The sequence below is a fragment of the Cynoglossus semilaevis genome, chromosome 15 (genome assembly GCF_000523025.1).
Source record: "Cynoglossus semilaevis isolate Cse_v1.0 chromosome 15, Cse_v1.0, whole genome shotgun sequence".
NCBI classification, from domain to species: domain Eukaryota; kingdom Metazoa; phylum Chordata; class Actinopteri; order Pleuronectiformes; family Cynoglossidae; genus Cynoglossus; species Cynoglossus semilaevis.
In genome coordinates, this window is record NC_024321.1 from 10127068 (window position 1) to 10231282 (window position 104215).

At 39.8% G+C, this 104215-nt stretch overlaps 2 protein-coding genes across 11 annotated transcripts in view; both read left to right on the forward strand.

The window, feature by feature from the left end:
* Window positions 1-11100, forward strand: part of dock2 (dedicator of cytokinesis 2) — a 90370-nt gene extending 79270 nt beyond the window's left edge. Inside the window, exons 35-51 of the mRNA XM_008327028.3 lie at window positions 796-836; window positions 3047-3137; window positions 4070-4180; window positions 4985-5074; window positions 5858-5962; window positions 6113-6254; window positions 6721-6802; window positions 6956-7040; window positions 7284-7370; window positions 7804-7980; window positions 8666-8749; window positions 8827-8964; window positions 9288-9415; window positions 9582-9783; window positions 9866-9971; window positions 10554-10702; window positions 10874-11100. Of these exons, the coding sequence (XP_008325250.1) occupies window positions 796-836; window positions 3047-3137; window positions 4070-4180; window positions 4985-5074; window positions 5858-5962; window positions 6113-6254; window positions 6721-6802; window positions 6956-7040; window positions 7284-7370; window positions 7804-7980; window positions 8666-8749; window positions 8827-8964; window positions 9288-9415; window positions 9582-9783; window positions 9866-9971; window positions 10554-10702; window positions 10874-10936 (1881 nt within the window). The 3' untranslated portion in view covers window positions 10937-11100. The remainder of the gene's footprint in view (window positions 1-795; window positions 837-3046; window positions 3138-4069; window positions 4181-4984; window positions 5075-5857; window positions 5963-6112; window positions 6255-6720; window positions 6803-6955; window positions 7041-7283; window positions 7371-7803; window positions 7981-8665; window positions 8750-8826; window positions 8965-9287; window positions 9416-9581; window positions 9784-9865; window positions 9972-10553; window positions 10703-10873) is intronic.
* A 13641-nt stretch (window positions 11101-24741) lies between these two features.
* trpc7b (transient receptor potential cation channel, subfamily C, member 7b) lies at window positions 24742-87027 on the forward strand. Of its 10 annotated transcripts, none has more exons than XM_025062903.1 (17): window positions 24742-25153; window positions 27911-28032; window positions 35814-36753; window positions 36826-36911; window positions 37336-37429; window positions 43399-44061; window positions 49995-50757; window positions 54102-54284; window positions 58419-58583; window positions 63762-63978; window positions 65375-65608; window positions 67203-67467; window positions 78902-79097; window positions 80443-80664; window positions 82291-82371; window positions 83332-83404; window positions 84385-87027. In XM_025062903.1, exons 6-17 carry the CDS (start codon window positions 43583-43585, stop codon window positions 84522-84524), a joined length of 3018 nt encoding a protein of 1005 aa, XP_024918671.1. In that variant the 5' UTR covers window positions 24742-25153; window positions 27911-28032; window positions 35814-36753; window positions 36826-36911; window positions 37336-37429; window positions 43399-43582; the 3' UTR covers window positions 84525-87027. The 10 variants fall into 10 exon arrangements, with proteins under 10 accessions (XP_024918671.1, XP_016894700.1, XP_024918672.1 ...); XM_017039211.2 differs by having other exon boundaries at window positions 24743-25153; window positions 82288-82371; XM_008327015.3 differs by having other exon boundaries at window positions 24744-25153; window positions 82288-82371; window positions 83329-83404.
* The last annotated feature ends 17188 nt before the right edge of the window (window positions 87028-104215 follow it).

Consider the following 104215-nt stretch of genomic DNA (forward strand, 5'->3'; position numbering starts at 1 on the left):
GCTATTCTCTTTCATTTGCTGGGCTGAATAATTAATCCCTTCTGCAGATTTGTAGGTCCTTTAAATCACTGAGCGCCGTAAATGGAGCCTCTCTGGGTTCCTCTGGAAACACACCTGTTAAAGAGGGAGGAAGTGGTTGATAATTGAACTGTTTCTGGTAGCAGTGCGTGTGTGTATATATATATATATATATGTATATATATATATATATATATGTATATATATATATATATATATGTATATATATATATATATATATGTATATATATATATATATATATATGCGTGTGTGTATATGTATGCATTGCTTTTTACTAATACAGGAATCTTCTTGTACTTGAAGAAGAAAACAAACTAGTACACAAATATTAGATACTCTACGCAGTAAAACAACTGTACGAGGTGCTCTGAGAAACTTGTTCACTGGCGGAATGAAAAAAAACAAACAAAAAAATCAATTTGCTACAACTATTGTTATCGTCTCACAGACTCTGACCGTTGCCAAAACAAGTTGGCATTTTGGAGTGCAGCCATCTTTGTTGGGCTGATGGTGGCGCGATATAAAGTTCGTTGTGCACTCCAAAATCTGGTCAAACGTGACATTTGCGAATGAAAACACCTGACCTTCCAAAAACATGGACAGCTTCCAGCAGGAAATTGACTTTCCGGAGTTAAAATCAGACGGCAACGATGATTTATCTGACCTTACGACGCCTCTGATATGAATAGACACATTTGGCTTCACAGTGAATCTTAGTCAGATTCTACTAATCCCACTTCTTTTGGTTTTTGCAGAACTTTTACAAGGACAGTAATCGTGAAGGAATGTACATCAGGTATTTATGTGATTTTTTTTTTTCTTTTCTACTTTCTGTGTCGTGTGTTTATGCCCGTGTGTCCGGACGCATGTTCATGTATGTGTTAGCTCCATAATCTGACAGGGATTATATGAGTCCCACTGAATTAATGCTGGAATCCACAGGATCAGCTCTAGGGCTGATGCCAGAGGGAGGGGGGCAGAAGGGGGAGTGGGGCAGTAGAGAGAGAGAGAGAGAGACAGAGTCTGGTGAAGGGCATAGAGATGGGAAAGGTGAATATTGGTGGGGGTTCATTAGTAAGAACACATTTTTGTTCATTGGACATGTGTTGCTTATTGTATGTTGTTATCCTTTAAATGTTATCAGAGACACAGATCACAAAGTAATGATGTAAATTCTCTGCCTGTCAATTATATAATAATTAATTTGCATCTTCATTGCCCACATTAACAGCAGGGAGACTGAGAGCAGAACAAATAACAGTTAGTGCTGTTGGGAATTATCTGACTGTAATGTTACAATGGAGCCCTGAAAAGAAAATGTCACATTCATTTCATACTATGTTTTTAAACATATTAATATATGGAGACTGTTTTTAAAAACACATCACATTTGTTCATTACATTTTTAGCATCATGGTAAAAATTTGAAAAAAGGAAAATGTTGTTACTAACATATTCATTCTCAGTCCTTTGGTTTTATTTAGGGTCTCAGTTGAACTTTTATAGAAACCACAGTTTTTAAAGGCATTTTTTCCATTTCTTAATCATGTGCACTCATTTCAGCTGTTTGTACACAAAAAAACAGACCTTATTTTCTATTCTCTGCCACCAACAGATGTATCACCTCCAATTCAGCCAAATCGTTCCCTTCAGCTATTTCCTTTTCATTTAAACAACAAGCGACGCAGATACATCGGAGCTGCTGCTGCAAACCATTAAACTATAAATATTTATTTTCTTTAAGCCGTAAGGAAATGTCTTTTTTTAAACTATCGGTGCTGTGGGACAGTAACACCCAGGGGTGTGATGCTCTGAGAGTGTGTGGCTGTTTAAAGCGTTTATTCTAGAAATATATCCACCTGGTGGGGAAAAAGAAACTGCAGTTGCAAAACAAAGTTAAGTTTGGGGGTCATATTATTTTTATTTTTTATTATAGATGTAGTGTATGAAGGAACATTGAGTTAGTGCCAGTAAACAAAGTACATTTAGTGCCATTTAAGGAGGAGCTGTAAACACAATTGTTGAAAGATCTCCTCGCCACATTATTGGCTGCTGCTTCTTTCTTCTCCTTTCTGGATTTCATTAGCAGCAAGCATCTTTGATAGCACTGATGCCACCTACCTGTCACCTAATGAATGTGTTTACCCAGACAGATGGTTTGTTTGTTTGTTTGTTTCCCTCTGAGCTTTATTTTACTTGTTAAACTGACATTTATAAATTAGAATATTTGTTGAAGATGTAAGATGTGATTCAATAGACAGGAAATCAAATGTTTATAATGTGCTCACTGTTAAATGCTAATTCTAATTCAGGTTCTGCACTACAGCATGTCCCAAAAGGGTTTTTTTTATTTGAAAGATAGATACAAGACAGACGGGGAGGGAGGTACTGAAGAAACTGGTAATATTTCTCAAACCAAAAGAATTGGATAAAGAAGCAAAGGTTAAAATTAGGTTGACAGGGAAGAGTCACAACAGTAAGAAATCAGACTGGAATCAGACTATCTGTCAAAGTAACAATATTAAACCAGAAAGAAACTAAGGAGAACTGATGAGTGCATGTCTTCTAACCAAACAAACAGGTCGTTCCCTGTAAAACACAAACTCTAGTTTTGACCTTTTCAATATCACCTTATATCACCCAAAGAAATAGCAGCCACTAAGGAAGTTTCAATTTTTTTATTTTCAGGCAGATGGAATAAATGCATTAAAAGATAAAAAAACAAAAAACACAAGCAAAGAGGCTGCATCACTGGGAACATTTGTATTCTCCTTGTTATTAGACGTACATTTTCTTGTTCTCCAAAGGTCCGTCAGGACGTTAGAAAACATTTGTCCACTGTGTCTCTGTGAGTGAACACTCATGTTAATGTATGACGTTTCCATGCTGTGACGCACATGTGCCTGATACGTGAAGGTAATTTATAGATTTTCATGCTGCCCAACAGTGGCATCTAGTGGATTGGTGCATTTGTTACATAGTGTGTTTGCTCCTCTCTGTGTCCAGATACCTTTACAAGTTGAGAGACCTTCACCTGGAGGGAGACAACTTCACTGAGGCCGCATACACACTGCTGCTTCACTCTCGTCTGCTGAAGGTAGAACACAACAGAACAGAAACCCTTCGTTCATGCAGAGATTAATAAAAAATAATAAACATATTTAATACATTCCTAATCCACTCTTTAAAAAGTATCAGATAAAAAAAAATCTTGTAAAGTTATTGAGGACCTGCAGAATGTCCTCACAATGTCAAAAAGTGGTTTTATATCAAACTTGGCCTGCATAACAACACATATACAAGAATAGCCATGTGCACATACACACATTTACACACATCTCTTGACTAATGAGCCTTTATTTTATTACCTCATAACTGGTGACTTTGTGGTATTCAGTGTGCATGTGTGTATGTGTGCACAGGTCTCAGTGTGTGTGTGTGTGTGTGTGTGTGAGACTGTGTCTGTTTAAGACCTCTCTCCTCCCCTCATCTGTTTTATGGGACACTTGAAGCTTCACAGACAGGAACAGAGAAAAGGGGGACGGTTCACGCTGTCTGTCCCCTCTGTCTGGAGTCATTACATCACAGCAGGTGAACTCTGTAATGTTTTATTAGTGTCCATTCGTCCTGGGTGTCAGTGGAGTCAGCGGCCTGTTCAGCATTAACTGGTCGAAGGCACTGTTTCATCTTCTGCTTTGTTCATCTTCTTGACTGGCTTTTTAGATCTATCTGTTTTTGTTTAGTCTTTAAATTTGCTTTAAATAATATGGGGTTGAACTGTTGCCTCATTTACATGAAAAATGATCTCTCCGCTGCAGTTTTTTTTTTCTTCCAAACTCTATTTAAGGCCAATATTGATTAATTACAACCCAGACACTCTGACATTTTTTCCCTCGTATCGACATCTTGAAAAATGTTACACTGTGAGAAATGTTTCAGCCGGGTTTGAATCTTCTCCTGCTTTGGTAGAGCGAAGGAAACTACAGTGTTTATAATGACTTGTTTTTAAAAATAGTTTTTCTGTTTCAGTGGTCAGATGAGATGTGCAGCCCCCAGTTTGAGATCTGTGGTTCCCAAACACAACGGCAGCTCAAAGAATCGCTGTACGATGACATCATAGACTACTTTGACAAGGGCAAGGTAAAACTTTTTTTTTTTAAATAGAGTTTTTTTTTAGAAATCAAAAGGTGGGGCGGGGGCTTATAACAAACATAATATATTTACTGTCATTATGATTTGAACTGTTTAAACTGTTATCACCAACGGGTTCCCTACAGGAGATAAAATGTGTTTAATGCATCTGAAGTTCATCATAGTCTATTATATTTGGTTGAAGACCTAGCAGATGGAATTAAGCAGTCAAAACATATTTGTGGTTTAAAACTGTTAAATAAAAAATCAAATAAATGATTTCAGAATTTCTTTGTGTTCTTGTGAGATTCACCCTTTGTGATTTTCATAGACGTTAAACGTAAAAATGAGTTAATTTGATAAATAACTTTACTCTATTACTTTTACTCACATAAATGTTCTACTGTATAAATGTATGTGTATATTGTAAATAATATAACATACATGGATGTCTCCAAGTTAAAGGTGTGTGAATTGACAAAAAAACAGGTCAAATGAATGGAGTGGCTTACACAGCCCTTAACGCCAGCCTAGACTTTTATTTTGAAAAACATTTTATCAATCATCCAGTAAAGATGGTGTCAGTCTATATGGTACGTTATATGTTGGTGTCACTTTCACTTTGTGTTCTTGCTGAGTCTGGTGCACCCTCTGAAGCGGAGCCACATCTCCGTCTCCCCAAAGCCCTGCTCAAAGAGGAATAACCCCCGCAGCAGCTGCTGTGGATTTATTAACAGATGCCATAATAAATGATTCTTGATTTTTGTTTTTTGTTTTTGTTTTTTTGCCTCGTGTTTATATGTATCTGCTCAGATGTGGGAGGAGGCCATCACTCTGTGCAAGGAACTGGCCGAACAGTACGAAAATGAGATCTTCGATTACGAGTTGCTCAGCAAACGACTGGTAATCCAGAACATTCTCAATCATTGATACATCTTTTTTTTCTTTCATCTAAATTTCCTTCTCTCCTACGTTCTGCTGCTGCTAAGTTCAAATAATAGATGATCTGGCTTTATGAAGGTGTCTGCGAAATGAAGAAGGATTCGGTTTTGGAAAGAACCTTACTGCAAATTGCTTGTTTTCAGGCAACGTTCAGATTGGGTTTTTTTTATTCAGAATTTCTCTCCATTAGCATAGTTTTAGAGGTATAATAAAATATTATATGCTGAAAACAAAATTAGGCATTGAACAAATTCATCTTTTTCTCATTTACTGTGAAACAATAGCATTTACGCCTCGAGGACATTGTTACTTATATTTGATTCTTAGACGATTCACATGGACATTACACAGTAACTGCATTAAAAAAAACAAATATTTTTGGTTATTTATTTATTTCAAGAAGAATCTTCAGAATCATCATTGGGTTTGAATAGGTTTTTTTAAATAAATATTTATTTGATTAACCAATTCATGAATTCCAGATTATTATTATTGCATTTTTGTGGTCCCTGTCCCATGTTTGTTTTTTCCATCCCTTACTTTGTCACTATAGTAAAACTCACTCATTTGTGGAGAGTCAAGATTATGGCTTTACTTTTCTGCTCCTCTCCAACAATCCAGCAATGGGAATGTCTGTCTCTTATAATGTTACTATTGCTGTGTCACTGACCTGTGAGGATAAAATCCTCACAGATTCACCCACAGTGCTCATGTAAAACTCAATCCTCTGGTCTTTGTCTGCAGGAGAAACAGGCCAAGTTCTACGAGAACATCATGAAGATCTTGAGGCCTAAACCCGACTACTTTGCAGTTGGCTACTACGGACAAGGCTACCCTCCATTTATCAGGGTGTGTGTTGAGGTCACGGTCTACTGAAGTAGAAAAAAAAAAAAATATATATATATATATATACACACTGAAGGTTGTACATGTATGTCATCAGTGAATAATAAATCAAAGTAATTATAACCACCAGGATGTTCTGTTTTTCCCTTTCAGAACAAGGTGTTTATTCACCGGGGAAAAGAGTACGAACGCAGGGAAGATTTCCAGAACCAGCTGATGAGTCAGTTTCCCAGTGCTGTGCGCCTCAACACCACCACCATGCCTGGAGATGAAATCAAAAACTCCTCCCTCCAGTGTATCCTTCAGACAGCAGACTGTAGCAATAACAGAACACAGTCCAGGAAAGCAGCGCTGGTTGACACATGTATTGTTATCATTGCATGCAGCAGTGAATGAATTAGTACATGATCATCTGGTTTTAGATTTTAAAAAATCATTTTTTTTCACAGTAAAGGCCACACACATTGCCACCTTATCAGTTATCAGCTAAATCTTCAAACTAAGCACTTTTCATACACTGAATGAAGCACAAAGTGCCACCACCCATACTACACACACCCATACACATACTAAAATCCCATGATTCAGTTTCTGTAGATTTTCTCCTTCAATAAAAATCCATACTTTATATTATCAGTGCATTGCTAAAGGTCAGAGCGTTCCCTCAGCCAACAGGCTGAACCCCCATGAATATAGATGTGTAGATCCCCCCCTCATGTTCTCCATGTTCTCCTTTGTCCTTCCTGAGTGCTGTGACTCAGATATCCAGTGTTTCACAGTCCACCCGGTTCTGGAGATCCCTCCTCGCCTGAAGAACAAACCGGTTCCTGACCAGATTATTAAGTCAGTGCTGTTTTATCTCCTCCTCCTTATAACCCAGTACAATGAACAATGTCTGTACTGTATAGCGATAGGCTAACGCTAAAACACATCATTTTTATTTTCGATAATATAATTTTTTTTCTTTTCCTTTTTTTAACATTTGACACCACGAAGCTTCTACAAGGCCAACTACGTGCAGCGCTTCCACTACTCCAGACCTGTGAGGAAAGGACCCGTGGACCCCAACAATGAGTTTGCAGTAAGATTTATGAGCACAGAGATTGTGCAAAGTTATTGTGTGCTTGCGCTGTTATCATTCTGTAAGGATGTTATCCTGGCCCCCGTACAAAAACAGAACATTTAATGCATTAAAGTACAGTAATATTTTAAATGATAAGAGTGGATGCAGCCGCTGTTTTGTATGAGATTAGAAATTGGTTTATGCAGTGGTTGTTTGGAAAGATCTGACTCACTGCTCGTGTGTTTATTTCTCTTCCTTAAGTCCATGTGGATTGAACGCACAACCTTCACCACTGTGTACAAGCTGCCTGGGATCCTGCGCTGGTTTGAAGCTACTGATATGAAACATGTAAGAAAACTCCACTGCTTGGCTTAGCTGCTTTACTTTAGTTCACTCCCGTGATTTAAGGCTTCCACAGTAGTTACCATTTAGAAGAAGTTGAATAAATGATTTGCCAATATGTCAATATGGATCAAATCCAAAAGTCTCTAATGTAGTATTAGCTATGGAGGGCTCGATCGGTATCGATATCCGTCAAAAATTCAGCATCGAACATCATCAAAAACAACAACAGCCTGCCGGACGAGAAAAGAAGGTACCGGATTGATAACGGTACTGCCAGATACTCCAAGTTGCAGTATCAGTATCTGACATGAAAAAGTTGTATGGAGCCCTTCCTAGTATTAGTAGGATATGCTGTGGTGTCTTATAAGGTCACATATTCCCAGTAGATTTATTCCATTCACTCTAATGTGGTATTTATTTTTCTTTCTTCCTCCAGACGACTCTTTCTCCCCTGGAGAACGCCATAGAGACCATGGAGTCCACCAATGAGAAGATTCTCACCATGATCAACCAGTATCAGACTGACTGGAGCCTTCCCATCAACCCCCTCTCCATGCTGCTCAACGGTATTGTGGACCCGGCTGTCATGGGAGGCTTCGCCAAGTATGAAAAGGTGAAGGAGTTTTCAAACTTCAGCCCAGGCCAATGTTCAGGAGGAGTGGATGAAAAGCTGCTGAGAGCAGGAGTCACACACTGTTGCTCTATACTCTATACCACTGAACCTCATCCCTAATTAGAGTTAAATGGAGATTAATGATCACGGGTGAAAACATTGATCCTTTATATGGGGTTTATTGATCTTCTCTGTGAGAAAACCAACTGGGAGTCGGTTCCACAGTTTCTACAACACTTACTTTTTGAGGAAGAGGAGCAGTTTAACCAGGAGCTCTGTGTGTAGCATAATAATGAGGTGGATTTTGATTATTTTTTCATCTAAAAGCTCCAACTAAGTAGTCCTATAAATTCCTTTACACAACAGTGATTAAAAAAAATCATGATTTACATCCTTTTGAAATGATCTTATAAATGATCTGAAATTAAAAGATGTTTCACCTGCACTGACTTGACTTGAATTTATATCAGGCATTAGCGCCCCCCTGTGACCCCTCCCCTCCCCAGGGCCCAGTTTATTATAGGATAATAATTATTCTTCAAGGTTGACATAATGTACAAAATATGAGTTTTTACCCCTGTAATACCAGCAGTAAAACCAATCCAGGACAAATCCAGCACCTGAGGGAATTAAAAAGTCATTTAGCAAAAGATTAACGCATTCCATTTGTTTTTCTCCAAACCAGGCCTTCTTCACTGATGAGTACAATGAGCAGCATCCTGGAGACAGAGAGAAATTGCTGCGTCTCAAAGACCTCATCGCCTGGCAGGTACAGTGTTCAACTACTGCAGTGGTGTTTCTCTATTTTTGAACCTTCTGTTGATTTGTTTTGTTCTCCCACTGCAGATCCCATTACTGGGCGGAGGCATTTCCCTCCACGGAAAGAGAGTGACCGATGACCTGCGTCCTTTCCACGAACGAATGGAGGACTGTTTCAAACAGCTGAAGAAGAAAGTAGAGAAGGAGTACGGGGTCAGAGAGTTGGTAAGATGGCAAAACAACAGTAGTTTGGGTGGAACGACTTTTTGGAAGTGTTTTGATAAATTTGCCTTAAATGAGCTGACGCTGGTAGATGTTTGATGCTGTTTAAAAAAAAAAGTATTTTCAGTAAAGGGCAGATTCGATTGTTTCAATTGCTTCATAAATATTTATAATTGACACTTTCTGTTCAGCTGGCTGCGAGTTAGCCTCCCCACTGAGGTTTGGGTTTAGCTTAGTTTATCTCCACATGAGAGAACATCTATATTAGATTCTGTTGATGTGACTTATGTTTTCACACCTAATCATAATGTGTTTAAACTTTCTAGCCAGAACTGGACGACAGGAAGTCCACTCGTCCTCGCTCTGTACTGCGCTCCTTTCGACAATCCATCATCTCAATCTCCTCACTGCAGGGGTCTGACTGTGGGACTCCGACCAAGTTACAAACAGACAAGTATGACTGACATTAATTATATTTGTTAGCGCATGATGGTAACTAGTGACTTCATGCATCAAAATACTCTTCGAACTCATTCCCTAACTTTCAAAACATCTTAAATCACGACATCTATGATACAAATGATACAAATGAAAACCCTATTTAATAAAACTCTATTAAGGGACAACCCTCCCGAGTCCCCCACCACCTGGACCTCCACCCTACAGCGCTCCAGTGGCAGCGTGAGTACAACAGAGGAGACGGTGGTGACGGTGGGAGAGACGGAGGTGAAACTGAGGAAGAGCAGGAAGAAAAAGAAGAGGAGCAGCATGATCTTCATCACAGAGGAGACAGAGAGGACCAGCACTCTGCTGAGTAAACGGGTGAGGATGAGCACTAACGGGCTGTTAGCTGCTGCACACGGAGACACACTGTGACCCCTGTGTGATCTCTGTCTCCCTCTAGCTGTCCAAGAAGCAGGAGTTCCGCAGTGACACCAACCTGTCTGAGCCAAACAACGAAACCGTGACGCTGACCAGCGCCAACTCCAGATCGCTGCCCGCCATTACAGGTGTCATACACACACACACACACACACACATCTGTTCTTGTGTTTTGTTCATTGTGAGGGTTGTTTGGGAAATGATGGTTTTTATTTTTGGTATTTTATTTCATTAAAGTTTGTACTTCTCACCATATTAGTAGTAAACAGTTGTCGTCAATAAACCTTAGATAAAACATGATGAAAATAATGAATGTTTGCAACCGTGAAATGCTATTACAGGAAAGTGTGTGTGTGTGTGTGTGTGTGTGTGTTTGTGGGTACATTGGTAGAGCCATCACTTTAGTTGTCATTTCTTTGACCACTGTAGCCACGTCCTTTCAGTTCAAACAGAACATCAGGCCATGATTCACAAACGCCTCATTGACCTCCAGCCGTGACTCTGCTGTTATTACAGCAGCTCTGATTAGCACTGTTGACTACAAGCTGTTCTGCCTCACTACACGTGCACACACAGTGCCAGTGATGTGGCTAATACCCACAATTCATCAGTAAAAAACAATACAACTATTTGGCTGCTGAGAGACGCAGCAGTGATGTCGTATCCAGATGCACAAAAGCTAAATCTGTCAGCTTTGCTTCTGGTCGTAGGTTTGTCCCTGGCCATTGTCGGCGTTTCAGAGGAGACGAACAACAGTAGAGCCAGAAGGGACAGTAAGAGTGTGTCGGCCTGTTTGACCTCTGACCGGACGGCAGACAGACGCTCCAAGGGTGTCATCAACCTCCTCTTCAAGTCCAAGGTAGAACAAAAGCTCAGAAGATTGACTAGATTCTACAAACCCCTAAATTTTCATCTCACTTTTCAACAACGTAGATGTGTTTGTGTGATCTTCAGATGAAATCTAAGCCAATATTTTTAGGCTTGAGTTTTGTACATGTTCATATAATGTATTCATATTGCTATCCCACAGGGCTCCAAAGCAGACGATGCAAAGTCCAGTGACTCGACAAAAGCCAGAAACAGTCATTTCTGAAAAACAGGATTTTGTGACGTTGGTTTGATAAGAGAAGAAAAAAAACTGCACTGAAGAAAAAAAAAAAGCAACAACTCATTCATTCTGCCTGTCAGTGTCAGTATTGCTGTTGCCTTAATGTCATTGATATCTTCTTATCAATAAAAGCTATTTTCCCAGAGTGACCTTTTTCCATGTAATTTAAATGATTCCCAGCCAAGCAAAATGTCAATTCTGTTTTGTTTGTTGTTTAATTTCTTTTTCTTTTTCTGCACAGGGACCAACAGGCTTCACTAAAACTGTTTATTGCAGAGTTTTCATCATGGTTAACAGAAGGTAATGGAAATGTAATAATTTGATTAAGCTCAAAGGTCACAGAGTCTTCCCAGCGGCTGTTAAACTGCAACCTGCTGCCAAGTACTGTAGCTCTGGCTCTGCTGCAGCCAACAGGAAAGTCTCATATATTTGAAACATAGCAGAATCAAAACAAACAGAGGAGTGAAAAAATATATCAGCCCATAATTTTACAACGTCACACCCTATTGGCCACTAATGACAATATAGTTTTTTTTAGTTACCATGACAAACGGGTCATTAGCAGGGTAGCTTGATTAGGCTAATGTCTAGAAACCTTTCAATAGCACTATAGTAATTCTACTAGTTACATCCTATTTTATTTATCTTTTAGAATACTAACAAACAATCCAAAGCCTGCGTATTAGCTTACAATTTAGAATTAAGCTAGAGGCTAGCTTAAATGATACTTACTAAAAGTTAGCTCAAATTCACTTAGCTAAAATATGGTTTTGTAATAAAATGGAAAAAGGTGAGCAGATCTATCTACATAGACAGATATAGCAGAAACTATATCTATCTATCTATCCATCTATCAATCTATCATCCATCCATCCATCCATCTATCCATCTATCCATCTATCCATCCATCCATCTATCATCTATCTATCCATCCATCTATCCATCTATCAATCTATCATCCATCCATCCATCTATCCATCTATCAATCTATCATCCATCCATCCATCCATCCATCTATCCATCTATCAATCTATCATCCATCCATCCATCTATCCATCTATCAATCTATCATCCATCCATCCATCCATCCATCTATCTATCCATCCATCCATCCATCCATCCATCCACCATCCATCCATCCATCCATCCATCCATCTATCCATCTATGCATCCATCCGTCCATCCATTTATCCATCTATGCATCTACAGTATCTATCATCAGTCTGTCTGTCTAACCATGTGCTTATTAAATATTGCTCAGATCCCCCCATTTACAGCTAGAGGGAGGCAGAGTTCCCACTGGTGGTATGTGGACCACAGTTGGAGAACCAGCAGTGTAGACGTCTCATTAAAGAATACTGCTGTTGTAGGCTCTCATGTGTCCTAGAGTACTGTATGTTCCACATACTAATATTTTTCCGAGGCCTGTATTTGTGTCCCTGAAGTCTTTGTTGTCTGTGTGAGACACAGTATAAATAATGCAGCTGAGGACACAGCAGTCAGCATGGACATTGTCTTACACAGCTCCCCAGATCTGAGAGAATTTTTCAAACCAGAGGGGAAAAAACAAACTCTTTGTGTGGTTGCGAGCTTACATCCCTTATTTCCAGACCAGAGCTGGAGGACAAAATCAGCCTCCAGACCTGAGGTGGACTTGGGCTGCCCTTTTTCTGGATTTAGTCGGTGCTTAAATTCCTGAATTTTTAGTTTTTACAGCCCTGCAAATAAATAAATACATAAATAATTACATTTTAATAATTAAAATGAGCTGTTTTAATTTATAAAGAACTTAAACAATTATTTTAAAGCCTGAAGAATTTTAAGTTTACTTTAAGAAAAAAAAAGATGGGAATCAACGATTTGCAGCAAGTAGAGCCGTGCTCATTACCTTACTGTTTATTTAAACCCCCCTTCTTCCCCCTTGTGGCCTAATTTGTACAGGTATATAGTATTTTGTTGCCTTTTAAATACATCAGTTTTTGTGTTTAATTAAACTTTCATGAAGAGATCGAGTGAACTCTACACCTGCATCACGTCTCTCCCAGTGCGTATGAATAGTGTACATAAATAATGCATATAAAAACACCACTATTTGTTACTTTTAGGCCCACCAGGGGGCAGTGCAGCATCACTGTAAGTTTGCAGTCCGCATTAAAACCACTGAGTTCTTCAAATGCTCTTAGTAATTATTAAACTACGGTCATTCTTACAGCTTCTAGACAGAGTACCAGTATTTTGAGTGTGTATTTAGAGTAAAATCTGTTCTACTCCTTCATACAGTGAGGTCACAGAAGGTAAACCACAACTGTAGGAGTTATTCCATGAAGCCAACTGTACACAGACCAGTTTTTTTTTTCTTTATAAATGCACTCAGCCATTACACATGGGTTCATTCAGTCACAGGGAATGGTTACTACATGGACTACTGTCATGTCAGCACTCTCTGGGCAGCATACACAGTACAGTGCAGTACAGTGCAGTATGTGGCCTCAGCCCTTTGGTCTGTCCTCTGAAATTGAAGTCCTGGACTCTGAGGCTGTTCAGCCTTCAGAGATAAACTCCTGCACATATGCAGTTTTTCCATTGCAGCTTTTTGGCTTCAGTCAGCACTGTTTACATCGATGCAGCTTTTTTATTTATTTTTATTTTTTCAGCCAAGGTAAAATTTAATTTGCTAATTCTCAGTATGGAATGAATAACTGCAAAGTAGTTGGTGTTATGTGAACAGTAATATGTGTCATAGAAGTGAGTGTGAATAATATCAAAGTCAATAGAAATTAAAGGTCCGAGGGAAGTAAAATGTAAAATTCTACTGTTATATGTTTGAAGTTTTAATAAGGTTTGCACTTCAGTAAGACATTTAATGACAAATGGACAAAAAACTTCAGTGACTTTTTCAGCAATTCATTTCGATGTTTAAAATGAACAACAGACTCATCACGGTGGTTCGTTCTTTTGTGTCACAGTAAGATGACAACAGTTGTCATCACCTGTCACAAATTAATCATGGTTATTATAGTAATAGTGTTAATGTTGCTCTAATTTGTCCTTAGGCCTTAACCATCTCTGAAAGTTTCCTTTAACCCTAGTTTAAATTCAATTTTTTTTCTTTAGAGCCACTATCTATTCCCTACATTTACCAACAGCTCCCCCGGCAGGAGAAGTGCAACACGACGAATAATTTCTTCCCATCATAAAAAGTTAATGGCATTAATCACAGCTAAATGCGTGTAACTTTTCAAATAATACTGCATTAGCGGTGGTGAACTACTGAGATAGATATGGTGACCTAGACTGGAAAGTACTTAGGAATTACATCCAGTTGGATGAACAATTACACAGTTCATTTTACTGACACGTAGAGACAAACACTCACATTTTAAGTACTGGTCATTACAATTCATACATAAGTTGGTAATGTTAGAAAGACATTATACCAAACACAATAATTATAAGTTTTCCATATTAGCTACAACAGATAAACTGATTTACGAATATCTCCGTCGTTCCATATTAACCTATTATCATTTGAATCGTTTTTATTTTCTAATTCTTGAAATCTCTTGTACAACCTGCGGAGGGCAGTGTTGATATGCACTAGCCTGTAAGCTCTTTCATCCCCATTGATAACGTAAGGAATAAAAGCTGTTGAATATCCTGCCATCCAAGGAAATGAACTCCAATAAAAAGCTACTTATCTCCTTTCTCTCTCCTCCCGCAGCCCTCTGCTCTTCCCTCCACTGAGCTCATTTCCTCTTCTTGGTTCCTTGTTACTGTCTACTTGTATCTTTGCCAGGACTTCACCCGTCTCTTCTCTCCTCCTAGCAGTCTGTGTGCCCTCCCCTGACACCGTCTCTGCTCCTCCACCAACAGCTGATGGTGGAGGAGCAGGATGTGGAACAGTGATCCTGTAGGTTTTTAAAAGCCGTTCCCTGGTCAATTTTCATCACACGATCGCCTCAGCACCACTGTATGTTCTACTGCATCCAGGAGACTTTCACAAGGGGAAATCAAAAGAAATGATAAATGCGGTATATGGCCATTTTTATGCACTAATTCTTCAAGTTCAGTACAGTCTTAAGGACATCGTTCTTCTCAGACCGACAAGTTCCATTTTTCTTTATGATATCTGCTCCTGCCCTCTGTCGCTATTTTCTCCTTGCCAGGAGCTGAGGTTATCTATGGAGCTTAGACCCTGTAGGTGGCAGTAATGCAACCAAAAGGTACAAGATGGTGGTAAATTATACCAAAGAAGAGGTCGTGTTCAGGGTCATCTCACATCCACGTCTCAGGTAACATTTGTTTCACCAAATTGTTTAACCAAATATTTACTTTTCTTAGTATATATTGTAGAAATGAGCAATAGATATAAGATTGAATATGATGCTAGAACCATGTCACATCACATGGACACTAATATTTTATTTCATACTGTTTCAGGTGACAGGACATGACACAGGGAAAAAATCATTAAATTTGCTTATTACTAGGCAATCTCTTGGACCAGGGTATTTGAAATGCCCATTAATGCCCCCTACAGGTGAGTCATTTAAAAAGACTTGAATCTTACATTACTGCATTGGCGTTACAATGGCACATGAGTGGTTCCCAGATTAAACTACTGCATGCAAAAAGTACCTTCTAATAACCCATGCATTGCTATTAGTATTTATTATATGCCTGGTTGCCAGGTTATGCTTAACAATATAAGGAACTATTTTTAAAACCTGATTTTGAATGTGTTCATAATGTACTACCAAATTTAAAAAAGCAACATTAAATGATGCTTCCACTACTGTAAATCCTCTAATCCCCTGGAATCCCCTGGTGGTTGCCAGGCAACGTCATGTCATGATGATAATTGATGTGGTAACTGGTGAACTTTAAAGTGTGGCATAGTCAGGTTATCTGTGTCCTCCAGAGACTGAGGATCTACCTCTGGGTGCTGAGTGGAGCAGGAACCTGTTCTCTGCAGCCGTGTGTAAAAACATGTAGACATAAATGTGCATTAAATCTAACATGCAGACCTCACAGACTCCAACTGTTGTATCATGATGTTGTGGAATATTTAATCCAAACGATCTCCAGCTGAAAAATACATTTTATCTCTCGTTTAACCAATTACAACATTCGCTGTAAATGCACAAACATCTAATGATTGAGATAATTGAGATAAAAACACTGCGTTGCGTCTCAACACTACTGTTCACATGTATGCATTCAGACTTGGACCCTACAGATTAGGATAAGATCTAATTACTAAACCTGGCAGAGCTGTTACTCTGCAGGTTGCCAGTCGTGGTCAGGAGTGAGGAGAGCAGCTGCTGCTTCTCCTCCTCTGACTGATTAGATCTCAGCTCCAGTGGATGGAGATTAAACTAAAGCTTCTTTTTTTCTAAATGATGTGCGTTTACAGTGAACGTGAGACTAACGGGCATAATAACAGATGCCACATTCTTCAGTAACAGTACGGACCACTGACGCTGACCAGTTAACTGATGATGAGCACTCTGTATGTTAGCATATGTGTGTGGCCGCACGTGGTGTGTGTGGGCTCTGTGCCACTGAATGGGATATCAGATACTGTGTCCCTTTGGCCTAATTGGTTTCTTTGTGTATGTGCTTATGTGTTTGTGTGTTTGTGTGTGTGTGTTGCCTGCAGAAAGAAGGAAATGGAGGAGGTACTGTAGATAGCAGGAAGCTAAATGGAGAGGATTATAGCTCAGAAGCAGCCTCTGCCTTTCTTTGTTTTGAGTACTTTAAACCATTGCTTCCCAAAGACTGGGTAGCAACCCTCAGGTGGGTCACAAGAGATTTTTTTGGGGTCGTCTTGCATGATGTTTCCCAGGAGTTTATAAACAATGTCTATTGTCTTGGGTTGCGAAGGTTTGTGACTTTTAAAATATGGATCCCCAAAAAGAAAGTTTGGGAAACTTTAAACCAAGCAGCAACTATAGTGGTCAGAGGGACAGGAGTTCTCTGGACAGACATCTTGGGGGTCAGACAATCATACAAAAATGAAATAAAATTCACATTTTTACCTAACAGTGTGATTTGATGCCTTTTTTGGAGTCCAGTTGTGGGCTGGATTAGACGGTTCAGTGGGCTAGATTCAGCCCGCGGACCACCAGTTGATGATCATTGCTTTAAACCTATATAGAATATAATAAAACATTTTTTGCATAATGTTTCCCAGCGTTCAAAATAATTACCAGTCACTTTCCTTCTTTTGTGTTGCGTTTGTACTGAGGCGCAGACCTTTGTTGAATACAAATATATTCATTCACTCACAGGAAAGAATTTGTATTTCGTTTCCAAGTAATAAATCAGGCTCAAAGCAGCTTCATCACTTGTGTGTCATCTGGTGAAAAGCCAATACAGTGTATTTCTTGTGGCTAAAGGTCATGACCTCTGTCTCTAGCCAACCCGGTGAATGGTGGTGGTTCCAGTGTATAGCGGTTACAACGCCTGTGTGAGGAACCACAAGCTTGATAATGTTAATCCTTCTCTGTAAGACGCCTTGGATAAAAGTGTCTGCTAAATGTAATGTAAATGTCGTGCTTGTTCAATACAGCAATCTGCAGAAACGACCTTCCTCAACATTTACTTTTTTTTTGCATTCTGGTCATTGTTAGACTGTTTATTGGGTATTTACTAATTCAAACAAACACTGGGCAGAAACCTGAGAGTCTGACTCTTTACCTTTGTGTTAAATACTTGAGGGGAAAAAAGGGCACAAAAGTAGGTTATTTGTAAATGTTAATATCGCCCCCTGCTGTATACGCCACTCATAAAACTTTCGAGTATCCACAGATTGAAGCCGTGTCTGTACCAAAATTATTTTTTAAATTTTTTTCAACACAATCGTTCCATTCAAATTACATCTGCATCCCTCCAGTCCACTCAGTGTGTGTGTGTGGAACTTTAGCTTCTGTCAAACAGAGTGTGTGAACAAAGTAGCAGCTTCTCTCAACCTCTAAAATGGATTTTGTAAAAAGTCAGATTCGATCATTATTGTAAAACAGCTCCAGGGATGCACGGGGGGAAAGAACGCACATCTCTGGGGAATTAGCCCGGGTATCTGACTCTCCGCCCACTGATTAGGCAGTTGTCACCAGGGGCCCAGTTACCAAGGTAACTGCCCTGTGTCACCTCCAATTCACACTTCCTGCTGCTCTTCACTCTCTGCTGTTCTCTCCCTCTCCTACACACTCTGTGGCTTTTTCATTTTTAAAGGGCAACTGTGCACAAACTTTTTGTCCCCACATTCGTCTGCATGATTACCATTCACTGTACACTCATTTTCTCACTCTCACTCTCTCACTCTCACTCTCCCTCGCTATGTTTCTTTAGTCACGTTGAGCAACCAATGTCCTCCCAGTAGAGGAATGTGACGTCAGTAGTTTTTAACTATGTTTGTGTTCGTTATTTATGCTTAATGCATCCTGGCTCGTTCTGCTGAAAAATCCATAGGGTTCCTGGAAAAGTCATTGACTATAGATGAGAAAATGTCCAAACCTGTGCTTCAGTGGTGCCTTCATGAACACACAGTCATCCTCACAGTCACTGGCTTTTACTCCTCTCATTGATGACGTTAGAGACGGTGCAGCAGTGTTTATCTTCTAGTACCTATAACAGGGGTTCCCAACCACTGGGCTGGAGACCAGTATGTGCTCCTTAGAATCATCTATTTTCATCTATTTTCTTCTTGTTGTAAATGATGTCATCTTTGTCTAACATGTGTTTTATTTTTTTTTCTTGTCCTTTGTTCCATTTGTTTATTATTTCCCTAATCCCATGCCCCATTCCATTTTATTCTTTGAATTCCAAATATTTTCACAATTCTATTTGTAAATAAAGAAAGTCATCTGGGAATAAATGCCACAGGGAACCAAAAAGGCCTGAAAGGAATGAAATTTATTCCATTAAATATCCAGACTTGTGTTGCAGCATCAATAAAACCTTGGACCAGGAAGTAGGAAGGTGTGGATGCTGTGTGTAGGAGTCTGGAGACTGATAGTTGTGCAGGAAAATCTAGTTTTGAGTTATTTGTATCTTTAAGCTGTCATTCAGGTGTGGTTTGAGCTGCCTGACAGCTGCAGCATTAAAAGGCATTAAAGGCATTAAAGGCCTGGTCATTTCCTGTCAGATCCTCTGATCTGACGCCTTCTAATGAGACGTGTTTGTCTTCCACTTCATTCTTATCAGCACCGACTCCAGTGTCAAGGCTGTGGGCAACCTGCGTCACCACTTCACTCAGTGTTCTGAAAAGTCTATTCCTACTGTTCCGGATCAATAAAGGGGAAAAAGAAGTCTGATGTAAAAATAGATTTACTTTTGTAAGAAACCCCTTCAGTCGTTACCAGCAAAGGTCCAAAGGTTAGACTCACAGAGCATTAAAACACTTTATATGAAATGATAAGAAATGAATGTGTTGGGGTTTACTGTACTTTGAGAGAGTGACAAAGGGTGGCCACCTTGAGGAAGAGGAGTCAGTGGTATAGGAAGTCACACCTCTTGAAAAACCTCCAGCGCATTTAAATCCAACCGTGACGTAGTCTGAGCCTGAGAGACAGCCCACTCCATCTGTGAGTGTTTGATTGCAGGCTGGAGGCTGAGCTCTTCCTGGCACCAGTCAGAACGACACAGAGCAGAACTCACAGCTGAGCACCTGTAGATGGATGCACAGACTGCAGAGTATGTCTGGGATTTTTTTAATTAAAAGAAAATTATAGTATTCACTGTTTTTGTTGTTGTTGTTTTTTTCAGTTTGCCTTCCTGATTTGTTTACTTCATGACTGAAGGGAATTGAATATAGGAAATAGTAGTTATTTACACTTCTCTTCAAAACATATTGAAGGATGACTAAAACATATCGGACTCTCAACATTAACACCTTTCCAATTTGTAAAGAATAATCAAATTAAAAATGAATGCATTGTGTTTCGTTGCTGTACCTAATGATTTCCAACTACTGCACTGCATCTGTGATCATCCATGCATCAATAACAGGTAGAACAATTGAACGATTCCACAGGGTGGCAGCAGATGGTTATAAAACCTAAAGAAGAGTTAGACTTTGTGTGAATCTTTCTTCAACACCTGCCAGTATATCAGGGTTGTGTTTAACTAAACAGGCCCAGGTTTCCTACTGACTCAATATATTGTGAGACATTTTTTGTGACATTTATATTTGCTGTTGAGCCATCAGGTTTGTGTGCTTGAAAACTGTGCTAAATGAATGTGGATTTTGCCAGTGTAAAGTACACCATGTTCTTGGGCCACTTATTGGTTTGTGAACGACAGATCCTGCAGGACATCCAGTCCCTGTATGAGTCTAATTAAACACAGCTTCCTCATTTGCATCCCTCCTTCCTTCTTTCTTCCCGCTCATGTTCCTGTGATGCACAGTGGGCTCATTAATTAGTCTGGAGCGAGCAGGTCAGCGTGTATCCTCTTACAATGTCATTCACTGCAGAAACATACGAGTCCGCATGTTGTTTTTTTCCATCATAAGGTTCATTTGCAGTGTTCTGCTGCTGTGGTCCAGCAGTCTGACTCATGGTCTCTCAGAAGAGAGCATTGTGTCATCACCAGGAGTGTCTGTGATGGGGGCTAACTTCACAGCTCTCTATGATGTTTATACAGCCACATTCATAGCGCTACGTCAATCCAGAAAAAAAAAAAAAAGTCGGACCTCGACAGGATGTTTTTGTTGTGCAAATTATTCTGACCCCTGTCGTGGAGCGTCATTGTTTTGGAAGGGTAGAAAAGAAAAAGCATCAGGTGAGCTGACGGATCATATCGTCCAGATCTTCAGTGGTGTCACTGCCTCACTGTCACAGTCTCCGCCTGTGACAGGAGGGAAAATGTGGCTCAAAGTGAAGCAGGAGCTTGGGTGAAATACTTGCATGAGGTGGTATGTCAGGGGTTTAACACTGTGAGCCTTCCTTTAGAAAGCAAAAAACAAAAACAAAAACGTACACACCCATTTACACACACATGCTGTATAGATACACAAAAACAAATTGCCAGTATTATTATTTTATTTTTAAATGAGAACAAATTAATAAAAAAACAAGTATAGACAAAATTTAATGAAATTTAGAACAACCTGTTAAGAACACAACCTTACATTTCTGTTTATAATTAATATGTTAAATGTATGTAAAATTATATGAAGGGTTATTAATATTTACTTGCTTGTCCAGTAAATTAGCTGTGTTATATTTTAATAAAACTAATATGTTGTATTACTGAGCTTGTAATACCTTAAGGTAAAGAGAGTCTTTTCACAGCTGTTTGATAAAAATACTATTTCTCATTCTCATCAGTGATTAAATCCCCACTGAGAACAAGTTCAGAACTGTGGATAAAATCGCTCTGTAAAAACTGATATAAAAAACCGTTATATGGTAAAAAAATACAAATAAAGGAAGACTGGAAAAACACAATGGTTCAAAAGAGCCGACTCATGTTGAGATTGGCAGGGGAGCCAATCTGGTAGTGCAGCGGCGTTGAGTTCAGTGGAGCATCTAAAAGGCCCTGCTGAGGGAGGTCATCAGAACAAAGGGTGACATACGAGAATTAGATGAATTTTTTTTTTTCTTGCAGAATTTGAAAGACAGAGTATTGTTACTGATGAAAAGAATTATTGGCAATCTGATGGAGGATCACTGGCTTTCAAAAAGTTTTGTTTAAGATGCGATTATTGACCTCCTGTCCTCAAATATGGATCGGGGCATTGAGAAGGAAACTGTGTGACGTATGGTCTCACTGCAGAGACGAAGAGAAATCGTTCAAAGAATGATGTCGTAGTGTGAGTCATGTGACAGAAACCGTAAAATAAAATCTGGAACATTAGCTGAAAATGGTTCCTGGTCAGAGTGATAGTGCCAGTGAATGGAGTATTGTATACGACAGTGTCTTTGTGGTGTGAAGACCAAATGAACAGAGTGACATCTTTAAAAGCAAAGATCTTGGAGCAGGAAGAAGAAACAAAATTGTTGTCAGTGTGTTTCAGGAAACAAACAAAGCCGTCAGTGTGGGATCCGAAAGTTCCTCACACCCTCGAAACTGTACAACAAAAAACAATAATAAAGAAAACCAGTATGCCCTCAGGTCACCCAAAAGAAAAGTAGGAAAAAAGTTGTTGCCAAGAGAGACTGACTAGAAGTATTACTTTCTTTCAAGTTTGAGGGAAAAAAAAAATGTTCAAAATAAAAAATAAAAAAAAGACTTAGTTCTTCTAGGGAAGATGGTAGTTTTGGATTGGATATTGAGAAGCTAGGGTGTGTTGGAGCAGGTTCCTGCTGGCCACCAATAGTAATGGAACATAAGTAACATAACAGTCACAATGCAATACAGTTGCTGGGTTTCCATTGGGTTCTATTGGCATTATGTCGCACGGTTGTTGGTGTACAGCTTTACCAAATGATGGAGCTCAGAAGTCAAAATCTTGCCTTGTTTTCACCATAGGGGGCTACTACTCAGTGACTGCTAGCTAAGCTGCTCTCTCCCTAACTGTATACATACTTGATTGGGACATTTGAACAATGGCTCACCCTGCAGGCTAAGGTTGGAATTTAGGGTTTGTGAATGATAAGCAAACACTTCTTCACCTTCAACTGTGTCCATCCTCATCCACCCCGTCACTTGTCACGGTTAAAGATCCCAAAGTGAAGGACGGCCGTCAGCGTTTGTGGAAGGGCTGTTCTGTCCTTCGTAGATCAGAGATAGCAGACCTGCTGTTCTGTACATCAGTAGAGCTGATCACATCTACTGGATCAGAAATGCTGTCACAGGTTGAGGAGATGAAGACAGATTCCATCGTTCCCTCTCCTCTGGCTTCTTATCTCTACTGCCACACTTATCTAGCCCCAGCGGCCTGATATTGTCAGAAAGCTAGGTGAGTAGCAGGAAGAGAGACAAATAACTGGAGGGTGAAAGGAGGACAAATTACTGCGTAAGGGCTGCCGAGATAATACTTCACAGACAAAGTCATGAATCAGGAATTAATTGATGATAGCGAGAGACGATAGAAAAGACTAGTGTCAATGTAAATAAAACTGAGGCTGGGAATTCTGGGTACTGCTCTGTGTATCATCAGGTTAACACCAGAAATGCCAGGATGGTCGATGAGTGATTCATTGAAATGAAAAGAGGACACAGTCTAATCCCCCATCAGCCTGTGACAGTATAGTCATTAACAGGAGAGTTGTAGTAAGAGGTGTCGTGACCCCGTTGATGACCTTGTTTTCAACCTCGCTCCAGTTACGGCTTCTTCTCCATTGTACTACTTAAAGGGTCATTTATATTTAAAATCAATAAGTTGATTGTAATTATTGATTTGTGAAATGAATGAGATACAGATTTAAATACTTGCACAGACAATAATGCAACCCGTCATCCACCTGTTGTTGCTGCTATACATGTTATTTACACGCACTGTGGGAAAACATTTTCGTTCCACTAAAGCACCACAAGCTTATAACATCATCTCAATCTTTCTATTATTCCAAAATTATGATTTTCCACAAATTAAAACAGGTGTGAAATAATATACAGAAAAACAATTAGAAATGTCTTTCTATCTCAGTTGGTCACAATTAATCGTGATTAATTGGCAGCTACTCTTTGACTTTCTAGAATATAAACTGGAAGGGCTGTGTCTGACAGCCCTTATATTTACGTACGTATATGTCTTATATAGTAGGTTTGTGGTTCTTCACTGTCGCCAACAGTACGACGGTCTTTTGTCAGTGATAGTGACAGAAACGGTCACCTAATCAATCGACCCTGTGAACAATAAATGACTATAAGGGGAAGTCATACATTAAACCCAGGGTCGATGATGTGACAAACAGCTCCCCCTGTGTAGATGATCTGTCTTTGGCTAACACACAGATATAGTTATTAGACATTTTTATTTCCCAAATGTGTATTACCAACCCATCTTCCCAAAATTAGTTAATATTTCAGATTAAAATATTAAGTTTGTTGTAATTAAAAGAAAGTCTAAGGGGCATACTAATAATAAAAAACCTAGTGAACAAGAAATATTGCTAAAACTTGTCAAATAGGTATAAACTTAGCCATAAGTTAAAAAGTGAACCCAAAAGTAGAAAATATGTAAGCTGTACACCACAAAATGTAAAAATGAAAAGTTAATGCAGAAATAGATTAATCCTTGCAACAAATGTGACCCGAAATTGTATATATCAGAAAACGGCCTTAAAATATAATCAGATATATACATATATATACATATACTGAGGCAGACTTCAGCCAGACAAAAATTAGATATAAAAACACATTTTCCTGCTTTTGAACAAGTATGAGAAAAGGCTACCTGTACTGTATCAGTAAGTAAACAGTGAATTATACATTGTCAGGTTGGGACCTAAGCTATCTAATATTCTTTTTCTTCTGTAGCAGCTATTCCCATGTGTATGAACATACTGTACCAGTGTTTCTCTGCTCCTAGTGTCAGAAGAGAAAGCACTTTTCTGTTTCCCTTTGAAAAGCTGCTCTCTGCCAAAGCTAAATGAAAATGTTCCAATTTTCTGTTGAAAAACACAAACTATTTTCGATTTGTACTGTTTTTGACTGTCAATGCATCACATTGTACTCTAATGAAAAATATTACTGTATATGTGATTTTCATTCTTAATAATTGTTGTATTTTTATTTTATATTGTTTTATTTTGAAAAATGGCCAGATTCCCTTCAACCTATATGTCACATGTCTTACCTACATCCGCTACCTTCTTAAAGGGTCTGCTCCGGCCGGGAACACATAATACATTTTCGCAAAATTAAAACCTCAAACCTAACAAAATGAACAAAAACCAAAACCAAAACCTAAACCAAAACTAAAACTAAAACTAAAAACTAAAACTAAAACTAAAAACAAAAACAAAACAAACGTCTTTTTTGCGCAGAGTAAAGAGCCAATGAGGAGACAGAAGAAGAGCCTACGTCTTCAAAGAAAAATAAAGCTGCATTTTACAGACAATTCCACGAGTCCTACTTGAAATATGGATTTATTGGGACAGGTTGTTCACACACACCAAGGCTGCGCTGCATAATACGCAGTGAGTGGCGGCTTTCTAATGAGGCAATGAAGCCTTAAAAACGGCTTCGTCATTTGGAGACCAAGAGTTCTGCAATAAAGACAAGCGCAAAGTTATGAGGACGCTGGTAATTAAGTTGCATACACAGTGGCTTAACGTTTATTGTTATATTTAAAAAATACCCGTTTATATGCCGGTCGTATAATTTTATTTAGTTCGTTTATATGCCGGTCGTATCATTTTATTTAGTTGTATTTATCCGCCACACCGTAAAGGTCCGTGAAAAACATTTCAGACATTTAACCGGTCCGTGGCGCAAAAAAGTTTGGGGACCGCTGAAATAGAGGACACCGCGTCATTTTTACAGAATTCAAACCTCATTTGGTTTATTTGCTTCTTCTGCTTGTTTATATTTTTCAGCTCAGAGGAAACTGTGCTGCAGCTGCCATGTCAAATTGAAAACATGCATGCCTTCACCGGGGGACTGTGTGTGACCGGAATCTCTTTATTCCTGTTATTGCCCGTTTCCTCTGAGAGGGACAAAACATCACATTTTTTTCTTCTCTTTTTTTCTTTTTACCGCCTGTTTGTGGCCAAGCGGGGGAGATTTAAACAATTTGTCTTACATGGGCATCACCCACTTTTACAGTATCCCATTCATCCCTGTGAAATGTTGCCATTAAGGAGAAACAAATCCATGTTTCCTGAGGGAGTGTTTGTGTCTCCTTTGTAAAGGTCAGGAAGGAGAGGCAAGAAAAAAATTATTGGGGGGACCGGCGGTCATCTCACTGGTCTCCCTGTTTGAGGAGCGATTCAGTTTAGAAACATTTCTTTAATTGATGACTGGATGTTATACTACTGGAGCAGAAAATGCTGCTAATGTAGCGACGCTCATTCACATCCTCCATTAAAGTCATTAATGAGGTTCTGTCGCAGCAGCAGGTGCTCACTGATGTTCATGTACTTTGGCCTGAACCTCCCCACAGTATTGGTGCAGCTGACTGAAATATTTCCAGCTAATAAAACTTCAATCCAAAATGTACTTTAACCAGCTGTTACTGGTACCTACACCTGTGCACCCGTATAAAATAGTATTTGAAGTAAAGCAAAAGTTATTCCGAACAAAGTTAGGAAACATTTGTGGGTAAAATACAAACAGTTGAATATATTGAATTTAATACCAAGGTCATTTGTACTTCCCAGAATACATGTTACTGTGTGGATAAAATAACTTTGACTTAATCAGCTTTGCCATCTGGATATTTGAAATTATATTTGTATGAAAATTTTGTGCCTTTTTTTTTTTTAGTTCTGTAGTAGCCTCAGGCTCAACCCTAATTCTCTCATTGGTTAGTTGGTTGGTTGAGACATGTGATGTCACTATTCTCAAGCCTGTTCTGATCAGTACCCCACCCCTCCTGAGACTACCATGTATGCATGTACAGTATGAGCCCCAGTGTTGGACTGACCCTCGACCAATCGTAACTTGACTTTGACTTCAGCTCCTGCCTCGACCTTCAAAAATATGTAGTGGTAGAAAATGAACGAAGGTTTTCCTGAAACTACTGTAACTTTGACAGCTTCGTCTGCCTATCAGCGGGTTGATAATGGCATAATAGATGCTGAACTAAAAGCCATGGACTGTTTTGGATTTTTAACCAAAGAATCCATCAAATAGCAAAATCTCTGACCCACATCTAATCATAACTGCACGCTGATAAATCCTGCTGGGCTTTGTAAGATTGTTGTCATGACAGTGCTCTGTGGGATGTGACCTGATTAACACTTTTGGAAATCACTCGTTTGCTCCGAAAGTTAATACTTAATTGTACCATAATAGTTTGATTGTATTTATAGGATATATATATATATATATATATATACAATATATATATATATATATATATATTGTATATATATATATATATATATATTTTTATATATATATATATATATATATATACAATATATATATATATATATATATACTGTATATACATATATATATAAATATATAGTTGTTTATAAATATAAATATATAAATATTGTTTATAAATATAAATATATAGTTGTTTATGCCCATGGTAGTAGATGTTTTTCTGAGCTGTAGATACGGTTAGTTAGTGGTTAGGGTTTGTGCTCCAGTGCTGACATGCAGACCTGACATGTAAACATAGATGTCCCTCATGAATCTTGACTTTGTGAGGTTCACTTTCAGATTTCACTGCTGTCTGACAGTAAACAACTTTCCAACGTTTGGCTAATCTTCCTTTTGGCAGCTGATGTTGTTGATGTTGTTATGAGAAAGATTGATGCAGGAAGCAGATGTGTTTGTGGTGTGTGTGTGTGTTGTCTACGTGAAGGTGATGATAGCTGTCATAAATTAGCCGTAGGTCTTTACGGGCCTGATGGCTGGTTAATCAGCTGTTACATTTCTCCTCAGGCTCGTTATGTACACGTGCAGATCATAATAGCTGTGTGTCGCTGTGTGCTCTCACCCTACATGTGTGCGTATCTTATAGCTTTTCCATAATGCATGATGATGAGGGTAATATAGGTGAAGGTGCTTTCCTGACTATAATCTTGGTACCAGGCAGAGTGTGGCTTGCTGTTGCTGTAAACGTCAGCTGTTTGTGTTTCCTCAGCCTTTGTAGATTCACTCCATTTCCTGCGAGTGAATGATGAGGTTATCAACCCAATCACACTGGCAGACAGGCTGTTTGGACGTTATTTATTTATGACAAGCCGGGAAAATATTGCATCACTTTGCCTCGGAGTTTCACTGTAATGGACGTTTCTTTAATGCAAGTCATAAGTTTTCATATTTAACAGTCTATAAATGTAAACCAATGGTTTTTCTCTCTTCTCTCCTCTTTGTGTGTAGCTCCTGCAGATCAGATATTTAAGGTGCTGTACAGTGATGCATCCCCCTCTCTGTTCCGCTATATGAGATTCTCTCCTCTGTCTCAAGTGGAGGCCTGCGGATTTGCCTGTGTACAATTTACGGTAAGCAGTATATTTGTTTTTCATGCACAAAAATCTCTTTTTTTGTTTTGTTTTGTTTCCTTTTGTTTCAGAGGCTTACTGTTTGTGTTAAATACCTTGTGTGAAATGGGTTGTACTTTAGCATTAATTGGAATTTTTCATTCTCAACATGTGTTAATGGAGAAATCAGGTTTTTTGCCTCCATGTAAATGCCATTTTTGCCCCATGTTCAATGAAAATTAGCAGTTGGGCTAGTAGCTTCTAGTTTGTTTGTTTATCACAACTGTCACAGTGTTAGTCATCCTCATTCAAATTCATTCATTTTCTCCATTGTCAGTGGTAAAGAACAGATGCTCATAATAAACAGCCAACCCGTGTGTGTGTGTGTGTGTGTGTGTGTGTGTGTGTGTGTGTGTGTGTTTTGCGATTAGGAGAATCCCACACAAAGGACAAACACAATAGTTGCGGTCACTGATTGACTCTTCATACAGACGTCACCCTGGTTAATCTTTGTCTTTGTGTTGCTGGTTACAGACAACGTTTGTCAAATCCATAAACACTTTTTTAATATAGGCACAGTCTCGCTTTGTTTGCACAACTCAGACCAATTTCCCATTCATATTTGAAGATTCTTCATGCTAAAATGAATCGTGGCTGCCAGCTAACTTCAGATTTAGTCCGCAGTACAGCTGCGTGTGCCTGCGGTCGACACTCTAGACTCAGAAAGGTGATGTAAAAGCTTGTTCTGCCTTCAGTGACGCAGCACATCATTGGATCTGTGTTTTTTCTGCAGGCATTATTTTATGAAACAATCTCAACCTCGACCAAATCATTTTTATCAAGAAATGTAATGAAGTAAACTCACAGACCAACAAAGCAAAAACTGAGTTGTTTCTTTGACGTACAGTGAACAGCATGCTGTGGATTCTTCTTCATAAATTTTGCAGTAGTGCAGCTGACAAAGTTCTCAAAAGTACATCTGCTGTGTAAGGAAACTGCAGAAAAAAACAAATTTTCTTGCAGTAGCACCAGGGCTAATGCATGATGTGTCAGATATTTCTACAGTTTTAACGTTAACAACCTTCTTGACTTATTCTCACTCTCACTCTTTTGACATACTCGTAACTTAGTCCTTGTCCTAGTGTAAATTGGGAGTTTTGGCTTTGGTTTAGTTTTAGTTGACAAATTATCAAAAATATTTTAGTCATCTAGAATGCATGATGCAATATTTAAACATTTTTGTCTTAACTCATATGTTCATAGTATCCTGATTTGAATGAGGGATGGAGGAGTGGAAAGACAAACAGTGAGAGAAAAACAATAAACATCATGTAGCTGTTAGCAGTGTAGCTAGCAGACACTGATACCAGCCCTACTGCTCCATAGCTGCACATATACAGTATATGTTTAGCTCCACAGTGTTCTTTGTTGTTACAGTGTTATTTGATGGCAAACACAAAAACCATACGATTACGTTGCAGATCACCAATAGTGATAGTGCTGCTATACTATGCTGCTTCAACATATTTTGGAGCCTTTACAGAAAACTTTGCTTTGGTGTGAAGGAACAAATCAGTGCAAGTATACAGTACATGTTGGAGTAATGAACTTGTCAGTCACACAGTTCTGAGTGTGTTGTTTCAGAGAATATGTCTATGTTTACTTTCAGCATTTCTATTACTTTGATTTTTTTATTAGATACAATGGAAATGTAGCAGTAATGGATACAAGAAATAAATTACAACGTTGTTGACGCAGTGAGAGAGTTGTACTGTGTAGTGACTGCAGCACTTGTACTGGTACTGCATTATGAACTCGTGTATCGTCATTAATCACTATGGATGATCATAATTACTTTTTTGTCCTTTTGCATGTTCCCTGTCACACACGCTATGACAACTCACTGTGTGTGTGTGTGTGTATAAACTCTGCAGCTGCCTGTCTGTTGTCTATTAACGCCTTACACATTTTCACACACTCCTTTTTAATCTACAAACTGATGGCTCGTCTTTTATAAGTGACTAAATTTGGTGCCAGAATTCAGAGAAGTAAATGAAAAAAGGCAGATGTGATATAAAGTTAGCATCTGTATTTGAATTTAATTTGCATGGTGATGAAAAGAAATGGGGGAAGAAAAAGGAACAGGTTGTGAGTGACTGCAAATCAAAAGCCTGTGATGAGCGCTAATGAAAAATAACTCTAGCTGAAAATAAGATTGGAAGGGCGACAAGATACAGCAAGTGATTGCGTCTTCCTCCCTCTTCCCCTAATTCCTCGCCCCCATCGTCTCCTCCTTTCTGTCCTCCCATTTTTCTCTCCCCTACTGCCTCTCTTGCGTCCTTGTCCTGTCTTTCTGAAGGCCAGAGCCAGATTAGAGGGGAAGTCCACACAAGCGAGAAATGATGGTTTCCTAATACCACTCAACGCATTATTATATTTATTAAGTCTGGAGACCAAGCTTGACAAATTTAATTAACTGTGGGCAAATACACTCTCATTAGTCAGCACAAATACTCTGAATGTTATATTATGGTCTGTTTGCATAGACCGATCCCATCGGCTCCGCTGACGACTCAGTGGAGATGCTGAAAATCTGCATACAGAGACAACACTGATTTCTGAAATATTAAATAATCTCAACTCTATCAAAGTCTATGAAAAGTGTAGCATTCACAGTTGATTCTATTTTACAAACTTTGAATTGCTCACCAGTTGTGATTCTCTCAGTTTGTCTCCATGTCTTTGAATAGCCCCAACTGGGCCACTCTGTGGTCATGCCCTGGGCTGGAGGGGGTCCACGGGCCACTATTTGAAAAGGGAGGCTGTAAATGAATAACATTATTGAGGTTTGTTTGTGTCTTGGGTCTTAATTTGACATCTCTGTGCTTCAGTGTTTATTTATTCAGTAAATTGTTACAATTTTTCTCCCAAACTAATCAATATGTTATTTAGACACACACTCACACACACATAATACTACCATTGACTCACCATTGATTTACTTGTCAATGGCATCAGTAACATATGACCTACCTTCAGTTCTGTCATTTTCATTTTTATTGGACACGATTCAGCTCCATGCTTTCTGCCCACACACCCACCCCCCAGTTTGGGAACCACTGGCCACAGTATCAAAGACTTTATATTTTCACTTAGATAAAAGCTGGGCTCCACTGAGAATCAATGAGCAGCAATTTTATTTTTATTTAAATAAATGTCCACTCTTATCAAAAACACCAGAATTTGGATTTAAATAACCGGGCATAAAATGAGCTTCTGCTGTTTTTCTGATGTGTCAGTTGTCTGTCAGTTTGACTGGTTTGTGTGAATGGAGTCCATCCTTAGAGCATTAAAAGAAAGAGCTCAATGACGGAGGGAAACGTCGTTTCATCTGTTTTAATTAAAGAGACAAAGTGAATATAGAACCGGTTAATTAGAGGATAAAGTGATGTCACACAGATCCAACTCTTCTCACCTACTGTAGATTGGGTTTCTTTTCCTATGTTCAAAAGGAAAGCTTAGCCGCCAAGCTAACGGCTATTGCCACAGGTAACAGTGTGAGTTAAAACCGAAGGTAAACTATTGTACGTGTAATGAAAAGGCTGACGCTCACAGACTGAATCAAGACAAAGACCTAATTTCCTGCCTCAGCTGGAGGGATATGGAATTAATTTACTTTTGTATTCTCTTTAACATTGTTTCATTTATTTACCAGGGCTGTTAGACAAAGCGAGGTGAAGGCCAGACACAGTTTATATTATTGAGAATAATACCAGAGCAAGACAATAAATCAAAACAGGGAACAAGCAAATGATTCGGGAGACAAATGAGCCGATGTTGTTCACATGACGTGTTTACTGTCACCTCTGCATAATGACTTGTCATGTTCAAACAGATGTGAGACATGACTCTACTGTGTAAAATAGGTATTAACACAGTTAAATAATCATGTAAATAAGGAATGAATTCCTGTCGCACCTCTTCAAAGTAACTACTTTTTTTTTGCTGACAGAGAATAGTATTAATTATAAAATAAAAATGCAGTACATCAGCTCTGTTATTTAGTGCAGTGCAGGGTCAGAACCAGTTTGTCCTTGGTAAACCAAGTAGTGTTGAGTGTTAAATCATGAATCTGTTTTAAATTGTGAAAGGAAGGAAGGAGGAAAGGAGGGAGGGAAGAAAGGACACCTTGTCTGTTGGATTATGTGGGATTTATCTCACAGACAAAAAGACTCCTTACCCAAGGTTGTCTCTGTGAGACGTAGAACTTCCAACAGTTTAAAGTGGAGAAGTAGTATATTTAGATTAATTATTGGGGCCTTTTTCCCCACAGTGATTTATGTTGTAGTGACTTTTCTAATCATCGCCAAGAGCAATTTGTTAAACATTGACAAATGTTATCATTTTTCTAAGTACTTTTATACGACCTTCTCTGATCTTAGATCACTTACGAAAGATTTCATGAGAACTTAAATGACGTGAGAGTTTAATTTACACTGTGGGTGTGGGGGGTGTCAGGGAGGGGTAATGGGTGGATAATTTCAAAACCTGCTTTGTGTCGCTTGTCTTTTCCTGTCCCTGTAAGTCTGTGTCTCACGGTTGTAGGTATAATAAACTGTATTCGTGCATGGATTTCTGTAGAGTTGAAAATGTATTCTGAGGGTTAGTTTAATTTCACTCCTTCTGACTGATTGCTTCCATTTGTGGCAGTCCAGGTGTTTGAGAAAACAATTAAAATTTCAATCTTTTCTGGGTCTTGCACTTTCTCAAGTACGTCTAAAGTGCTTTGAGTGTGTACATATATACATCTATGTGTTTCTTGGTAGATTTCATTTTAAAAGTCCTTGGGGATGTTAAATGTTACACACAGTGAAAGTAATTACATTGAAGTGCTCGCAGCCACACTAACCAAATACAGTATTTTTTTTAACTTCCTATTGCCATTGTTGGATTTGCAGATGAAGTGAAGTGTCACTGAATGCCTCTGATAAGAGTCTGTCAGTGGGATGCATGAGGCAGAGAGACATGAAGAGATAGTGAGACAGAGGAAAAACAGGGAGAGAAACAATGTGCCATGAAAAGTGGCTGCTTGGTGCAGAAAACAGATAAGCCGGGGAATTCTCAGGCACGTTCTCATATCGTCGCCTGTGTTTGATTGTGGGGAGAGAATAACCTTTCACAAATAACTCACCACCACAACCCCTCTCTCTCTTTTGTGGACACCCATTGTTTGAAGTCTTTCGGATGTAATCTGCATCTTAGTCTTAGTCACTTTCCACGCCGTTTCCAGTCTTGAATTGCATTAACTGTAAATGTGCTAAACCGAATTACTAACAATGTAGGAGAGGATCTCATTCCCAAGAAACCCTGGAAAAAGTAATTTAATTATAGGAGATGGGAAATTGTGATAAAGAGGGAGAGTGAAACGGTAGGAATGAAAGGGTGAGTTTTCCGATTTATTTCAGAGTAATGTGCTGTCAATTGTAGCCTGGCACATTCTGCTCCTCCAATGTTGTAGTGAAGCGTTAATTTCCAAAGGGCGGGTGGTCACATATTGAAGTTGTAAGGATTGAGGGACTGTTTATGTAACACCTATTATCAGCTTTATCCAGAAGCATTCTCTACTGAGAATTTATTATAATAACAATGACTGTTACTGAACAAATCTTATCTTATTCAGCCTACAATTTGGAATTTCACAGTATCAGAGTCTTTGCAACCCACACAGCTACCATTAAGTATGAGGTTCCTATGGGGCTCAAACCCAGGACCTTCTGTGTGTAAGGCAGATCTGTAAAGCATAGGTAAGCATAAGGTATTAAAATGGAACACCTTTAAAATTTTTATAAAATAATAATGATGTGACACACCCATGCACGTCATGTCTTCCACCACTTTCCACCACTCCTCTGCCACACCTGTGGTTCTGAAGCAGTACCACAGTTGCCCTTGGTCCTGCTCATTTGTCCTCTATATTTTCCCTTAGCAGTTTTAAAGAGGACATCACATCTGCATTGCTCTTTAGTGTCATGACGCCTGATGTTGCTCAGAACAAATGTCAAATGTCAATTTAGTTTGGGGAAAATTAAAAAAAAAAAACAGTTTTTCCTTTTCTGTAACAGAGCTCAATATTAGACAAGGACAAAAGTCATCAAAGCTGAGACTTGTGATTTAAAAGGCCATGTTGATCCTAGGAATATAGTTTTATTTTACACACTGATGGCATTGAAGCATTGTAAAGTGCTGCCCTTTTTTTGCTGTTTAAAAGTTTGTGTTTCATTATATAAAACTTTGCAGAGTGTGAAATCATCAGTACAGTGTGGGGCTCAGAGCTTGTTTGTACAAGAACCACTGCCATAGAGGAAAATAGAATTGACAAAAGGAAGCAGATGATCAGAGAGAAGTAAATGAGATGTGATTACACCTGGGAGCAGCCAGTCCACTTCTATTACATCAGAAAACATATTTAATTATTCATCTGTCCAGAGGTTTGTCTTGTTGCTGGAATAAATTCACCGAAACAATGAGGTTAAATAAGTCTTTTACGACCAAACCTTTCCCAATATTCTGATTAATCTGTTTTTCCAGACCATCTATATGGACTTTTCTATGCAGACGATCATAACGTTTAGTGCTGGGATTTGTAGTTTTTTTTCCGTCTTGAATTTTTTTCTCACCCTGTTTTAAATATTTATGTTTGTGTTTTTCTCTGCTTTATATATTCCATCAGTTGTGTGGAGAGACGAGTCCTGCCTGATTTAATGGATGAGCAAACAAGCCCAATTATTTGCACAAGCACTGGTCTGCAAGGGGAAACACACACAAACACACAAACACACAGAGCTCTTGTTTTCCTTTCAAAGAAAAATCCATGAAATTGAAACTTTCTTTCTGTAGGACAGTTACCTTACATTTCACTACTTTTAAAAAAACATACATTTGTCACTGTTCATGTCAGAGATGCATCTTATTTCATCACAGCTCTGACTGTGACGCCTTGGCAGTGCACATTGGATTTGAGATACCAAAGTCAGACTACGTTAATGCTCTTTAAATAATACATCAACAACACAAAGGCACAGGGCCATGTCTGGCAGCCTACAGTTTCTGTACGAATGTAACTGAAACACAGTTTCTTAGTTTTATTTCGACTTCAGAAAAGATACTCAGTTAAGATTTGCCTGTCAGTCAGAATCATATTTTTCTTTTCATTTTGTATTTATAATTATCTTCTGTTGGCCTTAATATCCTGCCCTGATTGTACAGTATAGGGTTTTCTGAGTCTGAATCTCTCATCTCTCTCTGTGTTTGGTCTCAGCCCACTTTATATGTTGCTAACTCTTTAACCTATGGCAACCATTAGACATGTTGGACAAGTGATTGATAAGTTAATATGGTTCCTCAATGTCTAAATGAATTGGTCATGGCATATTTATTGTAATCTCAGTGCTTCCCTTTGAGACATATTTTCAGAATTTCTTTGCCAATCGTAGTTTGTCAAAATCAGATCTTAAAGAGTAGTCAGCACCAAAATCCTGACAGAGTCACTTTTGCATAACATGTGTCCTTGAAGTAAACCCATGCTGTGTGCACATTTCTGGCTGAGATGATTTGAGGCAAGTATATTCATCAAGTAGGTGAAATCCTTATGGTTTCCTCCTACCTTTTTTTTTTTTTTTTTTTTTAAAATCCTTACGGTTTCCTCCTACCTTTTACAACCTTTAACAAGTCTGACTGTTTTACAAATCTGACTGTTTTGGATTCCACAGAACTCTGACCTAACTTGTATCTTCTGTTTCCAGAAGTCTGTCGATGCCAGGGTTTCTTCCAACAGCAACAACTTGCTAATTGGTGTCAGCTCATCACTTTTGTTCTACAACTTCAGTGGACTTAGTACTCACACAAACACACACACGCAGGCTCACACATAATCCTTTTGAACACAGTATCAGCACTGAGCTAAAGCTAAAGGATTTAACCGTGTTGTGTTTGATGGTGCCGTTGTTTACTTTGGTTAAAAAATACCTTGAACGGAGTGGAAGTAGCCTTCAGCGTTGGTGCTCGGACCTTTAACAAGACAAGTGCTTGCAGTACAAACTTTTCGGACTCATCCAGTCAGTACACTTCATATCCTTCACTTACAGTGAAGTGCCGGCCAAAAGGGCTCAGTCGCAGAGACTTTTCAAAATCTTCTTGTTAAGATAAAATGAAGAGGGGAAACATCAGTGCAACCGGGGCGAAACTGAACAGAAGTGACTCTGTGGATGGAGTGGAAAAGTGAATTTAAACGTCAGGATTGTTGAAAACACTGGGGAGAATTAGTAGATTTTTAATTGAAAATTTATATTTAATGGAACCAGAACTTCAGCATTTGGGATAAAGATACTACAGCAGTACAGCCCTTATTGGTTATTAAGCCCTACAAGACACGCCCCATCGTTGAGTTTAATTGATATTTTAAAATGCATCTATGAGCAGCACTGAATACATTTAGGTGTAGTATATGTTAACAATAGCATGTGAATTGGCTGTGTATTAGAACAACAAGAGGTGATACTGTACATGTGTTACAAACTTGAATCTGATTAATTTCACAAACTAATTATCCTGGATTAATGCCTTTATTTTGTCAGCCCTAGTTTTTATATATGGTGTATGCATTAAAGTACCTTTAATGCATCATCAGTTTGTACAGCTGCACCATCAGTGGCAACAGTTTTCTATGGTCTGGATGTCAAAAAGGTAAGGAAAATTGTTAAAAAAAACATTTATAAAAACAACAAACACAATGTCTAAACGTGTTTTTCAACATAGGGGTCGCAATCCTGTGTGGGATCACCTGGAATTCATTTGGGTCCTGAAATCTCCAGTAAAATGACTGTGATCACAAGCCAAAAAAGGTTGGTGACCACTGGTCTGACACCAAGTTCCTTTCAAATGAACACAACAACAATACTTTTATTTCCAGCAGAGAGGACAATATTGTTCCATTCATCTTAGTCTGTATATCACATCGATTAAATGTGTCATAACTGACAGACACATTGCAGTAATGATTACATCATTTTGACATCAGTATTGTAACCAACATAGTTTTCTTTTTGTGGGTAAAAAAATTAAAATAATTTGTCTTCACAATAGAGAGTGTTCAGACTTAAAATAACTCAACTTTTGACAGATTTGAACTTATCTTTACTCACGGAATATCGAGACAAATAAAAAATCTTCAAAACACAATTTTCAGCCTTCCAATAAAGTGATTGCAGACTCAGCACTGTGACTTTGTAATTGTTTTAAATCTTGTTTTTTATTTTCTTTTCTCAGAATGACTTCTTTAATTCACGAGGAATGACAGTTTATGGCCCACTCGAATCAGATAACTGAATGAAATCTCAGCATGAGGCAGACAAGTGCGGCGGTGAGTGAATAAAATACCTAGTAATTAGACTGAGTCACTGAGTGGCAGCAATCACACTTGTGTTTTCAGGGAAATTAAAACAGTTCAGATGCTGTTACACCAGACCTGCTCAGACACAGCCTGTAGTTCATGGGTTTATCATCTTCCTCTATGCTCCATAGTTTTGGTTTGAGTTTACATGTACTATTTCATTATCAAGCGTTCTCACCCTGTCTTCTATTTGATGCCTCAGGCTGCTGCCACAGTCATTAGCTGATACTGACAACTTACATTTCTCTTCATTCTAAAGCCTTGGGGTAAAGAAAAAACAACCTAGACACGGTATTTGAATTAAAGCAATCATGAAAAGTTGCTTTCTGTACTCTGAACGGTAGACAGTAGCAGCACAGCGTTTCATTTGAACTGCTGTGTCTGCGAGTGTGATTATTGAAGCTTAGCATTTGTGTGTGTGGGGGGAGGGAAGGAGGGGGGGAGGTGTGCGGGTGAGGGTGCGGGGGAATGTCTTCAAAGAATAATAGCCCAGCAGACAACTGTTACTGTGCTGATGCATTTAAATTGTGTGGTGGTGAGCAGCAGCATCTATAACAGATATGATAGGTATGACTGTGTGAGACGCTGAAATTAATGCCTTAAGTGAGTAATTGGCTTCTATATTAAACCCATGGACACAGCAGCTTAGCAGGAAAAGTTATAATTGGAGCTGCAGTGTAACGAGCTGTCTTTCAACTCTGGAGTTCATAAACTACAGAATACTGGGTGTCAATACAAATTATGTTCAAGGCATTGTACGGTATTATTTATTATCATTATAATCGTTATGGCTATAATTATCGTTATTCTTGACAGTACCAGTATTTTTACTGATAAGTGTTTTCATTGATATAAGTCGTGGAAAAGTACTCACTTGCTTGTAACACAAGTCACGACCGTGTGCTGTCCTCAGTTTTCACTTTAACAGAGAAACAAATATAAAGAGTGGAGTAAATGAACAGTTCACACACAGGCTCGCTGTCACAGTGGGTGGGCTTTAAGTGGAAAAGTGGCAAAGTTTCTGTGAATGTGTGTGTGTGTGTCAAGGCCACAGCCTGTAGATTTTTCTCGTTCATCACCGTTTGTTTAAAATATGTTTTTTGTTTGGTGTTTTCATTTTTAGGAGGAATATATTTAACATTTTCTGTGATTTATTTAAAGGTCAATAATGTGAAATATAGAGGGGTGTTATTTTAGAAGAAGCTTCATTTACTGTTGTCCATATACTATACTTGCACAAGTACATCACAGTACTGTACAGTACAGTACAGTACAAAAAACACGAAAAAAAAAACTTTTGGTTAGAAAAAGAATGTAGACTGTAGATGAAAACTGTAGTAACGAACGTGGCAATATCAGAGAAAATTTGTGAGCATCAGTACCAGAGCGTTCCCCAAAGGCATGAGGGCGGCCGAGGGACCGTGACCAGAAACCTCCCATGTCTGTTCATTGTCAATCTATAGACATGGATGTGAAGAAAAATAGCCACTTTCAGTTGAATGTCATCATCGTGTGCCACACACCTGAGCATGTATTGATTGAAGCGGGGGATGGCAGTAGTTGTCATTTGACCTGAGGGCCTCTGGGGGCAGCTGAAAAATTTCTTTCACAAGGATGGCTGCACATGTGTTCCTACCTTCATTGCTTTTTCAGTTCATCTGAATTTTCTCATGTGCCCATTCAAGGACAAGACTCTGATGTATATATGCTGCAGCAAAACACAGAGCGGGGCACGAACCACTCAAAATCACATCATAATGTAAAGTCGTGGGTCAAGGGTGTGTTGCAGGGACTCAGGCAAGGACAGATGTGTATGAATTCCAGTTAATCTGAAAGTGCTGCGTCATCAACTCAGACCACATCAAGTCTTTCTGCTGAATCTGAGCGTTCAGAAAAGTTGGGTTTTGTGCAGGCTGATGATGCAGTGATTTAATCTGTGAATTAAACATCTGCACTCGACTTCACGTGTGTGAATGCATTCACACAGCTATTTTCAATACACACCCAGTGGCAGAATAGCTCATCAAATCCTCCATCACCACTCTTTCATCAAACCGCAGTGAGAAGCTGGAGTAAAAAGTTAGCTGCACTTCACTGCCTCCACTGTGGCACAGAATAGTATGTATTGATCTACCATCTGCCTGTTAATACAATCTCAACTGTGATAGCTTAAATGGTTGGGTAGGGGATAAAGAAGGAGTGAGCAAGGGAGAGATTAAGGGAGAGCGAGAGAAGAGAGCAAGAGGGAGAGAGGGAGAATTAAGTAAACCAGTAGGGGGAACACCACTGCCATCTGCTCTCTCAGGGGAGTCCTGCACCCGCTGATGCTCTGACATGTCATTGATCAAGTGACCAACAAAATTATCAACAGGTCGATGGAGGGTGTGAGTGATTGGCTTTAGTGCCCTTCCTCATCCGGCATTTCAACCCTGATTGGCCCGTTGACATCAATAGGACATGAAGACGGGTCGTGATGCGACCTTGTTTACACATGATGGACGGTATCATTGCATCACTTCAGGCCTCATTCAGCGGGTTGTCACAATCTGGAAAAGGCCTGATTGGAGCTTATATAAGAAATGGACCTCGTCATCTGGTAACAAAACTGTTACTTTTAAGCCCTAAAACTTCACACATTTTGTAGCCAGATTTTGCATGCATGAATATAATAGGCCTGAAGAGATTTTTCGGGATTAGTGTAGTTCTCCACAGAGTTTCACATTGCTAATATATACAGTAGGCTTTTGTTTTAACCTTCCAGCCAACACCAGTGTGTTCTGGGCTCCCCTGTTTCTGAGGGATATTATCAGAGTGCCAGAGATTTGGGGGCAGAAACCTGTGAAATGTTGAGCCAAGACCAATTTCTGGCCATTTTCTGTCATCATCTCCTCCAGAGTCATTGATAGTTGGCACCAATGAACCAGAACGACGCAGCAGCTTGTCAACAGAGCGACGTGACTCTGCTGCAGGGTTTCATGAGATAAATGTTCATTTTTCTATTTTTCTATACCAGATGATACGGTGTGTTAGTTGGTAATGACACAGATGGGACATGAGACTCAGTTGCCTGCATGTATGAAAACAATCAAAAGCTCCGCCAAGCCTTTCTGTGTTTTGATAGCGAAGCGGAAGCGTTCGGTGTGTGAACATGTTTCATGATGCTGTAAATTTAAATTCCACTTTACTGCCGGCGATCAGGGGCGGGTTCTGTAGACCTTATCCTGTCAGATATGACACTCTATGATTAATGACAGTGTCATGAAGGTGGCCACATGTTTCATCACGTCAGACGCTTTTGTAGCAGAAACATATGGAATCAGGGTGACATTTAATGTGATCCTCATTAGCCCCTGTTCTTTTTTAAGACGTAACTCAATCAGATGATCCAGGTTTTCCTTTCATCTCCATTTGTCTCTGTCTGTCTTTTTACCCAACGTAAACAACAGAGGCAGAATATGTGCGACAGAACAGACCATATTGGCAGCTTGTTATCACCCATTTCACATTGAGCAGAACAACACGGCTGCACATTCAAGTATCTCTTTCTACATCTCTTCATTTTGATTTCACAGCAGGAGTCCTGCCTGCTACAGAGGAAAACAAGACAAAATATTCAACCTAGAGAGATTTGAGCTAAAACAACAGTGCCCTTGCAAAAAAAAATCCAAACATGTATTTTTAGTTTTTCTAATATTTCTAAGCTGGCATTCTTATATAGGTGACACACCCAGTGGGAAGTTTGGTGGTGTGCAGCATGTAGGTGCAAACTGAATCGTTCAAGGTAATCGTAGGTTCTCACCATTAGAATTAGGTTATTTGTGTAGATTCAAAATGCAAATATACTGCCTGTATAGGTTCTTAAAACAGCCAGCAGAACAGGAAGTGAGCAGAGCTTTTGCGCCCTCTCACTGCTTTTCTTTTCACGTAAACTGATGTGCGATATTTCCATGTTTTCATAAATATATTAATACGCACAAATATTGGTTGAATAACTCTAAACAAAAACTTATTGTTTAGTAGTAAACACCTAATTGTTTCAATGTGTTGTTGTGTCTTCGGTTGTTTTGTTAAATTGCTGGTATGCTAACTATCTAAGAAAATATCTTAAAGTAAGTCTGGCTCCTGTTTTCATTCCTAAAGAATTGTGAGTCGATGTGAAGGAAAAACCTAATAACTTTTCCGCAATATATGTATTTACCTTGTGCTGACACAACATAAATTAAAAATGAATTTAAATAATGTATTTCCCATTAGATGTTCTCCCACCCAAGGTCGAAGATGTTCTAGAGGAGGTCCTTGTACAATTTATGCACTGGCATGTTCTTAAGTCATGTGTAATTAATCCTGCAGGTCTAATTCAATAGTTTTTCATTTTGAGCCTACTACTGGGAAAGATGAGCAAATGAGTCGTAAAAAATATTTTATGGCTTCTTACTTTTTATTTCTTAGAAGGCTAATTAATTAAACACTGTATTTTCAATTACTGTGTTACTCTTGGAAAGTTTGTCATTGTAGGTTTGACAATTTTGAACTATTGAAGTGAAGAAAGTGGAATGATTGGAATCAGTTTGGGGGAGACTATATTTAAATATCAGCCAGTCATTGGCACTTTGTGACACGTTTTAATTTATATTTAACAATATGTTGAATTAGTGATTACTAATGCAACATTTGTATGAAGCTAAAACTATGTTTCCTCATGTAATTTGTAAAATCTGGTAGTTTAGTTCATACTTTGTATTTTATTGCACTGCAATGCTAATGAAGTATTGTGTAGGTTGTTGGTTAGAGTATTGGATGAAAAATGTATCCATCCATCCATCCATCATCCATCCATCCATCCATCCATCATCCATCCATCCACCCACCCACCCACTCCTCTGTCTCAGTGTATGTATCTATTGCTGTTCTATTCCAGTGAGCTACAAATAGTTGTTTTCAGTCTGATTCAATCGGCCAGAGCTCAAGATATTTTTAAATTCTATAGGTACTGCCATTATTTGCTCTTTACAGTATATACAGTCACACTTCACTGAACAAACTGTAGGAACTATTCTCATTGCACATACGTAAAAACATTTGAACTGAAAGGTTGATCTTATTTTGAACATCTCCAAGAAATCTTCCCATTAAATGTAAGTTCCACTGGAGTGTGTGAAGTGAGTTAATTTGATATTTTCTGATGTCGTGCATGTGCTGCAGACATCAATACAAGCACAGATCAAAGAGCTAGTTAGGACTGGTTACTGTCTGCATGGGGGTTGGGGGGGGGTGCAGGAAGTCTCTGCCATGACTAATAGGTCTCTGTCTTCAATTACAGAAATAAACACACACACACCAGAGTTAGATCCAAATGATCCATTTATTCATACCCTGTTAAAACTTACTAAGTTTTGGCTAAAGCTCTGCAGCCATTATTTATTTAAATATACACATGGCTGTTGTTTGATAGTCTACTGTTAGCATTCATTGTTTATTCTACCTCCAGCTGTATCACAGTTACGGCTGGAGGTCCTGTTAACCCCGTCATGTCCAAACCTAGCATATATACTATATACTATGTATTATATTATACCATATATTTACTTTTCCTCCGTTGTCCAAACTCTTCCTTATGCGCCTCCCTAATTTCACACTATTTTGCTTTTATTTAAATTCACATTCTCATCAGGGGTTTCCACAACAATAAAATGCACTTTATATATATATATATATATGTATATATATATAATACAGAATAGGTATTTTTATAATAAATAGAGAGTGCATGCCATGTTCTGTTTATTGTTTTTTACAAGAATTTTACATGATGTAAAATACCACTAATCCAATCCAAACTGTATTCTAGTTGTGTGCTCAGTCTTGTTGTCCAGTGCAGAGGGGGCCCCGAGTTATTCTGTGGTACTGCTGCCACTTGTGCGTTTCCTTCCATTTTGTAGAGGGCTGGCTCCCGGTGCGCGCACACGCGCCGCTCTCCAATTAGCGCAGGGGGCTCATGTAAAGGTGGATGCTCGGGTCGTCGGCAGCAAACTTGTGGAGCTGAAACTTTGACAAAGACCTCGTCAAATGCATGTCACCCAGACGAAATCGGCCTGAAATACATGTTGCGGTTGAACTCTTACCATGTCTGACGAGGGAGAAGAAAGCGACAGCGGCGAGAAAGCGCATCTCTCCGAGTCCCCCTCCCCACCTCCGCCTGTGCTTCTTCACCGAGGGTCTCCTTCCCCTCAGCGGCCCCTGGACCTCTTCTCCTCAGCCTCTCCGCTGCTGGAAGACACGGATCCACCTTACCTTGCTACCCTGGAGTGTCTTCAGCCCTCTCCGGAGCACAGGGAGCCCGGGGACAGTGCGCATTTTACACCTCCAAAGTTCCGCCAGCGCACCGGGGTCGGCGCTTCGCCGTTTCGTTCGCAGCAGGATGTGCGGCTAGATGCTGGCTCTGACTGCTACGATGAACCGTTTCCTAAATGGAGAGGACGAGGCGCTGAGCGCTTTCAGCACCGCGGACAGCGCCTGCCACGGGCCCCGGAGCTGTCGGACTTTAGGAACCACTTCACTGTGGACAACATAGAGCCAGAGTTCAGCTCCCAAACCCGGCAAACGTGAGTTACTCCTTTACACTAATCCACAATTTAGAGCTGAATAAAGTATGCAGACTATGTGTGAACAGTCGGTTAATCCTGTAATTACCTTCATGTCACTCTAGTACTTTCTAAATGGCAGAACTACTGTGAACCAAAGGCTTGAAATTCCCCTTGGGAAGTGATGTCAGTTTTCAGTTAAACGCAACCAGGCTTGTCAGGCTGAGCCGAAGCCAGAATGACATGAACCACTGACTGACGCCCAGAGGCCGGTTAGAGACGTGGAATTAACTGTTGCAAAAGAAAAAAAAAAAGAAAAAAAAAACCTGTCTTCTGCAATAAACTGCAGGCACATTCACAGCATAAAAATTATTTTACAAAACTCTCATTTGCTGTATACTGGATGAAGTAGAAAGAACACAAAGACACAGCTTTATCTCTTGATTATTTTCAGTCAAATAATCAGATGATGCTGATTGGTGTGTCTCAGAGTTAGAGGAGGACTGAGACGGGAAGATGTTCAAATACTTTTCAAATGATTCATGTTTTATCAACAACAACACAAATTCACTTTGGGGTGTAATGTTGAAAATAGGAACTTTATATTTTTACAAATTCTGATTCTCCTCACCCAGGTTAGAACTGGTCATGTGACGTTAGCTGCGTACAGCCTGTGTACTTCCTGCCTTCATGTCTGAACTTTATACTGATATCAAGGACAGACATTGAGGCGTTTGTAAAATTTGGTGAACTGGACTTTAACTGTATCGTACACTGACCTCAAATGAGCACATGATCATGTGGACCGTGTGCAGATGTGACGAGCTCCTCCATGATGTTCCTCTTACCCAACTGATGGATACAAAGAGTATTTGCTGAGCTCATCTATATGGACACTGACCTCCACTTATTCAGTCTTTATTATCAGCTCTTGGTCAAAATCAGTGAAGGGCATTTGATGTAACGACAGACTGGTGGTGATCAGGTGGAATAACTGTGTTTGTACCAATTAAGACATTCAAAAATGTTTTCAGTGGCAACGACATCTGTGTCATAGAACAGAATAGAATAGAATTTCAGTGTTATTGTTCAATTTCAGTCTCATCTATACTTTTTTACATCTGTAATTCAGAAATTGACCACTAACCTGAAAAATAGGGATGGCAGCCTAGTAAAGGTCTAGAATTTGGGCTTCAGTCTGACCCGTAACCCAACATACCTTAGAACAGTTGAACAGAACATGAGATGCTGGCAGGGACTGTGACGTTTCTGATTGATAATAGGTGTAACTTCTAAAAGTTTATATGAGTTTGGTTATCTTTTTACAGTTGTTAATGCTGATTTGTTATTAAAAGAATCTTTCTTTACTTTATTCAATGTTGATTAAAGTGAAGACAACATGTTGTGGCAGTAATCGAGGCGGAGATTTGTACGATTTGTCCTTGGGGTTTTGTAGTGCACACAAATCCACAAAGTCCCTTTTAAAATATGGTAAAACATCCCTCACCTGGATGAGGTGTGACTTGATAACATCAGTACCAATGTCGGAATCGGAAATTAAGTGTTTGGATATGTCGGCATATCAGATATCCAGTTAATAAGTTAATATCAGACGTCTCTAGTCATATTTAATTAGTCAGCTGGTGTTAAACTAATATGTGTATTTCCTTTTCTCTGTATTTTTTTTTCTCTCTTATCAACAAGCTATATGTGTGTGTGTGACAGTGTGTCTTTAAGAGACTTTCCTCCACAGTCTTTGAGCCATTCTTGCGTTGAGAGACAACATCTTGATTGGTTCCAGTGCATGAATATATTAACGGGAGGCGTCAGGGACTGTGTGTCTCTGCATGTGTGTGTGTGTGTGTGTGTGTGTGTGTGTGTGTGTGTGTGTGTGTGTGTTAAGCTTCAGCAGTTTATACACATCAGTTGACTCAGACCATTCTACACTGCTCCACTCGTCATCCTTTAAACAGTAATTGGAGCGCTTTTATTACCTTTAACATTTAATTTTTTTTTTTTTTATTTTCAAACATTTTCATCTACTTAAGAAGCAATTCAGTGAATGTAGGTTTTTGCATCCATGCAGAAAACATTTCAGGGAAGCTGTGTACAAAGTGTGACGTAGTTAATGGACGTGGTGCAGCAGCAGCAGCAGCAGCAGCGTCAGATATGGAGAATGTCAGGCCTCAGTGTTGGCTCTTTGATCTCCCCTTGTCCCTTGTCTCTTTGATACACCCCTGTTGGATCTGTATGTGTTCCTCCGACTGATGCCTGACATGCAGACCAGTTCAGGACGTGTCTGTTTCTGATTACCACTCAACCATGGGAAGCACTTCATTCTTTGTTCTGCAAAATTACCAATTTACTGCTTGACAGCCAAGAAAAAGAAAGACAGAGAGGGGTTGTAGGGATGAAGACAGAGAGAGAAAGAGAGGGTGGGGTGAGGCATAGAGCGGGAGATGTGTGTGAAATTACAGCTCATAAAAAAAACTCATTATGTGTCTAAACATTGAAAATAAAAACTTCATTTATGAGTTTTTCTCAAATTTTCACTCGTTTTAATCAAAACATAATTTTGACCATGTCAGCTGCCTCTAGTATAATCTTCTACTATTTCCAGCATTTTAACTGGGGAGTACAACTACACAGCTGTGTGACTGGTTATGGTTTGTCAGAGTTTTATTAAAATGAAACAATAAACAAATACAGTAGTTTTTTATGTTTCTTATATTGCTGCGAGGGAAATAATCTCATAATTGCAGGAACAAATATACTGTATTAAATCCAGTCACTTGTTTGAATGCACAACAGTCACTTGACATTATCTCTGGCCATTCACTCTGGACTATGAAAATATCTTTATTGTGCTGTGAAGAGGAACTGTTTCAGGCTGTACTCAGTCAGAATTTCCCCGAAAATCTCTCCAACCTGAATACATTTACTATGAAATATTCAGTAAAGTACTGAATATGTCGCCACCTACTGTAAATATATTAGAGTCTAAATCTCATGTGACTTACCTTCAGGTTTTGGAGCCACAGTTTGATGATCATGACGTTCAGTGTCAGAGGCAGTGACTCAGTGCGGTGTTTGTCTCTTACTCTTTCAGACAGTTTTGTTGTTAATGGAGCAGCGAGCTGGCTGCTGGGTTAGACGTCCTGACTGATCTGCCACACTAGGACTTAGCTGCACCATCAAATGCGAGCTGGCAGCTGTAGAAGTGCAATTTGCACCAAAAATCCAACATGATGTAGAGAAACTGAAGTTACATAAAAAATAGAGCATATTTTCAAATCATTAAACCCATAACTCACCGCAATGACATAAAAAATGTTAGAAAAAGTAATGATGTGTACCATGAGTTGAGAGGATACTTTACAGGCTGCAGTAGAATTTTTCCACTTTTCGCACGCTCTCCTGCTGACGCTCACACAGAGAAGAGTAAACATCTACTAGTGTTTGCGAAGTCAATAGTTCCACAATTTGTTTGTTTTTCTGCTTTTATTTAAGGCCATTATTAAAGATAAAAGTATAAGTAATAAATGTATCCAAGTACAGCCTTATGTACCGAGTACAAGTAAAACTGGTCTGTAGTAACATTTCGCTGATGTTTTAATGAGATGTTAGGGTTTAATGTGAATTTTTTTTTTTTTCAAATTTGGATCTAAGTTGATATGTAGAGATCACATGTTGTCCATGATGTGACATCATCACCTGTGACATCATCACCTGGTCAATCTGGGTTAAAATAGTGCTCTTTCAGTCCTTTCCCAGAGCTTCACTGAGACTTTGTCCATAGTCCATACAGTAGGCACTGATCCCAGTGTGTAACCTGAAGAACTTCTTCAGATGTTGAACCAGAACTCTTGTGTTTGTCGATTGCTGCTGTTTATTTTGATCTGTATTTTTTGTCACTGTTAATGACAAGCTCTAACAAACCAATCTCATTGGTCCACCTCATTTAGTCCACCCCGCACTTAATGTTTTTCCAATAAGAGACAGAATTTCTTTTCAGAGTTTGGAAAATTTCTTCTACTGATTTAATTCCGCTGATATTATTGGCCAATCACTGCAGGACATTGCCTTGTCTTGACCTTGAGTTCTTTTTATATATGGCTTTTGTGAATGACTACTAATTAGTTGAAAGCATTTTTTTGGGGGGGGTCATTTCTTCAAGGGTGTCTGAACATGGGGGGGTGGGTCATTTCTTCAAGGGTGTCTGAACACATCCAGGGTTTCACCAGTCGGGTCGAACCAGACTTACATTAAAGTGGAAAGAAAACTCTTCTAAGATTTCGATCATTTTTTGGCAACAAAAACTGTTCATCCTCAACATTGACATATTTCCACAATCATAAACAATAGTTCAGTCCAGTGGAAATACAAATACAAAATTCCTGTCTGACTCACTCAGTCGTTCTCTCTCTCTCTCTTTCTCTCTCCCCCTCTCTTCCTCGCGCACAAACACACAATCTCATGCACACACACTACCCATCACTCTTCATTGTGATTCCCTCGTCCTGCTGCTGTGACTGTAATTTCATGCAGAAATGATGTGGCTAAATTCTATTTCTCATCAGGATCAAAAACATTCAGATGGATGAAAAGGAAAAGAGAATGAGATGGAAGAAGGCAATTCATTATCCCACCGTAAGGTTTATATAAAAAGAAAGAAACGGACGGCAGCCAGACTGTCTCCTTATTTATGTTTGTGTGTGAGTGTTCCTCAGAGGCTGTAGTTTTGGGGCAAGATTTTACCTTTTGTCATTTTTTGGGTCAGTGTTTAAGGTTAGGGCAGTCACACAAGAATGGACAGGGGCGAGAGAGAGAGAGAGGGAGAAAGCAGACAGAGAGACAGGAACAGAGGGAGGAGAAGACAGAGAGAGAGACTGAAAGAGAGAAAAAGCAAAGGGCGGTAGTGAGAGAGAGAGAGATCATCAACCATTGACTGTCAGCCTGAGGCAAACAAAGCTGATTGTGTAAATCGAAAAATCAAAAGCTCTTGAATTTGACAGTCTTTTAATGTCTGTCTTTCAAGTTGTTTTTTCTCTCATCTCCTAGGTTCCATTTTTCTTCTCCTTCATCGTGGTTTTCTCCTTCATACTTCTTCCTACCACGCATCCCACAGTTGCATACACATGCACACACATATACACCAACCTGTGAAATACCTTAACTCATTTCATTTCATGTTGTCATTGACCTGAACATATGTAAAAATTGGGCATTTGTGTGGCTTTAATATTTCCAAAATAAAAGTGGGCACGTACTCTAGCTGTGTTTCCGTATGCTGCACCCACTCAACAGGTGTTGTTTTGCTCTAAATAATTCTGTTGTAATTTTGTAAATCAAAAGTTCTTTCTTTTTCTTCTGTTTGAGTGGTTTATTTTGTTGTGAAAGGTTAAATCATTTTTGTAGCATTTAGAATCACATGAACGACACAGCTGCTTGAACAACACGTCAGTTTGCTGTGACAGGTTCATGAAACCTTTCTACTCTCTGTATTCATGTGTTGTTGACGTCTAAGGACAGATTTGTGACAGTTGGCCAAACACCCCAGTTTGTCAGGCCGGAGTAATTAAAGTGACAGCTTCATCTCTCTTCCACCAATCAGAGCTGTTGACCTCTGATGGCCCTACAGTGAGCTTTGATCCTGCTGTTGGTTAATTGATTTTTAGGAGAATTTAAAATCAAAATATCTGGGTGAATACCAAAGCTTTCTCTCTTTTCACTTCAGAATATGATTTTGTGTTAAACCCACTGCCTGCTCTGCTACAATGAAGGTGTTGTTGCCTCACTTGCACTTTAATTAGTCTGATTAATGAGCCCATATCTGCGTCGTACTTTTATTAGTCACACCACGCTTTATGGCTCCATTTTTTATACTCTAAATTGCTCTACCTTTGAGGAACACCATCAGGCTAATTTGATGTTTCCTCCTGTCTCACTGCCAGGGTGGAGGCCATGCATCGTCGACACACCACACTGAGAGAGAAGGGGCGTCGCCAAGCAGTACGAGGCCCGGCCTACATGTTCAATGAGCGAGGCTCAGCGCTCACTGCAGAGGAAGAACGTTTCCTGGATGCTGCTGAATACGGGAACATTCCTGTGGTCCGAAAAATGCTGGAAGAATCCAAAACATTAAACTTTAACTGCGTTGACTACATGGGGCAGAATGCTCTGCAGCTGGCGGTTGGTAATGAGCACCTTGAAGTGACCGAGCTGCTGCTGAAGAAGGATGGCCTGGCCAGGATCGGGGACGGCCTGCTTTTGGCCATTTCCAAAGGTTATGTTCGAATAGTGGAGGCCATTCTGGCCCACCCTGCCTTTGGGGGGGGGCTCAGACTCGCTTTGAGCCCCCTGGAGCAGGAGATGCGAGATGACGATTTTTATGCCTACGATGAGGACGGGACACGTTTTTCTCACGATATCACCCCCATCATCCTGGCAGCCCACTGCCAGGAGTACGAGATCGTCCACATCCTTTTGACGAAGGGGGCACGCATCGAAAGACCACACGACTACTTCTGTAAGTGCACGGAATGTGTGGAGAAACAGAAGAAAGACTCCTTCAGTCACTCCCGCTCCAGGATGAACGCCTACAAAGGCCTGGCCAGTGCGGCTTACCTGTCGCTCAGCAGTGAAGATCCGGTTCTGACTGCTCTGGAGCTCAGCAACGAACTAGCTAGGCTAGCCAACATCGAGACGGAATTTAAGGTGAGGTGGTCTCTTCTTGTCTGTGAAAACATGTTTCAACCCAAGAAAATGTTTGTTTAGTTTTTTCATAAAGTCCATTTCATGCAGAAAGGGTTCCCAGAGGTGGATGAAAATGTGTATTTCTGTCTTTGTCAATCTTGCCAATAATTTCTCCATTCTCTTCATGAATGTATTTCTCAGCATGCTCCCTTCTTCTTATTATTCTTCTGAGCTGCTTATTATTGTCGCTATCTTTCTCCAACTTGTGGTGGTTATACAGTGGAACACTTTCTTTGTTCCAAAGGGAAAATGTATTTCCTTGGACTTTTCAGTGAAAAAAGATTGCATATCAAATGCTGTAGCTGCTGAAACAAGCCTCGGTGCAGCTGCTGGAAAACTACTGCAATCTGTGTCTGAGTGTGTGGATGGGTTGGGTGGGTTTGTCACAGTGGTGCAGCAGTTATTGCTGCTATTCTTTGAACAGGATCATTTTTAAATATTGAAAAAATATATATCCATATATCTTCTGAATTCAGCTTTGACATTTTTTTCTGTTTTTCCGTACACTCGGTTCATATCCATCTGTCCACTCTTAGCCACTTCTGTATTGTTTTTCCGTACAGTCGGTTCATATCCATCTGTCCACTCTTATGTTTGTCATTCAGCCCTTCTGCTTGTCACTGTGTTCCACGTTTTCAGACAAGTTAATGAGAAGGGCTCACCTGTGGGACCCGACTTGTGTTGGAGCTCATCTTTCTCATTACCATCTCATTATCACCCCTCTGTTTCCTCGCCATCCCCTCATTACACTGCAATATCAAATATTGTCAAAACAGTGTGATAATAGCTTTAGACAGAGGAGCAGAGCAGGGTGCACAGTGGATTTCACTAATATTATTACTATCAATAATAATAAAAATAATAATAATAATTGTGGTACTGCAGTGGCACACCAAAAGTCGAGCTCTGTAAAAACTTTGATGCCTATGGAGATCCATTAAAAAAATAACAGTGCATATTTCGGGCCTAAACCTGATATACATTACTGGCAGGAAATTAAGAAAGACAAAAGAAAGTGTAAGACTAAAACTAGCATTGGTACACTAAGTAAAATAATAGTAAAAATATGGTGATTGTTTGTTTGTTTTTATTGGTGCAATTGTTTTTTACTCTGAGAGCTTCTAACCCCCCAGTACTACTACTGAGGACCAGAGTACACCCAGTGATAATAGTACAATCATTTCAGATCCACAGATGTAGTTAATTGAGAACAGTGGTAATAAAAATGTAGAACTTTATATAAGGCACATGAGACTGTAGGTTATTACAAGTTTATGATTTGTCATTTCTTTTTATTTCCTAATGTGTGTGCTTAGTCTTCTAGTCGAACAAAGAACGAGGATACAAATGATAGACAGACCTTCACGAGCACGGCGACGCCTGAGGGCAGTGTTAGCAGAGCCGAAACCACGACCAGTGTTTAAGCTCCATTTCCAAATCCTCACCCTCACCTTTACCCTCACCGTATGACTGCTGGGATTGGCTCCATCCTCTAGGTGACCGTGAGGTGGATAAAAATGAATGGGAGTAAAAGTCAACGGGGTTTTTTAAGAGAGATCTTTTTAATTGAATCATTGGGTATTTCACAGGCAAAGCAGCGCTGAAAAGTGTTTATTTTTTTATGTTCTCGAAAAGGAGAAGAAAAGGAGAAGAGCAAAAAGAAAATAGATGAAAACGAGAAGAGAAATAAAAAGAGTACTTTATATACTGATAGAAGTACAATAACACCAACTCTCTCCCTGCTGCCTCCGACCCTCTCTCTCTGTATTTTAGACTTGTCTCATGCCCCCCTCCCCCTCCTTACCCCTCCACTCATCTGTAACCACTCTTTCTCTGCTTTCAACTGCTCTCTCTCTCTCGCTCTCTCTCTCTTGCTCTCTTGTTTTTCTTTTCGCTGCATTGTCCCCCATTATTTCATCGCAGCACCTGAGGCAAAACCCACAAACCAGGAAATGTGAGTGGAATTCCAATTCCATGTGCGTTCTGCGAAAGGTGTCTACGTGTTACGTGTTCCTGATGTACCTTAATGCAAATGTTATTGACTCCGGAAGCCCCCTCTTCACCTTCAGTACCCTGTGGATGTGCTGCTTCAAGTCTCCATGATATTGTAACTGACTCAAAAGGCCAACAGGAATTATGTACAGTATATACTTATTTACAGTATAAATTACATTATTATGAATTACATTCAGAAGAGTCATTTCAAGTTTAAAATGTTTGATAATGTGTGTTTTATCATCATTATTCTACACTACAACACACTCCAGCTCCACAAAACCGATTTTACAATGTATTCCGAGATAAACGCGGCATACAGAGCGAAAAGTGCAGAGTGATGAAAACTGTTTGTTTTTCAGTCACTGCAGAAAAACTGCTTTGTATGCACTATGCACACCAGGCCTGCCCCCTGCAGGTTTAAATAATCATTTTTGTGGTGTGACTTATCCAAAAAACTTTGAATAAGTTGTATTCATTATTAAAACAACTGTAGGAGCATGTTTGGTCAGAAGAAAGAGAAAATACTCAGTAACTATATAACCACGTGATCGTGCGTCTGAACCTGCAGGAAACACAGGTGTGTTTACAGCTTCTGTGCTGCAAAAAGGTTTGTTAAAGTCCAGCCAAAATATGTACAGGGGCTCCCCAACTCATTACAATTACACTTCTTTTTTTTGTTTACCCTGCGTTCATTCTGTATGTGTCATTTCTTTGGTCTGTTCCTCATTTGGTCACTGAAGGTCCACAGAGTTAGAGGTATTCCATTGGACAGCAGAAGTAGAGGATGAACTTTTCAACAGAGGCAGTATCGTTGAATGGAGAATATTTGTGTTAGTGCTGAACAGAGGAAAACAAAACAAAGGGATTTTTAACATGTGCAGTTGATTCTTATTACGGCTGAAAAATTATAGCAGTTATTTCTAATTACGTGTGTAATTAGTCAATGATGCTGCAGAACTGGTTTTAATTACATGCATAAGTAACAAATATAACAGGTATTTATTATTACACTTGAGTAAAGTACGAAGTACTGCATCAGTATTTGTTTTTACACATGACTAAAGTCCAAACTATGGCAGAGGTATTTGTTATTATGCATCACTAAACTAAAAAAAAAAAGTACAACAGCAGTATTTGTTATTACACATGAGTAAGGTAAAAAGTACATCATAGATACTCCTTATTACCATTAGTTAAAAATGAAAGCTAGAAATTTCTTGTTACACAGGGTTGAAGTAAAAAGTATTCAGATTTTTTTTTTCACCCTTTGCACCTTTCTCTTCTCTCCTCTTCCTACTTCAACATAGAACGACTACCGAAAGCTGTCCATGCAGTGTAAGGACTTTGTGGTGGGTGTGTTGGACCTCTGTCGAGACACAGAGGAAGTGGAGGCCATACTGAACGGTGATGTTGACCTGTGCCCGCCAAGGCCTTACAACCGACCCTGCCTCAGCCGAATTAAAATGGCCATTAAATACGAAGTCAAAAAGGTAGGTCCAGTATTTCAAAAAAATTTATACAAAATGAAAGAAATATGTGATTTACAATAAAACTGTCATAAAAAAACTGCACACACAGCAGGGAAACAATGGCTAGCTCACTTTCCTCCAAGTAGGGGTTCTCAAAGTAAGGGGCAGGCCTCTGACACGGGCAAAGCCAATTAGTTTCAATTGGCTTTGCTGTGTCAAATTCTGTCTGTGACAAATATTTTTTAATTCATTTTGAAGTTTCTTTTATGATGGTTTTAAAAAATGAACAGTTTAATGGTTTTAGGTATTTGTAGCTATATTGACAACAGTTATTCGAAATTACAGTCAATATACCAGATATAAGTTGACATTTAAACCATTAGTATTCCAGTAAGAACTTCAGGTATTTCACCATTTTGACAACGAGACCTTGCCAATTCTTGACCTTGGCAAACTTACGCACACACACACACACACACACACGTAGGCACACTCCTCCTTGACCTTTACTGTATACCTGCGGGTCGGTGCACAGCCTATATCTTCAGCATGTACAAGGAAGCGTGACAAAAACTCTGGAAGCTAATTACTGAGGAAGACGGGATAGAGGGAGGGACCCATCGCCATGGAAACCAGGTGGAGCATGACTGAGTGTAATTATGTTGTTGCATGCTGCGTGGGTCAGTGTCATGGGTCAGTCGATTGTTACACCGTTCCACAGGACGCCAGTTGGAAACTCGGATGTAAACTGGGACTGATTGAAGGTGTGTGTAAAATGTGGTATCAGATATGACACCGGGAACGTTTCCACATTGTTAGTTTAGATCAGCCGACAGGAGCGCAGTGTGCCAATCAGTGGGTGAGATCGTGGCTCTGCAATCTAATACCTGAGGCTGTGAAATGACTGACGCAGGTTGATCACAGAGAGGCTAACGGAAAAAAACAGCTTTGACCAGAATTAACCTGTTTCTCGGCTCCTGGATGTGAACGATTAACAGTACGCAGCGTGCACTTTGATTGTTCTTCCGGTGACCGCCTACTGGGCATTGATTGCTGTGTGGTCCACATCCTTCTTCCGTTGGGAACAAAAACATTCATCTTCTCCTTCTTCCCTGGAACCGTGGTGGTTTCCATTTATCATCAACAAATGCAGCAGCCAGTCGACTGTACAGTACATTGCTCAGCAGTCAATGTCTGGTTATTTTCATTGGGCTGCTTCCTTTACACACACTGCATGCTAAATAGATTTTCAACTTACTTGGCATTTTTTAAATCTATGAAGTAAAGTGGCAGCAGCCGAAACCAACGGACTGTGAGTTTCTACAAATAGAAATGAAGGGAACGTGCACTTTTCACCACACAGTGTATATATATATGTGTGTATATATATATATATATATATATATATATACTGTATAAAACAGTGGACATTACCATAAAGAAAAAACAACACTAGTCATCCTCATGAGTGCAGTATTTAGTATTCAGTGTATCAGTTCCTCTCTGAAGCGCTGAATATTTTTCCATGCAGTCGACACATAGTTAAGATGGTTATTGTGTGACCTGTAAATCCGGTCACATAATAACGTATCATTTAAATTCAGTACTGGAGCGGGACGCCAGGAATGAAAAGAATGTAAATAGACGTTGAGAAAAATTTATATATGAAAATATATCCATCAGCTTGAACGACCTTGTCTGCAGCAGCTGGGAGAACGTGGGGAATTGGGTTATTTTTAAGTGTTACATGGTCAGAACCAAAGGGACTCATGCAGCCGTGTCAGCAGAGTGTAAAAGAAACCGAAGAGCCCCTGTGAGAATACCAAGGAATGTCTTTAGCACAAGGTCACAACCTCTCTGTGTTTATTTCTGAATACATGGTCTAATCCATCCATCCATCCATCCATCCATTTTCATCCGCTTATCCGTTAGGAAACATTGTGCACCGTACCAACCGCCCTGCGGGTGGTGAGTCCACTGGAAACATGGTCGAATTTTATACAAAAAAACTCAGTATTTATTCATTCATAAAACTTTCAGGCTCAGAAAGTTGATTGGAATTGAATGAGTTTCCAAATTTCTACCAACTCCAGGTTTGAATTTAGATTTTTTTGATTTGGTTCTAAATGGAAACGAAACACTTTTTAAAATAAATAAAACCAAACATGCTGTGAAAGTTCTCTTGCATTTTCATCCCCTCCATCCGAACCTTAAACAAATCAAATGTTTTATGTTGAAGTCACAGCAGTAAAAGGAAGGACCAAAAAAAAAAAATTATTAAAATAACCAGTTGAGATTTATTTACATTACCCGCACATACTGTTGAACTACTGTGTGATATTTACTATGGAGAATTGAACAATAAAAAAAAAAACCCATCAGTTCAACAGCGGTTAAAAGTAGGACAGTATATACTGACTGTACAGTACTGTATGTACAGTGCACGTAGATACATACTGTAGTACAATATGAGCTGGAGTGTTTATGACTTTACCCTGAGTGATGACCCCGTCTGAACGACCTGGACCCCGTCATAACTCTGCTCTGAAGAAAGGGAAGTGGAAAAAGTGTCTCCATCTAGTTTCAAAGAAATCAATGTGAGGATTGATGTCGGACGTTCGTGAGCTTCATTCATCTGTGGCTTCATATGTCGTCCGTTCTTAAATGATTTAGGGCTTTTCCCATTCACTTCTGTAATATGAGTAGTACATTATATAATAAATTACAAGATTAAAGTCGTGAGTTTATGAGAACAAAGTCACAAGTTAATGACTATGACAGTTTTCTAAGATCCCAGATCTGATTATAATATTTAGGTATTGATTATAGAAACCATAAATATGTGTATGTACTGTGAGACCAACAATTCTAAAGCTGATGTAATAAAATCTAAGACCATCTTCAGACCAGTCTCTCAGGCGACTCCGACAGTTTTGACTGTTTTGTTTTTTTATTCTAACTTTGTCAAGTTTTATTTAATCAACGTTTTCAACTTTCAATATTTACGTTTTGAATCGGAGGAAACAATGTTTTTAATTCAACTTTAGGAAGCATATTATAGTTTTTTTTTTTATTGCCTGAAAACTGAAAAGACACTTTAACGGAAATCGTTTTTTTTAGACCAATACATTCCCTAGACTTGTTAGATTTGTTAGACTTCTTAAATATTTCACATTTCTTTAAATATTTAGTTCTCTTCAATTTCAGACTTTCACTTTTTGTTAGACTTCTAAAACTTCTTTGACTAGTTTTCGAAGCCTTTTTAAACAGTGGTTTGTGTCCCGGGGCTGGACGTCCATGGCAGCTCATGTCCCATCTGTCCACAAATTATACAAGTTGTGAACAGATCAGACAAGGAGACAGTTATGCTCTCATGAATGTCCCACATGACAGACACATGGGCTCAGCACAGTGATGGATGGGTGGAGTTCGCCCTCATATCTCAGACAGCTCCAAGTGTGCACTAAAGTTTTTTTTCCATGATGCGTGAAGCCTCAGAGAAGTGAGAATGAGTGCAGGTCCCTGCAGCCACATCACTCATTAGTTACAGAGCAGCGTGGGCCCCTGCAGCCCCCCCATCATTGACAAATGATAGGAAGTTCACTGGGCTTTGAGTCATTCTTCCTCTGGGTGAAGTCAATGATTCCACGGCAACGTTCACCCTGAGAGCAGAGTCTTATGGCTGTAGTAAAGTCCAATTCCTAATCAGAAATAAAAAGCTTTTTGGCGTTATCTCTTGAAACGTTTCATGTTGTAATGTAAAAATTGGCCATTAAGAAAAGTGAAAAAAATAAAACCTTAAAACAATGAAAGAACATTCAAACTCCATACATAAAGACTACTTAGCCTTGAACCAGTGACTTTCCTGCTGTGAGGCATGAGCACCAACCGCGCTTCCCCTGTGTTGCCCTGTCATCGCATTATACTGAGACAAATGTAACACATTAACATATAGCCGAGAGAGTCAAAAGTCCCACTGAAAGATTAAAGTGAAATTCAACTAAAAACCTCAGTGTACTTTTGTTCCCAGTTGAACGCTATCATTCAAAGGCTCGTGCCCAGTAATAAGGTCATTTCTATTGAGTCCTGTTATACAGTATTTCTAAAAAAAATTATTAAATGTAATGTTCTTCACTTTTTTACTTTTTCTTCTAGTTTGTTGCTCATCCTAACTGCCAGCAGCAGCTTCTGACTATCTGGTACGAGAACCTGCCTGGACTGAGGCAGCAGTCCATCGGCGTCAAGTGCTGGACTGTACTGGGCGTCACTGTAGGTCTGCCCTTCCTGGCAATCGCCTATTGGATAATGCCTTGCAGTAGGGTAAGAATATATACACGTACATACACGTACTTATCAGAATACAGGCTTTTTTGCTGACTACAGTGCACTACATACAGTATACCCACCAACCCCTATTAGAAAAGTAAATATAATTTTATGTATGTATAGCCTCCATGCAGGAAGGTCAAATGACGAGACGGGCTCTAGATTTGTAATTTAAATTAATGTATAATCACCATTTTATTATGCGCAGCTCCAGGCACATGGTGTTGTTAACACTCCATCAAGAAAATTATAATCTTTGAAATGACACAACATGACAGGGCTGAGCTAAAGCTTAAGCAAAAGTCACTGTCACTCAGGATAATACGATTTCTCTGCCTGTATCGCAGCATCTGTCAGAACCGTGTGCCTGAAACAGATTTCACTCTGTCTGAGTGTCAGCCGCCACCGGTGAATAAGTACATTTTCCAGACTAGGAGAGAGTGAGTGACTCCGATGCATGTGTCGAGTATGAGAGAAGTGATGCACAGATGAGTGAGTCCCCCTGCCCCCACTGAGGTCAGACAGTGGCTGCTGCAGAAACACATGTTTATGTTAATGTAAAATGGCTGTTTTGGTCTGTCACTGCACAGACATGGCTGCATAATTACTGTTGATTATAAATCAAGCCCTAGACGAGGCGGCCTGAACAGTACTAGTATTACTAGGAGTAATTGTAGAATTAGTAGCAGAAGTAGTACTAGTACATAGTAATAGTAGTAGTAGTAGTAGTAGTACTATTAGTGGTAGTATGAATAGTAGAAATAGTAGAAGACGTATTTATTATATAGCCATAGTCATTGTTGTAGTATGTAGTAATATTTTTTGTTGCAGTAATAGTTGTAGTCGTTGTTGTTGTAGTAGTGGATCCTACAACTACAAGTATTACACTGTAGCACTAGTGGTAATACTTGCATTGGTAGTAGTAGTACCATTGCTGCTACTATCCTTCTTGTACAGTTACTACAAGGCTACATAGCTCACAGTATAGTACCTGCTCTACTGCCCCACCACAGGGGGGCACTATCGATTTTTGATGTTTTTCACGCTCAGAGATAAGAAAAAAAACAAGTCACTAGAGAGAGAGAGGGAAATGTGGGAAGGACTTTTCATGGAAAAATTCCTCAGGAGGGAAACAGAGGAGACGAGATGAAAACCAGATAGAGGCTCTGATGGAGCATGTTTCCTTCTGATTGGAACAGGTCGCTGTGTAGCCTGACAGGAGAGAGAGCACAGAAATGAAACACAGTAATGGAAACAAAACAACTGAGAGGTGAAATAAAAGAACTGGGACTGGACGCCATGTCTCTGTCCTTCTGGAACATACACCATCTCTGTGAAGGAATCGCTGTCCAAGTGTTTGTGTAAATAGTCTGTGTGTGTCGGGGGGTGGGGTAAATTAATAAGTCAGAATTTGTTTACATGGATCCAGCTCCTTTGAAAACTGATTCCTGCAGAGAAGCTGATAATTACTACTGAAGGATATAGTGTTTTTTTATTTTTATTTCTCCAGATGTTATTAGATTTTTTCTTTCTTTCTTTTATTAGAGACTGTGTGATGAAATAATACGTTGATTCAACAGTGAGTCACGCTTTGAGGAAACCTGACGAAGTTAAGAGGATTCTCAGAACAGGACAACAGAACAGTCTGTTGGTTCAATATGTTTTTAAATTGCCTCAAAACATCCACATTTATTCAACTGCAAGTCTAAAAATGATTGTGTCATGGCGCCACATTGTGGTGCTCTGTGCATTTCCAGCAAAGTTAATGATCAACTGTGCCTTTGTATAAAATTTCTACTGCCACAACGCCACCTTTGATTCATTTTAGTTTAATTTTAGTCAACAAAATATCTAAATAATTTGTATTATTCATTCATTTTGTTGTTACCTCGGTCAACCTTCACCTTCTGACTCCATTAAATACCATTTCAACACTCTTCATCTCCTTCACCAGGTCCATTGATCTTCTCCTAATCTTTCCATGTTTTCTCCTGCCCTGCAGCCCCGTCTTCGCTGCTTTGTTTACTATATCTCTGTCTCCTCAGCTCATCCAATCCATTTCACCCATGCCTCTCAGAAACCCCTCAGTCCGAGCTTTCCTTTAATGTCCTAATCTTGTGTGTAGTCTTTTTATTCACGGAGATGAAGAATGCTTTAAAGTTAACTTGTAGCTCAAAGATTGGAGTATCTTAGAGATACAGAAAGAGTCCACGTTACTGTCAGTATAAGGAAGAGACTCGGTGCAGAGACTATTACATTAAATAATTGTATGATTTTGAATGATAGGATTCATAAATGAAACAGGTTTCTCCCACACTCCCTGTCAGCTCGTTAATGTTTTTAAATCGCCTTTTTGCAAGCTACCATCTGTTTTAATTAGATTTTTCTGCAGGTGAGCTCTAATTGATTGACACTTTCTGGTCAAGCCATCTGTTTTAATTAGATTTTTCTCTCTAATTGATTGACACTTTCTGGTCAATCTGTTTTAGTTTTGTTTTTTTGTCCACGTCTCGTGGGACATTCAGGTCTGGGTCAAAGTCTAATCGATACACACAGGAACGGCTCACGATCTGTTAATTGTAAGGAACGGAATATTGTCAGTAAGCTGTAAAGACTATTCTCACCGAAACATAGTTCAACATCTTATAAAGCAACAGACGTAGCACAGTGATAGTTCTACAGGGAACTGTTGGGTCAGTACATTGCCAAAAGGTTTTTGAGAAAATCCTTCTTCATTAAATGGAGATCTATGTGTGTATTCACAGCAGGGAGAGAGACAGAGAACAATAACCAAGAGTGTGGACAAAAGTCAATTTCCACATGTGTCGTAATTCTGTCCAGAGCCGCTGGAATCAATGGCAGAAAAGATCAATAGTCAGACTTTTAGACTGTGGTCCTAATCTATTTGTCTTGTGGTTAAATCAGTTGTTAAAAACAAAGAAAGTGTAAATAAAACTTCACATATAATGATCTTGAGTCACAATAGTTTTCAGTAAAAGACAACTCTGGATCGCAGGCAGGTCAGTTGTCCAAGGACCAGTTTTGGATCTTTATTTGCAGTTGTTCTGTAGATTTGCTAGAACAGAAGTCTCTCCAAATTTATTTGCAGGCCCCTGATGCCATGGCACCTCGTGCACTGCTACACGATGTCTGGAATATGAATCCAACATCCCTTGAATTGACTGAAAAGCAAATTGTCAAACTCCAGAACTTCTATTAACATTTTTTTTTTTACTGCACACGATTGCTGACCTTTTTAAATGCCAAAAGACACAGATACCTCCTGACTTCATGAATATTGTTGAAATATTATTCATTTATTGTAAATGATGACAGACTTTCTCTAATTCTGGCTAAGGAATTGTTTTTGAAACAGGCAGACGTTCCCTGACAGAGATCAGCTCTCTGGGTGAATCACAGCCAACCCTTACTTTCAAGACCGAGACATTGTACAATTTTCCTTTTATGCGCAATCTTGTAGGATTGCAGGTTTGATTCCCAACCTTGGACAATGACCGATAACAATGACCCTTTTTTGCACCATAGCTCTAATATCTTATTGACCTTTAACCCTGGTGTCGACTGTTTTCAGAGCAGCACGCATTGAATCACAACACAGCTCCACACAATGCACTTACCTACATCTTTAACCAATCACAGTGACTGTGGACATCAGCTCTGATTGTTCCAGTTGAATTTATGTGAGAGAATAACAGAGAGCAGAGCGGTGTCTGTCTGACCTACTGAGCTCCTATTTCACACCAAACCTCTTTTATTTAGTTCCTGTTCCTCCGCTGCCAGCAGCCACACTTCTGTCGGAGGACAAAGATCAGCTCTTGTCACCATCACACTGATTAAAAAGAAACCCCTGGGTTTTTTTTACTCACAGTCTTTGTGTTCATTTATTTTGGCAGCAAGGTGACAGTAGATCCACCTTATCTGTGCTGTTTGGGGTTTGGCCACGGCCAGATTTACCAGACAACCTCAACCTGGGTTCTTTTGTAGTTGGTGGTTTTTTAGGAAGCTTAAGAATCCTGTGTGCCACCGTACGTGCGGGGAGCAGAAATATCCTGTGGGTAGGTAATAATGAACACAGCAGGTTCAGAGAGTAGCGAATGGTGGTGTCTCAGATGTCTGTATGGGGTTGGAAGTGAGTCTATGTCTGTGGGTGTGTACTTTTTTGCAATTACAGTATGAAAGGGTCCCTGTGTGGTTGCATGTTTAACGCTCCTTACTCCCCCAGCCCCATACGGTGCGTTTTCACAGCCTGTGATTGTTGGCATGCAGTGACTGTGGGATTACGTGGCAGCGAAGGTGGTTGGTGGTTTAACGCAGCTACAAATCACAACAGATGTTACCTTTCTGCTAACATGCTGATGTATTGGTGCTTTTGATATTCTGCTCCCTGAGGATGAAAAGCTCTGCTTCGTCTGCCAGTCTTTGACTTTTTTAAATCAATGACTCCAAGTTCTTAAAACTACTTACTTATGCAGGCACTCATTTAGCTGGTAAACACAGCCCCGTCCAGCTGCACACTACATTACAGTGGCAGTATTTCCAAGCCTTTGTACTCAGCAGTGGTTGACCTATGATACTACTGAACTAACAACAAACAAACCAGCTTGGCAGCTCACATAAAGTCCCCCGCCGTAAAGTCAACCGTACAAAAGATTAATTTATTTAACTTTTGAATAATGAGGCTGGGGTTCCGGGGATTGTGCGGCTGCTCATGGTCCACTGGGCGCTTTTAAGAAGTCTATGGCCAATGTACATTGACCATAGATATATGTGCATATATATACACATATATATACATGTATATATATAAACTTGATTTAAAAAATCTCAACTGTAGAAATTTAAATGAGAACTGCACAAAAAAAGTAGCAGCCCTCTATATTTATTCAAATGTATACAAATACAAATAATATATACATATATAAATATATATATATGCATGTATATATGTATTTCAATATGTACTGTATTTCTATATGTATATATTTCTATATTTAAATATTAATATTTGTCTTTGAGATTTTTAAATCTAGTTTATCTATTATGAGACCCCAGGGTCTTTAAAACTAGGCAAATATACTGTAGTATGACTATAAAGAATCATTCCATCCTGTATAAAGTTACATTCACATAACAAAAAAAATCTTGTTTCAGATCGGTCAAATCCTACGAAGCCCCTTCATGAAGTTTGTGGCACATGCCGTCTCCTTCACCATCTTCCTGGGTCTGCTGGTCGTCAACGCATCCGACCGCTTTGAGGGAGTCAAGAACCTGCCTAATGAGACCATCACAGACCACCCGAGACAGGTGTTCAGGGTGAAGACCACGCAGTTCTCCTGGACAGAGATGTTGATCATGAAGTGGGTGTTGGGTGAGTCACAGTCTCGTGCAAAATTTCAATGTTTCAGCTTAGAAAAAGACTGTGTTAAAAACATATTTAAAGTGATGTCTACTCCACTCATTTAAAAAAGTTTCTCCACAGTTCACTGAACTTTTTTTAACTGTTTTTTGGTTGGAGATGAAATTAAAGATTGATCAGGCGTTACACCAAGCAAGTCGATTTAAGCAAAGGTCACAGCAGCAACCACTTAATTCTCTTTTATGTATAAAAGATCAAATAAAACTTCCCTGGTAGGTATCAGCAGAGGTGAAGCAGCTGGCCATGAAGAGGGGGAGAGAAATTCAGAGCGTGACCTGGGAGGTGCTGCTGAGCAAAACCTAAGCGGCAGGGATGGAGAGAGAGGGTGAGAGAGACAGGAAGGCTGGTCCGTAGGAGGGAGGCAGATAAAAGGCAGACAAGGAGGCAGGCATGATGAATGAGGAGCAGGATTGAACCGCCATCCTGTCATGTGAAGTGGCCACATCACTCAGACCTCAGCTGTTTGCCGTCTGATTATACTCTTACCGTTCTCCCACACACACACGTACATGTCATCAGCATTATTTATTTGCTGGGTGGTTTCAACACATATGTCTTAATTTTTTATTTGTCCACATGTAATGACACCATTCTTTTACGTTTTAGCCACAGGTGCTCGTTTGTTTGTGCGGTTGTGTGCAGTGTGTGCTGGCTGATGGGCAGCAGAGTAATTGTAATTCAGGCAGCGTGGTGTGAAGGCCCAGTGATTATAATAGAGATGATACTGATCACAGGACCTTTACAGTAATATTTTTCTCATTTTGTCTCCAAATGGACATTGACGGACTGTAATTATAGTGTGGGCCACAACTGATACAGTTGGCTGCAGCTGGTGGCGATATCCATGTGACTGCAGCTCTGTTACACAGCGTGCTTAGCGTCCGTGAGGGCGCAAATGGGAACTCAGTGTAGTTTGTGCTTGTATGCATGCTTGTACCAGACCAGGGGTGTCAAACCCTTGGTTCAGTGGCCACATACGGGGTCATTAGATGTCAAGTGGGCCAGACTAGTACAATCGTAAAATAATTATCTATAAATAACAATAAGTCCATGTTTCCCCCATTTGTTTTCCTGTAAATAAGTATATTAGAAAATATTCATATTTATTTAAATATAAAGTTGAAAAAACATCACCAACTTGTGTTTGTGTATTTTTTCACTTTCAAAATTCATCAAGCGAGCCAGATTGAACCCTCTAATGGGCAGGTATTGGCCCGTGAGCTGTATGTTTGACACCCCTGTTCTAGATGATTCTGATCATCAGTGCTTCATTTATACTTGATATTAATACTGATATTGGTCAAATAATTGTCTGTTATTTTTGTTATAATTTCTTTCCCTTGACAAGGCATGATCTGGTCAGAATGTAAGGAAATCTGGAGCGACGGGCCCAGGGAGTATGTGATGCATCTGTGGAATGTTCTGGATTTCGGCATGCTCTCCATCTTTGTGGCGTCCTTTACGGCGCGCTTCATGGCGTTCCTGAAGGCGACCAAAGCTCAGCAGTATGTGGACATGCACGTTCCCGACGACGACATCAGCAATGCTTCGCTGCCTGACGAGGTTGCCTACTTCACCTATGGTAAATCACACGCACTCACACATACATGTGTTGTAGAAGAGCTCTTGAGCTCCTGTTTATTTCTATTTTTATAGTGAGAATAACTGTGGTTTTCTACTGTTGTCAAAGCCAAAGACAAAAACATTTGGAGCTTAATTGCATGGCCCATCTTACATATATTACGGTGTGTTCCTGTTTGTGCTTTTACTTCCTGACAACAATCCATTTGACTCTTCACATTACTTTAGTTGCCTAAATTATACGAAAAAGACAAACAAATGACATTTTATGTTTAAAGTAGCCACAAATGACACAAAGCTGTCATCAGTGTCTGTCATCCAGTTAGAAATGTTCCCGCTCACCTTCAGACATTCAGCCAGAGTTAAAACCCAAATGACGACATCTGTGAGGAGAGACAACAAAATAAAATAAAATAAATAAATATTTTAGATAAATTATCAGCCATTCTTTACGTCCAGGCCCATGATTCTCTGTCCTCTTCCTCACTCTGCTGCAGCTCTCAGGTTGCTGCTTCATACATTTTACTGCTCCGCAAATGGAACCTTCTTCAGTGCTGTCATCTGGTGGTCTGACTCTGTTATGACACTCCAGTTAATACTGGACATAAAAAGACACCTTTAAGTGTCAGGTGCACGATTTTAAAAATCTATTTTTTTAGGTTCTTTTTGAGGTTGATGCTCAGTTCAAATCTCTTTTCATCAAGTGATTCCATCGTGCCCTGTCATCCATCAACCATCAGCTGTTGCCTCTTCATCTCCGTTTGTAACGTCATCCATCAACCATCTGCTGTTGCCTCTTCATCTCCGTTTGTAAACACACTCTTCTATAAACTCTTTCCTTCATTTTGTTCCAGTCTGATGTGCACAGCTTTAATTCCATAACTTCCTCCCTCTGCTTCTTTTCTCAAAATGTACTCTTTCATCCTGACTTAATCCAATTTCCCGCTCTTTTTATCCATCAAAATCCGCATTCTTCAAAGTGAGGATTTCACCCTAAAGAAATATCTGAGACTCGACTCTGTGCAATATTATTCCCTGCATTTACTCCACTGTTAGCGTTGATAAAAAATAGAGCAATTTAACAGTAAATGCTGTATTTTAACATTTCAAAGATTTCATTGTTTGTTTGTTTTTTAAATTGTATGAAAAACCTGCAACTGAGTCAAGCAGACGGCAGTCTTTGCATTTGAATAAAAAAAAGGAAAAAATCTAAGAAAAAAAAAACAAAATAAGAATTAAAAAAGATTTCTGTGCGACCATGGACCAAATGATCCATGGTCCGTGGTCAGATTCTGGTGCCCAGCCCATTGCTTGGAGGCTTTTTCACTTCTCGTGTTTAAAACTTTAAATAGTTTGAGGCAAATATAAAATACTCCAAAAACTTTTTTTTTATTTTTAGAGCCGAAGAATTATTTACTGCAGCTATAAATTATTTGACATTTAATTAGAGAGTATACTTGGACTTCTTATTATAGGAATAAAAAATATGGTGGTGAACCAAAAGTTTGGTCTGTAAAGTCAAAGAAGGGAACAAGTCTGGTCTTCAGGGACACGGATGACTCTCTTTCTTTTCCACTCTCTTCTTCCTTCCTCAGCCAGGAACAAATGGCGACCGTCAGATCCCCAAATCATCTCCGAGGGCCTGTACGCCATCGCCGTGGTGCTGAGCTTTTCACGCATCGCCTACATCCTGCCTGCTAATGAGAGCTTCGGCCCGCTGCAGATCTCTCTGGGCCGAACTGTGAAAGACATCTTCAAGTTCATGGTCATTTTCATCATGGTGTTCGTGGCCTTCATGATAGGAATGTTTAACCTGTACTCGTACTACCTGGGAGCCAAATACAACCCGGCCTTCACCACGTGAGTAACAACAAGTCTGCTTTACTCTGTAAACACACATAGCAGGGCGTCAGTGCAGGAGTCCGCTGGTGCGTTCACAAACAAATAGACAGAAGTTTAGTTGATTTTTCATGTAGTTTCCATCTTAGTTTAATTGCTCAACAAGTCATCGGACACGAAAAACTCCTTGAATAGAAATCGTCACCTCTGACTTGATGAGGGTGTGTTTGGGCTTCATTACCTGCTCAGTACTTCATCACTGGCACTGATCGAACTTTAATCTTTGCTCAAGCCACTGGGCTAAATTTAATAAGAGGAGTTGGGAAATGATGTTGGATTTGTCAAAATCAATTAAAAAAGAACAAAGTAATTTATGGTTTAATTTCACAGTTTTAACTAAGGTGCAGTTTTCTGTAGACGACGTGTCCGCGCTGCTTTATGTCTGAAATGAAGACAATTATTGAGTGAAGCCTGATTTAATGGGATGAGGAAAATACGATGATACAGCAATAACTGTAAAGATGGAAAAGGCCCGAGCGTCTGACAACCATTCATCCACGTCTGCAGTAAAGACGTTAAACACTGGAATTGTACTTGAAATATATTTTCTGAAAAAAAAACTATTTTCTTTTTCTTTGAGAAAATTTCACATCCAGTTGCTTAACAGAACTTTTAACCTTGACCTGGATGACTGATAATCTTCATAGACATACTTGAAATATATGTTCAGGTTTTTTTTTGTTGTTGTTGTTGTTTTTCAAATTTGTCAGTAAACAGCCAACTGGTCTGGGGCAGTTTGATCACAGTATACAGTGAAGGTTCTCTGTAACAAATGACAGTTGGCCGTTCATGTCACTGAAGTTCAGTTGTGCTGAGACTTCACACTGACTCACAGGCTCTTTATTCAATACTCACTTCCATCCTGCTCCTCCCCACTGTGGCCAGGACCGATCCGTCTCCAGGCAGATCTATACCAGGTTGATCAAACAGCGGAGGCTATTACTGCTTTTTAATAAATGAAACTCCTCCGGCTGTAAACACAATGGCACTGATAACATTTTTTTTTAAATCTCTTCAACTGTGAAAGTGCGACATTTATTAAAACGATCAGGTCGTATATTCCCAAAGCCTTAAATTAGTGAGCGAACATCATCGGCGTCAGCAGGAGGAAATGTGAAGTCTAGGTCTAATTTCTGCCGGATCATAAATCAGTCTTGTTGATAAGCATTTCACTTTTCCCAAATGTCCAAAACAAATCAGTCTGAGCGACAGCACATCTGCCTCCCACCTCCATGTTTTAAACTCACACATATCTCCACCTGTCCTCCCTGTACGTCCTCTGCAGTCAGAGTGATGGTGAGTGCTGTCTTTATTGTCCAATATTTGTTAGAAACATATTCATCTTGGGCAGCTGACAGGATCTGTTAGCAGGTTTGTTTGTCGTCATTTATCTCAGAGTGTAAGTTGCTACTCAGATTTGCCTTTTGTCTCACACCGTCAGTCATTTTTCACAGAAAGGCGAGGTTTACGACTCGATGAGACTGTTTTTGTTTGGTCGCCTGGAGCCAAACAGGCATTAAACGTTATTTTTAATTATGTTTTTGTACGTCTTTGGCTTAAACAGTTTTTGGATTTGTGAACCGACTTGTTTTTTTTTTTTCTATTAATATTTCCTTTAATGGATACAAACACCGAAAGTCGACAAAAACAGGGGATAAAAACGTTGGTTATAAAAATAACATTTAACAACCAGTCGTCAACGGCAACAGCTAATTGCAGTGTGTCACCTAAATAACTGCATGTGACAAGTTCACCAAAATTACATACAATATGCATCAGAGCTGTCGAATTAATGCATTAACTACAATAAATAGATGGAGAAATTAGTCAGATTAAAATTGTTAACGTATTTAAATCCAGAATACTGTTTATCCAATATCACAGTCATGGTAATCTGCACTCATTGCATTTAAAACACCATCTCAACACCCAGAATGCATTTGTGTCGGACAGATGTCGACCTCCTAGTCAGGAGCTGTCGTCAGTTTTTCATAGAAAATAAACATTATAAGATAGAACTTCAGCTCTACTTGCTCCCAAAGCAGAGACTTTTCGACTTTTAAAGACAATGACTTTGATGAATGAGCAGCTTCACTTACATAATTCACCCTGCAGGTGAGTCCAACAATTTCACTTCATCACTGTCTCTGCTTCCGTCTCCAGACACTCTGGATGAAGCAGGATTTCGACACAAGACTGTGTGTTCTGCCAAGTGACAATATGATAATCCGTGTTGAGAACAAACCATATTTGATGTTACAGGTTAATCAAACACTCGGGGGGATCACATTAACTCTGTAAACCCCCAGTTTCACCTCTGTAACTGAAGCGAAGCTGAAGAATTTAATATGATAAAGAAAGAATGACCTTAGAATATTTGGCAAGTCGACTTTACATTATTATTCACATTTCCTGGCTGTTGATGCTGCCAAACTACCTGCCCCTCCGTCTGTCTGCCTGGCTGTTCATGTGTGGACAGGCAGCTGTCCGCCTCTGCCTGCTGTGTGTTCGATTCCTCAGAGGGAATTTCTCTCTTTAAATAAAATAAATGTGTCTGTTCTTACACCAAAGGTTCAACATCCTCAACTCAGAATCAGATCTTGTTTATTTCTAATGAAACATGGCTACGTATGATATGGTGAGAACCAACACCAATCACCACCACTGCACCCCGGGTTGTTTACATTAATGTGCCAGATGTTTGAATGTCATTAAGCTCACGTGTTCCTATCAGCGGTGAGATATGTTCGGCCTAGGGGCAATATCAAAATTTATGACCTGCTGTGCAGGAACCACAGATTGAACCACTATCTAGAGGACAAGATGGTCTCTCAACGTCAAGCACCCTGCTCTCCGGCACTGACTCTGACGCCCGAATGTGAGCTGCGTTTACGCTGTAGCTCCTCTACTGAGCTGTAGCGCAGGAGTTTCAGAGGCTCAGTTCCACTTGGCTGCCCACATGGCACCGGAGAACTAGGAAACGTCACGGAATGACAGATAGAGCAGCTGCGTGAGGAGGAGAGGGTGCTGACGGAGAGGCAGGTGGTCAGGTAGAAACAGAGTCTAATGGAGTTAAAGTGGGCAGTGGGCACAAACCGAACGACAGCGGAGAGAAATGAAGACTTCTCAAAGGCTAATGGCAGGAGCAGAGAGGAAAACCCCGGGCTGTGTGGACGTGTCGCAACATAAACATTGCAATCGTTTCCATCACGAGTGCACGACCCCAGATCTATTAATTATCTACTTGTCTTCCTATGCAGATCTATTAATTATCTACTTGTCTTCGCTCTGCTGAGATTGTGAGATAAACATCACGACTTTCTTCAGAAAAACGTACATGACTTCTGAGCCTTTCTGTCGTTTTTGTCACCTTTGTGTGCTTTGGCTGACGTTATGTTTTTGTTTGTTTTTTGGAGGGGTTATTTTTTTTCCAAAGAAAGTCCTTTTTATCTTTCGTTTTTTCTTTTTTGTTTGTTTTTTGGAGGGTTGTTTTTTTTTCCAAAGAAAGTCCTTTTTATTGTTGCTGTTGTCACTCTCACCACTAGGGGGTAGTCTGGCTTTAACTCCCAGCCTGTCGATGAACTGGCTGCCATAAAATACAATTTTAAAAAATGCTTTTTTTTAAATCTCGATTTTTTTTAAATTTTTTGTTTAAATCTTATCAAGGATTTTATCCAACATTTTCTGCAGTTATTATCTCTCACTTTTTCAAGTTTTCATACTTTATATTTTTTTCTCAATACAATTACCAATTGTATTTAATTATTGATTGCAATACATTCGGAGTCTGCTTTATATGAGGGCTGTCCGTTCAGACCGACTGTGAGTTAAAAATAGTGGATTCCTCAAAGAACAATCTCTCGTCTGTCTTACTCTACCACCCACCAGAAAATGCATTGTATGTAAAGTGTGTGTGTGTGTGTGTGTGTGTGTGTAGTTTTCCGTGCACGCATTCCCGTGAGTGGGCACATTCATTTGACAGTCTGGGTTTGATGGAGGGCAGAAGTAAGAGTTGGTCTGATGGTTGTGATAGAGGAAGATGAGGAGTGAGGCAGGTAGGGGTAGTAATGACATCCCTGGAGGACGGGAGTGGGGGCTGCAGCTCAGGATATAAGCCTCTCTCCCGTGGACCCTCAGACACATACAGACAAGGAGCAAACTTATGAGCCCCCAAAGTAAAATAAATTATTTTTAAAGTCTTTCCCGAGTGCTTTTCAACAAAACAAGGGAATATTTATTACAGAATTCTCAAACCGAGCAGCTTCATCCAGGAGCCCATGCAGGAAAACATAGATTTCTTCAAAAATGATTTTTAAACAAAATCCACCAAGGTCACAGTCCTGACCTTTACCTGTTTTTGTGGACAGAAGCACTAACTGAGAATTATGATTATGCTGGAGGTTTGCAATTTGGGAACTTTGTGACCTCTTGTGGTCATGGAAAGGTCATGACATTGATTTGACATTATTTATTTAATTTAAATATATATTTCTTATATTGATTTGAATGAAACATTTTACACCATAATTCCATTAAGCCCCATGATCATCATGTAATCAATGATGGAACAATGTAACTATAATGACACAACCACACTTCAACCTGTACCCTGAATGTCAAACAACAAAGTACCTTTACATATAGTACAAGGCCCAGTTTAATTAAATAGGGACCAAAGATAATGATATTGACCGGCCTGCACAAAGCCCGGGTTTAAATCACACAGAATAGCTTCAGTAAGACCACCATGGAGCCCACCCCCAAACGAAAATGAAAATGAAATTATGAATTTGTGAAATTTCCCTCTTGTTATAGAATAAATTAAAAGAAAATTGCAATTGTTTTTTGGCTGCTGCTGATGTGCTGCTGAGATACCTCTGCACCACCTGGTGGGTGGCCGTCCCTTACCTTGAGAACCACCGGGTTCTCATTGCAAATGAAGACAAAGAAGCGTACATGTTTTTTTTATTTGTTGTTACCCACAATATTCTCACCGTGAGATACAGGGATTATGAAAGTGCTTCTGTGGACAAACAAACTTTTAAGCACAGATAAATTCACACATACACAGGCTTCTGAGACAGGCGTTTATGGAGAAGGAATTCTGAAAGGCTGAAGGCAAAATAAAAAAATGTAGGTGAGAAAGAAATTAGGGTGGAAGTACTCCGAGGTCAATGCAGGAGCAGGGAAAACAAGACAGCAGGAGGTGGGGAACCTTGAGCACAAATGATGACATATTGATTCTGAAAAGAAAGACAAGCGAGTGATTGCAGCAACAACAGGGACAGCACGCGGCTGAGCAACATTAGGAGAGAACGCAGGGAATGAGGGAGGAGTGGGGGACCGCAGGGTGAGATACAGGTGCAGGGAGGAAGGAGCTTTGGTTTGTTTGTTTGTTTGTTCTGGCAAATGCTGGTAAATCAGCCAGGATGTGTGGACAAAGGAGCAAAGAAAATGAGGGAGAGGATGAGATAAGGTCAGACGGACCCAGGCAAAGGTCGGGCAAAAATGAGGTCTACATTCAGAACGTGATCGGAAATCCAAACATTATGTAAACATCCAGTGGCTTCATATTTATATAACATGTTCACGTTATTGCTGTTTACCCAACGTAATGACCCCGTTATTTCATTATATTGCTCTGGCAACGTAAAGTTCTTTTTATAGCCGGGGGGAAATGACATACATTTAAATAGAAAGATACAATGAGAGCTGAGACGTACGGGCCAGATAGGAGACGAGATAGGAGACAGATCAGATTAGAGCCAAGGACAAAGGACATAATGCGATGAGGAGCTGTGTTACACAAGGAGCAGAGAGGATAAAAAATGGCACATATAAAAAAAAAGATTAAAATGCATTGAAGACCAGCTGTCAGAAGGAAAAAAGGGGAAACAATGGGGGTGAGAAAGAGTCCAAGGTGACAAATAAAACTGGGATGTTGTTGTGTGAGAGGATTCCCAGTGAAGGAAGGAGGATGAGAGGTGGCACAGAGCAAAAGAGACGGTGGAGGCAGAGCCGGGGCGAGCTTTAGCGAGAAATTATCTCCGAAGGCAAGGCAGAGGTGTTGTGTTCCACGTTTACCAGTCAAGCACATCTGAATGTTAAAAACAAGGGGAGAGGACACGGTTACAATTACAGCAAGACAGCTGGAGAGGGAGGGGAGACCGAAAAAGACAACAAGCCCAAAAAAAGATTGCATTCACACAGTGTGACCGTTTTAGATTCCCAAATGTCACTCTTTGCTCCTGTGGTTTTATTTTGCCAAAATTTAAAAAATTCATACAAATGCTTTCTAGTTATATATATAAAAAAAGGTTTCCGACCATTTAATTCCCCTCCGAGGGAGTTGTTTTAATCCTTCTTATATAAAACCAGAGGCTTCACCTCACACTTAGACATTATTCTTTGTCTCTTGGCAGTTTCAGAAACTGTGCAGCCAAGATTCAGTGAGGCGAAGATAAAAGCAGAAACCACTGATTTAGGCGTTCACATCATTTTATGTTTCTAGGAAATTCTGTTTATCTTTGAAAGCAACAAAGCTCAGCTAACTTAGCTTATGTGCAAATGAGGCTATTTTTGGTAGAAATACCATTGACTGCAGTTGGTGGTCTTACCTGACAGTGGTGGTTCCCAAAGTAGGCTCTGGGTCCACAGGAAGCGTAGTTGATTTGTCATTGTATTTGTGGTTGTGCTGCAGCATTTCAAGCAGATGAGTCCCAAAAATATCATTCGATAAGCCTTATTAACTGTCTTTTTTATCTAAAAGTTGAAGTTAACGGTGAGCTTTATTAATTAAACATCAGCTCATCTGGTGCTGCCCTATTCTCCCTTTAATTTCTTTTACAACTTGCCTGAGGTCAAAAAACAAAACACTTCTCTTTTTCTGTCTTTTCTTCATCAGTCCCCGTGCTCATTATAATAGTCATATTATATAAAAGTCAACGCATCCATATGAGACACACATTTACTTTCACTATTTCTTTTTTTTATTTTGTCTTTCGAGTGGAAGAACAAACAGAATGAGAGTGAGACAGACGTCATCAGCAGCAGCAGCATTTAGTTCATCATTAAAATCCAAGAGGAACGGCCCCACCCCTGCTGTTGCCATGGAGACTGTTCCTTTTATCCCAACATTTAAAAAAGTTTAACTCAATTGGAAATGCAAGTTTGTGTCTCAATGAGAGCAGAGGAGACGAAAGGAAAGGAGAGGAATAAATGAAAGCAAAACAGAGAAGAGGTGATGAAGAAGGAGAAATGTAATATCTCACTAATGACTAGAGGGCAGAGGGAGAGAATCAGAGCAGGAGTCTTGGTGCCGCCTGTCACTGACTACATTTACATTCGGCCAGTGTGGAGTAGTGCTGAGATTAAACAATGTAGAAATATAAATATGAGATGGAAAAATAATGAGAAACGAAAAAGTATAAATCAAATGAATAGGTTCGGAGACAAAGGTGCTGGGATGAAGGATGGAGAGAGCATGAGAGAAAGGGGTGAGGGGGGTAGATAAGGACAGAGGTATAGCGTAGGGACAATGGCAACATTAAAGCTACAAACAGCAGTGATCAGGCCCTTTAGTTGTGTGATGACTACAGGTTTCATCATCCAGGCTTCAGACTCAGACACAATAGTCCAGTCTGTAGTGATGAGGCTGAGAATCAGAAACCGTTTTATTTCTAGGCAAGAACTGACACACATAAAACACCAAGACAAAAAGATGACTTAAGAAGTACACTTGTTCAACTCGAAGTTCAAGTGAACCAAAAAGTCATCGGTGATCCTTGAACATTTGAAATAATTTAGAATTTGAATCTATTTTTTAAGTTTAAATGCAGGAGAGGTGTTCATCTCAAATGACCTTTCATTCATGGTCAAACAGAGTGATGGACGTCCGAATGGGTCCATCAGTGAATACCATTGAACCTCCTGCAATTAATGACACCACTCTGTAGAACATATAAAGAAGTTTTTTTCCCTCTAAAGTTCTTAAACCTAATGGGCTACTGTAGAGCTGCTCTCCAGATTGTTGGCAGCTGAGACGTTTGGCGTGGGACTGACAGCATGTTCAAAGTTTGGTTTATTTTTATCCATCGCAAGTTGGACTTTTTTTGGAATGAGGAGTGTAACATTAAATACTCATTGGGACATGTGTCTCAGATTGTTGGAGGAGTTGCTGATCTCAGGAGTGGATTTATGGGGATAATCAGAATAAGATTCTTAAACAATGGCAAAATGACATGCACTATACTTGAAACCTAACTACGACCCATGTACTTCACTTTACTCCACAGTCAATACGCATGTTGTTATTTACACACTTTCATTTCATTTGTCCTAGAACTTTTTGACCTGACGTACAGTAAAGAAGGGACAGAGTAGTAGAGTCAGACACAACGTGAAGCGAGCGAAGGCAGCACATACAGACAGTGAGACAAACAGAGAACAAAGCAGGAGAGCGTTCCTCCGACTGCTGAGTGGGAGTGTTGATTCTGGCTTCTCAATGACTGGGGTTGGACTGAACCGAGTCAAAGTGACTCAACCGTCTCCCGCAGACGGACACACACACCGCGCTGCATGTATAATAAATACTTGCTCCGTGTGTGTGTGTGTGTGTGTATGTGTGTGTGTGACTCCGTCATACATCACACAGCCTGTTGGGAGCTGCCACTCTTAATAACAGATAATAACACACTGTCCATCTCTGTCTGCTGATGCACACCGCTAACACTCACTGCACACTGGTACATTGTTACACAACACATTCATGACAAAACGAAACAGTCATAATATTGTCTGCTTATAATAAATATTACGTATTATGAAACACCGAGGACCTCAGAAATGAAAAAGAAAAAACAAGTCAAATTTATCTAAGACTACATTTTCTATCTTATAGATTTAACATTTCTGAGAGTTATGTCTTACACATTTTATTGATAAATAAGCAGTAAACAAGGTGAGAAAAACCAAAACATGATAATGCAGTGTTTACCAACCTTTTTTAAAGAAGTGAAATACTGTATTTTATGGCTGACTCTGTTTCAGAACATGAACAGCGTTTATAAATATCGTGCTATGTGGCGAGCGTCTAATTTTGTGTCAGGTTCTAATGTTGGTTGGAACTAAGCCCCTTGTCATTATCCACACTCACATTTTGGGAACAGGGAAACCTAAATCCAGTGACAGTTTCACAAGAGTGGGCAGGAGAGTTGAGCGACAGAATAGCCCAGCCATTGGATAATTAGAATAGAATGTAAGAAATCCCAGAAAATCTAAATATTTTAAAGAGTAGTCCTGTGTTCTGAAGTTACACAGAAGCATGTTCAAATGAGGGAAAATAATGAGATGGAACCAGGTTTTTGAGGATTTCGATTCGGTCCGCAAACCACTGCCTTCATCTCCAACTGATTGTAGGATAAGCTGAAGGATGTGTGTGAAGTGAGTAGAGACTGAGAAATGTCTTTTTCTGGGTTCGTCTGGTGTCTGCAGCAGCAGCAGGATGACCACCTGCAACTAACACACAGAGTGGGTTTTCATTCTCACGTGCACTCGTCATGGTGATGTGCACCCTTTGGATTCACTCAGATGGAGTGGTATCACCCAGTTCAAATGTCACATACAGGCTGCAGTAAAATGTAAAAGTCTCTTTTTCCAGATGCAAATAATCTCGCCGTCGGCCTGAGCATAAATAATTTACACCTGAGTGGTTGAGGAAATCAATACCTTGTAGCGTGGAGTGACCTTCTTGCTTTTATTTGAATTTACTTTTCCCTGATGAGACTTAAAAAGAAAAAACATTATTCATGTATAAGTTCTTGTCTGTGTGTTTTTAATTCTGTGTCTCACACCTGTCAGGGTTCAGGGCTGGAAAGGGATTAGAACAAGAACAGTTCATGCGTGCAGAGACATAATAACACCACTACGGACCAGGGGTAGCTAGGACCCAAGTACATGATTGATGTCAAACTTTTCTTGTGCTGCTCTTGTTTTTTGTTGTTGTTTTTTGTTATCAGAAAGCCATTACTTGTCTTTCCTTTCCTGTAGGCGGTGCTATGATTGTCATCAGTTAACATTTAAAAGTTATGGATTAATTTAAGTCTAATTATATAGAAAGTACAAAACCCTGAGATGAACACCTGTGGATGAACACATTTCTTTAAATAAGTAAAACTGGACAGAAAGCATTCATATTTATGTGGAGGTTCCTCAGTCTGACAAGGCACGAGAATCAGTTACCAGTTTTATTGTTGTGAGACCTCCTGCCGTGATGAGACAGCTGGGGTGAGCAGATGCACTTCGACAATTCCATCGACTTTGTTCATATTCATAACTATTTTAATTGTAATTTTTTTTTTTTGTTTCAGTCGAGCGTGCTGATAGTCGTTTGTTTACTTATTTTCAAACTTTGACAAGACCGCTGAAATCTCAAATGTGAATCAGTCACATCTGCTGTAGGTGACGATGATGTGTGCGTACAGTACTCGTACAGTCACGTGTACAAATCAGTAAGGCTCAAGGGGAGAGGAGGAGGCAAAGGTTTAAAAGCTGTAAATGCACTTTGTATATGCGCCCTTTTTCATGCTGTTCAAGTCAAGTGCAGTAATGTGCATAAAGTAATTTCCATAATTAGAGAAGAAAAGAGAAGAGAAGGTCAGTCAGGAGGAGTAATTGCCAACAAGTGTTTCTAATGTACAACGTGGAAGGTCTTGGAGAGTGGAGTTGGAGAATTTAATAACTAAGTAATTACAGATTCTGCTCAGTCCGGGGACTGCTAAGGTGGAGAACATTCTTAGATGTTTGGGAATTTATTTTGGAAAAAGCAAAGGCATTCAGACACTTGCACAGATGTGTTCCCGGGGTTAAAGAGGGTCTTTGTCCTCCTTTATGAGAGGTTAGAGTGTGTGTCTGTGCACCAATGAAACTCTCTCCCTTTGAAAGGAGTTAATATGGAAGATGCCCACAGCTAAAGACCAGGGGGCGACAGATCTCCTCCCTCCCCAGCCTCCTTCATGCTACATGCCCTCCAGCAGTTCAAACGAGCAGATCCCTCCTCCTTCCCTTCTCTCCCCCTCCTCCTCCACCCTACTACTAAGAAAAAGGCACATTTCTCATTTTGTACATAAGCACATCACACGTATAATTAACAGGGCGAATGGTCATGTGACCCGTGACATTTCCTTCAAATTCAATCCAACCAGCATTGTTCCAGAAGACTGATCAAGACACCAAGATTTAATTTAGGTCGACTTCTAGGTCATTAGAGGTAATTACACCAATTGTTCAGTAACATTTTGGGAATCCACTGGTAGAACCAGTTTGGTGCACTAGGTGAGATTGTGCTTCGACTTACAATCGTCATCATACTGTAGTCAAATTTACTTTTTCGTTGCAGCGTAGAGGAGAGTTTCAAGACTCTCTTCTGGTCCATCTTTGGTCTCTCTGAAGTAATCTCCGTGGTGCTGAAGTACGACCACAAGTTCATCGAGAACATCGGCTACGTCCTGTACGGCGTCTACAACGTCACCATGGTGGTGGTGCTGCTCAACATGCTCATCGCCATGATCAACAACTCCTACCAGGAGATAGAGGTAGGAGGAGGAGGGAGGTGGGAGGGGGAGGTGTAAAATCGGCTCAGTGAGGACCAGGGTTTTGATCACCTCTGTGTCTGCAGCTGAATCACAGATTCTGCTGAAAGCAGAGCAGTGAGTTGTGCGTAATCAATAGAATGGCAACAAACAAACAGGACTCACAGTCCAAACAGGGAAGCTGAAAAGATGTCACAGTCAACTGAAGCAGAAATATTTTTCTGTCGTTTGGGGAGAATGTTAGAATTTTAATTTTTACACTTATTTTTCTATTGTTTGTGTTCAAAGTTGTTTTTATATACTTTCTCTCGCTATGGCAGATTTTTTTTGTTGTTGTTGTTTTTTTTACTAATTACAAATCACTGACAAAAACAAAGAGAACATGTTCAAAGCAGTTAGAGACCTACTGTTCTGTTTGGTAAATTTTATCTCATATTCACAGAAGCATGATTATTATCAGGTCAACTGGTGGCTAAGCATTAATAATTTAACAGTATAATATGAGCAAATAAGAAAAATAAAAAAAAAGGAAACACTGGATTAATCTATAAATCTTCGTATTTAGTGAAACAATTCCATGTTCATTCCAGAGTTCATAGAGTTTTTCCACTGTCTTCTTATTTAGTGAAACAATTCCATGTTTGTATAGATGTTTTATTTAACGAGTTCATAGAGTTTTTCCACTGTCTTCCCACAGTCCAGGCGAAACCAGTTTTGGGAAATCAGCTAATTCCACTGTCCAATAAGAGGGTTGTTACAGCGTCAGCAGCACACTTTAGCTCAGCGTCCAGGTTCTTGGTTTAAACACTCCCAGCACATTACATGCATGAGATGGGAGGAATGATGAGCCAATATATTTAAACGCCCCCGGAGGCCAGAGGTGGATGCTGGGTATGTAGTTGTGGGCCTGGAAAGGATGGAACTGACTGGACTGTGGAATTATGGGTTAAACAGCCTGCATCATTCTGTCGCTGTGTTCATTTGAACTTGACTAAAATGATAAATAAATAAAATGTAAAAAACATCGATATGAGGTACTCAGTTTACGACGTCCTCGACCTACGATGTTTCGTGATTACATCGCCCCCGCGCGTACATTTATTAAGAAAGTCTTGTTCCATCATTCCGACGTACAGTGTTAAAACTTTAAAACTAAAATTATTGGATACAAAACTGTAGTTGTTGTATTAATGATACATCTGGAGTATAAAATGCAGTTTGTTAGTCAAATCTATAATTTCAGCAGGTTTATGTACTGACTGAAAATACTGAACATCCTTTTTGGGAATTCTGGGTTTTAAAATTCAAATCACTGTGTGTGTGTTTGTGTGTGTGTGTGTTTCCACAGGAAGACGCAGACGTGGAGTGGAAGTTTGCTCGAGCTAAACTGTGGCTCTCCTACTTCGACGAGGGTCGAACTCTGCCCGCTCCCTACAACCTGGTTCCCAGCCCAAAGTCTTTCTACTACCTAGTCCTTCGCATCAAGTCCTGCCTGATCCGACTGTGCAAGGCCAACGGTCACCATCATGGCAACGAGCTGGAGATGGGCAAGATCAATTCACAGACAAAGGTCAGCTGGAGATGTCTTTGTTGCCAATGTCGAGCTTTGGGAGAGATTCTAGTACACAATGGAAATATATTAATAGTTAACAAACATTTTACTTACAATGTGCAACTTTCTATTTCTCACTTATTGCCAATGCAAATAGAATTGCATTACAGCAGTTCAGTTCAGCATGTCATAAATCTTTTAGTGTAATTTGGATTTTGGATTTGCTTATCAGCCGGGCGACATGCTGAGTGCTTTTTGTTTAATCTCTTTTTCTTTATTTCCATCTGTTCCTTTTGGGAAATGGAGGTTATTTTATTTGTTTACAATCAGGCGTCAGCAGATGAATTGTTAAAACTGGAAAGTTTTACAAAGTGAGTCACAAATCTCCTCAGTGAAACTGCCCAAATGAGAAAGTCATGATATTTATAGTATATGGGCCGTACTGTACGGAGACGGCCTGGTGGTAAAGAGCAGAGAGCTATTATATATTATATTCCCACTGCTGGGCTGTAATGCAATTTGAGCTCTGTTCACTTTCACACGTCCACGCTGCAGGATTGTCCATCTAAATAAAATCAGTGTAATGAAAAGAAAGTCTTGCATGAAGAAAACAGCACGGGTCCATTTAACACGGAATCAATCTCCGGCACGGCCTTGTCCACAGGCATTTCCTCCGTTTGATTCCTCCGCTCCAAAGGCTCACCTCAGCGCCTCGGCTGAGCTATTAGTCAGACCATTGGATCTGCCTGTGTCTGCTCAAATGCATGGGCGGGTTTTAGATGAGGACAAGATGGGTTACACCCTGCTGCTTCCTTAAGCGTCTAAACTTCTCTGTGTTTCTGACAGTTGAATTGCAGACCCAAACATGAGCAGCCGACAATCGATACATCCTCACAACACAAACACACACAAAGACGGCTACGGTGTGACGTTGAGAATGTAGAGTGAGCTCCGGAAAGGACCCTGTGCTGTTTCCCAGTCGGTGGACTGTGGTTTCTCTGGCTAAATATGAACAAAAAAAAAAGATTGAAGAGATTTGTATTAATTACAATGTTACAATGTGATGAAAACACATCCATTCATCCATTCATTCATTCATTCATTCATTCATTCATTCATACATACATCTATCTTCTACCACCTGTAGTGCTAGTGCTTAGTACTTATAGGTAAACAACCATTCCCACTGAAACGCTTACATTTAAAAAATTAACCCAATAAATCCAATATGACATGAGCATGAGTCATTTAGAGTCAGTATAACTTGGAATGATTCAGTTGTGCCCTGGAGCTGCCTGAGTTTACAGCTGGAAACCTGGGTGAAGACTGTGAAGTTCTGTGAGTTTCTCTTCAGAAAAGTTCCTCTCTTATTTTATTTTATTATTTATTTCCAAAGTTTCATAACGCTTGAATGAAATACCGATATGCCTTCCATCTGTCGGGGCTGGCTCTGACGATAGTTCCCATTTATGCACAGTTATTTTAAAGCCACCTTTCATTCCGCAGCACTGAAGTGTCAAGACGAGGTCAGGCTTGAGTTAATACAGATTGGCTCTGGTCAAGTGATGTCAGTGTCTGCTACAAAGAGCCCTTCTCACTCGTCGCTTACACATCTGCCGTGTGTTTGTTTTGCTGTTTCAGCAGGTCGAGTGCTTCAGGTCTTACCCGCGACCGGGAGAAGAGTTTATCCCTCGGAAATCTCGGAAACACCCGACTAGATATCAGGTAAGACGGTGAGCCAAGAAATGTTGAAGTGAAGACGAAGCCAATGATAAAAATGATGAAACAAGAAGGAAGGAAGGAATGAAAGAAACACCTCAGATGACGGATGTTTATAAACGTTCGCAGCACTTCAGTTGGACGGACGGTGGCTAAAGGGTGATAAAGGTTGACGGGATGAAGGAATGATGCTGAGGTGTGAAAGACATTAGGAGACATAGTGTATGAAGGGGTGAGAGAGAGAGGTGGGGAGAGGAAGAGTAATGAGCTTCAGACAAGACAGAGGAAATAATGTAACTAGTGTGAGGATAAAAGGGCAACGACTGAAAGGAGGGCAGGGATGAACAGGTGGTGGTGAGTGAAAGGGGAAAAGGAAGAACTGACAATGAGAGAGAGGGAGACTTTATTGATTCCAGGCTTGGAAAATCACAGGAGAGAGAGAGAGAGCAGGGCAGGAAAAAAATGCTTATAATGAGCTGTTTGAAACAGACTGAGAGCAGGCACTGGTTAAATGAGCATAAAGTGTTGCAATGTGCAGAAAGATATTCTGTCTGTCTGTCACTTCCACCCTCAGGAAAATCTCAGTGCCATCTGAGTCTGCTGAGATTTGGTCCCATTCCTCAGTGTGGGTTAGGGGTTCATCCTATAGAACTGCACATGCACACGTTACACATTAAGATGTACTGTATTTGATCAGACTTTTGTATGTGAGGTGACAGGTATTGATCCATTTCCAGGAATAGTGCCTACATCCAGGGATTGACTCTTAGCCTCGGCTGTAGCTGCAGGACACCGTCGTCACCATCCAGAAATCAATGAACAACGTTTCACCATCCATTTGAAACACAATATTTTACCACTTGCTGCATGGATTTGCACATGAAAAGTATTAAGAGCCCGTGGTGTGAAAAGTGTAATTAAAAAAGTTTGCATCTTGTGTCTGTTGATCACGGTCACCTCCAGAAGATCATGAAGCGCCTGATTAAGCGCTACGTGCTGAAGGCCCAAGTAGACAGAGAGAGTGATGAAGTCAATGAAGGTAAAAAAATTAGTTTTTTATTGTCACCCCATTTGCTTAAAAGACAATTTCATCCTTCACATTTACATGATGCTGTTGCTTGAAGTGAAAAAGACAAAGTTTTCTTACGTCCTAGATTACATTCACACTGCAGGCAAAAGCAGACAAAATTTAATTTTTTTTGCCAGAATGACATTTGTATTTTATTTTTTAGTGAGCAAGGTGTCTTTTATCGTGGACCGAAATTGGATTTATATTCCATGTTTTTCAAAGTTACCTCCGTCTTGACAATATTGTTATATTGCATGAGACAGCAGAGAGTACGCAACAAATACAACGTCAAACAATGGAAGAAACAAACACACAGACACCATCGAAGGAACTACCAGTCAGTGACCTGTGACCCTTAAGGGTCAGTGATTAGGAGGCAAACCTGGAGAGTGGAGAGAGTGACAAAACATTCAAACTGACATCAACATCAATTTCTAAATAGATACACACACAGGTGGAAACCCTCTGGCTCTGACAACAGAGCAAAGGAAATGAAGCTGTCTATACATGGGTTGAAGAAACACAGATATTTCTTTAGTGAATAATACATGTTGCAAAGAACTTGTAATGATAATATGACCATATTTTTAGTCTCTGATTAGTCAGTTCTTATTGGCTGCTTAACCAAACAACCTACACTTGACCATATGCTTCTTTTCCTATTTTTTCAGTTTCCTATTTTTTATATATATTTATATAGTTTTGTTGTTCGTCTGTGAGGGATTTGTACTGTGTTTATAATACATGTGGATCATGAAGCATGTGCTATTAAGGTGTCTGCATGTGTCAGATAAGGTCCATAAAATTAAGAAAGAAGCTCACGCCACTCTGCACGCTGTACATAATGGCTGTGTGACTGCATGTGCTCACCATCAGCACAGAGCCTTCTCACCCAGGTGTCCGTTTGTGCTCATAATATCACGTTTGTGTTTGGCGTGTCCGTGTTGTAGGTGAGCTGAAAGAGATCAAGCAAGACATTTCCAGCCTCCGTTATGAGCTCCTGGAGGAGAAGTCTCAGGCTGCCGGTGAACTGGCCCTGCTCATCCAGCAACTTGGTGACAAATTTGGCAGGAACACCATGAGGCACTGACAGGAGAAACCAGAGAGGAAGATGTGAAAGAGGGTGAAACAGTCACGAAGGCTAAAAGGTCTTAAGGTTTAAGGTCTTTACTGTAGATGAGGGGGAGGAAGGAGGGACAATGAAACAAGTTGGAGAAGCGAAAGCCGAGGTAAAATTGCTAACTCAAGGTAAAAGGCGAGCGTTTGTATATGCAATCACCAATTAGGGAGACATTTCTGAGGAAGATAGCTGTAAGTGCTGGAGCAAGTGAGAATGTGAGGTCAAAGGCGAAGAGGTGAAGTGTGTGGGGGCGTGTTGACAGTGGAGGTCTAATTAAAGGCAGTGTCTTCAGAAGAGAGGGATGGAAGACAGTGGCTCACAGGCTGGGTGGGAGAGCTGAGGGGGAGACTAGAAGGAGCTGAAGTGGTAAACAAGCACCATGAGATATAAAGAGGACCCACAGGGCACAGCACCGCCGCTGCACAGCAACCACGGCCCCCCGTATCTGTTGACAACTCTGAGGCAAAAGAAACGGCAATCCAAGGAAGTGATGACACAGAGAGGGCGTTTGAAGAAAAGTGAGGAGGACGAAGAGAAGAAAGAACAAAGAAAAGTAACAAACACAGCCACAGTTTTCACATCAGAAAGGCTTTTGGCTTTTCTTCAATGTCCTCTCTTCGACATGACAGGCAGTGAACGTTGATACTGAAAAGCCCTTTTACACAACAGGCGATCTAATTAACGCACCTCCGACCACAATGCACAACCCTGACGCCACCAGTCAAAAAATTCAGGAAAATGCAAGGGAACGATAAAGGATTTTATGCATCGGTTGAAAAATTGGAGACTCACCGTCCATTTACCTTAATGTCAGATGATCAGTTTCATATTCCTTTTTGATGATATGATGTGCACGACGGAAATACAGTAGTGAAGCTTATTTTCTTCAACATATTCTATCATTTACATTCCCAGGACAGTACACACTGTACAAATGCAATACAAAGTAAAATCTTTAGTTTGTTAATTCAACATTCTGTTAGCACCTGGGGTAAAAGTACAAAAGCTTTTCAACAATATTTACAGAAATAAAAAATGAACTTATTGTGCAGTTTTCTTACACCATGAAGGTTTCAGGTTACAAACCTCATTGCAGAGTTCTATAGGTAATATTGTCAAAGTTCAGGACATCATTATTATTATTATTTGCACATTCTGGGCAGGAAAAGGCTGCTGAATGTGCATGACCGCTGACCCCTCATCTGGTACTGCAATATGGGAGGTAGCCATTGAATCTTAGGAATCATTTGTCAAATAATTAAACTATTAATAAAAAAAACTCAAAAGCGCACATTATCTGTTACATTATAGGAATGCAAGACCTCGTAGCTATATTGCAGTGATTACCAACTGGCCGCCCGTGGGCCAAATCCAGCCCAGTAAACCATTCATTGTGACCCGTGACTGGATTTCAAAATTGTGAGGGTCAAAGGGAAACATGTTTGTCCACAAAATTTCTGCCCCTCCGACATATATACATAGTTTTGACCCCGGCTTTATTGACATGATGTCAAGCCTAACGGGCCTGCCTGCAGTCCAGATTTCATCTGGTGGTTAAACCTTAAACCGTAGTAAGTACTGACTGTTGAGTAGCTCTTGCTATAAATAAAATCATTTATAGCTATATGTAAAGTACAGATTTTAGTTTTTATTGCATTTCAAGAAAGTGTGCACACATTTATGGACTTATGGATGTTTTGTAAAAAGAACTGACTGTGAGATTAAAAAAAACCAACAAAACGACATAAAAACAACCATGGCAATAACCAGAAAGCATTTTTTTTCAACTGGAAAAAATTATACGATACCTCTGGAGCTGTTTAAAATTGTATCTTTCACACACATTTGACCAGTTTTAAAATAGCGAAATTCAAAGCTGGTTTTCTCTTCTCTGTGCCTTTCCAGCACAAAGTGTCTCACGCTCTGCCTCATTTTCTAAAAAGCATCCCAAAGTGACATGTCCCGGAGGAGTGGTGTTTACCAGACATTTGTGATATGAGAAAATCATAGAGAGACACAAACATGTCATTTTTTTTTTTTTTAGAACAGCAACGCAATCAAATGGCTGTAAAACACAGGGGATGGGGACAGAGGGGGTGTGAAGTCATTTAATGTCCTTTTTCCTTCTAGGGACTCATTTGATAAACTACATCTGCTGAGCTTGAATAGATAATAATTACATTTTAACTAAATTATTATCATGTGAAACTACTTCTTTGTGTAACTGCACTCCATTGTGCAGAATTAAATTGTGAATCTGAAACAAACAGTACAGGAATGTGTCAAATAGACTTGTGTTGTATACGCGGTTAGACTGGCTCCAGAAATCGAAAAATAATTTTGAAGGAATTAGATTTAGACTGATCTCCCAACTGAAAAATAGTTAATGTTACCATCACATTTTCCCCTGAACATTTGTCATTTCTCTTCTCTGTTTCTTCTGGTAAATCTAAATCTAAATCATTTTCTTCAGCGCCCCTTTTGGCGCCCCTTTTGGCATATAGGATTGCAATTCCCAAAAGAATGCTTTTATCTTTAAACAAAATCTAAATCAGTGGATTTCCCCACTGTGTTACAAATAAATGAAGTATTTGAAATTGCCTTGCTGTGCCCCATTTTCAAATCATACATACATATGTACAGTATATATATATATACACCTGATTTTCTGCAAGGCAACCAAGTGGTTTGGGATCAAGTTTTTCAGAATACCTCATAGAACCCTGCCTTCCTATATAGGCCGACCTTAATAAAAACCTAAAATACGTATTTAAATGAATCTCGTACTCCGCAGAGTTTATGTTCTGTTGTTGTGTCGATGCCATCAAACATCATTAGTGCCGTAGGGAAAAATCGGCAGGGGTCTACTGTAATAATACTGCGTTCATAGGGCTCTTGTTATACATCATTTGTTCGGAAGGAATAAACAAATCGCTTGTAAAACTGTGGGATGAGTCCTTCCAGGGCACATTATCACTAACGTATTAAACACTTTTACACTTTACTTTTCAAAAAATGCCATAAGTTGAAATGCTTGAATGCAGGAGTTGGCAATCTAATATGTAGCTCTACGTTCCAGCCAAGAGTTCTAGTGTATCACAATCTTTAGTTTCACCTTTGTTTCACGGCAATATTTCATTTAAACGTGTAATTCAATATAACTTCTGTCTTTATCCATTTGTATCACAGTATGTGTGTGAGAGAGAGACAGAGAGAGAGGAGGATGTAGGTGGAGCTATATATTTTCTTTGTGTAGAACCAGAATACTGAGACTCACAAAGAAGGTTCTTAATTATTCCTACTGCCAGAAAGACAAATAACCTGATATACTGTATTTTTAACTTGTACGCAAAAGAAGTGTTGATTAAAGCAAACTCTTGTACTGTATATTGTCCTATTTTTGATCCTTGGATTAAAGAGTGTAAGATCTACTCTGGTTTCTTTAATCCCAAGCATTTTTATAATTGTGTTCTGCCTCGTGAGTTTTATTATTAAACACAATCCAACCTACGGTTACATACAGAAAATGAAAAACAGTGTTTTCAATTGCTAATTATTTTATAAAAAGTCTCAAAGGTGAAAATGTATTTCATTATGAAGATATAGCAACCATATAACACAACATATAAGGGAGTTTCTCCCTTATATGTTGTCTTATATGTTTGCTATAACTTCTGAATGATCTGAAAAGCTCACATACAATAAACCGGCTGATTCCGCACCACAATCTTCAGATGCATATTTACACACCTGCATATCTATAGATCCTATATTAAAATGCATCTAGTAACAGGGTTGCTGGTAATTGCGTCTTCTTATAATTTTCATCAAAGACTTAGTCGGTGATTTAGACGTGGAGTCCAATCAGTGCTGATATTGTCATGTAAACTGGAAGAAAAACAGGAGCGTGAGAGGCAGTCAAAGCTACATTTGCTGACTGGAAGACAGAAATCCAATCATAGAGAAGGCGTCTGTTAGTAGAATAATCCCGACAGTTGTGCCATGGAAAATTATTCAATTTCACTTGGTCAGTCTGCAAACTAAGTTTTATTTACTGCAAATAATTTGCCTTTGTCTTTATCTACACAACAATAACAATAACAACCCGACTGCACACAACGAAATGTGACCTCTGCTTTTAACCCATCACCAAAGTCTGCAGGGGGCAGCATAAGCGCCCGGAGAGCAGTGTGTAGGGGACAGTGCTATGCTGTGGTGGACTTGAACCTGAAACTTTCCAGACCCAAGTCTGCTTCCTTAATTACCAAGCCACCACTGCCCCATGAATACTCTTTCACTAGGTGGCAGCAGATGTATATAAACAACTTGAAAAAAATATTAAAAAAAAGACGGAGGCGTTTTTCAATTTCTGCAAGCTTCTCAGGGTTGTGTTCAACTAAACAAGCCAGGGTTTCATATGAAACAGAGCAAAAAAAAAAAAATCACAACATCTTTTATCATGTTCTTTTTGGACAGTTTGTTTTTTGGTGACAATCATTTCTTTCAGCTTGTTCTTTCATCAGGGGTTCACAGCAGATCGGCAGATGTCGATTCCATGCACTACGCAACCTGAGATTGAGGTTGAGGATAAATTGAATTTGGTCTTCAAAAACATTTTTTATTTTTGTTTCACTGTCATAAACAAAGCAAGAACAACCTTTTTTTTCTGTGTTTACAATTCCCAGACATGGTGTATGGACTGTTCTTGGAGCTGTTAGTGAGCCGGTGCTCAAAGTAAACAACCCTGGCCAAAGGTACTGCAGCCCTACACTAACCTTATATTTCCCCCATGTCTCGTATGATAGTCACAGCAAAGTCACACAGCAGCAAAAATGTCGGATCCAGCAATTACAGAACCAACAACCTGTGTTTGAGGAGGCTTTTAAAAGCTCTCTGTGACGATGAAATGTGGCCTCTTGTAGACTTTGTGTGCACATTCGTGCGTGTGTGTGTGTGTCTGCAGCTTAGTCTTGCACTTGTGTGTGTTGACCTCATCAACACGCATGGTGTGTCAGTGACATCCTGGAAGCTGCCCTGTAAAGCAGCATAGTAAACAGCCCTTCTCAAAAGACGGCAGTTCTTCCATTGTGGACGTTCACCGTCGCCTCACTGAGGCTTCTCTGCATAATTTCAGCCTGTCACAGACAGACTCCCGTTTATTGTCTTATCTGTCATTACAGACCCAGACCCCATAAAGCTGCCAGTGAGTTTTACTCCAAGTGCTTTACTAAAGAATTAATGCTAACACAATCATAGAGGTATGGTAAACAAATAAAGAGGGTGAGTCGAGAGGTTGGAAGATCTTTATTAATCTAAGTAAGAAAGTTTATTCTCATCATATTCTTTTTTTTTTATTGGGGTTTAAATATTTCTGCAAGTGTTCCATTGTCACTTATCCAGCTTCGATGGGACTCTGGACTCACAGTCCTTTCATTAGCCGATAAATGAAAATCCCTTGATTTTGTTGATTGTACATTAAACAATGACAATCAATAAAATGTAATATTTTACTAATGGTGTTTTCCTCTAGGCCTCTGTAGGTTTTTCCAAAGAGCCAGTGGAAAAAATTGTCAAGATACACACCACAAAAGAACAACAACAAAGGATGTGACACATGTTGAGGTAAGTTGTATGAATTTGAGATGAGCCTGATTGAAAGACCTTCCAAAATGTCCCACCCGTTTCAATACTAGTTTTTTGGAGCAATTTTTATTGACTATAATATTGACACACACATTTACACATTCAGTGTAAACACAGCTGTCATGAAGCTACTTAGTGGAGACCGGCGTAAAGGGAATCTAAAATTTTACACCATACAAGGTAATTCTTTCTTATAGTCTTGTAGTTTACAGTGGATAAGTGTTCAATGAGTCATTAAAAAGTATTAGAGAGAGAGAGAGAGAGAGAGAGAGTAGACTGAACAGTTGATAAAACTGTGAAGATGTTGAAATCCTCAACCACAGTCATTGTCATGGTTCACACTTAGCAGCTTTTTATACTCGTCGTGTTGTGAGTCTGGTTTCTGACCCTTGTCCCGTCCTCTCTTTCTGCCTCCCCCACTCGTCCCTCCCACTGTACACGCAGACCCATAAAACAGCTATGCCAAACATTGTCCCGACCCGTGAAATGCTAAGGAGAATGCACACACACATACACACACATAAACTGAGGCCAACACCTTTGTCGGCCAGTCACCATAGCAACGATGTCAGTCCAAGTGCCTTTGAAAGTATAGAAGAAATTCTTTAATCTGATTTCCTTTAGTGTTCTCCTGCAGACTTTTCATACAACTTTTACCCTTGGGGTTTTTACAGTACCTTATTATACATACCCTGTGTACACGTGTACACCTTATATATACTTATACTTGTGGGGACATTTTTTAGTACTTTGTTCTTGGTGGGGTCCAGTCGGCATTTTGCAGGTCCCCACTAAATGAGAGGGAAATTCTGATGTTGAGTATTTAGTTTGGAGTTGGAACAACATTAGATTCAGACTAGAGTTGGTAATGCATCATGTCTGTGTGAAGTGCTCACGAGTGCCGGTGGGGGGAGGGGGTGTGTGTACACTTTACTGTGCTTTATAACTGACATCCCCTCGCTGGTGCAGTTTGTCTCAGAGACCTGAGGCAAGGAAGTGTGTTGTATCTCCTCTCCCTTTCTGCCTTTCTTCCTCCCTTCCTCCCTCCTTCAATCACTCCTTTTCTTCCTTTACTCCTTCCTCTCATCCGTCCTTTCTTTCTGTCCTTGTCACCGTCTCCATCTGTCTCTCTTTGTTTCTGTCTCTCCCGGCAGTACAGTGAGCGATGTGACCTCCTGCCTCTTAAAGACAGGGATTCCAGGGATTTGGAAAAAGAGATGAAACTCCTGAAGTGCCTTCTGCCTGGACCCTGGAAGACCCTCCTCAGAGGAACTAAGAAGTATAAACTTGTATATGAAAAATTTGCTTCGAGGTTTTACCATACATGCACGGCGGACTATTTTTGAATGTTTCTTGTTATACTGTTGTGTTCACACGTGGGTGGACTCTCTGCCAAAATTACACTCACTAAGGCGTTAGGTGCATGATGCTCACATTAGACCGGCTTTCATCAACAATAACATTTACAGAATCACCTCTCATGTGCATGATGCTCACATTAGACCGACTTTCATCAACAATAACATTTACAGAATAATTGTCAATTTTCTTTTTTACAGACATGCAAATACTGCATGGCTGAAACTCAAAGGTCCCTCCTATTATTCTTCATACTCATGGGAGAATGCAATAATTTTTGCACTCAGACTCAGAACCTATCAATCCTCCCCTTAAGCCATCTGAGTCTCTGCTCTCAGTATCTCATTAGATCGAAGCCCTGCGGAGGGTAGCACATCAAGACAAGCCCCTAAAACAGACCAAAGGACAACTGGAGAGCTGAAAGCCGACAAAATGACACAATCCTTACCATTAATCACTAAAGATACAACCTTTATTACAGTTGTAACCGTATCAATCAAACCAACGCCTCCTCATTTTTTACCCGCCTGACATGTCTGCAAAATACAAAATCATAAATCTACGGTTCTGAGACTTTTTTTGAAACACCGTCGTTAGTGAAACGCCAATATCCCATTTCTGATAGGGGTGAAAAGTCTGATAGAGAGACGTGAAGGGAGGGGATAACAGGAAGCTATCAAAGAAAAGGGAAAAAAACTTCTGGATTGTTTACCAATTCTTTTAGACAATACAAAATGGATGGAGAGAATGAGGTGATGACTCTCTGACAAGCCTTCTGGGTGGCTCTGCCAGTCCCCGTAGGTGTGTGAGCTGCTGCAGTGAGGAATGAGAATATACATAGCTGGAAGTGCTGAAGTGCTGAAATGGCATGGACACTCAAATTAAATTTGTCAGGTGTGTGTCCACTGGATGGATTGATTTGTTTTGCCTCTCAGTAATCCGTATTATTGACTTTCCCACTGTTGCACCCACAGTGTAGTGACGGACAAAACATTGTTCGAGTTTACTTGAGAACTTACTCAAGAACTTACTCGAGGCTAGGTTATATGAAATTCAGTAGATCAGTGATTTCCGAACACTATGTGTACACACTGTAAATAATTTGCTATGTTTATCCATGCAAAACTCACAGGAAGAATGGTTAAATACTCTTCCACTAGGTGACAGCAGATGCCTTTAAAAACTTTCTTCAATTCCTGATGTCTTTCTTCAATTCCTGCAAGAATACAGTACATACCTTTTGTTTAAAGGAACACGCCCAAGTTTCACACAAAGTAAGTAGTGTGAGTAAATTGAAACAGGGAGATGACATTTTTGTTTGGGGGTTAGACGTTTCTAAAATGAAATATGTGCCATGGGTCACAAACATCTGGAAACACTGCAATAGATGACTAAGGAAATTAGAACTCTTATTAAACAAAGGCCTTTTGCTTCTCGGTGTATTAGGGAGGTTAATCAAGCATGTGGTCTTTGACCTGCTGTTTAACCTCACCAATTAAATATAGCTCTTTTTTCTGTTGTCAATAATCCTGCCTAATTTAGGGCGGCTGAGTGGAGATACAGACACAGCAATATGAGGAAATTAGTCTTCTTATCCTCCTTGTGTACATTTGCTGGCCTGAGTTTTGTTTTTGAATTCACTTTACATGTTTAATCCCACCATATCTGCCACTACGATCTTTTAGGCAGTCAATCCTGAGAACAGTAATTCATTACAAATCAGTGAGTCTATTCTAGAAAAAAAAGAAAGAAAGAAAAGTTGTAGATAAGCAAGAGTCATTCCTTTAACCCCAATAATTCTGACAAAAACTATTGATTCTAATGTCAGGAGCAGAGACAGAGCAGCATTGCAAAATACAACTGCAACATAAAGCACAATGTTTCAAAGTCTTACATCATACCATACATCTGGATAGTACCTAATAAATTAAAATAAAAAGGCTCTTTAAAAACTCACAGGCATATCCATTATTCGTATATGAAGCAGTATGTCATTATTATCTTTAAATTAGAAACATTTAGCTTCGTGTCTGCTGTAGTCAGTCAAATAGTCAAGAGACTGGATGAACAGTCTGTGGCCAGAGCCTAAAGACAGTGCCATTCATCAAACATAAATCTGATGATGATGATGAGAATGCTACAAGCCTCATCACCCTGGCAGTCTTCACGGATCCACACTAAAGTGGTTCTGTTTGTAACTAACAGCATTCAACAACAGTCATGTAATCCTTTATAATAAACATGCTATATCATTTACTGGATCGCAAAACTGCTTCCCAATTACATTATGTGTAAGTGTGACGGCAGAATGAGTGGGACATGCAGAGGAAGTGATGTTTATAACAACCCCACCACTGCTGCTGGTAATATACAGCAACATTTCCCATCAGTATATTTATGTGCCTACAACATAGTTTCCCTTTTATGGGCTTGTCATGGCTGTTTCGCCAACATCTATCTTCTGACTCACACATTCTTGGGTTCTTTTTTTTCGGTTAATTTGTTTTGGGTTATTTTGGTTTTTATCAACCTTCTCTTCTTACTCACCTTGCATTCAAGTTACGTCTCGGCAAATCCTGTGTTTTGTTCTATCTTATACTCACTGTCTGTTTTGCACAACTTAGTGTTGTTGCTGTTTTGTCGTAATCACAGGTGTCTGTGACTTCACTGACACAAGAAACACAGTGTGTTCAGTGTAATTGGCCATTACTTTCAGTTTTGCTCCGTCGTCTCTTCTCATCCATACTGTGCCTGGTTGGCAGAACTTCACACTACACCACACAAACACTCACAGGCTGGGCTTACAACTCGATCCGATTGGCTGGCCTCTTCTTCCTTTTCTTTCCCTCTGCACCCAGGTACCATGGCCTGTGTAATGTTGAACGGCTATTGGACAGAGGAAGCCCTGCAAACGTACAAACACTCATTAACCTGAAGCACTTGATTTTCTCGAAACTCATCCTGAATACGACCTCTTGAAAGACCTGGAGAGTAAGGCCTTCATGCTGGGGTAGAAAAGGAAAGAAAAAGCTTCAACATCTCTGTCCCTCAGTATTTTGTTTATTGTTGTAAAGCACTCTGATACACCCAGGAGCCCTTCAGTGAATCTGAGTCTGCTTGTCATTGAGCTGAGAGGCCACTTGACCTTTGTCAAGGAATCTGTCTACACTCACAGAAGTACACAGAAAATTTGAATGCCTGTGGCAAACTTACGTTAATCATCATGATTAATTGTGATTAATCCACACCTGTCCTGCGATGAATCAGATTGAAAAATCAATCATTTAACAGCTTAATTCAAACCATAATAAATATAATCTTACATTATAGTGTAACCAAAATCAGATTTGGACAATACAGTGCTGACGTGTTGTATTCTTGTGTTTTTATGTAGTTCACAACAAGCTCCTTCCAATTTTCAAAATCATTAATTTGTAATTTTAACTGCAAGAAAAAAAGCTCTTGTTTTATTGCTGCATGCTGGGGATGAAAAGAGAAGCATTTGGTGTTCTGGTGAGATAATCAAGTGACTAATTGTAGAGCATCTGATTTCGCCAATGGGGGCGTTTGATGCACTGGCAGGAAAAAAAATCTCGTTTTTTCCGGCTGATTTTTCCATGGAGGTTAAAAGGAGAAGAAGAAATTGTACACAATTAGGTACAATGACAGAGGACACACATTCACATGTCACATGTTTTGTTTGTTTAAGATTTTTGATGGAAATCAGTCAAAGGGAGTGCGACTGTATTGACATCAGAGATAATGGAGTCCCAGCTGTCGGTGCTGCCATTAGTGATCATTTTGTCCACCTTGTGTGACTGTGTGTGTGTGTGTATGTGGCTGTATGCCTCGCTATTCTCTCCATGTTGATGTGACTGTGTAGTGGTACATGTGTGAGCATGGTCTCTTGTGCCTAATACCTCTCTGATGGTGTTTCAGAGTATATATATATATATGAGCACATTAATGAGCTTCTGTCCCTAAAAATCTGCACAATAAGAAGAATAAAAAGTTGAATCTTTTCATTATATGCACAGTGGACAAAAGTGCCATGGTACAGACGCACGCACGTTTAAACAAAAAAACAAAAGGATATAAAAATATAAGGCATGTGGTCCATGTAGGTCAGTGATGGTCCTACCAGCTAACAGCAGCAAGTACAAACAAACCTGTTGTGATTCACTGCTGAATAATAACTTGCATTGATCAGGCCACACATTGTTGTGCCACTGAACCAACATTTGTGACACTTTGACTATAATTATTCTTAACCTGCTCTATTCCTCCTCTGCTTGGACTCCTAAAATGATGGCAAATTCCACAATGCAGTTGGAAAAGGTCCCGAAGAGGGTCTCCTACTCATATAAGGCAGTAGCTTGGTCAGTCCTTTTGTTGGGACGAACAAGCAGTGACTCGTATCGTGTCATGTTTTCATTGTCTTCTCGATGGATGTTTTACTAAAGTGAAGGAGATGAAAATAACTTAGATCTCTTAGATAGGCACTTTTGAGCCTATCTTTGCAGTTTCCTATGGCTATGACTCTGCTTTGAAGTTAATCCTTTAACAAGAATCAGGTTAAACCTGTGTCCTTTATAAGAATAAATCATTGAATGAGATCTAGTGGCTGAAGTAATAAAATGGTGTCCTTTGTTTTTCAAATACTGCTTAGCGAGAGGCGGTAATAAGAAAAAATGGGTACAATCTAGAGGCGTTGAATTTGGATCCCTGCCTGTGCTGTAAGTGGCTCGACTGCACTGAGGAGCTCATGCTGAGGAAATCAGCAAAACAATATTACTCTGCCATGAAGAAAAATAAAAATTCAAACAAACCAGACTCAGTGGGTTTCCGCAATTTGGGCTCACAGAATTGGCAATAAAGGCCAAAGTAAGAAGAGCCTTGAGTAAGGATTACCACCGCTTCCGTTCAGACTATTTGCTTTCACCCTGATAGAACACGGCATCATTTGTAGTGACGGGTATTTAATGATGTAAAGCAGCGAAGGGCGGCTTAGAGGAAAGATTTTCAAACTGTGGTTCCTTTGCTCCTGCTAATATTGGGAAAACAAAACTAATACACGTGTTGAGTGGATTTACACTGCAGTGAAGCCAGTGTGGGAGTCCAACAGTTTTGTGCATGTGCATAACAGGACCAAAGTGAGGACTGCTGTGTGAACTTTAACTCAAACACAGTCCTTCTTGACTCACACTGGTCATCGTTAGTCTGTTTGTCATGTGTTTGTCTTTGAACAGGACATATCATGCAAAATTATCTTTTTGTTACATATATGTGCCTTAGGGTCTGACTACTCCTCAAGTGCCAGTTTAAACATCTAAAAAGATGTTTTATAATATGACAACAACAACAAAAATAGAGATACAGTACTACAAGAGTACCACCACCTGTGTGATGATCCACCATTTGTTTTACTAATCCACAGCCGCTGGATTGTTATCATGTGCAACACAAAAACTAAGCCCGACAGAAATGGGTTGTCATCCGTAACCACACGGGTCAAGTCTTCTCCAAGGAAGAGGAGGCTTGAGCACACATTGGCTCATTACCATTTAAAGGTAAAGGCAGAGAAAGAGGCTATTGCATACAGAATCCAGCTATATTTACATGTCAAGGACCTTGTGTAACAGTAGCCAAGTATGTCCCATTTGATTCCCCCCTTCACCTTATTGACCTCATTCATCTCCATAGATATGTCGCCTACAGAAACAGTAGAAGTTGGGTAACACAAAAAGAAAAACCCATTAGCTGTGCATGTACACATATAAGAGCAGGGCTGTTGTTTTATAGTGTGTGACACCTGACAGGAATTGAAGAGGTTGGGGATGGGTTTAAGATTGGTCAAGACCCTTAATGAAGCCTCCTTGTGATGAATTGCTATTCAACACTAATCAAAATTCCGTTGTCAGGGGTTACAGATAATGAGCAGTAGCTGTCACAGCTAGTCACAGCACAGGGTAAAGTGGTATAGATGTACCATGTTATGATACCATCCTTCTTTCATTGCCCTGCCCCCAAACACCCCCCCCCCCCCCCCCCCACACACACACACACACATTGCCCTAATGAGTCTCAAGATCATTGTCTTTCATTAGACCTTGGATTGGAAGAGTGTTCATCATTCACACACATATACAAAGTACTCTTAATGCTTGACTTTTGTTAACAATGGTAGGAATATTGAATGCAAAGAAGCCCAATAGGGAGTACACTATCATCAGTCTCTGACAATGGGCTGATTGGTAATTGCTTTTGCCTTACAGCAGGAAGATCACTAGTTCGATCCCCTGGTTGTAATGGTTTTCCTGTCTGGAGTTTGCCTGTTTTCCTAGTGTGTGTGTGGACACTAAGAACAGACAACAATTGAAAAATGTGAGTGTGAATAGTTATTTGTCTCTATATGTGGTGGCGAACTCAAGACTTTATTGATGTTGCTAAAGATTTATAATTAAAAACCTTCCTACTTTCTTGAGTACCATTTATATATATGAAATAAATCTGAATGGATGTCTGTGGAGCACATTTTGTTCCTTTCCAACCAACCAATAGATTTTTTGCCATCTAACAGAAAGCTATCTCCCAAAGGCACAGAACATCCAGTACGTACATTATGGAAGTGGGTTAGTTGTTGTGGATACACTGTGATACTGTGTGCAGGTTAAATCTTTTTTAGACTGGAATGGCATAACGGCTGACCTATGTGCCTTGCTGTTAACAAGCAAGTTGTTGATGATCTGTCACCAGATTTACACCTCCTGATCAATGCTGGACTTAAATTATGTAAGGATAACCTTTCTTTTTTCTTTTTCTTTTTGCAGTGTTTACTTCTACAGGGTTTCGAGTATGTCATGGTTATAGGAGCACCTATATAAGCTGCGGTCTTTTGTTGTTTATACTGTATAATGTAGTTATCTATGTGCACGTATATATACATGCATATACAGTATATATGTGATGTGTACTGTATATATATACTGTACATATATATTGGGGAGCAGCATAATTTGAGGAAGTAGTCAACTGAGAAGCTTACTTTCAAAAAGCAAGTGCTCCTTTACTAGAAAGTATATGGCATGACATTTTCTGAAAACGATATTCAATTTCACACTATCTGTTTGTAACTCAAACCTGATTACCTTAACAATGGAGTACAAGCTACATTTAGTTATTTACACATTCACAATTTGTAAAATCAGAAATATAAGTTGAAACTTTCCTTTGTTGAAATACTGCAGATGGCAGCATCAGAACCGTAGTTTTTGGAGCCAAACACACAGAAGTTTACTTCTTATATTTTATCGCCCTTCTCTTTGTCTGATAACATAGGACTTGGAACACTCTGAAGCAAAATTGAAAAGTTTACTTTTCAATCAAGAATCTAAACTTCTCACCCAAAGATTAAATGGACTATTGAACTTCCAAATACATGCAGTGAAGTGGGCCAGACAATTAAATTGCAGTATATTTCCTGACAAAAAAAAGCCCTTACAAAAATAACTGCTAGACAGTGTGTTGTATGTGTCCTTGGCCTCTGCCTTCTGTTGGGACAGGTGCCGATGAATATAAAACACTAGACTGGACTATCAGAGCGTATAGTTCCCAGCCTTGTTTATGCATGCATGTATTGGAAACATCATGTAAATGCAGACTAAATCAGAACCATCCTCTTAGCGTCTGCTTGACACCAGTGCCAAATGAACATCACAGAGAGTAAACATATTTTTATTCCAAACACAGATCAGGGCACACAACAAGCCGTGTAATAGATTTTTGTAAAAATAAATGGACAGAGAAGTATTGTGATAACAAGAGCTTCAGAAATGCCAGCCACTAAAGTTAATAAAGTACCTGATAGAGCTGTTCTCCAATTTAATAAGGCCATATGAGTTTTACACACACTTACCAGTCTCACACCACTGTCTAATCTCTCCTGCCTGAGACGTTCCTCACACCGAGCCAGATAAGGAAGCAAGACAGATGTCAAATGGACAGACGGATTGACAGGTGAATTAATGGATTTGAAATGGGTGGATTTTTTTGTAACTTTTAAAACTACAATAACTCCAATTCTCTAACTGAAACACACTTGCACACTTCACATTTTGTTCACAAGCACACTCCTTCTCTATCTTTTACTTTCTCTCAAACACACATACAAACACATTCTCTCCCTCTCTCTCTTTTCACTCAACACCCAAACTTTCACACACACACACACGCACATTCCCACATCCTATTCATCTCTTTCTCTCTCACTGTCGCACATACAAACACTCTCTCTCTCTCTCTCTCTCTCTCTCTCTCTCTCTCCCCCACATCCTCTCTCCCTTTCTCTCTCCTTTCTTCACACACACTCAACCTGGGCTAATATTGGAGGGTGTTTGTGTGTTTTGTCTACCATTATTCCGCTTTTTTTCTGATTAATCATACCGGATCGAAGATCCTTAGAGGGCAGACCTTCGGTGACATCATCGACCCCTACACTGGATAATAAAAAAACCAAGAACGAATTAAGGTTTTGAGGAAACGCACCATGTCCTTCCTCTGTGCCCTGTGCGTACAGGAAAGGGCGATCTCTCTCTTACTGTAGACGACGGCGGCTCACAGTGATGCGAATGCGCTCCAGTGATGCAGGAGAACTTCACGCTCGTTTGTGCCAGACCTTGTTAGAGTCGCTGGGTGTTGTTGGGTTGTCAGCAGAGGTGCCATAGTCACGCAATTAACTTCAGCTGGGCAGGACAATTTTCGAAGTTAATCTGATAATCAATTCAAATGCAGTGACTCTGTTTGTCGTTGACATGTGGATTTGAGCCTTTTGGTTTCATTTGACCTGTGACATATGGTTGGGAAGCGCAAGTTTGGAGCTGTACAGACCCGCTCCCCCTGCCTCTCCTCCCTCTGCTTCTCCCCCTTCTCCTTCTCCAGAGCGCGTCCTCGGTGGAGCTGGAGCGGACAGAGCCGGAGGCGCTGAGGAATGCGGAGCCGGGATTCTTTGTTTTCAAGCTCACCTGCGGAACTCGCAGCGCAAATTAAAGTAAGTGAATTCTCCTTCAGCCGAACTGTGCGCTTTAGTGGAAATAAAAGCAAGAAGCACATTTCTGTGACGTTCTCATCTGAAGATAATCCGCGTAATATTATTGCTGGATCTCTGTCACTAGATAGACTTACGGCTGACCTTGTGAGAAGTGTGTTTTATTTGTTGTGATGTACCGAATTACGTTCTGTCCCCGATTGCGTCTGTGACAGACCTGTAACATCACTGGGTCAGTGGGCTTCATTACCCTCTTCCTGTCTCATCCAACAGCCCACTGACGCAGCCAGGGAGCCCACAGAGCGCCATGCTGAGGCTGATTCTCCTCAACTCTACCGACAATCCAGACTTCGACCTGGTGCTCATGGCCCAGTCCTCCACGCAAGACCCCTCCTCCCTGAACGCCTCTCACGGCAGCTCTGTGAGTGTGGCCGCTCTTCTCAGACCCACCACGCGGGGAGGTGGACTCCGGGAGGGCGAGCTCCACAAGCCTGACCTGATCACCTACATAGTCATGTGCCTACTTCTGTTCCTCCTGGTGCTGCTCATTGTCTTCTTCATCAACTGCCAGCTGCGGAACTCTTTCTTTGCATCCATGCCATATGACAGGTCACTGAGAGAGGCCAGGACTTCCTACAAGTAGCCTTGGTGACTCTCTCACAATCTAAATCTGGAGGAAAAACGCTCCTTCAGGGAGTAACAGAAATTACATGTAGCCCATTTACTTTCATGGTCAAGAGAAGTGGTTGCCTTCGGACATAAATGATGAATCTACAAAAGATCCCCAACAGGATCAAACTGATCAGATTAGGGGTCCAGAGCCCCTCAGAAACAGAGACAGCGTCTCAGAAGATGAGTGACGTGTCTTCGTCTGCTGCTGCTCCTAAAAGATAACAAATTTATCTCTTGATTAAATTTGTGTCTAAGCCTCTAATTTTCTGGTAATTCATGGATGAAATGTGAAACAATCCATCATCCACTTCAGCTCCTGTATAAGCACTTAAACAGTTTATTGTCCCATTTTAGAAGACACCCCTCGGCGTGTCATAAATGTGCCCTGTGACCCGCACTTTCAATCCAAAATACACTGGTTAGGACAAAAACATCCATAAGCAATATGATAGTAGGCAGTACCTGAATGGTCTCTGTATTGTATATGTATATACACTATTTTGTATAACTGTACCTGTCCTGTCTTGTGAAGTTATGCAATCAATTTTCAACTCAATGTTTACTGTAAAATGCAGATTAAAGGGTAGACTCTTTGTCTGAGTCGTCATGCATTTTGAATTAGCATTCTGGCCGTCTGTGTATGAATGATGGTTATGATGTTGATGCTGCAGCTGCTGATGTGAAGGGCCAACTGGTAATCATTTAATAGGCTGCGTCCACACAGCCGTTTATGAGTGCCATAGGGCTCCTGGCCTTATCGTGCACTTTCTCTTTTAATTAACCTTTCCAACAATTTACAGCTCCAATATCCACGGGAAGACTTGGGGCTGGAGATAGAATGAATGTATGATGTGTCCTCTGTGATAAACTAAACCATTGTCTGCCACCGGTGATGCGCAAATGCTCCCCGATCTCGTTGTGGGAAAACATACACCATGGCAGATAGATGACCCTCACATCTCTCACTCTTTCTTTCTCTCTCTCACTGTTGCGTGTATTCTCTGTGTTTCTGTTTCTGTGCGTGATTCTATAATTGACTTTAGACTATTTGTGGCATGATTATTTGTCTTATTTAGACCTGCAGGACAGTCCTCATAGAGACCAAAAGCTTGTCCTAATGAGGCAGAACTCCATCTGGTCAGTCTTTGGTTGAATTGAAAATCACAACATTAATTAAATTTAGGTAAAGCTTACAACTTGGCATTACCTGGCAATGTTCGCATTAAGCATTTAATGTATAATTTGGCTGTACAAAGTCTAGAAAATAATAATAGCTTCCAAGGGAACTGTACATCAAAAAATTAGGCATTTTAATGATTTTAAAGTATCACATGCTTTGACTAATATAAAATTATGCTAAAATATCAAGAAAATGAATGTCACTCCTAGTTTATGATCAAACAAAACTGCATTTGTAATAACGACATGCATTGTTTTCTGTGTACAACGTTACCCATCAGCTCTAACCTTAAATATTTTAGTTTGCAAATAGGTCAAATCTAGACATCATACACAAATTGCTTCACATGCTGAATGATCACTCTTCACACTGGAACGCCTGTTATTTAGGTTCTTACCACTTGGGGTCGCCCCAACTCTGATTATATTTAATGCCCTAACGACATGTTGTATTTACCTTATTACCAAATAATAATAACTGTAGCAGCTCCAAAAAGAAATTGAACAATTCATTGCTAGCCCTTTTCGCTAAGTAAGGGTTAGGAAGGGTTCACGACAAAAAACACTAGTCAAATTTTTATATAAAATCATTTCTATGTTCGATGTGTAATGCAACATTAATTAACAAAAACTAACTACTAAAACTTAACAATTAAGGACGACGATTATTACTAACTAGTTTACCTGCCTAAAGTTTTCTAATGAAGGTTATTGTATCAAGTGGGTCGTAATTAATGTTCTGCCTCAATTAGTGGTTACTGTGTGGTCAGCACCTTCATCTTCACCTTGGCTTGTGCTGTTTTTAATTACCCACTGGCTCAAACATGTCTGTTACAAGGTCCACTTGTTATATCCAGCAGATACTCTCATCCTTGTATTCTTCCCGTGGATTAATCTTTACATTTATTTATACCACCCTTTGCACTGAGAGCCTGCTTTGTTATGAAAAAGAACATTTATGCAATTGTGACCTTTAACACATTAAAATGAAAATGAAAGCTGAGAAGAGCCACATATCAGTCCTGGGTAGCCCTTATATTTACAAATAACAGCATATTAAACTATTATAAGGAAATTAAGGACGAACTAAAGCTACTACTCTAGAAATTGAACTGTCAACTGAATTCTTCCACGGGCATCTTTCTATCTATCCACATTGGCATTTATGAGATCTTCCCACTCCCTAGGAGAAACAACTTTGATACATTTGATACGTTGCTCTGTCTTTTAACTGATTTTAATAGTTGATATTGCTGATTAATCCGGACCAAGGGCTAAAAGTTCTCAAGATCTCATTTGTAAAACCTCGATGACTATCACTTACTAATGTGTCTCTGAAGATTAGTGAAGGTGGATTATAGGATTGAAGCTGTTTGGTGTTCTCAGGTGTAGCTGTTGACCTTAGGCTCCTCCCTGTGAGCAGCTCTGAGCGACTGTCAGAGGAACAGGAAGACTTCACTCTACCCCTGCTGTCATCCAGGGCTTAAAAAGTTAAACAAAGTTATCGCAGCGATGGGAACTAAGTTTTGGAGACACTGTAGATATAGGTAAACTATCACCAAGGCTCGGGGCTTGTGTTTTGGTCACTTAACCAACTCTTAAAAGCGGAAAGAGTTGAGATTTTTTTCCCCTTTTTTAAACTTACGGTGACTCTACCTACGGCAGCAGAGGAGCTAGCTGAAGCTAACGTTAGCTGACCATACTATCGTATACATTCCACTCTTAAAAGTTAAGTCGTTTATTGTTTGCTTTACGCTCCATTTGA

What these genes read in the sequence shown, in the direction of transcription:
- trpc7b (XM_025062901.1), top strand. Translation starts at nt 43,583, where the DNA reads ATGTCTGACGAGGGAGAAGAAAGCGACAGCGGCGAGAAAGCGCATCTC. An exon ending in GGATAATGCCTTGCAGTAGG is followed by an intron (nt 58,584 to 63,761) that starts GTAAGAATATAT and finishes ATCTTGTTTCAG; the next exon opens with ATCGGTCAAATCCTACGAAG. An exon ending in TACAACCCGGCCTTCACCAC is followed by an intron (nt 67,468 to 78,901) that starts GTGAGTAACAAC and finishes TTTTCGTTGCAG; the next exon opens with CGTAGAGGAGAGTTTCAAGA.